Source organism: Camelina sativa, chromosome 17 (assembly GCF_030686135.1).
Source record: "Camelina sativa cultivar CO46 ecotype springtype chromosome 17, ASM3068613v1".
NCBI lineage: Eukaryota > Viridiplantae > Streptophyta > Magnoliopsida > Brassicales > Brassicaceae > Camelina > Camelina sativa.
Window position 1 is genome coordinate 28,783,622 of NC_141896.1, and position 131,647 is coordinate 28,915,268.

The 131,647-nt window shown below is 36.9% G+C and overlaps 13 protein-coding genes, 1 non-coding gene and 8 pseudogenes across 43 annotated transcripts; 14 read left to right on the forward strand and 8 right to left on the reverse strand.

Annotated features, from left to right (window-relative positions):
• Positions 1–3,943: 3,943 nt before the first annotated feature.
• Positions 3,944–4,984, reverse strand: LOC147924444 (uncharacterized). Its single transcript, XM_087496777.1, has one exon. The coding sequence runs from the start codon at positions 4,982–4,984 to the stop codon at positions 3,944–3,946; it is 1,041 nt and encodes a 346-aa protein (XP_087352903.1).
• A 2,348-nt stretch (positions 4,985–7,332) lies between these two features.
• On the forward strand, positions 7,333–7,737 carry LOC147924445 (uncharacterized). Its single transcript, XM_087496778.1, has one exon. The coding sequence runs from the start codon at positions 7,333–7,335 to the stop codon at positions 7,735–7,737; it is 405 nt and encodes a 134-aa protein (XP_087352904.1).
• Positions 7,738–11,745: 4,008 nt separating this feature from the next.
• LOC109129932 (uncharacterized) lies at positions 11,746–14,238 on the reverse strand. The gene is made up of 6 exons (XM_087496779.1): positions 13,698–14,238; positions 13,446–13,584; positions 13,161–13,404; positions 12,883–13,084; positions 12,667–12,794; positions 11,746–12,594 (listed from the first exon to the last, which is right to left on the reverse strand). Exons 1-6 carry the CDS (start codon positions 14,236–14,238, stop codon positions 11,746–11,748), a joined length of 2,103 nt encoding a protein of 700 aa, XP_087352905.1.
• Positions 14,239–18,456: 4,218 nt separating this feature from the next.
• Positions 18,457–18,795, forward strand: LOC147924446 (uncharacterized). The gene has a single exon (XM_087496780.1). The coding sequence runs from the start codon at positions 18,457–18,459 to the stop codon at positions 18,793–18,795; it is 339 nt and encodes a 112-aa protein (XP_087352906.1).
• A 677-nt stretch (positions 18,796–19,472) lies between these two features.
• Positions 19,473–23,198, forward strand: LOC104757839 (phosphate transporter PHO1 homolog 8). Of its 2 annotated transcripts, none has more exons than XM_010480629.3 (12): positions 19,473–20,347; positions 20,445–20,719; positions 20,808–20,856; positions 20,943–21,014; positions 21,094–21,223; positions 21,319–21,439; positions 21,528–21,786; positions 21,897–22,001; positions 22,088–22,132; positions 22,226–22,651; positions 22,730–22,866; positions 22,957–23,198. In XM_010480629.3, exons 1-12 carry the CDS (start codon positions 20,324–20,326, stop codon positions 23,054–23,056), a joined length of 1,743 nt encoding a protein of 580 aa, XP_010478931.1. In that variant the 5' UTR covers positions 19,473–20,323; the 3' UTR covers positions 23,057–23,198. The 2 variants fall into 2 exon arrangements, with proteins under 2 accessions (XP_010478931.1, XP_010478930.1); XM_010480628.3 differs by having other exon boundaries at positions 19,505–20,347; positions 20,440–20,719.
• A 1,729-nt stretch (positions 23,199–24,927) lies between these two features.
• On the forward strand, positions 24,928–26,272 carry LOC147924447 (uncharacterized; annotated as a pseudogene).
• Positions 26,273–31,184: 4,912 nt separating this feature from the next.
• Positions 31,185–32,454, forward strand: LOC104759711 (uncharacterized). Its single transcript, XM_010482608.3, has 2 exons — positions 31,185–31,753; positions 31,825–32,454. The coding sequence occupies exons 1-2, from the start codon at positions 31,629–31,631 to the stop codon at positions 32,327–32,329; spliced, it is 630 nt and encodes a 209-aa protein (XP_010480910.1). The 5' UTR covers positions 31,185–31,628; the 3' UTR covers positions 32,330–32,454.
• Positions 32,455–34,431: 1,977 nt separating this feature from the next.
• Positions 34,432–34,960, forward strand: LOC147924448 (uncharacterized). The gene is made up of 2 exons (XM_087496781.1): positions 34,432–34,608; positions 34,700–34,960. The coding sequence occupies exons 1-2, from the start codon at positions 34,432–34,434 to the stop codon at positions 34,958–34,960; spliced, it is 438 nt and encodes a 145-aa protein (XP_087352907.1).
• Positions 34,961–35,130: 170 nt separating this feature from the next.
• On the reverse strand, positions 35,131–50,365 carry LOC109129931 (putative transposase-like protein At4g04430). 24 transcript variants are annotated; one of them, XM_087496155.1, is made up of 17 exons: positions 50,072–50,312; positions 49,784–49,841; positions 49,631–49,695; positions 49,031–49,241; positions 43,269–43,316; positions 42,770–42,845; positions 42,562–42,641; positions 42,406–42,470; positions 42,272–42,323; positions 41,724–41,774; positions 38,871–39,228; positions 37,509–37,765; positions 36,639–36,987; positions 36,432–36,558; positions 36,030–36,335; positions 35,721–35,942; positions 35,131–35,629 (listed from the first exon to the last, which is right to left on the reverse strand). In XM_087496155.1, exons 15-17 carry the CDS (start codon positions 36,261–36,263, stop codon positions 35,297–35,299), a joined length of 789 nt encoding a protein of 262 aa, XP_087352281.1. In that variant the 5' UTR covers positions 36,264–36,335; positions 36,432–36,558; positions 36,639–36,987; positions 37,509–37,765; positions 38,871–39,228; positions 41,724–41,774; positions 42,272–42,323; positions 42,406–42,470; positions 42,562–42,641; positions 42,770–42,845; positions 43,269–43,316; positions 49,031–49,241; positions 49,631–49,695; positions 49,784–49,841; positions 50,072–50,312; the 3' UTR covers positions 35,131–35,296. The 24 variants fall into 24 exon arrangements, 23 of the variants coding, with proteins under 23 accessions (XP_087352281.1, XP_087352282.1, XP_087352291.1 ...); XM_087496156.1 differs by having other exon boundaries at positions 42,406–42,466; positions 49,631–49,841; positions 50,072–50,342; XM_087496165.1 differs by having other exon boundaries at positions 42,263–42,323; positions 42,406–42,466; positions 49,631–49,841; positions 50,072–50,342.
• Positions 43,996–48,714, forward strand: LOC104759710 (uncharacterized; annotated as a pseudogene).
• A 2,423-nt stretch (positions 50,366–52,788) lies between the features above and the next one.
• LOC104757836 (uncharacterized) lies at positions 52,789–54,428 on the forward strand. The gene is made up of 3 exons (XR_015587146.1): positions 52,789–53,787; positions 53,873–53,956; positions 54,072–54,428. It is a non-coding gene; the product is annotated as an uncharacterized LOC104757836 (transcript).
• Positions 54,429–55,125: 697 nt separating this feature from the next.
• LOC147924449 (uncharacterized) lies at positions 55,126–56,371 on the forward strand (annotated as a pseudogene). The gene is made up of 2 exons (XR_015587145.1): positions 55,126–55,387; positions 55,476–56,371. The product of XR_015587145.1 is annotated as an uncharacterized LOC147924449 (transcript).
• Positions 56,058–58,091, reverse strand: LOC104757837 (uncharacterized). Of its 2 annotated transcripts, none has more exons than XR_015587144.1 (7): positions 57,772–58,045; positions 57,627–57,695; positions 57,420–57,539; positions 57,276–57,350; positions 56,743–56,880; positions 56,492–56,665; positions 56,058–56,370 (listed from the first exon to the last, which is right to left on the reverse strand). XR_015587144.1 is itself a non-coding variant. In XM_010480627.3 (7 exons), exons 1-7 carry the CDS (start codon positions 57,946–57,948, stop codon positions 56,210–56,212), a joined length of 882 nt encoding a protein of 293 aa, XP_010478929.1. In that variant the 5' UTR covers positions 57,949–58,091; the 3' UTR covers positions 56,058–56,209. The 2 variants fall into 2 exon arrangements, 1 of the variants encoding a protein (XP_010478929.1); XM_010480627.3 differs by having other exon boundaries at positions 56,492–56,633; positions 57,772–58,091.
• Positions 58,092–58,338: 247 nt separating this feature from the next.
• Positions 58,339–59,762, reverse strand: LOC104757835 (RING-H2 finger protein ATL34 pseudogene; annotated as a pseudogene). Its single transcript, XR_015587147.1, has one exon. The product of XR_015587147.1 is annotated as an RING-H2 finger protein ATL34 pseudogene (transcript).
• Positions 59,763–61,876: 2,114 nt separating this feature from the next.
• Positions 61,877–68,858, forward strand: LOC109130121 (uncharacterized; annotated as a pseudogene). Its single transcript, XR_015586183.1, has 14 exons — positions 61,877–61,923; positions 62,021–63,673; positions 63,757–64,355; positions 64,435–64,729; positions 65,109–65,120; positions 65,830–66,336; positions 66,425–66,641; positions 66,706–66,794; positions 66,871–66,979; positions 67,077–67,326; positions 67,408–67,445; positions 67,544–67,825; positions 67,900–68,319; positions 68,442–68,858. The product of XR_015586183.1 is annotated as an uncharacterized LOC109130121 (transcript).
• Positions 68,859–69,690: 832 nt separating this feature from the next.
• LOC104759709 (uncharacterized) lies at positions 69,691–71,735 on the reverse strand (annotated as a pseudogene).
• A 7,504-nt stretch (positions 71,736–79,239) lies between these two features.
• LOC147924450 (uncharacterized) lies at positions 79,240–79,857 on the forward strand. Its single transcript, XM_087496782.1, has one exon. It carries the CDS (start codon positions 79,240–79,242, stop codon positions 79,855–79,857), a length of 618 nt encoding a protein of 205 aa, XP_087352908.1.
• Positions 79,858–80,623: 766 nt separating this feature from the next.
• LOC147924451 (uncharacterized) lies at positions 80,624–83,480 on the forward strand. Its single transcript, XM_087496783.1, has 6 exons — positions 80,624–81,100; positions 81,273–81,405; positions 81,672–82,041; positions 82,153–82,447; positions 82,541–82,683; positions 83,471–83,480. Exons 1-6 carry the CDS (start codon positions 80,624–80,626, stop codon positions 83,478–83,480), a joined length of 1,428 nt encoding a protein of 475 aa, XP_087352909.1.
• On the reverse strand, positions 83,447–97,887 carry LOC147924452 (acyl-acyl carrier protein thioesterase ATL1, chloroplastic-like; annotated as a pseudogene). The gene is made up of 13 exons (XR_015586029.1): positions 97,728–97,887; positions 97,421–97,494; positions 90,593–90,667; positions 89,991–90,035; positions 87,018–87,082; positions 86,839–86,923; positions 85,896–86,026; positions 85,657–85,751; positions 85,470–85,513; position 84,753; positions 84,335–84,399; positions 84,163–84,258; positions 83,447–83,761 (listed from the first exon to the last, which is right to left on the reverse strand). The product of XR_015586029.1 is annotated as an acyl-acyl carrier protein thioesterase ATL1, chloroplastic-like (transcript).
• Positions 90,409–96,238, forward strand: LOC104759708 (uncharacterized; annotated as a pseudogene).
• Positions 97,888–100,754: 2,867 nt separating the features above from the next.
• LOC104757834 (MLP-like protein 168) lies at positions 100,755–101,624 on the reverse strand. The gene is made up of 2 exons (XM_010480623.2): positions 101,350–101,624; positions 100,755–101,210 (listed from the first exon to the last, which is right to left on the reverse strand). The coding sequence occupies exons 1-2, from the start codon at positions 101,525–101,527 to the stop codon at positions 100,930–100,932; spliced, it is 459 nt and encodes a 152-aa protein (XP_010478925.2). The 5' UTR covers positions 101,528–101,624; the 3' UTR covers positions 100,755–100,929.
• Positions 101,625–112,884: 11,260 nt separating this feature from the next.
• Positions 112,885–115,476, forward strand: LOC109130114 (uncharacterized). Its single transcript, XM_019239329.2, has 4 exons — positions 112,885–113,111; positions 113,793–114,330; positions 114,431–114,530; positions 114,674–115,476. Exons 1-4 carry the CDS (start codon positions 113,105–113,107, stop codon positions 115,307–115,309), a joined length of 1,281 nt encoding a protein of 426 aa, XP_019094874.2. The 5' UTR covers positions 112,885–113,104; the 3' UTR covers positions 115,310–115,476.
• Positions 115,477–131,647: the final 16,171 nt, after the last annotated feature.

The window sequence follows — 131,647 nt, forward strand, 5'->3', positions numbered from 1 at the left end:
AGGACTTATAGCCAAATGATTTTAAATTCTAACACTTCAAATTTAAAGTGATAATTTTGCCCAACTTAGGAGGGTACGTTTTTCGGTGTTTGAAACTTTGAATCCGTGGTAAAATTATAGGTGACATATAAATCCTTAAAAGTTTAAAAAATTAATTAATACAATAAAAAGTGAATTTTTGTTTTTCTCCAGTATTGACACGTGAGCTATTTAGTTGAAAGAGGAGTTGACATACCAATTAAAACAGTTAGTCAATTAACTCATAAAAATTAATATAACTCAATATTTTTGTCCAATAATAATTTTTTTCCTTTCAACACAATTTCTTTTTCTTTTTGGGTCCAGCCCAGTTACAATAGTGTCCACAAAAAATAGTAAAATAACTCAATTTAACCTATGTATAATAATTGGCAACAGAGGAAGGTGACGAGCAACACACACTCAACACCAGAGAAAAAAAGAGGACATCAAAACCCTAATCAGATGTGTCATTCAAAGAGAAGAACAATAGTCTCACACCATGCTTGAAGCAAGTGAAAGCTACGTACGAGTCTCTCATACTTGATGCTATTTTTGGATTTGGCTACGAATTTGAACCTTAATATTCCTCTCTATTTCTGTTTAGAAATTCTAGTCTTTCCTTAGTTCAAAAACCCAAAGGAAGATGATAAAGAATTCCATCAGAGGAAGCTCCCAAAAAATCTTGCGACGATCCAATAGAGCATTGTAATCCACCAACGAAGTGTGTGTTCAGACTCATTAGACGAGATGTCATCCTTCTCGCCATGGTGAAATATCCTAACCGTTGTTGTTATGAAACCTGGTGTTGGTGGGATCGTGGCGGGATCAAATCAGGGATAAAGTGATGGTATCAAGTGAGTCAGCCATGGAAAATACTGTGTTTAAGATAAAATTAAAGTCTTTTGATGATTAAGCTAAAAGAGTTGAGAAGTTTTCATACATTAGGGTTAGTTAGATTATTTATACAATTAAGTATTTAAATGTATCTGATTTAAATGTAAATATTTATAAGTCATCTTAAATTTGAGATTTCTCTATATTTATTTTATTAATGCATTTTTCTTTTTTTTCGTCGAAAATAAATTATATTGATGATGAATTATGATAATCCAAATACAACTGTTTGTAGAGCCAATCCGGAGGATGGAAACAATCAAAGTAAAAATTACAATTTATACATCCATATTGTGCCAATAGATGAGCAACTCGATTACCCTCTCTCTTAGTAAAGCTGAACCCAAGACATGTGAAGTATGATGCCCATATTTTAATATCCTGTATTATCCCTTCAATTGAAATGTCTATATTATTTGAGGTGAGGATCTTGTATAATATTTGACAGTCTCTTTCAAAGCAGACTGAAGTAAAGCCCTTAATCCATGAATGTTGGAGAGCCATTAGTAGTGCCTTTGCTTCTGCTACCAATGCCGAGCTTGTTGTTCCGAGACGTACTGAACCCCACCCTTGTGATATCCCTTCTTTATTTCGTATTATCCAACCTCCATTTGATTGATTTGTGATATTATTGAAACTAGCATCATAGTTGCATTTCCATAAAGTCTCCATAGGTCTTTGCCATTTGATCACTTCATGCAAATTTCGTGTTCCTCTTGAAGGTTTTTGAGGGTTAAAGGATATCCAATCTTGAACATCATTTTGAGCTCTCTGTATTAAGGTATTTGGATGATCTGTTAGATTTTCAAATATAAATCTGTTTCTTGACTTCCATATATGCCAAAGTAACCAGAGCGGTAGTAGCTTTGTTGTATAATTGACAGTTTCAGTACAGTCGATATCTAAAAAAGCAGTTATAATAGTTTCACTATCATAGTTCCTGTCCAAAAGTATATCGATAGGTACTTGTGCTTGTCTCCATATTAGTCTCGCGTATCTGTATTGGAATAAAATGTGTTTAATTGTTTCATCAGCCTGGAAACATCTTGGACAAACAGGATCAATATTCTTTCCTCGTGTATTCAGTCTTGTTATTGATGGTAATGCTTTGGAAAGAACTCGCCAAAGGAAATGTTTCACTTTAGGGAGAATATTTAGTTTCCAGATCCTCTGTTTCAAGATTACAGAGCCGTGTGGTATGGGTGGATGATCCAAATGTAATTGGTTTTGCATACTTAACCAGTAGCCTGATCTTACAGAATATTCACCCGAATTATTATAGTGCCAAACAATTTTGTCAGGTTTTGGTACACTTGATAAATACAGAGATCTAAGCTGGTCACGGTCCTCCTGTTGGATATGTGCTAGAAGTTTATCATCATTCCAAAAACGGTAGGAACCTGTATTTTCGATCAGGTCACAAACTCTGAGATCATCATCTGTCGAGACACTATGAATTGGTTGTGGGGGTGCTGATGGTAGAACATTATCAAGATTTACTCGAATTGAAGTTCCATCACCAATTTGGTATTTATAGCCTGCTTTGATTATAGCTAGTCCCTCTAAAATTGATGCCCATCCGTATGATTGATACGGTCTTTTCTTAGCCTCTAAAATGTGTGTATCAGGGTAGTATCTTGCCTTCATTATTTTTGCGAATCTGGATTCAGGGTGCTGTATCAACCTCCATACTTGCTTAGCAAGGAGGGCATCATTAAATTTAGCTAAATTTTTGAATCCTAAACCCCCTTTTCCTTTAGAATACTGTAATCTTTGCCATGCTACCCATGAGATTCCCCTCTCATTATTACTCTTTTCCCACCAAAACTTTTGTAGAATTTGATCTATCTCTGTTATCACACTCGTTGGTAGCTTAAAACACGACATGGAATATATGGGCATTGATAGGGCAACAGACTTGAGCATTATTTCTTTACCAGCCTGTGATAATCTTTTTGTACTCCAAGATGAAGTTCTTTGTCGAACGTTATCCACTATATAATCAAACATCTCTGCTTTTTTCCGACCAAACTGTTCAGGTAAGCCCAGATATTTTCCACCACCCCCATGATTTGGTATGTCAAGAATTTTCTTTAAACGTTCTTGGGTCTGACCATGTACCTGTGCTCCAAATGTGATCATTGATTTATCTTTGTTTATCATCTGACCAGAATAGTATTCATAAACCTCAAAGGCTTCCTTAATTGCTCTGCAATTTCTAGTATTTGCTTGACAGAAGAACAAGGAATCATCTACAAATTGCAGATGATTGACCGCAGGGACTCCATTACCAATCTTAACGCCTTTGATATCTCCACTTTGTACTCTAGTTCTGATTAAATGGCTCATAATGTCAGCACATAAAATGAGTAGATAAGGGGAAAGGGGATCCCCCTGTCGAATTCCTCTTTCAGGGATAATCAAGCCATGTGGTGATCCATTTATTAATACAGAGTAGCTGACCGATCGAACAGAAGCCATTATCCATGATATCCATTGCTCATTGAATCCAAATAACCGCAATGTAACTTCGAGGAAAATCCATTCTACACGATTGTAGGCTTTAGTGACATCAGTTTTAATGGCCATATAGTTTTGTGCTACTCGTTTCCTTGATTTTAGTGAATGCATAATCTCATGAGTAATTAAAACATTGTCTGTTATTAATCGACCAGGAATAAAAGCAGCTTGTGAATCAGAAACTATGGAATCAAGGTATTGTTTTAATCTGTTCACTAAGCATTTTGAAATGATTTTGTATATCACATTACATAATGCGATTGGTCGAAAGTCAGCCAGGGTAATGGGGTCTGTTATTTTCGAAATCATACAGATGTTTGTGTGATTCAACCCTCTCTTCATGTATGATGTCCGGTCCAATAATGCCCCAATAGTGCCCCAATAGTGTTTGTAGAATCGAGCTGTAAGTCCATCTGGTCCTAAAGCTTTGTCATCTCCAATGAAGATAAGGCAGCAAAAATCTCTTCGCTTGAGAATGCTTTCGTTAGCTCAGCATTTATCTCGGGAGTTACCGTAGCAGGGAAGTCACCAAATCTATTGGAGAGACTGGAATACGACTAGATGTGTAAGCGTTGGTGAAATATTGTTGTGCATGAGCACCAATTTCATAGTCCCCTTGAATTATATTTTGCATTCCATCTCGAACTTTCTTGATATGATTTTTAGCATGTCTTATCTTAGTACTAGCATGAAAATATGCAGTATTACGATCTCCAAGAGTCAGCCATTGATTTCGGCTCTTGTTTTTCCAATAATACTCTTCATCCCTATATTCCGTATTCAGCTTCCTCTGTAGACTTGAAATTTTCCTTCTCTCTGATCTATTTAAGCTTGACATGGCTCTGTTTAAAGCCGTCTGCAAATGATCTATACGTTTGGCCCCATTTATATTTTCTGTGTGTTTTCTCTTTGCCATAGCTTGTCGACATCTTGTTATTTGGTCACAGATATTATGGTAGTCTTGGCTTTTACAGAAATTCCATCCTTGCTCAACAACTTTATCAAAGTCTGTTATGTTTGTGAGGCGCTTATCAAATCGAAAAGGTTTATGAGGACCATAGGATATAGGATCAAGATTTATCAGCAATGGTTTGTGATCAGAACCATTGAAATCGAGAAACTCTGTTTCTGCAGTTGGAAAAGCCGCAGTCATTTGAGAGTTCACCAATACTCTGTCAAGACAGCATTTGATTGTTTGATTTCGCCTTTCGCCTACCCATGAAAATCTGTCTCCTCTTGACCTCAAATCAGAAAGATCACAATTCGATAACATTGATTTGAACCTACGGAATGTCCATTCTTCCCTTGGAGGTCCACCTACTTTCTCCTCATTGTTTAAAATTTCATTAAAATCTCCTGCTAACATCCAGGCATCACATCTTGTTTCATTGATAGCTTCTAATTGATCCCAAAGAACATGTCTTTGGCTTGGAACAGGATGGCCATACACACCCGAAAAATAGAAGCTAATATTATTATGTTTAATGTGTACATCAATTATCCTTTCATCTTGATAAACAGATGATAAGGAAACATCGTTTGCCCACATAAGTGCTAAACCTCCACTCCTTCCTTGAGGGGGTTGTGTTATTACTGGTAGTACTGTTCCATGTCATCTCTTGTTCTCTTCTGTGTGTAACCCTTTGGTGGAAAGGATAGTGTTGTACCCACGATCTGTCATCTCGGGCAATAGGCAAAAAGCCTAGGCCGGGCACGTCTAATGGGCCAAGAGCGTATTACTGATCGGCCCATCAGGCCCGGAGAAAGGGAGAGAGCACGGAGATGCTTCGGGTTGGTCAGCTCGGGCTTGGTCAAAGATTCCCGCATTCAAGATGATTAATTAGGATACGCAAATCGTGCCCTATTAATTATACATTAATTAGGTAATAAATTGGTCGGTATAAATATGTAAGGGGGGAGTCTTTTGTAAGGATCAAACATTTTTTCTAAAACAAGCAATACAGTACAAATTCTCAAAACTCTCTCCCAATTCAGTTCGGAACTATTAAACGGTGATAAGCTCCTCCGCATTCAAATCACTTCGGAAGGAGAAACTTGATTTCAGTTCTCACATTTGGCGCTTGAAGGAGGGGAGTTATCACCTGACTCTCTTTAGTTCCGGTCTCATATACAAATCTACCTCACACAACCACCGCTATGGCAATCGACTCTCCCAATCAGGCATCCCTGGAGGTGATCCAGAAGCTCTTGCAGGACTTGTCTGAGAAGTCCGATCGTCAGCAAGCCGCCTCCGACGCTCTTACCGAACGTTTTGACAGCTTGGAGGGACACGTCTCCACCCGTTTGGAGGAAGTCATGACGTCCGTAGCCGAACTCTCAGCCTCCCACCGCGCGTACGCCGATCGGGTTGATCTCCTGTCTTCCGACCAAAACCCACGACGACGTGCTTTGGATTTTTCCGGTGTAACTCCACCTTCCACCTCGCAGGTGGCCGCAACGAATGTCACTCCGGGAGATTCTTTCCCACCTCAAATCAATACGCAAACAGCACCACCGCTGGTTGGCGACGGCTACACTCCGGTGCAGCCCGGTGCCCGGTGTCCCAGATCTTCCGAGGTCCCAGTCCGTCTTCCTCTCCCTGTGGATGGAAACACTTCGACTCCGGGGTATGTTACCAATCCCGAGATCTTCCGCATGCAGAGTGAAATCCGGGACATGCGGTCTGTGATGCACAGTGCAACCACTTTGGCTCCGGATATCTTTCGAGTGATCGAGGAGTCGAGGCGAACTCCTTTTTCCGATCAAATAGCCCGAGTCCGCACCAAAGATACTGGCAAAATTAAATTCTCGAGCTACGAAGGAAAAGGAGATCCGACCAATCATCTCAAGACTTTCTTGTTGACAGCTAGCCGGGTGGACCTCGAGCCCCACGAAGCAGACGCTGGGTACTGCAAGCTGTTCGCAGAGACGTTTTGTGGACCGGTACTGCTTTGGTTCGCGTCTTTAGCAGCCGGCTCCATAACAAATTTCACCGAGCTGTCAACCTCGTTCGTCAAGCAGTATTCTAGCTTAATCGAAACCGCGGTGACAGATGCTCAGCTTTGGAACTTAAGCCAAAAGGCTGGAGAGCCTCTCCGGTCTTACATAACAAAGTTCAAGGAGATCCAAGTCAATATTCCAGGACTCTCGGACTCCACAGCCCTGGCCGCGCTTAAGAATGGCCTCTGGCACGAATCTCGCTTCCGCGAAGAGTTTTCCGTGAATCGGTTCCCAACCATTCAGGACGCCTTACACCGGGCATCGAACTGGATAATCGCAGAGGAAGACAAAATCGCCGCGGCGCAAAAACAAAGCGCTCCGCCTACAGGAAAACCACGGTTCGAAGCGCCCGCCAAAAAGACTCCGCCTACGACTCCGAAGTCCGGGCTGAGCACGTTCGCAGTCACCCAGTCTCCTAAAAAGAATTCTCCAAAGAATTCACCGTCCAAACCTCCATTCTCACCTCGCTCCAAGAGTGGTGTACTCCCAAGTAACAAGTGGGTCCGAGATGAGGACACATACTGCGAGCTCCACAAAACCAACAGTCATTCCACTCGTGACTGCAAGAAGCTGATGCACCTCCTCGCAGAAAAGTACGTGGCAGGAGAAATGCCAAATGTAACAATCAAGGAGTTGGAGCAGAAAGCGACTCCCGAGGTGGACGAAGATGCTCCACCCTCAATGAACCAAAGCAGTCCGATGGCAATGAAACCCCTAAGAAAAGAATCGACGTGATAATGGGGGGATCGCGCCTCTTTCGGAACTCTATCACTGCGATCAAAGACCATCAGCGGAAGCTTACCAGCCCCCAGCCAAAGCGAGCTAAGGTTGCAGCAAGTGATCTACCTGAAGTTTCTGGACACTCCGCACGATGACACACTCGTCATTTCACTTGACATGGTGAACCACGAAGTCTGCCGAATCCTAATCGACACTGGGAGTTCGGTAGACTTGATTTTCCTCGAGACGCTTGCTAAAATGGGTATCGGGAAAGAACACATCGTAGGACCGCCCTCACCTTTGGTCTCGTTCACTAGCGAGACGTCAATGTCCTTGGGCACGATTACACTACCGGTGTCTACTCAAGGAGTGGCCAAAATGGTGGAGTTCACGGTCTTCGACCGACCTGCGGCCTATAATATTATCTTGGGGACTCCCTGGCTCTACCAGATGAAGGCAGTAGCCTTGACGTACCATCAGTGCGTCAAATTTCCGACCTCGCAAGGAGTCCGGGAGGTTCTAGGAAGCCAAAGGACTGCAAGGAGCTGTTACCTCGCAAGTCACAAGCTCCTGGTCCAATAGCAACCACAGCTCGAGGTCCCGAAGAATTCAGTTCGGAAGCAGTTAAAAGGTGACCTCACTGAGTCCATTTTCATCAATGATAAGTTTCCGGATCAAGAAATCAAGATCGGAGTGGGTTTGGATAGCGAGGTCCGCACCAGTCTGATAACCTTCCTAAAGGAAAGTATGGCCACCTTCGCGTGGTCCGTAGACGAGATGCCCGATATCAGTCCAGAAGTTATCTCCCATGAGCTGAATGTGGACCCGACGTTCCGACCTGTAAAGCAGAAGGGAAGGAAGCTGGGTCCTGAGCGAGCTGAAATCGTTAACAAAGAGGTTGAACGTTTACTGAAGGCGGGACAGATACGCAAAGTAAAGTACCCTGAGTGGCTCGCAAACACAGTGGTAGTCAAAACGAAAATGGAAAGTCACGAGTCTGCGTTGATTTCACCGACCTGAATAAGGCGTGCCCCAAGGATAGCTTTCCACTTCCGCACATCGACCGGCTAGTTGAATCCACCTTGGGTCACGAGCTGATGTCCTTCATGGATGCTTTCTCCGGCTACAACCAAATCCTTATGAACCCAGACGACCAGGAGAAGACTGCATTCATTACAGACCGCGGGATTTACTGTTACAAGGTGATGCCTTTTGGGTTAAAGAATGCGGGAGCAACTTACCAGAGACTGGTAAATCGAATGTTCGAGCACCAGCGCGGAAAGACCATGGAAGTCTACATCGATGACATGCTGGTAAAGTCAATGGAAGCCAGCTCGCATCTTGCGGATCAGAAAGTTTGCTTCGACATCCTGAATCAGTTCGGGATGAAGCTTAACCCCACGAAATGCACCTTTGCAGTCCCATCAGGGGAGTTTCTGGGGTATATCGTCATAGAAAGAGGAATCGAAGCGAATCCGAGGCAGATTAACGCTTTCTTGTCTATGAGTTCTCCTAGGACTTTACGCGAAGTGCAACGCCTTAACGGACGGATCGCAGCCCTCAACCGCTTCATCTCTCGATCTACGGACAAATGCCTCCCGTTCTACCAGCTGTTGCGAAAAGGGGGAAAAAATTTCTTATGGGATGCGAAGTGCGAAGAGGCGTTCGCTCAGCTCAAAGCCCATCTGTCTGAACCGCCGGTCTTGGCTAAGCCCGAGTTTGGTGAGCCGCTCTTTCTTTACGTAGCCGTCTCGGACAGTGCAGTCAGCGGAGTCTTGGTTCGTGAGGAAAGGGGGGAGCAGCGACCAATTTTCTATATCAGTAAGTCGTTTACTGGGGCAGAGTCCAGGTACCTTATGATGGAGAAATTGGCCATAGCAGTAGTCACTTCGGCAAGAAAGCTGCGACCTTACTTCTAGTCCCATACAATCATAATCCTGACGACGCAACCACTTCGGACGGTATTACATACTCCGAGCCAGTCCTGGAGACTTGCTAAATGGTCTGTCGAGTTGAGTGAATACGACATCGAGTTCCGGACACGAACCTGTGCTAAGGCGCAAGTGCTGGCTGATTTTTTGATCGAACTCCCACTAGCCTCTTCGGTTAGCAACAATGTTGAAGTCCCATGGACGTTGTATGTTGATGGCGCTTCTTCCAGATCGGGAGCAGGAATTGGGGTCCGCCTCACTTCTCCTACTGGCGAAGTGATCGAGCAGTAATTTCGTTTGGCTTTCAGCGCGTCAAACAACGAAGCCGAGTATGAAGCCTTCCTTGCTTGTTTACGCCTCGCAGTAGGGATTGGTGTCTGACGACTCCGAGCTTTTTGCGATTCGTAGCTGGTCACCAACCAGTTCTTGGGGGAGTACGAGACAAAGGATGGTCGTATGGAGGCTTATCTGTCCACAGCTCAGGAGTTAGTCGCTAAGTTCGAGGATTTTGAAAGCTCAAACGTCGTCACCCGGACGATGGAAAAACAGTTGGCTGTTGAGGAGGCAGCTCGCAAGGCGGCTGCAGACTCTTTACCATCGGAGGATCCGGCCCCCGTTATGGCTACTCCGATGGAAGTTCACCCGCCTCTGGCAGAGCTAGACGCGAGTCAAACTCCGGAATCGTCGAGCTCACCTGTTGACAATCAAGCTGTTATCCCACATACTACTTTGAGCAGTGCGAATTCTAACAGCTGGGGGGCAAGCGACTGGCGGAACCCGATCTGGGCTTACTTGTAAAAAGGGGAACTCCCAGCTGACAAATGGGCAGCCAGGAAACTCAAGGTTGTCAGTGCGCGATATTGCGTTCACAACGGAGTACTTCTACGCCGAATTGTAGCTGGTCCTTATTTAACATGCGTGGCTGGTAAAGAGCCCGCGATGCTAATGCGAGCTGTTCACGATGGTCCCAATGGAAATCACTCTGGAGGTCGGACTCTGGCTTTCAAAATTAAAAGGCAAGGTTACTTCTGGCCCACCATGGTCACGGACTGCGAAAAATATTCTCGAACTTGTGAGAAGTGTCAAAAGCACGCCCCGTCAATTCATCAACCTACTGAGCTCCTGTCTTCTTTGTCCGCATCTTACCCATTCATGAGGTGGTCTATGGATATCATTGGTCCATTACATCGAGGACCAGGAGGAGTTCAGTACGTGCTCGCTCTTACTGACTATTTCTCCAAGTGGGTAGAAGCGGCAGCCTATACGAAAGTAACAAGTGACGAAGTGGAACAGTTCGTGCTTAAGAACATAATCTATTGCTACGGCGTCCCTTGTGAAATCATCACGGACAATGGTCCACAGTTCATCTCCTCGAAGTTCGAAGAGTTCTGCGCGAAGTGGAAAATTCGACTCAATAAATCAACTCCCCGTTACCCGCAAGGTAATGGGCAAGCCGAGGCGATGAATAAGGTCATACTTGCCAACTTGAAGAAACGGCTCGATGCTCGTAAGGGGCGCTGGCCGGACGAACTGTAGGGCGTCCTCTGGGCGATCCGAACAACACCTCGTCGGGCCACTAATGAGACACCTTTCTCCCTGGTTTACGGAGTCGATGCCATAGTCCCAGCCGATATAGAAGTGCCCGGAGTCTGTACCTCGCTAAACCCACTCCAAGCTGAGGAGAATGAGGAATTCTTACAGGATACTCTCGATACAATCAAGGAGCGTCGGGATCAGGCCTTGGTTCGGATCTAGAATTACCAGAACACAGTAGCTCGGTACTATAACTCCAAAATCCGAAGTAGGCCCTTGGCAGTTGGTGACTTAGTCCTCCGAAAAGTCTACAAGAACACCGAGGAGCTCAATGCAGGAAAACTGGGAATTAACTGGGAAGGACCGTACAGAATTACTCGCGAAGTGCGAAATGGAGTATATCAGCTCGAGGATTCAGAAGGAACACCAGTCCCGAGGTCCTGGAATTCCTTACACCTTAAACTCTTTTACAGTTAATCTTTTTGTATCGAACTATGTTTAGCTTGATCCCGATAAGGGTACGTAGGCAGCCCACTTCGGGTCCAGCTATCCATATTAATAAAATTTAAAGTTTTCTTAAACTTTTTTTATTAATAACGGTTAAAAACAACAAGCCGAAGTCCAACTTCGCATATATCATTAAAAGCCGAAGTCCGACTTCGCATATATCATTTAAAGCCGAGGTTCAACTTCGCAAGTCTAAACCGAAGTCCTCACTTCGTATTCAGCTTTACTTTAAGCCAAAGCTTAGTTTTGCAAAACTCTAACCAAAACCGAAGTTCTCACTTCGTACTTAGCTTTACTTATTAAAGTCGAAGCTTAGTTTTGCAAAATTCTAATATAAACTGAGGTAATCACTTCGTACTCGGCTTTAATTACTAAAGTTGGGGTGTCATTTTTTCGAACTTTTAAACCGAAGTTCTCACTTCGTGTTCATTTCTGCTCATAACATCTTTTCAAACCAAAGATTGCGGAAATTAAGTTCGTATTTCAGATGGCAAAAAAAAAAAAGAAAGAATTTTTCATACGGAGTGGTCACCACGATCAAAATACTCCGAAGCAAGTCTAAAAATAAATACTACAAAACAGGGGGGCAACCCGTGCCAAAACAACCCCAAAATAGAAACTATAAATTCGGAAGGGCAGGTTCAGACGCCGCTTCGGAAAGGGCCAAGCCCATCTCTGCAAGCTCCCCTTCCGACCTGGTGTTCGCCAGATAATCGTCCATCCCCTGATTCGAGATTTGCCCGAGGTTAGTGCCAGACTCGTCGATTGTGACGCTAAGCGGGTGATCGCTGCACAAGAGATCGAGCGCATCCGCCAAAAGGTCTGAGAATGCAGCAAGGTAGAGATCACGGGGAGTTATCTTTGAAACCTTTTCGTCGGCTTCCTCCTCGTCAGTTTTCAGGAGTCCGAGCTTGGCCTCCATGTCTTGGATCTCGCCCCTAGAGATCTCCTCGACCAGCATCCGGTTAGCCCTGATCTCGGTGGCCCGGATCTGGAACGGAGCTAGCTTCTCCCTCTCCTCGAAAGTGACCCTCACCTCCTCAACCAAGGGGCGGAGAGTTTGCCTCATCGCCTGCCTCTCCTCCTTCCGCACCCTCTCAATCTCGCAGCTGTTGCCAGCTTCGAGTAGCTGATTGCGGAGTTCGATCTCGTGCAATCTGTTTTTTGCTGCCTTGGCGTCCTCCGCCGCCTCGAAGTAAAGGTCCCCCGCCTTCTTCAGCTTGTCTCGAAGGTCTTCATTAGCAACCCCGAGGTCGAGCACCTCTACCTCAGCCTTCTTCATCCGAGCTCGGATTCGCTCGGCTTTCGCCATGGTGTCAGCATTCTCGGCCTCCAGTCTGGCATACTCCTTTACCTGAGCTTCCAGGTCAGCAATCCTTTCTTGAAGGAGATTTACTTCGGAAGACAAGGGGGAGGCGAACAGTTGATCCTCGTAGGATGCCACCGAGGAGTTAAACTCGATCATTAGCTGGGAAAGATAGCGTGTTAAGCGACAAAAATGAGCAAAAAAAAAACAAATCAAAACAAGAAGGACGTATACCTCGCCGATTTTGTCCGCGAGGCGAAAGAAGTTCGCGCGGTTAACCTCGGACATATCAGCGAACGCCGGGATCCTAACTCCGGGCCGGACGTAGCTCCTCATTAGATCAGCTGGGGACACAGGGGGAGCTGAAGGATTCAAACGAAGCCGTTTTAGTTGTCAAATTATCAAAAACAATGATAGCATCAAATTCATAGCACCTCGGAAAAACGTTACCTCGAGTAGAAGGACGTTGATCCTTCAGGAGAAGTCTTCCGGAGGAGTCCCCGGACTCTTTGGAAGCTGGGGCCTCCTTGGATCTCCTCTCCGAGGAAAGACCCCTGTCTCTCGAGCTGGACTTACTCCGCTCATCTCCTAATGAGCCAGTCCGGGCTCGGCTTTTCTCACGAGAAGAGGAGGAAGTCTCGGGTTCCTTTCTCTTTTTCGATGAGTCAGCTTGCTGAGAACTGACCTCAGCAGGGGCCTTCTTCGTCAGCGGGGGGAGAGGCCGCGACCTCCCGCGGCTCGTCGCTAGAGTCAGCGATGATGATCACGGAAGGCACCAACGGGCCAGCCGGAGCCTCGGTAGATTCCGTATGGAGCTCGGAGGAGCCAGTTGGGGGCGCGCAAGTTCCGCTTACCTCGGGAACGGAGGAGCCGGAGGAATTCTTGTTAGAAATGCGAGCTTTGCCTTCGGCAAGGGCCACCGCCATCTGTTTCTTTGCCTCTTTTTCGGCAGCTCGGCATGCCCTTTCTTCCCTGTAATTCATTTCCGAAACGCTCAAGGGGACAGAACAGACGAGAGAACACTTTCCGAGCCTCCCGTGGACTCTCTAATCCTTTCGCAGGAGAAAGAATCCCAAGCGATCTGTCCCTGGCTGCAGAACCTCGAGAAGAACTCCGCGAATGTGGGGCAAAGCAATCCGCGTTCGAAGTGATCTGAAAAAGAAACAATTAAAAGGTGAGACGGAAAGTCAAAACAACACTTAACTTGGACCTAGCAAGAAACTCCATTCTACCGATTTTCGAAGTCCACTTCGATATGTGTGAACTTGCGAGGTGGCCAAAAGTGAGCTCGTTGACTGGGAAGAAAACGTAAGACTTCCACCACTTCTCATCCTTCTCAGGAAGGTCGTCGAAGACCTTCAGTCCGGAAAGCGGACTTACGTAGAGCATGCCCTTGGTGTGACCTGTCTTCACCGTGTACACTTGAAGAAAGTCGGCTAGGGATAGTTTGTAGTCAAACTCTTCCCCCAGAGTTTGAAGACACATGATGGTTCGGATGACGTTCGGGCACATCTGGGGGATAGCGAAGCCCAGTTTGAACATCATCTTTACGATGAGTTCGGGGAGGGGAAACGACAGACCGCACGCAGAGAAGAATATCTCAAACGCGCAGCAATACCCTGGGGGAGGACTCTCCGGGGACTCGTGAGCCTCCGGGAACTTAATCTCGATCTCCGATGGAATCCCAGTGGACCCTCTAATCTCGGCTATATTCTCCGCCGAGAGAATTGATGGCTGGTGAGGGCCATAAACGCCCGGAATCAAACGTTTCGTGGCTTTACCCGATGATAATTTCGGGGGAGACATATCTTTCGAGTAATATGTGTGAGAAGAGGAGGGAAGTTGAAGAACTTTCCGGCGAAAGAAAAGAAACTAACAGGAGAAGAGAGAAATCGCAGAGCAAAAAGAAGAGAAAAACTGAGAATTAAAAGTGGAAGGGAGAAGTCGGGTGAGGTTACCTCTATACACGGAGCCGGGAGCAATGATTGCCTGGGGAAGTGAAAGGTCTCGCACCGCTTTCTCTCTCTCTTATAGCTAACACGCCACCTAGTGGGCCTCAAGGCTTGTTCGGGAAGGTAAATCTCATCATCACCACGATCAAATCGTGGAGATATGGAGAATATTCAGTTTCCCGAAATTGATCGCTTGAAGGTCTAAAGTCCCCCGAACTGCTCAGCTCGGGAGACTTGGGGGGCAACTGTTGTACCCACGATCTGTCATCTCGGGCAATAGGCAAAGGGCCTAGACCGGGCACGTCTAATGGGCCAAGAGGGTATTACTGATCGGCCCATCAGGCCCGGAGAAAGGAAGAGAGCGCGGAGATGCTTTGCGTTGGTCAGCTCGCAGTTCGGGCTTGGTCAAAGATTCCCGCATTCAAGACGATTAATTAGGATACGCAAATATTGCCCTTTTAATTATGCATTAATTAGGTAATAAATTGGTCGGTATAAATATGTAAGGGGGGAGTCTTTTGTAAGGATCGAACATTTTTTCTAAAACAAGCAATACAGTACAAATTCTCAAAACTCTCTCTGAATTCAGTTTGGAACTATTAAACGGTGATAAGCTCCTCCGCATTCAAATCACTTCGGAAGGAGAAACTTGATTTCAGTTCTCACAGATAGGGTCACCACTTCTTTCCCTTTAGCATACTTCATGTAGATGTATTGTAGTCTTTAAGCCGTAAGTTCCGTATCCTCAAACAGGATTGGGGAGGAATCATCATCTGATTCAGAAATGATGAATTCTTTGTTTGTCTTCAAGGGACCAACACCAGGGATCTCACCATCCGGAGCGATGGTTTCAAGTGTGTTCGTGTCTGGAGCGATGGTTTCAAGTGTGTTCGTGTCTGTGTCTGCTTCATCGAGGTTATTCTGGTAATCACGCTCCTCATGATGATCATAATCATCTGGATCATACTCTTCATCACCATTGTGACCACCATCATCCCCGTGACCATCAATACCATCATTGTCAAAGGACAAAGGGCATTCTTTACCATCATGTGTTAAGGCACCACATTTTGAACAGAAGTTGCGGAGCCTTTCATACTTAAACTTCAGAATGGTGTTGTCATTGATACCACCAAATTGGAAATTTCTTTGAAACCTTAGAGGCGTATCAACATTCCAATTCACACATATTCTCACAAACTCGACAAGATTAGCATTCTCATCAAAATCCACATTTGCAACATTACCCAATTGATTCCCTATATAGTTAACCATGGCAGAATTGAGAAATTGGATTGGAATTCCTCGTACTTGGATCCAGAAATGAATCACCTTTGTTTCCGCTTCAGAGATATTGGGATACCATCTATGAACCGTCAGCATCCAGTCGTTGAAAGCCCATGGACCACGCCGGAGGACCTAGTTCAGGGCTTCCTCTGTTTTGAACATAAATAATGCTCTGCCCTCGCCGAGAATCCTCCCACGACACGCATTAGCGAACCCCCAGATCTTTGGCATCTGACCAACTATCGCCCTAAAGTTTTGCTTCTTTGATTCACAACGCAAACAATTAGCGAGAAGCGGTCTCATTAACGACCCTTCCACATAACTCATCCGGTAACACGATTGGGGAATCATTGATCCCCAAATCAAGGTTTTGTAAAGACTTCCGTACGTTATCACTCATTTTGAGACACCCAGATAGTGTTGAATTTTGACGGACACAAGCGGATGAAAGTATTGTAACAGAAAACAATCCCGACTCACTGAATTTATATAAGATTGACCATGGCGGTTTTCGTTGACAGTTATCCCTCGATATAATCAAGGATACATAACTGCTAACAGTTATCTGTCGCAGACAACAACCGTCAAAATCCAAACCAATAACAGTCTGTTTTGTCGGAAAGATACTCTCATCAATAGGAATTGAATCAATTGATCGTCGGCGTTTAAGGAAACGGGAATCGCCTTCCCGATTGCCACGAGAGAGAAAAGACATTTTTTATTTTAAGCCCCAATGCATGTTTCTATCTTATTATTGTATAAAGCATAGTTTTACAGTTAATCAAAAAATTTAAAAATTATATTTTCAATAATTCAACATATCTAAAAAATCTAAAAATAGTTATAAAATGTATCCGCAGCATAGCGCGGATCTAACCTAGTAAAACTTAAAAGTTAGAAAAAAATTAATAAACTTTAAAAGTTAGAAAAAAATTTGGTATTGTAGATGATGTATTGTCAAACAACGTACACGACCGTGAACAATGGAATGGACCACATCAATAATGTATCGTATCAATAAATACATGGCTATCCATATATTATCCAGTGAATTGATCACTATGATTAGTGAGTGTGTCATCCACATTAGCTCTGGACAAAATATCCAAACTGGAGAAAAGGACTCGAACCAAAGCAAAATTAACATAAATATTTGGATTTTAAACTCTAGATATAAGAAAAGAGAACTGAACTGGACTCGATATCCCAAATAATTTTAAAATTTGATTATTTATCTAAAAAGATTAGTTATTTTTAAATCGAATATATGAAAGTTATGAGAATAGTAGAAAACGGTCCTGTCCAGAGAAGAAACACAGCCACCACTCTGAACGATCCAGAAAAGGCCGTTTTTTTTTTTTTTTTTTTTTTTTTTTTTTCAGAAAACGCCTTTGCTTCTCCTTCGTTTCCCTTTTTCCCCTCATTCAGGTCTGTCGCAATGACTATTTCGATTTTATCTCTTTTCTTTAACTTTAGATATGTCTCAGTGATTCTCTACTCTCTTTTCTAACTTTCAACTCTTTTTTTTTTTCATTTAGCTTTGTGTCTCTAATGTGATCGCGACGATTAACAAAAAGAACATGGCTAATACTCTAACCAAATTAGAAACGAATGGACCGAAACCAAAATTACAAATAAATATATAAAATATTTGAAATACTTCAAAAACTATATTTTAATCCGCGGCACACCACATAAATATAATATTTATTATAATTTATATTTTGTATTGTATTTGTTTGTTAAATATTGGATGTTTTCTAAATAGAGAAATAATAAAATTTTCCGACCATTTGTGCGGCTAAATGTTTATATTAATTATTTAACCCGCAATATACTTCATAACCATTTGTTTTTATATTTAGTTTGTTTTGTTTAGTGTTTAAGATTCTATTTTAATTTTTAATTATTATAACAAAAATAAGGGATTTAAATACATAGTAAGTCATTTATACGCTATGATTAAGTCATATTTTTCCTAATGGTTTAATTATTTTACAAAATCTTAGTTAAATCACCTTAATTTTAATATGTCAAATATTCTACTATTAATAGTGTTGACAAATAATAAAATGAGAATTTAACCCGTGTTATCACAAATTTAATGATATTTTATTAATTCCAACATGTCTTATTTTTAACCTATCTACTATATAACCATATTATATAGTATTTTAAAATATTTTAATTTTATATATTCGTAATATTTTAAAATTTTATTTAAGTTTATATATATGAATTATAATATTTGAATAAATGTGAATCGAAATTCTTCTTACGTTAAGAATCAAAGCTCACATGTTTTGGAAAACAAAATAGATTCAAATTGTTGTTTTCTTTGTTTGGAAATGATTCAGAGATAGAATATGTTCAATACAAAATAGAATGTGTGGTTAAATATATTATAATTTATGTTTTTATATTGATTATGCTGTATTTTTTAGTTGGAATGGTATGTAAAATATTTAGAAAACAAAATCTGAACTAATGCTATTTTTGAAATTTTTTTAGGGATTAACTTTGTAAATAAGTACAAATAAAAGGGTAGAACCCAAAATGTACTTAAAAAATGTGTATATAGATATATATATATATATATATATATATATATATATATATATACCTTAAATTCTTTGGTTAGTTTAAAACCATAACTGAAAATCCAAATATTTTGTTTCCTAATCGGTTCTTGAATTAACTATCCAAACTGAAACCGAACCACAATTTCTTTTTGTGTCTGTTCGTAAAGATTAGAAACAAAAGAATCGGAATCACCAACCTACAAATGGGACTTGAGTTAGTAAATTCAGGAATCAACCTGCCACCAGTGGGTATTGGTTTGGAGCCTTTGGCCCCTTGGATACTCTGGAATATTTGGACTTCTCGAAATAAAAAGATATTTGAACAAAAGCAAACCTTACCCCAGGAGATCGTATCTCAGGCAATCACCAGTGCTCGCGAGTGGATCACTGCTCAATTACCGCAATCCCCGCCTAATGAACCCCAACGAGAACCCCAACTGCCAGATCTCGGACTGGACACTATTTCTTGTTTCACAGATGCGGCATGGAGAACAAAGTCTCAGGATGTGGGTTTTGGATGGGTTTTTACTGATTATTCCTGATCTTTGGATATTCCGAACCAGAACCGGCCCAAAGGCCAAGCTCATGAAGCATGAGCTTGTGGCCTTATTTTATGCTGTGTATTTTATATACAATTTTCGGCCTTGTTTTCCAAAAAATGTGTTTAGTCTAGTGGCATTTGTCTATGTTAGTTGGAATGAGTGCATGGGTTCGAGTCTTACTATTAGCAAAATAGCCCTTTTATTTTAATTTGATTGTGGCCTTTATTTACTTAGAGACGGCTCTGTTCCGAACCAAGCATCAGCGCCAAATGTAGCTCTACGGGATTCTCCACGATATCTTAGTTCTATCTTTTTCTTTTGATGAAATTTATTTCTTGTATGTTAATCGTACGTAAACTCAACCGTCGGGCTGATGAACTGGCTAAATTAGCTATTCAACCGGTTTGTAACTCAACAATTATGATTCCGGTTTAATCAAAATTCCCTCTTATGGGTTTTGACAAAAAAAAAAAAGAATCGGAAAAGAATAGACACCCAACAAGAACCGAACATAATGTCTGAACGCCCCACATAATAGTGTAACTACCGTCTACCTGTTTTGATAAATTGTGCTTACATGGTTTAATATTACAAGGCCCGGCCAACCACTCTATAGTTACTTTTGAAAACAACCACTCTCTAATTAATTTAGAGGGAATACTTTTCGTGCATGCGTTATCAAGCAATTATTCATTTTCGTCGTCACTCCGAACAAATATCTTCTTTAGTGAAAAACATTCTGTCCATTCAGTTTATTATAAAAAAAAAAAGGAAGAAGAATCAAAAAGAAAACAAGTTGTCCAGCCAAGAGCCAACCACACCAGATGTCTTTTTCAATTTCAATTCAACTCTTTTGATTTTTCTGATGTCAAACTAAAACTATATATATGCTGTATAGATAGGTAACGCGTTATATGTAGACTCCGAGTTTTTCATGATTGGCCAATTGAGAGAAATAAAAGTAGGCTTTAAAGTTAATCTGGATTCTTGAATTCTACAGAGAATCTAAAGAAGAAACCAAATATGAAGTTTGGAAAAGAGTATGTCGCACAGATGGTTCCAGAATGGCAACAAGCTTACATGGATTATGCTTGTCTCAAAACCATTCTTCGAGAAATCCAAACTTCGAAGAAAAGATCAGAGACACAAGGTGACTTGAAACACAAGCTATCTGGTCGCCGCAACTTCAGTGGCCTGACAAAGCGGTACAGCCGCGCCTCCTCGTCTCGGGATATCGAAAACCACGACATTTTGGTTCATGCAACGACTGGGGATGACGGGTTTGAGAAATACGAGACGACCATCTTGAAAGTTGCGGAAGAAGGGAGAGAGTCAGAGCTTGTGTTCTTCAAAACCCTAGATCTCGAGTTTGATAAAGTAAACCATTTTTACCGGTCTAAAGTGGAGGAGTTGGTGAAGGAAGCAGTGGTTTTGAACAGACAAATGGATGCACTGATTGCTTTCAGAATCAAACTCGATCAACCTTCTTCTCTTTTGAGCTGCTCTGAAACCGTATCAGTCGATATCAATGCCTTGGATTCGAAGAAACGCAGTGAGTTTTCAGAGATTGTTTTGTTACTGGTTTAGTCTGAAAGGACACACTGTTTGAATAATTTTTGTCTGTGTGTATGTTTGACTTTGAAGGGAAGACATTAGCTGAAGAGATGGGAATCAAAATAGAGGAAAATGGATCCAGCGGTGGAGATTCAACGAAAGAACGTGTACCAGAGGCGTTAAGTGTTCTTGACCATATCAGATTAAACAAAAATCAGGAAACTCCTCTGTCCACAATTAGAAACGTCCTCAAGCTCCCTAACCAGGAAGAGCTCAAATTCACAAGAGAGAATCTCAAGAAAATAGAGGAAAGGCTCAAGGATGTCTTTGTCGACTTTTATCGCAAGCTTCGACATCTCAAGAATTACAGGTACTGTATGCTGTTGTTTCTTAGGGTACAAAAACAAGTTTAAAAAGATTGTTTGATTTAACCTATGCTCTGTTCTTGATTAATTCAGCTTCTTGAACACTTTAGCGATTTCCAAGATCATGAAGAAGTATGATAAGGTAACATACTTGGATTAAGAAAAGAAAAAATATAGGTTTTTTGAGACTTATTAATATGTTATTAATAGCTATTTATTTTCAATCAGATTGGTTCAAGAAATGCAGCAAAACTATACATGGAGATGGTAGATAAGTCCTACCTCACGAGCTCTGATGAGGTTAACACAATATCTCTACAAAAAAACTTATTATTTAGTTTCAATATAACTGCAAACTTAAAATCGAACCCTTTAACAGATCAACAAGCTTATGTTGAGAGTTGAGTCTATTTTCGTCGAGCATTTCGCAAGTTCAAATCGAAGCAAAGGAATGAATCTCTTAAGACCAAAAGTGACGAAAGAAAGACATCGAATAACGTTTTCCACCGGTAACTAAAAATATACATCCCTATTGAAATCGAGTTTTTAAACAGTAGTTCATGATGAATTAGTCAAAATCCTTACACTATGTTATTCTTCTCAGGCTTTTTCGTCGGTTGCACAGTCTCTCTACTGACTGCTCTGGGCATGTTTGTTCATGCTCGTAATATAATGGGTGCAGAGGGACAAAAAATCTACATGGAAACAATGTTCCCTCTATACAGGTTCAAACCAAAACATATATAGATTGCTCTCAAATTGTTTCTTACTGACAAGAATGTTTCTTAAACTGTATTTTTTTTTTTTTTTCAGTTTATTTGCATTTGTGGTTCTGCACATGATCATGTATGCTTCAAACATATACTTTTGGAAGCGATATCGAGTGAATTACCCGTTTATATTTGAATTTAAAGAAGGAACAGAGCTTGGTTACAGGCATGTCCTGCTTCTAAGCTTTGGCCTCGGCACGCTTGCTCTCTGCGCTGTTCTAGTAAACCTTGACATGGAGATGGATCCTAATACTAATGACTACAAGACCTACACTGAACTTGTTCCTCTTTTTGTTGTCGCTGTAAGTTCTGTTTTTTTTTTTTTTTTTCGTTTAATCATAACAACCACAAGAATCTCAAATCATTCTGTTATTAATGTTGTAACACATTTCTTATGTACAATGTACTTCAGCTGGTGATAGCTATTTCTGTATGTCCCTTCAACATATTTTATCGGTCAAGCCGCTTCTTCTTCCTCATGGTTCTATTCCGATGCATTGTTGCGCCGCTCTACAAGGTATTTTACTCAAGCACGTCATCTGCTTTCGCTAAGTGAAAACATCCATACATTTCTCAATATATATGTTCACATCAAAATTGCAGGTTAATCTTCCGGACTTTTTCTTAGCAGACCAATTAACAAGCCAGGTTTGTGTGTTCTCATATCATTCTTCCTAACTTTCATGATTGCGTAATACGTTTTCAAAATGTTTCAACTTATTTTTGAACCGTCTTTTTCAGGTTCAAGCACTGAGGAGTCTGGAGTTTTACATATGTTACTATGGTTGGGGAGACTTCAAGCAGAGGCAAAACACTTGCAAATCAAGCGATGTATACAGCACATTCTACTTTATCGTCGCTGTGATTCCTTACTGGTCACGTTTCCTTCAATGTGTTCGAAGATTAATCGAAGAGAAAGATTCAAGCCAAGGCTTCAATGCTCTCAAGTATTTATTGACCATTGTCGCTGTGTGCTTAAAAACAGCTTATAGCCTTAACAGAGGAAATGCCTGGATAATAGCTACCTTTGTTTTCTCGGCGTTGGCAACATTTTACGGTACATATTGGGACATTGTTTATGACTGGGGGTTGCTTCATAGACCATCTAAATCTTTGTTGAGAGAGAAGCTTCTTGTTCCTTACAAATCCGTCTACTACATTGCAATGGTGAGAGCTAGAAATATTGATAGAACAGTATAAATCTTGATTTAGGATTTCTTTATAGTTTTGTTTCTCTCTTCGTAGGTCGTAAACGTTGTGTTGAGGTTGGCCTGGTTGCAGACTGTGCTGGATTTCAATATCTCCTTCTTACATAGAGAAACAATGATTGCTCTTATTGCCATTCTTGAGATCATACGACGCGGTATCTGGAATTTCTTCAGGTAACTTCTTAACCAAGAAACTATCACTATTTGCTCCTCAAAGATCATTTTTTCAATTTTCTTGCTTTGTTGGGTTATGAACATATATAGGTTAGAGAATGAGCATTTAAACAACGTTGGAAAGTTCAGAGCATTCAAATCAGTTCCATTACCATTCAACTACAACGAAGATGAAGATCGAGACAGTTAGATATTAGATTGGACTAAATCAAGGTTTTTCCAGTGAGTGGATTTTCAATTGTGTATTGGTATATATATTCTAGGCTTGCTTGTATATGTTTGTAAATTGTAAAAAAAAAAAAAAAAAGAAAGGCATGCGATTATTTGAGACAGCTAGCGAAAACCTATCTAAAATGAAGCAACAACCTCGTTTTCAACAATCAGAAAACCTCTCCGGAGGAGGCGATCCTGCTAGCTCTTCTGAGGGCAAAAGAATGGCAATCAGCCCAAAACCCTATTGAAAGAATCCCATAGCAACCCAAATCATAAACAGACCTCTATTACCAAGCGAAGCTCTAACCTGTTTCACTGATGCGGCTTGGAAGGGCGACATATGTGCTGGATTTGGGTGGATCTTTAGAAATTCACAGGAACAAGTAACCCGAGAAGGCTCGTCCTCTGCTCTATCTGTATCATTCACCTTGATGGCCGAAGCTATGGCAACACTAGCCGCGCTATGTCTTGCAGTCTAATTGGACCTCAAGAACATTCAATTAGCCTCAGACTCGCAGATGCTAGTCAAAGCGCTCAATGGGAAGCTCCACTCAAAGGAACTTCATGGGATTCTTCTTTGAATGTTATCAGCAAATCTATCTTTTGTATCGTCGTTTTCCTTTGTACCCAGGAACCTCAATCGTCATCCCGATGCATTGGCAAAAGAGGCCCTTATTGGGCTGAATATTGTAACTTAAACCTTTAAGGCCTAATGGGTATATTTCGTTGTTCAAAAAAAAAGAATAACATGAAGATGTATTGGATGGCTGAAGTAGTGTTTGTGTGATTCAAGACGTGATACAAGATTGTTGGTGTTTTATTTGTGTGAGAAGTTTCTAGAAAGTTTAAGAAGGAATTATTGAAGGACGGTTTGAGGGTGAATTGAAGAGGAAACTACTATTTCTTTGGTTGATTAAATTGGAGTTTTACAAGGAAAAGGAAAATAGCAAAAAAGAAAAGTTTTTTTTCTTATGAGATTTGGAAATCTTCTCCCATGATGATTAGGAAGTATTGATGGGTATATAAGGAGGTGTTAGACACGTCCTAGAGAAGCAAGAGAGCTAAGATAATAATCCTAGAGAGCTTTCTCATTGTGTGCGGCATAGTTTCGCGGTTTGTTGCTTGTGTTGTTCAAACTTCTTTGTTCGTCGGTGTGACGTGTGTGTGAAGGTTCCTCAAGAGAGTTGAAGATCTGAAGTCTAGGCTCAGGGGGAGTTTAGCCCAAGGTTAGGTTATCTTGGTTTAAATCTAAGCTTGGTGTTATTCTAGTTAAGGGTAGAGAATTATCCTTAAGATTTCATGTTATAAAACGGAGCGGTGAATTAAGAGGGTTGTGCTTGATTTACGCGTTTGCGAATAGGTTGTATTTGCTTTCTTGTTCTAGTGGAATCGAAATCTGGACGTGGTCCCGGGGAGTAGGAAAAACCAAACATCGTTAACAAAGTTCTTGTGTTCTTTACTTTCTGCACTTTATTACTGCCTCATCCGCATTTACAAGTGGTATCAGAGCGGGTTCTCGATAGAGATTCAGTCTTGTTTCGGGTAGATCAAGGGTGAGGGTAGTTCAGGAAGTAAGGTAGAGCTTTGAATCAGTTGAGATGAATTCATACAGAGAAGGCACGTCTATGTCAAGACCACTGTTGCTTGATTCAACGAATTACAGATATTGGAAGGTGCGTATTCAAGCGTTTATTAGTAACCTTGATGAAGATTGCTGGAATTCGATTGAGCTTGGTTGGGAGCCTCCTAAAGTTGTGGATGATAAACGGGTTGAGAGTCTTAGGCCCAGAGATAAGTGGACTGCTTAAGAGAAAAAGCTATCAAGTTGCAATTCGACAGCCAAGACAGCTATTTACAATGCTATTGATTCAAGCCACTTCAAGTTAATCTCTCAATGTGTATCAGCTCAGAAAGCGTGGAAGTCATTGGAGAATATGTTTGAAGGTACTTCAAGTGTTAAGAGAATGAAGTTGGATATGTTGGCATCACAATTTGAGAATCTAAGGATGGAAGAAAAAGAAACTGTGGCTGAGTTCAGTGCTAAGTTATGTGATATATCTAATGAGGCTTTTTCTCTTGGAAAGCAGTACAAAGACAAAAAGCTTGTGAAGAAGCTGGAGCGATCAGTGCCTGCAAAATTTGAGTCAAAAATTTCAGCAGTTGAAGAAGCTCATAATTTAGATGAGATGGCTTTTGATGAGTTTGTTGGGATTCTTAAAGCTTTTGAATTAAGCAAAGCATATGAAGCTGAAGGAGTTAAGAAGAAAGATGATGAAGTTAAGGAAGCAATAAAGAAGGAAGTTGACATTGGAGTAGCTCTTAAGGTATCATCTTGTGAAGATTCAATGGCTATGTTAACAAGACAATTTGCTAAATTTCTGAAGCGTAAGGGCGAAGAGAAGAAAAGTAGAATGGGTGAAGATATGAAGGCTTCATCAAAGAATGTTCAATGTTTTGAATGCAAAGGATATGGTCATGTACGCTCTGATTGTGCCAATATACAAAAGCATAAGAAGAAGACTATGAATGTTGTCACTAGTGATTCTGAAACTGATTCAGATGAAGAAGAAGAGCTGAAGAATTTTGTGGCGTTTACAACTTTGAAGATAGTTCTGCATCAGTGTTTGCAACCGCTTCTGAATCTGCAGCAAAACCTGCAACTGCAACAGATTATGAGTCTGAGAGTGATAGTGATTCAGAGGATATGAATTATGAAGAACTTGGTAAGAGTTATGAGAAGTTGTAAGCACATTGGCTTAAGGTAGTTGATGAAAATTCAGTTTTGATTAAGGAGAAGATCGAGTTAGAGGCTAAAGTCGTTGAAGCAGAGAAACATGCAATAGAAAAAGACGAAGAAGCATTACAAGCTAAAGTGCGACTTGAAGAAACTCAAAAGAATTTGAGGATGCTTAATAATGGTACAAAGAAGTTGGATCATATTCTGAATATTGGCAAGACAGATAAGTGTGGCCTTGGATATGAAGGAAAAATTTAAAAATCGGATCCGGTGTTTGTTTTAAGTGAAGAAATCACGTCTGCTTCAAAGGGTACTTCAGAGACTGCTTTAGAGACTGTATTTGTGAAAGGATGTGGTACAAAAATCTCTGAATTGCAGAGTGCACCTAGACAAGTATTTCGACCTGTTTGCCATCACTGTGGTGTTGTTGGGCATATTAGGCCAAAGATGTTTTAGATTGTTGAGAGGGAGGAGCCGAATGGAGAATGCTTATGATGTAAGGTTTCAAAGTCCAACATGTTATCATTGTGGAGTTCAAGGACATATTAAGAGGAATTGTTTCAGATTCATTCAAGGAGTCAATCACGGAGGTCTAAGGCGCAACAAGATTTGGGTTAGAAAAGATGAGTTATATGGAGGTGGTGTACTAGGCTATCAACCGCGTATTGCAAAGCAGAGAAAAATTTCCAGTTAGTTTTTACCATGTTGTGACTCATTCAGGAGGAGAATGAAGATGTGTCGGGTGATGTTGTTTAGGTGTTTGAACTGATGAGTTCACAAGTATAGTCAAAAAGGGGGAGAATGAAGATGTATTGGATGGCTGAAGTAGTGTCTGTGTGATTCAAGACGTGATACAAGATTGTTGGTGTTTTATGTGTGTGAGAAGTTTCTAGAAGGTTTGAGAAGGAATTATTGAAGGACGGTTTGAGGATGAATTGAAGAGGAAAACTACTATTTCTTTGGTTGATTAAATTGGAGTTTTACAAGGAAAAGGAAAATAGTAAAAAGAAAAAGTTTTTTTTTCTTATGAGATTTGGAAATCTTCTCCTATGGTGATTAGGAAGTATTGATGGGTATATAAGGAGGTGTTAGGCACGTCCTAGAGAAGCAAGAGAGCTGAGAGAGAAAGATAATAATCCTGGAGAGCTTTCTCATTTTGTGCGGCTTAGTTTCGGAGTTTGGTGCTTGTGTTGTTTAAGCTTCTTTGTTCGTCGGTGTGATGTGTGTGTGAAGGTTGCTCAAGAGAGTTGAAGATCTGAAGTCTAGACTCAGGGGGAGTTAACCCAAGGTTCGGTTATCTTGGTTTAAATCTAGGCTTGGTGTTAGTCTAGTTAAGGGTAGAGAATTATCCTTAAGATTTCAGGTTATAGAACGAAGCGGTGAATTAAGAGAGTTGTGCTTGATTTACGCATTTGCGAATAGGTTGTATTTTCTTTCTTGTTCTAGTAGAATCGAAATCTGGACGTGGTCCCGGGGAGTAGGAAAAATCGAACCTCGTTAACAAAGTTCTTATGTTCTTTACTTTATGCACTTTATTACTACCGCATCCGCATTTACATAACAAGTTTATTTATTACAGTACAGAAAAAATATATTGCATATTTGCAAAAAAAATACTATAAAATTAGAAAATTAATATAAAATCGCTTCCTTTTTTTTGGGTGAGTGAAACCTATCGCTTCCTGTGCTACATCTTTTAATCGTAAAAAAATGGGAAAAACAATCGATAAGCTTTATTGTATATTAACTTTAGAATTGGAAAGGATTTTAAAAATATTATTAGGTCCTACCTACACACTTGGACGATGAGGTAAGCGCATGGTTCCTTCTTTTTGCATAATATTATTTTTTGGAAATTTGGATTCGATTTAAGGCTAGAGTGATGATCCAGGGTTCTTCTCTTTGTCGCCCGATTCATTGAACTAACTGCGTTGAGAAATTTAGATAGTTTGCGTTTTGATTTTTTTTTTCCTCGAAATTGTTGGAAATAGATCTGGAAGCTGCCCCTTTTAACAGTTTTACTTCTTACTTCCTTAAAAGTGTTCTTACAGCCACACAAAACATATTTATACTACACTTACCTTAACCTACTTATCCTCCTCCATCAACCTAAAAACGAGACCCATAATACATTGGGGCCTTAATTAAGTTTATGGCCCAATGGCCTTCTTACTTGTCTACTTATTACAAAACACAGAGTTTAACTTATTTCTCTGTCTCGACTCTTCTTCTTCTTCTCTTCTTTTTCTACGACTCCATCGCCTTCTCTTCTTCACCAGCTTCTACATCTTCTGAATCTCTCTGTTCCTAATCACCTCAGCCTCTTCTTCCTTCACTGTCTCTTGTTCCTTATTGAGCAAAGGATCAACTTCCAACACTCCCTCTTGATCCTTTTGCTCAATCCCCAAAATCTGACCTAAGAAGTTGATTCCCTTTGTTTCTGAAACTTCTTTGATTTGGTTCTTAATACTTGGTCCTATGCCTCTCAGAATATCAGCATAGCTCACTGGTAGGTTCTCTTGCTCCCTCACTGTCTTTATCTTTCCAATCTCATCAGATTTGATATGGCTCTTCATTTTTCCGGATCTGGCCATTGCCTTGATTTCTTTCACGCTCTCTTCAACCTTGACTAAACCTTGATTCTTGTTCTTGTTTTGCATGTACTCTCGCAAGTATTGCAAGTCACCGATCCTTTCTGCAACATCTACAAGACTCACGGGTAATTTAAATTGCTCCCTCATTGTTTCATTTTTTACCTTTGTAATCTTGATTGAGTTTGACCCAGTTTCTGATCTGCTTCTCTTCATGACCGATCCCTTGTACTTGTCATGAGTTTCTGTGATTTGAGACTTCTTCTTCTCCATGTTGGTCTCATTGCAAGCCGAATCATCAATCTCCATCTCATGTGACCTCTTCTTTTTTCTCTCCCTCTTCTCCTTCTTTTTCATACCTCGAGTCTTCCTCTTGCTTTCCTTCTGATTTTCCCTTTGAATCCGATTCTTCTCCAGATTCTTTAGCTTTTTCTTCTCTCTTTTGAAGTGATTCAGTTCTCTCTCTTGCAGGTAGCTTTCAGCTGAGGCATATGTCGGACCTCTATCTCCCTCATCCGGTTCGATGCTATTCACTTTACTGCACACCAGCATTTTCTTTGTCTTCTTATGATCGTTACTCTCACAGTGTTTGACATCAACCGTCTTTTGAATTTCAGCTTCATGTTTTTCTTTGTGAGAAAAAAGAGTTTTGACATCGCTGCAGATAGTCTCCCTCACCTCAGGTTCTCTATCCTTTTTCAGTAAGGACTTTCCCAATTCTGCTTTTGTAACATCTCCAACCTCTCCCATAACCGCTTGTAAACTTTTGCTTGTAGTCTCCATACTTGGTGAGATGTTCTTCCTCTGGTTAGTATCTTCTTTAGACAATGGCTTGAGACTCTCAGCTAAGTTTTCGTCTGTTGATTTTTCTTCATCTTTCAGCATTGTGTTATGGTCCTCTGCTTTCAGGCTTATCCCCTTGGTTCTTTCAACTTTCTCACTTTGTTTAGTAGTTGCAGGCTCCAAGCATCCGACTTCACCTTCATTCTCTTTCATTGATTGTTCAATAGGTTGGTGGTATGTCATCCTTTGAAATCTTTGAAACCATTCACTGTGATTGTTGCATTGGTGCATATGACTTGATTCCCCTACTTGGATGTCCTGGTTCATTGTGGGGCTTGTTACTCTTTTAATCACACAAGGTGACACTCGTTCTTCATTTTTCTGCAGGTTCTCAGTTTCAGGATTTCCATAGACTTCACCATGACCTCCAGGTCCAGTTTCTACCTTCCTCTCTGATGTCTCTCCTTGCTGTTTTTCTTTTTTCAATTTTTGGAACTCAATTGAATAGCATCCATCTGTCATGGGTGCTTCAAAGACCTTCTTCCCTTCTTGATTAGTAATTATGCATCCTGATGAGTTGAACATCATCCCGTAGCCACTCTTCATCAGTTGAGGAACACTTAGGTAGTTGTGTTTCAAGCTAGGAACGTAAAGAACATCTCTTATTGTTCTTTTACCAGTCTCAGTCATTACAGTGATTGTACCTTTTCCTTTAGCTTGAATAACTTCATCATTGCACAACCTTACACCTCTCCTAATGTTTTTGTTCAACATAGAGAACCAGCTTTCTTCTTTGGCCATGTGACATGTAGCTCCACTGTCAATCAACCAGATATTACCATTGCTTGAGATATGGTCATGAGTTGCTGTAAACAATCCTTCTTCTTGGTTGTCTTCTTCTTGGTCTTGTCTATTTATTTGTGTTTGACTTTGTTGTTCTGCTTGAGCTTGCATTTGGGTTTTATTGTGCTTGAGTCTGCAGTCTCTAGCATAGTGTCCCAGCTTTCCACAAACAAAACAACTTCCTCTAGGTCTGACTTGCATGTTTTGTTGTGCGCTTGTTGTCTTGTTTTTGTTGTAGTAGCACTCTTCCTCACTGTGATTGTTTTTCCTGCATATGCTACACCACTTTGACTGAGATGATTCTGGTCTGAATGTGCCTTGTGGACGTTGAACATTATTAAACTTCTGAAACCTTGCTGCAAACGCTCCCTCAGCACTCCCACTGTTCCTATCATCTAATCTTTTCTCTTGTCCGTGTAAGGCATTGACTACCTCAGCCACTGTTGTAGTTGAAAGATCTTTTGTCTGCTCTATAACACCCACATATGAGTCAAACCTCTCTTGCAAGGAGCACAGTATCTTGGAGACAATCATGCTCTCAGGTAACACTTCTCCATGAGTTCTCATTTCATTTCCCAGCTCCACTACTTTCTTAGTGAACTCCACAATTGTCTCTCTCTCATCTTGTTTCAGGTTGTAAAAGTTGGCCCTTAGTCTCTGCAGCATTATCATGGAGCCTTTTGAGTCTCCTTGAAATCTCATCTTCAACACTTCCCATGCTTCTCTTGACGTTTCAGTCACCGACAGGTAAGTGCTGAAAATTTCTTCAGTAACAGCACTAAACAGCAGTTGCAAGGCTGTTTGGTCTTTCATTTCAAGTTCCTCCCACTCTCCTAATTTCTTTCTCTCATCTTGTACAGGTGTAGCTAACTTAGATGATTCTGGAATTCCCTCAGTTACTATCTTCCACAACCCCTTAGACTTAAGGATTGCCTTCATCTTAATGACCCATAAGTTATAGTTATTCCCATCACACACTGGAACCACTAGTGAGTTCTGCATTTCTACTTAACTACTGGTTTTTGATTTTACCTTTTCTTTTCTTTCTGCTGTGTTCTAATGAACCAGCTTATGCCTTTGATTTCTTTGTGCAGATCTTCAAGCTTCAAGGCCACCAAGACCGTGTAGCTCTGATACCATGTTGGAAATAGATCTGGAAGCTGCCCCTTTTAATAGTTTTACTTCTTACTTCCTTAAAAGTGTTCTTACAGCCACACAAAACATATTTATACTACACTTACCTTAACCTACTTATCCTCCTCCATCAACCTAAAAACGAGACCCATAATACATTGGGGCCTTAATTAAGTTTATGGCCCAATGGCCTTCTTACTTGTCTACTTATTACAAAACACAGAGTTTAACTTATTTCTCTGTCTCGACTTTTCTTCTTCTTCTCTTCTTTTTCTACGACTCCATCGCCTTCTCTTCTTCACCAGCTTCTACATCTTCTGAATCTCTCTGTTCCTAATCACCTCAACCTCTTCTTCCTTCACTGTCTCTTGTTCCTTATTGAGCAAAGGATCAACTTCCAACAGAAATTGTTTCCTTATTCACTGAATAGCCAACAAATTTTACATCTGGAGCCTTCCACGATGACTTCATCTGACATCTCGATCATCTCGAAACAAATGGATTCAATGTCGATGACTGACCATGTTCGTGTTGTTCGTCACAACAAGAGATTACCACAGTCTAGATATTCCCCATACACTTTAAGGTCAGACTCAATGATTTTTATTATTCCCTTTTGGTTTGATCTTACAAAAGTGAAAAGTTCAATTTGTGCAGAACTAAGTTGAAGGAGAAGGAGAAGCAGGAAGAGGAGGCTATACGAATCGGAGTTAAGCTCTCTCTCTTTGTGGCTGAAGCAATGTTCTTATTATCTGATGACATACGTTCTATGTTAGTCTTCTGTTTTTGGCTATTCAAGTATGCTGGAAAAAGAAAATTTGACGGTCCCGTCCTAGGAAGAGTGTTTCATGTTATACAATATGTGTTTGTGACATACATCAAACCAAAGAATGGAGTCTATCAAGATGGTGGCAAATCAATTCAATGGGAACAGTTCAAAACGTCTTCCTACTATTTTTCTTTAGGAATCAGAGTTTTGACTCGCATTGTTTCGGTTCTTGAAGCTGGTGCCTTCGTGAAACCGTCTGGTTTAAAACACTACAACCAAGAGCTTAAGAAGCTAGAGGAAAATCTGAGGTCTTTCAAGGATGTTTCAGAGGCGAATGGGTTTGCAAGAGAAGCTATACAGTCTAATCTTCTGTTATTCAACTTGGTATTTTAAAAGATTTTAAATTATTCTTAAAATCTTTTGTTATTCAACTCAGATTTCTGTAAAATTTTTTAAACTGTTATTCAACTTGGATTTCTGTAAAATCATTTAAAATAATTTACAATATCTTGTTATTCAATCAATGATTTATAAAACTGACTTAAAATCTATTGTTATTCAAAATTGACTTATCCATCGTGGAAGAGATTTGGCTGGAACGTTACATCTTGATTCTTTTTTTTTTTTTTTTTGTAGACTTTGTGTGTATGAGGAAAGAAACTGAAGGAAACCCTTTTGTAAATAAAAGACATGGATTGGTCTAAGCCCAAGTATTGGCACTGCATTCGTTTTTGTATTTTCTTGTCAATCGCTTTCTTCTCCCCATATGGGTGAAGCTGTGAGGTAAGTTAGAAGTGATATTTTCTTGTCAGTCGCTTCATTATGGATAAATATTACAAAGGTTCGAACATTGAGATACTCTTGTTGTGTGGATACAAGAAAGTGGGTCTGTCCAAGACATAGTACGATGGTTTCTTCTTTTAAAACAGATAATGTGGATTTTATTTGGTTGCTGCAACCTTTCTGCTGTTCTTGTTAGACTCTTATAAACTCTGTTTTGTCATCTTCTTCTCCTTGTGCTTCTTTTCTTTTCTTCATTATCTTCTCACTAACTCCTTTCTCTTTGTTGCAGGTTAATCTCAACACTAACCTTGGTTTGTTTTTGTATTGCAATTTGCCCATATGTTCAATACCAAAAAAAGAAACACTTCGTCCTTTTTGTGGATTATTTTAGAGAGTACTAGGATAAGAGAGCTTGTGTTTATTTTAGAGAGTAAAATGAGATGTCGAAATCACACTTTATATAACGGGATAAAAGAGCCTTTGATATGTGGATTATTGAAATATACTATTGTATAAAGTGTGATCTCGTTTGCTATTAAAAAATATACTATTGTGTAAAGTGTGATCTCGTTTGAAATGCATTATTGTATTAAGTGTTGTTCTATACTATTTCAATAGTTAAGTGTGATCTCGTTTGTAGTTGATCTCGTTAGCAAAGTAATCCCGTTGATCATTCTCATATGTCGTGCCTTTGATCTGTTATTAACATAAACTTTATAAAAAGTAGTCGTGTATTTATTAACAAAATGTTTTTTTTTTGTTCTAAAATACTCTAAAATCACCCAAACTTAATAACAAAATCTTACAGAATCACATTCATTTTCTTGTATTTTATAAATAAAACCTTAAAAACTAATCAAATCTCCTTAAAACTCCATCAAATCTTTCAGAATTATAAAATATTAAAATCCTACAAAATCTTACCAAGTACTAATTCAATACCCCCTCTAAAGAGTTTAGCCGATCACCACCAAGATAAGGGACTTCAAGTTCGGGCAGCTCTCAAAAAAAGTTGGTACTTGGTAACATTAAAAATCAAATTCCATAGCTTGACACACAGACGAGACATGCAACCAAGCTGAGGCAGCGGTTCTAATTCGAGTACTATTGACGGGTGATCTGGTCCCCGAAAGAAAAAAATCGTGGGTAAGAAACTTTCATATATCTTCTTATAATTAAAAGAGGAGTACATTTTTATAAATGTCCGAAATCCTCACTGTATTTACATCAATTGCCACTGAATACATTTAGATGGACAATCAATCGATTAATTGAGTAGGGTAAATGTGTCAGAAATTATTTAAAAAAAAAAATCCACCCACACAGCAAGGATCCGCGTGTTTTTAAGAAAACCCGGTTTCAATTCCCCTATGGGCCATATTAATACATATCGGCCATATTATCAATACCTAGAGGTTTTAAAAATTGTCCACAAGCCCAATACACACTTAAGAATATGCGAAGGTATTTTTTTGGTAACTATTCAAACAAAATCTTCTCAATCAATCCCGCCCTCAAATCTCTCTACATAATCTTGAAAATCAATCAACATTAAAAGCAAATTCAATCAGATACATAATATAATCCTAATCATAACCAAAAATCCCGCAATTATCAAAGCCTCTTTGTTACAAATCCTATACGATACCCTAGAACACTCGACCACTATAAATAATCCAACATCAAACACATTCAAAACTCATCAAGCAAAAATGATTTCTCAAGCAAAATTCAGCAAGAAACTATCAATGGCTGCAGCTTTCGCTTACCTTCGAGACGTTAAGCCTTACAAGACTTCTTGGAAGGTCCAAGTCAGGGTCCTTCATTCATGGAAGACATACTCAACAAGGTTTGGTGAAACTTTCGATATGGTGCTCTCAGATGTCCAAGTAAGTTTAAATACTGTTGTCTCCCATCATTCACCTGTAATTTTATTTTTCGTAATGCAACTACAATGTACCTTATAACTTCTTTTACCAGGGGACAAAGATTCACGCTTCTGTTAAGAAGGACTTGATCAGTCGTTTTGAAAACACACTACAAGAAAACACGCCTATTGCGATGGAAGAATTCATAGCAAATCCCTCGCAAATAGGCAAAAACGAGGGAATTGCGAGGAACACACTTCCCTCGCAAATCGCTTCTCGCAAATTGGTCAACGTCGCAAATCCCTCGCAAATTTTGCGAGGAAAAATTTGCCCTCGCAAAAACAACGCAAATTGCGAGGGACAATATCAATAGCAGATTCCTAGCAACTTTATTTAAGCAATTCCCTCGCAAACTTTGCGATGGCTTTGCGACTTATATGTCCGTCGCAACATGATGAATTATACATTTTGTAATTATGATTATTTTCAAATTATGCAAATTAATTATGATTATTTTCTAATTATGCAAACTAAAAGTCATAATTAGCCAAAAAACTTTTAATTAAAACTGAAAACAAACTTGTAAATTACAAAATATTGTTAAAATTACACAAACATAAGTTCAAAACATAAATTGAAACACAACTACAAGTTCAAGTTCAAGAACAAGAGACCATCACACAGAAGTAAAGTTCAAGAACAAGAGACCCTACGATGGTCTCGTGGTATCTCCTGCTCCGGTATCAATGGTGGCATCAGTCTCAGGTCGGGGAAATCTTGCAGCAAATTCAGGGTCCTTCTCAGATAGATAATCGAAGTAGGCATCGTAGCAATGCATCTTCTGAGTATTTTCTTGCAACTTCAATGCATAATCTTCTAACTGAGTAGACTGACTCGCAAGAACAGCTTCGGCCTGAGAAAGCTTCTCAGCTAGAATGACTGGATCTTCAGTCGGAGTAGGCGTGAGAACAACATGAGCTGAAGATGCTTCAGTTTGCATATTACCGACTCCATATATCCTGTTTTTCTTCTTCGGAGCAACCTGCAAACAACAAAAAACAGAGACACAATGTAAAGTTCAAAGATATGAAACAAGTGAAAACCAAAACACAATGTAAAGTTCAAGAATTTACCTCAGCAAAAATTTGGTTCTTCATACTAACTGACAATCCGCCAGAAGCACTACTCTCTATATTGTCCCCTGAGCATAGCCCAGTTTCAGCCTCAGTTATCCTCGATGACACTTCATTGTATACCTTCTCAGATAGTCCATCCACAAACGACCCATCAGGTTTCCTATGAGTATCTTCTAGGACTTTCAAGAAATCAGGAAGTGCCTCACCAGTCATCTCCGACTAAACAAAGATATGAAACAACAAAGTATTAGACTAAAGCAATAATTTATAAGTAATTGTACTAAATAACTAACTTAACATACTTACATGTTTTCGTGCACGGGCTTTAAAAGAGGTCTGACCAGACCGGTGTTTATGCATTCCATTGCCATCAGGATCACTGTATCGAGCATTTCGACTGTTGATACTCTTTTCCTCAGATTTTGGTTCAGACCAAAACTTGACCAAGCCTTCCCATACTTTAGGATCAAACCACCGCGGCATTGCATCATCACCTTTTACTCTCCACTTAGACTTCCACCGAGACACTTGATCAGTCATCTGGGTCTTCAACTTGCTTTCAAACTCGGCTCGAACTCTCCCATTGATAGAGTGGTCCCAGTTATATGTTTGCTTGTAAAAACATAACATGAATCAGAATCATAATCAGAATCAAGTAAGTAAAAACAAAATATGTAATTTAAACACATCAACAAGCATTTAACTTACCGCAAATGTTTCAAACCACCGGTTTACAACCGCACCTGGTGTTTGGGTCCAATTGGCATGAACTTCTTTGAAATCTCTTTCAAAGATGGCCCGAACAGTAGCAGCAACCTGAGGATCCTGGGCAAACCTACAAAACACAAGAAAAAAGGGAATGAGGATCAATGAAAATAGATCTGAAAAATTAGAAAACCCTAACTACATTCTTACCATAGAGTACCCGGAGGGCGTTTAGGGTCCAGTTTCTGTAAGCTAGCACGACCGGGACTTGCAAGTAGCTCTTCCAAAGTAAAAGAAGAGGTCTGAGGAGACACATCGTTGACACGCGAAGTCGAATGCTGTGGAGGAAGATGATCTTCCACCACCGGTGAGGTTCCTTGACGATTATCTTGGATCACCGGTGAGGTACCTTGCGAGGAGGCGGGAGAAGCTACCCTTGGAGCAGAGGTAGAAGAAGGTAACCTTTGAGAAGGGATGGGAGGAGATAGCCCTTGAGAAGATATAAATCTTCTGTAAACGTTTGGCCACCAGAATGATTTTGGTTCTCTTGAGAAGACATCTAAAAAACAATTCCAAAAAACTAAATTAAAACCCTCAAATTCGATATAATTAGAACCCTAAAAACAAATTAGATTAAATCCTAAATTCGAATTAGGTAAAAACCCTAAATTCGAATTACATAAAAACCCTAATATTGAAACCCTAAATTAAATAACCCTTAAAATCAAAATTAAACCTAACCACTAAAACCAAAATCGAATCAAAAAATCAAAACCCTAAAATTGAAACCCTAAAATTCGAAACCCTAAAATCTAATTAAAACCCAAATCGAATCCCCAAATTGAATCCCCAAATTCGAAACCCTAAAATCTAATTAAAACCCAAATTGAATCCCCAATTTTGAACCCTAAAATCGAATTAAAAACAGAAGAAAGAAGAGACAGAAGAGATCGGAGAAGAGAGAAGAAATCAGAGAAGAAATCAAAACCCTAAAACTGAAATCAAAACCCTAAAATCCTAAACCTTTGTCTCGCAAACAGATCTAGCCGACATAAGAAGAGAGAGGAGGAGTAGACTAACCGAGGACGAGGAGATTAGCCGGAGAAGAGAGAGGTGGAGGATTTGAGTAACCGGAGAAGAGAGGTGGTTAATCGGAGAAGAGAGGTGAAGATTGATCGGAGAATAGAGGAATTAGGGTTCGAGGGTTTTTGCGGCTGTGGATTAGTCGAGGTTTGAGCTTCGCTCAAACTAGGTTTTTCTATTTATATAGGAAAAACGATGCGTCGCAAGTCTCTCGCAAAAATTGCTACGGATTAGCTACGGTCCCTCGCAAATCCCTAGCAAACGTATTAAAATATCTAATTTATATTTCCAGAAATTGCGAGGGAATTGCTATGAACTGAGACATTTGCAATAGATTTGCGATAGATTTGCGATTTATTTAGGGTTTAGGTTTTAAAATTGTCATTTATGCCCTATTTTTTTATTATAAATCTTGGATTCATCTTTTGAAACATTAATAGTAATGTAATTAGTCTTAAGGGTTTAGGTTCAAGGGTTCATTTGCGAGGGAATTGCTATGACGTAAGAGATATGCGATGGATTTGCGAGTAATTTGCTATGCAAATAGCAAATCCATCGCAAATTTGTCGCAAACCTTCAATCTCTAATTTATAAAAACCATCAAAAATGATTTAAAACAATTAGTCAAACAAACTTCAAGTATATTATGTGGTCCAATAGGCTCATCATACTTTTTTCTATCATCAAACTTTTTAAAATTGTCCAATTTTGCATCTTCCTCTAATCATTAACTATCTTCTAACTATCTTCCTATCTATGTTCATTACATTAAGACAAATATTTGACAAATATTCCAAAATTGTCCAATTCTCCAAATATTTTGTGTTGCACTGCCCTATCTGTGATTATAAGTCTTGGATTCATATTTTTAATCATTAATAGTAATGTAATTAGTCTTTAGGGTTTAGGGTTTAGGATTTAGGGTATAGGGTTTGAAGTTGTAATTTGCGAGGGAATTGCTATGATTTTCTTAATTTGCGATGGATTTGCGACTAATATGCTATTTATCTAGCAAATCAGTCGCAAATTTGTCGCAACCTTGTATATTTAATTTATAAAAACCATCAAAATAATTTCAAAAGTTAACAAAATTAACTTTCAAGTATATTATAAGGTCTAATGTCTCATCATACTCTTTTCTATCATCTTTTTAATCATTAAAAGTAATGTCTAATTATATTAAGTTTTGTAATATTAAAAAAAAAAATTCCTCATATTGCAATGGATTTGCTATGGCAATCGCAGTTCACTCGCAGATCGGTAGCAAATTTGCTATGGATTTTATTTTCGCAAATGCATCGCAAAATTGCGAGTGATTTGCGAGGAAGGTGACCTTCCCCGCGAGTTTGTCGTAAATACCTCGCAAATGAGCAGTGGATTTGCGACGACTTGCTTCCTCGCAATTTTGCGAGAGATTTGCTATATATTTTTAATTTCTCATACTTTCGTCGCAAATCCACCGCAAATTTGCGAGGGCTCTCCTCCGTCGCAACACGTCCTCGGAAAAGGCGTGTTTTCTTGTAGTGACAACGTCGTGACCGGTCAATGGAGAACTGTCGAGAACTTTGGTTTGAGTATCGCCACTAATCAATTCAAGCCTACTGCCCATCGTTACAAGATGTCTTTCATCACTCAAACCATTGTCAGTAGGATGGACTCTGTGTCTGATGATCCGTATTTAATTCTGTCCCCATTTGTTTCTGTCCTGTCCGGCAACCTGAATGAAAACCATCTGATTGGTGAGTTATTTTAATTTTACCATATCGAATGTTTAAAGAAAACTAATAAATTTGCTAATTCAATGACATCATTCATCAGATATTGTTGGTCAAATTGAGAATGTTGGGGAGATGGAAACCATCGATGTCAACAACAGACCCACTAAGAAGATCAGTTTTGAGCTTCGGGATGAGAGGTAACATTTTATTCTAAATACGAAATGTTTGAAAACATATGTCATCCTAACATTCATAACATATTTTAATTGTGCGTTGCTTTTATTAGTGATGATAGACTACCATGTACTTTGTGGGGTACATTTGCTGAGCAAGTGCATAGTGCTTGTGATCCTTATGCTCAAGCACGTGTTATTTGTCTGGTGAGATTTGCGAAAATCAAGACTTACAATGGTAAGTTTTAAACATTTAACCTTATCATAGAGTAGTAATTGTTTGCTTAAGAAACCGCAATGTTGTAAGTTTTAACCAGTTGGGACCTATAAAATCTTCAATGTGTTTTACTCTTATAGAGAAGAGGAGTATCTCCAATGCTTTCAATGCATCTGTGGTGGTAATTAATCCCGACTATGCAGACATCCTAGAGTGGCAGAATAAGTAAGTTTAACTACATCTACTTAAAACCACGTTATGCTTAGCGTATATTGGGTTTTATCAGCCCTACTCAACCTTTATATATATATATATATATATAAATGTTAGGTTGCCAAATGATGGGCTTGCTATTACCTTAATTGAGAGGAGACCAAGGAATAATTTGCAGTAAGCAAATGTAGGCAAGTTCTACCAGAACTTCCCAAGGAGGAACATACAAGCTATCTTGGATATGACTGAGGTAATTAACGGAAATGTATCAGTGTGTTCTTTTCAAATTATATCAGTGTTTTCCTAATCCGAATATATACATATGTGTAGGAAGGAAAGGTCAATTTGATATGTACTATTTATGCCATAGATTGTGATTGGGCTTGGTACTATATCTCGTGCAAAAGGTGTAACAAGAAGGTTACACCTATCAACGCAATCACCAATGGTTCTGTCTCAACTGCAAAGAAACCCCAGTTCTGGTGTGATGGGTGTCGAGTACATGTTACTAATGTTCTCGCAAGGTATACACATTGAAATATTTTATCAACTTATACACAATTATAGGTGTATAATCTCCATACTCATCTTTGAACGTTATGGATAATTCTGGTGAGTTGAAGTTGATGCTCTTTGATAGCATGGCCACAGAGATTGTAGGCTGCTCAGCAAACTCACTCATTGATGGTCCATTTTATGAGGTATTTGATATGATTAATATACAGCAATAATTTAATAAGCGAGTTTTACAAAGTAAACTATCTAAAATACTACTTTTCAATAATTATAGATGGAGGTTGTTGTGATTCCAAAGTCGAATCCATGCTCAGTTCACCCTTTTCATCTCATTTTTATTCCTAAAACAACAATGGATCCTGTTGGTCCAAAATCGACAAGTCAGTTCTTTGAGTTTACTTCAGCAACACATTGCGAATGCAACAGAAGCTGATAAGAAACGGGTTGTTGGTATGTTTCTGATTATTAGGTTTAATCCCTTCGATATATTTACTTATTACTGAAAAGTTTTATTCATGTTTTTATGTAGATGCATGTGGAGTTCTCATGGATGTAACTCCGATTGCAAAGATACATTATATGGACAAGAATAGTGGATGTGAATCTGAAGCAAATATGGTCATTTTCAAACTAAAAGATGCCACGTAAGCTACTAAACCTTTTAAAGATTCTTCTATGTTTTGTATAATCCGTGATATCCTAACCAGACAAAGTATACATCTGTTCTTAAAACTCTGTTAGTGGGAGGATTATGAAATGTGTTGCAATAGGAAAAACGTGTGATGACTTTGTTAAGAACTGGTCTAGAAGGGTATCTGATATCAATTATGTTAATGGGTCAATCCTTTGCGTTCTACGTTTCTGGCGATACGCTTCATTCCAAGGTGAGTGTAACTTTTATGTATCTTACCAAAATTAAAGTGTATGTTACTTATAGATTTGTCCAAGTATTTACTATTAATCTTTTCTAAAATATTTCAATCCTAGCTCAAAATTGCTTAATGTCTGATTCTGCCTCTTCAAGATGCTTCTTTGATAAAGAATTCCCAGAAATCGATAGGAATAATTACAGGTTTGATTGTGTAGTCATTTAATCATCATATATCGACAACATATAAATTTGGACTGCTAACCATCCTTTTTTTCTGATGACAGTGGACTTGAACACTCAGAAGAAGATGAAGTCTTTATGGAGGTTGTTGAGCAAAACTTTTAAATTAATTTGAAGTTTCCCTTTTAGAATCTATATTTATGTAATTGATGTTTAACGTTTGAAATTAAAAATTAGTATATTTTCCATTTGGACCGACAGATTTCAACTATTATTATGGAAATTTAATAGTTAGTCCTTTAAATTAGGAGTTTGTTTACATACCTTTTATGTTGGCGAAGATTACGGTCAGAATCCATGTAGAATTTATAGTACCTGCACCCAAGGAGGACCAAAATTGTTATCTCACACATATAAATGTAAAGTCAACTTAAAAATCTAAAAGATTTCCCACATTTAAACATTAGCAAAATTACCGGATAAAATACCGGTACCACAACCTTACAAAATCTCAAATTCATTTACAAGTAACTTTTTACAAGCAATGATACCAACTCTTCATTTGAGTTTTTTTTTTAAAAACCGACAAATTATTATAAACACATTTTGCTATACAAACTTATTAATGAAGAGCAAGAGAGGGTTGTTTGAACAATTAGTTGATCAAGAAAAACAACCGACTAAAAGAATATGTTCGTCTTCAGCTCAAACCGAGAAATCAAATCAACAAAATCTGGTGAATGTAAAAGGCGTTTTTGGGCGGATTTTCAGTGACATAACAAACTTGACGCCTATTATTATAGATGAATCCATTGATCCAACCAGAAGTAGTATTATTCCCAGATATGCAGGTAGTATCTTACCAAACTTACCTGTAAAGCCATTATTCTTTCACACAATTTACTTTGTCGTGTAATATTATGCCTGCAGAAGCTTTTCCACAATTAGATGAAAACAATGGTTTTACACATGTTCCAATACTAGAAAGTTTGAGTCAAGGAGTTACCATTGTAGATGAAGACATTTGCTTCCAACATACTCCTGCCACTACACAGCTTGCAAGAGGACTACCTAAAATGTATTCGGCAGGTTAGTCGTATTCTATTTTGAAAAAAAAATACAAATGTTTACATTGTTACAAGAAATAAAATTTACAACATACATTTGCAGGGTCGGTACCAGCTGTAATCAAACATTGTGAAAATCTCACACCCGTGAAAGTAAACCAATCTTACTCATCTCCTGGAAGTCATGAATTCATATCATCCATACGAAAGCAATCTCAGAAATGTAAAATCCAAAAAAAATGAGTACCCTATTTGTAGAAAACTCCCATTACTCCCATATCTATCCATTTCAAATATCATTACCTGTCCATTACTGATTAAATCTATTGTTCCAATATGTGCAGTTAGAAGGATCGACGAACAAGAAAACTCCCCCTGCCTACGGTGAATATAAGACAATCATATTCTAGACTAGGAACTAGCAATTTTGTCGAGAACTTGAGGAATGAATCTTTAAAAGGTAATCAAGGAGGAGTATTGACGGCTTCTTAAAAAACCCCACTACAAATAACCTTTCCACCAACGTTTGGTATTTCTATTGTGCACAGCTCATATTAACCCAAGACCAACAAAAGCAACTATAACTCAACAAACTGTGTCTCCTGAAAGTGCTATTTCACAAGGTATGTGTTTGTACTTAATTACAGTTCCTATGTTTATTTATAAGATATATACTTAAAATTTTAAGAAGCTGCATTTATACTCACAGAAACTGTTCCTACCAAAAAAACTACAAGGAAGATTCTTGAGCAAAAGCTAAAGAAATGCTCACGTAAGATTTTACAAGATATTACAAACATACCAGATAGTAGAAGAAGACAGAAGCCACACCTTCCAGCGACAAGTCATTCTGCATTAAGAGACACAAATTTTACAGTTTTAGCTTATTATTTTGATTGAGAATAATTAACTGAATAATAAAATAGTACATTCTAAATATATTGAATTCCTTTTAGATTCACCATTACAACAATATGTCCACGCGGCCAGAAAGGAAAAAATAACATCGGTTCCTAATCTGGAAGTCTATTCTCATCAAAATGATGATCTTTCGTGTACAGGAGGTATCGTTGAATAAATTTTATGTTTTTTTCTAATGACAATTGTCCTTTTTTTGTGTGAAATCAATTACAATTATATTACAGGAGATGACCATGCAGATAATGAACAACACTTTGATGTGAGTAGTCTTGAAGATAATGATTCAGATCTTTCAGAAACTGATAGTGATCATTCAATTGGCACAAGGAATAAGATTACTGTTCAGAAGATTTGTGGTACATATAATAGGCGTTCATAAAGGTTTTAAAGTTCGATTTCCCGGAATGAGTAGAATCACAGAATTAAATGCAAGGGGTCAATGTTCAAGACCAAATGTTACCAAAGGTTAGTCATTTACACAAATCAAATATTTATAATTTTCTGTAGCAGTCTTCTAATAGTTGTATCTTCTTAATGGAAATACAGTGTCAGATGAAAAGTATGTAGACCATGGTGACCCAACATTCAAGTGTTCTTACTGTGGTGCAATGATGTGGTATGATGTGCGAATAAACAAACGCAGAAGGTCAAGAAAGCCAAAATTTTCATTATGTTGCTTACAAGGAACCATTAAACTACCACTTCTGAAAGAAGCACCTGAACTTATAAGGGAATTGCTTAGTAAGGATGATGCGCTTAGCAGGCATTTTTGTGAGAATATCAGGGTTTATAATATGCTTTTTGCATTTACTTCTCTTGGTGGTCAAGTAGATCGTTCAGTTGAAAAGGGTAAAGGTCCTAAGCAATTTCAATTACATGGCCAGAATTTTCACAAAATTGGTAGTTTGAAGCCCGAAGATGGCGACTATGCTAAATTTTCCCAGCTCTATATCGTTGACACAAATAATGAGATTGAAAACAGATCATCTATAATGAGGTATTGTTCTTATTGTTTATAAATATACTCTCTAACCCTTTATTGTATTCTACATGATCAACATTGATTTAAATTGTCTATTTTTTTAATTGTACTAATTGTGTGTTATTTTATTATTATGCACAGCAAGGGAAAGCAGTCCGGAAGTGTGAAAGGTAGACAGAGTATACGAAAAGAACTAATTGCAAAACTTATTCGACTGCTGGATGAAGTTAATCCCTATGTTGAGTCATTTAGGCAAGCTAAAGATAAGGTTGCTGCTGATGAGAATGCGAAGTTTCACATGCGGATTGTAAGTGATCGTGTAGGTAAAGATGGAAGAACCTATTCTATGCCAACATCATCAGAAGTAGCTGCATTGATCCCAGGTGATTTTCACCCTGAGATGCCCGGACGTGATATTATTGTACAAGAAAAAAGCTCTGGCAGATTACAAAGAATAAGTGAAGTTCATGTTGCTTACTTGGCACTACAGTATCCTCTTATTTTTCCATATGGTGAAGATGGTTTCATAGTTGGAATTGAGAAGTGTTTAAAAGGTAATCAGAAAGATGAAGAAAAAAGTTTATTTCAATGCGGCAGTGGTTTGCTTTCAGAATCCAAGAAAGAGAAGACGAGGCTCAGACTCTACTTCGGTCTAAGCGCCTTTTCCAACAATTTTTGGTTGATGCATACACAACTTTAGAATCAAACAGGTTGTCGTATATCAAATATAATCAGTCTACTATCCGTTGTGATAACTATGCATCAATTCAAGCTGCAGCAGAGGCTGGAACAAATAGCATGGAAGAGCAAGGAAAGAAAGTTCGAATACCAGCCTCTTTCACTGGTGGACCTCGGTATATGTTGCATAGTTATTATGATGCAATGGCTACATGTAAACAGTATGGCTTTCCTGACTTATTCATTACATTTACATGTAACCCTAAGTGCCCAGAAGTAACAAGGTATTTGAAAAAGCGGAAGCTTAATTCTGATGATAGACCAGACATTATGTGTCGTATCTTCCAAATTAAACTTGATTCTTTGATGAAAGATTTAACGGAAGACCATCTCCTAGGGAAGACAATAGCTGGTAAGAATATTGATTGAACCCGTTATTCACTGCAATCTTTCACATACATTTTCTAATTCATGATTTTTTTAATAAAATGCAGCTATGTACACGGTTGAATTCCAGAAGCGGGGTCTTCCTCACGCTCATATTTTCTTATTCATGGATCCAAGCTGTAAATTGCCAACAGCTGATGACATTAACAAAATAATCTCAGCTGAGATACCAGATAAGGATGAAGATCCTGAACTATACAGCGTTGTTAAGGATTGTATGATTCATGGACCTTGTGGTGCGGCGAATATAAATTCTCCGTGTATGGTGGATGGAAAGTGTTCTAAGTTTTACCCAAAAGAGAATGTTGAAGAAATTTCAGTTTGTAAAGACGGATATCCAATCTATAGAAGGCGAGCATCTTCTAATTTTGTTGAGAAAGGTTCACTGAAATGTGATAACAGATATGTTGTTCCTTACAATCGTATCCTATCATTGCGATATCGTGCTCACATCAATGTTGAGTGGTGCAACCAATCCGGTTCAATAAAGTACTTGTTTAAGTATATTAACAAAGGGCAAGACCGTGTTGCAATTGTTCTAGAACCTAAAAAGAAAAGTACGGATACGACTGAGACTGAAGCTGGGAGTAACAATGATGCAGATGGTGAGAAAACAAAAAAGGATGAAATAAAGGAATACTTTGATTGAAGGTTCGAATCACATACTCCTAATTGCCTTTCTTTAGTATTTTTTTTCTTTACTAAAATTTCTATTTTTTTATTTTGTAGATATGTTTCAGCTTCTGAAGCATCATGGAGGCTTTTCAAGTTTCAAATACAGTATAGAAGTATAGCAGTCATGAAACTTCTATTTCATCAACCAGGGAAGCAACCAGTTTTTTATAAAGAGAAGGAGAAGATTAAAAATGTACTTGACAGAAGAGCTAATGTCGATTCTATGTTCATGGCCTACCTAAATCTGAATAAGGTTAATGCATTTGCTAGAACGCTTACTTATGCAGAAATTCCTAAATACTTTACTTGGGATGGTAAAAATAAACAATGGAAAGTAAGGCAGAGGGGATTTGCTATTGGAAGGATCAATTATGTTCCACATAGAATGGAAGCGGAATATTATATGAGAATCCTTCTTGGAATCGTTAGAGGTCCTAAAACTGATGAAGATATCAGGACATACAGAGGTGTTGTAAAGCATGTTGGGCTCGAGATATTTTAGAAGACGACCAAGCTTATATCGACAGTATTATTGAAGCAAGCTTCTGGTTTTTTGGAGATGAACTTCGGAATCTTTTTGCTATGATGCTTCTAGATTGTTGTTTATCAAGGCCACTACATGTGTGGGAAGAAACATGGCATGTTTTATCAGAAGACATTGAAGCTAAGAAAAGAGAAAAATACAATAATCCAGGTTTCGAATTATTTGTATTGTATATTTGTTTGATAATCTCATCCGTATCTATGGTTCACGAAAACTAAGAAACTAATTATATTTCCATTTATTTATGATATTGCAAATTTAAATTTAACAGATGAGGAGAAGAAGAATTATACGCTTCAAGAAATTGAAGAGATATTGTTATGCAATGGTGGAACTCTGAAAGAAATTGAAGAAATGCCAAAGCCAAACAGCATAGGTTTAGATCAGTCCAACCGTTATATAACAGAGGAGAAGAACTACAATCGTGATGAATTGAAAGAAAAACATGATGATTGGATAGAGTTGATGACGTCTGAGCAAAGGGCAATATATGATGAGATAATGGTAGCTGTTTTAAATGACTGTGGAGGAGTCTTTTTTGTTTACTGTTTTGGTGGAACAGGAAAGACTTTTATGTGGAAAACTCTTTCTGCAGCTGTTAGATACAGGGGATTGATAGCTATAAATGTTGCCTCAAGTGGTATAGCTTCTTTGCTGTTAGAGGGTGGAAGGACTGCACACTCAAGGTTTTGTATCCCTATAAATCCTGATGATTTTACAACCTGTAATATCAATCCTACTTCAGATTTGGCTAAGATGTTGAAAGAAGCGTCTCTCATCATATGGGACGAAGCACCAATGATGAGCAGATATTGTTTTGAGAATCTGGATAGAAGTTTATCTGATATAATGAGAAATGCAGACAACAAGCCATTTGGTGGAAAGGTAGTTGTATTTGGAGGTGACTTCAGGCAGGTATTACCTTTAATAAATGGTGCTGGTAGGGCTCAGACTGTTCTAGCTTCATTGAACTCTTCGTATCTATGGGAACATTGTAAGGTTCTGTCTTTGACGAAGAATATGCGGCTTATGTCAAAGAATATGACAGAGATTGAAGCAAGGAATATAAAGGAGTTTTCTGATTGGATTCTAGCTGTTGGAGATGGGAAAATTCCCGAATCAAACGATGGGGAAGCTCTTATTGATATTCCAGAAGAATTGCTAATAACAGATGTAGTTGATCCTATTGATTCCATAATTAGGGCCGTATATGGTGATTTGGAAATGTTGCATACAAAAACAGATCCGAAGTTTTTCCAAACAAGAGCTATTTTATGTCCAACAAATAGTGATGTTAACACCATCAATGAAAGACTGCTTGAGAAGCTCCAAGGTTAGTTTCTACTTTTAAATCAGGAAAATTTTTAGTTTTTCCGATCTTAGTTAATTACAATAATAACGTGATCATATATCTATACAGGTGAAGAAATGGTGTACTTAAGTGCAGATAGTATCGATCCTCAGGACAGCGAATCATTAAACAACCCTGTTTTCAGTTCAGACTTCTTAAATAGTATAAAGCTCTCAGGGTTGCCAAATCACAGTCTTCATCTTAAGATTGGTGCTCCTGTAATGTTACTGAGAAATATAGATCATAAAGGTGGTTTATGCAGCGTTACACGATTGCAGATTACTCAGATGGGGATTAATGTCCTAGAAGCTTGTGTTATTACCGGTGAAAGAGTTGGAGAGAAAGTGTTAATTCCAAAGGTTTTAATTAAACCGACTGATACTAAACTTCCTTTCCGGATGAGAAGAAGACAATTTCCATTGTCTGTAGCTTTTGCGATGACTATAAACAAGAGTCAAGGACAATCACTCGAAGAAGTTGGTCTTTTTCTACCTCGACCAGTGTTTTCTCATGGCCAGTTATATGTGGCCCTTTCTAGGGTCACATCGAAGAAGGGTTTGAAAGTGCTTATCTTAGATAAAGATGGAGGGACAACAAAGCAAACGATGAATGTTGTGTTCAAGGAAATTTTTCAAAATCTATGGAAGTAAGGTCTGGTTTGGTGTTTGTTGTTTTAAATTTTTTAATTTCAAGGGTGAATTTTGTTTTTGCAGTCTTCTATTAGTTAAACATTTTGGGGATGTTTGGTTTGTTTCGTATTTGAAGAAATTTACTTAATATACTTAATATTTCGTATTATACCGTTATATGAACTAAGCATAGACCATATAAAACAAAAGAATGCTGTTTTAATTTCTAGGTTTAGATTTAGATTTTGTTTTGTGTTTGTTATTTGTAAACACATGACCATTCATTCATAGAATAATTTACCAAACAAAGCCAAAAACAGAGAGCCATGTAACTAACCGAGTAAGATGTCATCAGTGTTTCCTTTTATTTGACTGTAATTGTTGATTTATAAGTCCAGCTTTCTGCAGAAACGTTGTATACATGGATAGAACATATATTATTGAATGAGGAAGTTTACAGAATATTGTAATTTATGTAAACGAAATCAAACTCAAACTTATCTTGCTTTGGTGTTGAATCATTATACTTTACCAACCCCAGTTGTCACCTGTAAGAGATAAATTGGTTAAGATCTAAATTCATCTTATAATAAAAATTTTCAAAACACAGACCCTAAAAATCGAATTTAAGGACAGATTGTAATAGAGTGAATTGAATATATCGATATAACCCTCTTTACTAAAATTTAGATTCTAAATTCGAACTTAGATACACTTACGAATTGAACAACAGTTGAAAGGGACTAAAGAAACTTGCTTTATATTTAGTATTATACTGAGTTCTGAACATAGCATAGTCGGTTAAAAACATCTTAATGCTGTTTTGATTTATTTAAAACTGGTTTTGGTTTTGTTTTCGTTCTTTGTAAACACATGACAATTCCTCGAAAGTCTAATTTAGAAAAGAAAGGCAAAAAAAGAGAGTCATGTTACTAACCAGTTTAGGACGTTATCTGTGTTTGCTTTTAGTTGACTGTAATTGTTGATGTTATAAGTATCTGTCTACACAAGAGTTGTAAACATGGAAAGAACATATGTTAGTGTATGACGATGTCTACAGAAATTTGTAATTTCTGAAGCTGAAATCAACATCGAACTTATCTGGCTTTTCTTTTGAATGATTATACTTTTATAACATAAGGAAATACCTGGAATTGAATGATTAAGATGTTAGATAATCTTATAACAAAAAAGTCCAAATCACAGTCGCTAAATTCAGAATTTAACATCAGACAATAATATATGTATATTCGTTATTTGCTTCGAGAGAATAATACAGTGAGTTTAAAATCCAATTATAAAGAAGACCGAATGGAGAGAGTTTAAAATCTAATTATTAAGAAGACCGAATTGAGAGAGTTTAAAATCAAGAACTTACCAACCAACAAGATCAGAGATTGAAATCAACAAACTCATTTACTGGGTTTGCAAAACATTCGACTGAAATCTTCAAAGTAGATCAATAAGCAATTAAATATAGAAATCACGGAGGTGAGAATTATAGGGTTCCAATCGGGATCTAAGCCAAAGAAGAAAGAGTTCGGTTGATTAAAAAGAAAAAAGGAAGAAGGTTAAAAAAAACCAGATAGACTCCCGAAGAAGCACAACAAAAGTCAAGTGTCTTTTTATTATTTTAGTTGGGCCTTTTTATTTTTTTGTGTCCTTAATGTCTATATTATTTATAAAATTATTACAAATTATACTAAATAAAAGTAGGAGCTATAAGTTTCTTAAGGTGTCCACATAGAATTTTAAACAACCAATAGTGATTAGCCATTTCAGTAATTAACAATTTTTTAAATTTCCAGAATTTCCTATATTAAAAATTATTTGAAAGAACCTATCAGGATTTGATATGTCATTTATTCACATTTTCTAAGTTTCCAGAATTTTAAATTTTGGAAATAAAAGAAATATGTACAATATCTCACATCAGCTAGAAATTTTTTAGACTATGGCTGAGAACCATTTTAAATAAGACTAATATTCTTTCAACTATGAATGAGCATGAAGCTTGATTTACCATATGTCCAAGTTTTAAAATTTTAAAAATTGAAAATATTATAATTATCAGTACTAATAAAAGTTGGAGATATAAGCTCCTTACAGCGTCCACATAGGATTTTAAACAACCTATTGGGATTTGACATGTCACTGATTAACATTTTTAAAATTTACAGGATTTTCTATATTAAATTTTTTAAAATGACCAACCAATATCAGATATCTTAATATTTAACATTTTTAAAATTATGTAAATTTTTTATATTAAAAAATTTATAAATAAGTGTATGCACAACATCCTACGTTGGCTATAAAATTTTGGAACTGGCTGAGAACCACTATAAATAAGACTAATATGATGAACACACTTTTTATTAGCTATACATGTGTTCATATTACTTTCTTTGCAAGTAATTTGCAATTTTATAGTATTAAGATTTTGGTTCAAGAAGTTTCAATACATGTGGATCTTAAACCGAATAAGTATACAGGTGAAAATATCAATAATTGAGTGCATGTGGTGACTATGCTGATCCATGAAATTTTATGAGAAAATAAGCAATGATTTTGGTCTTGGAGTTTGATGGGTTAACAAGTTATTAAGTGGAAGAATGTGAGAAAGCAGATTACGAAGAGGAAGAAGAAGAGTATAATGAAGAATCAGACAGTAAAAGTAATAATGAAAATTTGACAATAAAAATGACGAGAAAGAATATGAAAAGTAAGAAAACAATGAAAAAACACAAAAACATAGATGGTGGCTGTCAATTAAATATGAGAAAACAAGATTAATTCATGATTCAAAAAGTGTTTTGTTTGTTTGGCCGTAAAAAAATGGTTTAGTATATGCAAGGTTACCAGTTCGAATCCGATCTGCCTCTTTTGGGCGTCCAGTTAAATCCATGATTCTTTTGATCAGATTAGATTTTTTAGCACAACTGATTTTTATATTTTTTAAAATTTTGGTGTATCGAAAATAAAAGTTTGACCTTAATAGTAATTTAAATTTTTTTATAAGATAATATTTCATAACTGTCATCAATCATATATAATTTTTACCAAAATATATCAAATAAACCCACGCATAGCGTGGGTTCAAAACCTAGTGTTTTACTAATGATTTCTACAATAACCCAAAATATACTTCCAAAATAAAATACAGAAACACAACTTTGCACTATATATTAATTACTAATTATAAACACCAAACAATTTAATGTATCACCACAAATAAAATAAAATAAAATAATAAACTTTTTAAGTTATACTCAAATTATAACTAAAATTTATTATAATTTTGTTAAATAGTTATTAAATAATTACAAAACAAATTCTCTTTGTAATAAATATAAAAGTCCAAAAGTTCAAAATTTTAAAACATTTGACCCGCGGTGCACCGCGGGTTCGAACCTAGTAATTTTTAAAAAATGGTACACAACCAATACTGATATTGACATATATATTGATAGTGACAAAGCTTTGTGATGATTTATCATTTACAATACAATTTACAATTTACATTTTTGTTTTTAATTATTAAAAAAACATTAAAAAGCTAAGAAACTCTACTTTGAAAAAAAAAGAAACAAGAAAGAATCTAGAAAATCATATTTTTAGAAAGCTGAGGGAGTAAGAATCTTCTCTGATATTTTAGGATGGAGTGAATGTGAATTTGACACTAGTTTCACTTTTCAAGTAATTTATAATTAACTTTATAGGGGGTTTTAAGAATTGAAATTGTTTTTGATGCCATAATTCTTTAATTGTGTTGTAACTGAAATCGGGATTGATTTTATTTTCGGACATTGTAATCTATAAATTCTAAAATCTAAACATTTTAAACTTGTTTTTAACAATCCAAATTACATTTTCTTATCCATATCACGGATTAAGTATATATTGTTATCTTGTTAATGATTAATCGAACATTACTCACCCTCGATATTTTCTTGTTAAGTCAATGATCAATAGAGTCAAGCATATGTCGGTTCCCCAAAGTATCCAGCACCGCACCGATTCAAGTTGCCCTTGTTGGATTTTTGATAGCCATCTATTTTAATATCGCTAGAAATAGCATATTATCTGCATTTTGTGTGTGCGTGTGTGTGTGTGTGTGGCTGTCATCGAAGGAGATCGTTTAACGATCTTTCAACTCTCAACTCTCAATATGTTTCCATTGTGTATCTTCAAATATACGCAGTTGACAATTAGAAACAAAAGATTTTTATCACTTATATTTTTCTTTTCGAATATATTTGATTACACGTTCAAACTAAAACGAGTGAAGTCTAACGACGCGCATATAAATATATAAATATTGCACATCGGTTTGCATTCAAAAATATACTCAATCTGCTTCTTCAGTTTTTTCAAAAGATTTTACAATCATCTTGTAGTACTAAAGCATTTCACAAAAGCAGAAAGATGTCAAATCGTTCATCAAGTAGAAGCCGTTCAATAAGTAGAGGTCGTGCATCGAGCAGAAGAATATCAAGTAGTACATCAAACCTAAGGATATCAATCCGTTCATCAAGCAGAAGAAGGTCAAGTGGTTCATCTAGCAGAAGTCGTTCATCATCAAGCATAAGAATCTCAAACCGTTCATTAAGCAGAAGTCATTCATCAAGCATAAGAATCTCACACCGTTCATCAAGTAGAAGAAGGTCAAGTCGTTCACCAAGTAGAAGCAGGTCAAACAGTGCATCAAGCATAAGAATCTCACACCGTTCATCAAGCAGAAGAAGGTCAAGCTGTTCACCAAGCAGGAGAAGGCCAAGCCGCTCACCAAGTAGAAGCAGGTCAAACAGTGCATCAAGCATAAGAATCTCACACCGTTCATCAAGCAGAAGAAGATCAAGCCGTTCACCAAGCAGGAGAAGGTCAAGCCGCTCACCAAGTAGAAGCAGGTCAAACAGTGCATCAAGCAGGAGAAGGTCAAGTTCACCAAGCAAAGAAAGGTCATACCATACATCAAGCAGAGGAATGTATCACGCACAAGAACTAGAACGTCAATCATTTTATCAAGAAAAACAATACGGTCAATACCAGCCCGTATATCAAGCAGAAGAAGGTCAAGCCTTGACGAAGAAGGTCAAATCAATGTCATTTTTAATTTATTTTGACATATATTTACTTCAAAAATAGTGCTAAGTTTTCTATCTTTCAAGTGATGCAGCCAACTTCAGCTACTATAGAAGGTTCGCTGAAGATATCGGAGGATGGGATAAATATAACCAACTATATTCTGATAATCTTAATTGTAAGGTTTTTTTCTTAATTACTTTTTACTTTGATATAGTATTTTTTTTTAACAAACTTTGATATAGTATTTATTTTTAAAATATTTTAACTAAATAGTTCATTTTCCCTTGCAGTTACTGTTGGCAGCCATCATGGCTTATATAATTTACTAGATGTTGTGCCCATGCGGGCCACGGCCCTCCGCGAGTTGTGAAAGTTTTTTGCAAGTATTCGGTTTTATGTTTTGTTAAACAATGTAATTGCATTATTTGAAATATTAGTGATATTTTTGAGTTTTTCAAATATACATATTTATTGTATATATTTTTATATCTACGTACGTAGGGCTTTTAATCAACTAATTCGGTTTGTTCATGAGATGATAATTATGTTTATTATTTCTTTCTCTGTTTTTATTTTTATTTATTTTGTTAACCATGTGTAAGATTTTTCAGATTATGGTAATAATAAATTTATTATTTATGATCTAATATGATATATTCCCACCGTTTCATAAGATGTGACGTTTTAATTTAGAGAAGTATTTTTGTTTTATAATATAGGATGTTTTCAAATTTTTAAACAATTTTTAATTATATTAATTTCATATTTTATATTATATAATATTTATGATTGGTTAAACTTTTGTAAAGTAGATATTTGTTAATCCGCGTGTTTTAGCTAAAACATCATATATTTTAAAACGGAAAGAGTACTAAAAATCACTTTGTATCCTAGTCTGTTTGACAAAGAGTGTCGTTCTAACATTTTCACAAATATTAAGAAAAATGTACAAATCTCTCTTATGTCTTTCTATTTCACTCATATTAAAAAAAAAAAAAAAATACTCCTGTTTTGCAAAAACTGCCGAGTGCGAAAACTTCTTGTTTTTTTCATTTCATAAAATGTTTTAAAATATTTTCAGAAATTTATCACTTTTATTAAATTTTCAAAAAATTAGTTTGATATTTAGATTTTTTATCAAAATTAAATCATATTAAATACTTCAAATAGGCCGTACTTGAAAACATCATCCGTTACAGTTTAGACCGGAATAAGGCTAAAAACAAAACGTATGCTTAGTTTTTTTTTGGGTCAAAACGTATGCTTAGTTTAGTTTCCTACTTAGATCAGTTGGCAAGAGTTTCAATTTTCAAAGGTGAGAGCGTTCGTTTATATTCTCTCTAGGTTAAAGTTACGATCTAGGGTTATTGTGTGTTAAAGGTCTCCCGACTCCTTTCAAGGTTTGCCCGATTGATAATCAAAACGCGTTGGAAACTTACATTATAAATTTGCTTTATAGATTGGATCTGGAGCTCTCCTCGATGAATCCTTCAAACATCTCGACCATTTCAATGAAGATGGAATCTATGTCAATGACGACTCACGACCGTGTTGTCCGTAACAACAAGAGATTACCACAGTCCAGATATTCTCCTTACACTCTAGGGTGAGTGCATGATCTTTCATTTATTCCCTTTTGTTTTCTTAGTCTTACTGATCAGGTTACGAAAATTGAAAATGTCAATTTTGTGCAGGACTACGGAGAAGAAGAAACAGAAGGAGGAGGTTTTTCGACTCGGAGTTGAGCTCTCACTCTATGTGGCTGAAGCAATGCTGCTAGTATCTGATGACATACGTTCTTTATTACTCTTCGGTACTCAATTAATAATGAAGTTTACAGGGGAAAAAGATAATAATATTCGCTCCCAAGTGGTTGAAAGACTGATCGTGGTTATGCTATATGTGTTTGAAACATATATCAAGCCTAAGAATGGAGTCTATCAGGCTGATGGCAAATCAACTCAACTAGAGCTGATCAACGCGTGTACCCAGCATTTTGCTTACGGAGTCAGGAACTTGGAGCGCATTGTTTTGGTTTTTAGAAATGGTGGCATCATGCCACCGTCTGATTTGGAAGACTACAACCAAGAGCTGAAGAAGCTAGAGGAGAAGTTGAGGTCTTGCAAAGATGTTTCAGAGGCGAATGGATTTGCGAGAGAAATTATAAAGTCTTAACATTCTTTATTTGTGGGACTGGAAGGGTACCATCACCTCCAAAAAGGAGCCCTTATGATTAGACTGGGTGAGATGTTTTTGGCCTATCATGAACAAAGGAAGGGTGAATGTTTACTCTAGTCTTATTGCTTCTTTACACCTATGAATCAAAGTTTCAAACAAGAAATACACTTTCTTGGCTGTAATAAAATATTCACTAAGTTTTACGAATAACACACATTTACAACGAGAGACTTATTGTATGGTCTAGCTATTATCGAATATCTAAGGATTGGATGGCGAGTTTGGCCGCAACTGAGGAAATGTTCTCCTTTATGAGTGCCATGGAGAGTTCTAACCTCTCTACTGTATCTTTCATATCCATTGCTTTTAATTTCTCTTGTTGTAACCTTGATAGTTCCGACTTTGACGATCCTGCATACACGACAAAACGGATGATTTGGCGTTATTGTGATGTAAGATTTGATACTTCAAACTGAAAAGCTTTTTGAAACAAGAAAACACGAGAAAGAAAAAAAAATATGTGAGGAATTACCAGAAATGGGTTGAAATGCAGAAAAAGATAGACGCTCTTGGAGAGAAGGTAAGAATGATTCGTCACATTCAACCGGCGGCTCATCTTCAGCCCAGGTTAGAGAGTTGATGAGACGAGTTTGTAGCGGCGAGTCTGCTGGAGCCTATTGCAACAGCAGATAAATGTAAAAGAACCCTAGATACAACAGGTACAGTTGTTGTATCCATGTATGACACAATGAAGAAGAGAGATTTTTGCGGGTAGGTTTGTACCTTAAGTTTGATCTCCAAGCTGTTAAGATTATTAATAGTTTCCTTCAGCTGGGACACTTTAAGGGTTAATTCATCTCTGCTCTCATAATTCACACGATCTTGTATTGGTCTGACCTCTCCGGACAAGTAAGGATCTGCCTGAGAAAACAATTCATATTGTCAGAAAATCAACTTCTGAGATTCTAAACAAAGAAATCAACTTGAATAATCTCGTCAAATGAAACATTAAAAAAATGTTTAAAGAGCATAAGGTAAGCTTGAATAACAACATTTTCTGGTTAATCAACTGTTTTGGCCAACGAGAAGGAACAGAGTGGCTTGCGGTCTAGTTCTACTCGACAAGCTATCGTTACCTCAAGTCAGAGTTTAAACCAAAGATTACAAATTCATACTATATATCCATAATCTTACCCCTGAATTAAGAGAAGAAGAAGCTCGCAGAAGTCAAGAAGCCAAGATACCGCATTTTAGTTGTTTGTTATCTAAAAAGTTTATGTTTTAACCAAACACATACTTTATATCCGAAATCTTACCCCTAAAAACCGCGAAATCTTCACACGACCAGCGCCTCTAATAGAAACAAGTGCACCAACGTCTAATCTCTCAACCTACAAATATATGTCATGAGCGAATAAAATAAAAAAAAAAAAAAAAAAAAAAAAGTGAAAAATGCTTACGTTTTCGATAAGTACCAAGCAGCCGTATCGAGCAGCAAAGGAAGCTTCTGTTGCAGTCTCACTAATTGAAATAGGATCGAGAATGAAATGAACAAACATATTCTTCTTCCTTTTCATTGACTAGAACCAAAACACCAACATGTTTCACTAACCAATACATGTAATGATGTAAAATCTAATAGTGCAATGTACCAGAGACTAGTGTACCTCTTCAAGTAGAGCTAAGTACCTTGCTTCATACAAATGCAAAGTTTTGCTCTCCGTTGGTACAAGAACCTGTGTATAAAAAGCATAAACGAACAACATTCACAACAAGTGTAAGCTCAAAATTGATATCTTTTATGGAGCTAACCTCGCTCATGCTGAAAGGGAGAAGTGGAAGATCGAGTGATTTGGAGACAATTTTTGAACGGCGTGTGCGGATACTGCAACCTCCGGGAATTGAAGTCGTCGGGATTTGAATGCGGCTGATATTTTGGGTTGGGAAGAAAGAGGAAGAGAGGGATGAGGAGATTAGAGTCGAAGCCATCGGGAGAAAGGTAAATCGCACTAATCAGATTCTGGTTCCTCCTCCGCCACAACTACAAGCTCAGCCGTTGAGATGACCATGGTGAAGAAAGAAGAAGATAGATCCGGTTAAATTGAAACTCCATCCGGTTTTATTGAAACCCCAAAATAAACCAAGAAGACCACATTACCGGTTTAGTTTATTTCCGAGTTTTTTTTTTTTTTTTTCTTTTTTAATATGTGAACTATATAGTATGATTGATGAAAGTTTTTAAAAATCTCAGAAATTACTCTTATGGGTTTTTTTGTTATGTTGTTATCAGTTGATCTGACTCAAGTATTAACATTCTAGTATCACATGAACATTACATGAGCATCCTATATAGGTTGATACTTACATAACTCGGAAGAATTGTTATAAAGAAGAGGATAATTTTTATATCAATCGTAATTATAATCCAAAGTTCACAATCATATACTATTAAATCCTTCGATTCACATAGAAACTGTACAATATAGCTCTCTTGTGCTCTTGTTTACCTCCACACAATTTGTATACAAACCTACATATATAATATTGTTTTTCATGGTTAAGACACACCTGATGACGTTCTCTATAATAATCTAACCTTGTCAATAAGAAAAGTTGATGTAGTCAACAAATTTATACTAGACCAGACCATGCATCTCTGGCCTAAGGCGTTCAAATGACCCTTCTCCTAGCTCCTTTTCCTTGATGCCTTTAGCTGACTGGAGAGAGGCAGTTTGAAAAGAGAAAGAGAAAGAAAGAGAAATGTTCCGTCTATTATATCGGCGTCCATGAGGAATACCTCTCCTCTCGCTCCCAACGCTACCGCTCCTATATCCTTGCCTTGAACTCCTAGCTTGTGGTAACGTCGTGAGGCTCAATTGCCTACGTACCTCTTCTGGTAACTGCAATGTGAATCTGTCAAGGTTCTCTCCACGTGGAACTAGAGAATGCCCGGTTGAATGAGATCTTGGGAACAAAATCTCCGTTATTCTCCAGTTTGATAACCCTGTTGACCTCGACCGAGGGGGTCTGTTTGCCCCAGTGTTATTGCTCAATCTATCTAACAAACGTACATCTGGAGATTCCAATACACTTCTTCGCGTGTTTCCATCTTCAAGATCCATATCCTGATTATCATGTGAATGTATACATGGATTTAAAGAGCTTTGATCGCTACCTGGTTTGGGAGGGAGATTAGCACGACAAACTGGACAGGTAGAGCGAGAAGAGAGCCAGACATCGATGCAAACAACATGAAATGCATGGCTACAAGGAGGCATCAACCGCAGCGTTTCTTCGTCCTCAAACTCGTTCAGGCAGATGGCACATTCCACGCCGCCTTTGCCTATCTTTAACCCTTTAACTTGTGAGTAAAGAAAGGAAGGAAACGACTTTATCACATCCGGTTCAAGTCCACGGCTTGTCCTCCTCGTCCACGCTACTTCTCCACCTCCTCCATCGGTGTCAGAGGTGGTTCCAGGAGGAGATGTGCTTGTGTATTTATAGCAAACGCAACAAGCCAACATACTGAATAAGAGTGTGAACATAAACATTCCAATGATTACCGCGGGTACTTGATTCGTTCTTGGGGCAATATATGGACTCGTGAGTCCTGGCTGCTGCTGGCCAGTGGCTTGGAATACAAGCAGAAATAAGAAGACAACATGATGAAGTGGAAGGACCGGAGTCTTTCCCATTGTCCTCATGTGAAGGGGCTTTTTTTTGTGGCTGTGTTACTACACACAATCATCTAAGGTAGGGAAGAAGTCCATTTTTCATGCCATAAAATTTTAAAATTTGGGTGAAGTGCTTAGCACGTTTGATCATGACTGAAAGTATTAATTGTATTATCATGTTGGAATATTTCAATATTTAGTTTAGTCGTAATGATTGGTTCGGCTTTGTTCATCTGACGTTTTGACTTTGAAGAAGTCGTAGCTTTTAATACAACTTCACCTTCCCTCACCCTCTTTAACTAATGAGTTGGTTAAGCAACTTGACTCTTTGGCACACAAGGTTTTTACCTAGTCTAATGGTTAATTAAGTTGAAATTGAAAGGTTCAAACATGAACTATAGTAATCATATTTCTCCGAATAAATTATTTTTTGTGCCAACAAATTATTTGTTTCCAAGTTTCTGTTTAAACATATCAGCTAGTAGGCCTTCATTTTAATAACACATCTTTTAATGTTCAGTTTAAGGGTCTACAAGAATACTTCTATAAATTAGTCATGTCGGTGCTAAGATATTTTTATAAATTTCATTTGACTCTCCAAAAATTCTTATTGATCCCGAGATTCAGAGTATTTGCTATTACTACACTCATAGTCAAGCACATGTAGTATGGTCTACTCTCGCATGGTTTTGATTTTGTATGCGGAAGGGAGGCCCAAAATAAGTCTATTACTAAGGATATGAGAATTCCAGGTTAGTAAAGCCCGCCAAGTGCTATGATCGTGGGTATGTACGGACTTTGATTTTTGCATCTTCAATGTGTATACCCTTAACTATAGATATACTCTATTAGGCAAGGTTCTCACCATTATACAGATTCTTTAACATCGACTTCGTCTCTGCTGCCAAGTTGCATCTATCGGTCTTCCTCAAGACCTTATTTTTTACGTTTAAGAAAATAATGTCCATCGCCTTCTCACACTGATATATCTTTGTCGCTTCATCTTCATTCCATTTCTTTTTCTTCGCGGGGTCTGCCTCTTCTTTTTCTGCTAACGGCAGGAGCGGAGCTTGCTCAACAAGCGTATCATTTAACCCTATATCCCTTATATGAGCAAACATCCTTGTCTTCTGAGCGATAAATCTCCAAATCCGTCGAATTGTTGACTATTGCCTATTTTGATGATCTCAAACCGAACCATACTGAAACTATGAACTGGATGAGGAAGAAACTAGTTTGGTAATGCTTATGGAGTTGGTGCACTGATAATTCTGTTCTTTTGTAAGGTCACAACAACAAAATTGCTCATCATTGATAGCACCATTTGATAACTAATTCTGTAACTGCTGTTAAAGAATAGTTTCGGATTTTAGCAATTATATTACAGCACTTTATTAGTGCTAAGCCCATTTATAGCATAAGCGGGAAGCGAAAATCACTTTGGCGGCCCATAATTTTATTCAACCGCTCTAACACTTAACCAAAAATTTCATTCGATCACAAAACATAAGTCTCAAAAAAAAAAAAGTCTAAGTCTCAAAACCTAGACACAATCTACCACCGTCGCCGTCACCGTCACGGACCAAATTTCGACGGCTTCGATTTCCTTCTATCTTTGTATCTTCTTCTTCGATTTCCTTCTGTCTTTGTGTCGCGCTATATCTTCTTCTTCGATTTCTCCGTCGAGCTATATCTTCTCCTCTTCGATTTCTCAGACGAGCTATATCTTCTCCTCTTCAATTTCTCAGACGAAGAACGACGAAGGTAACCTAAATTAGACAGCTAATTTTTTTTTTTTTTCAATTTCATTCTAATCTTCAATCAGTAACCTAAATTTCACTTTTAATCTTGTTTTGTGAGGTGTCAAACTCGTCCGACAACAAAGACAACCTTGAAAGAAGAGAAATCTAAAACCTAAACAACAAATCTGTAAGTTTGTTCACATTTTAGTTAAAACTTTTGTTCATATTCGAAAATTACATGTGCGAACTGATTGTTGCTTGATTTTGGTCGAATCTGAAAATTGCATGTTTGTGTTCTCTTCATGTGCTTGAACTGATTGTTGCTTGATTTTGGTCGAATCTGAAAATTGCATGTTTGTGTCCTTTTCATGTGCTTGATTTCTTAAATCTGTCGAAACTAAATTTCACTTTTAATCTCGTTTTGGTCAAATCTGCTTTATTTAAATTTCTGTATTGATTTTTGTTAACGGTTTAAAACTTATGCTTAGTTTTAGATTCAACTGTTTAAAAACTAAAATGCTGGACAAGGAATGGGTTCATCTTAGCAGGTATGTAATTGATTACATACTGTTAGGATTTCAATAAAGGAATATAGACATTAAGGTATCTTCGTTTGTGTCGTTCTTCCTTCCAAATACAATGAAGACTTGATCCAGCATACGAAATAGGTGCCTGGAAATTTGTCCGGACGGTGTCTGCTGAGTTAGGAGACAGTGGCATGGTAATATGCCCATGCGTTGACTGTAGATATGTAGATCGTCATTCGTGTAGTGTTGTGGTTGCTCATCTAGTAACTAGAGGCATGGATGAGACTTACAAGTTGGGGAAAGATTGGTATCATCACGGTGAAGTGGACTCAGGGGGTTAATTCATTGAGAAATTAAATCGGTGGAATGAATAGATTTGTGGTTTATATCAAGCTGTTGAGTTTATGGATGAAGAGCCGTTAAGAAATTGTGAGAATGCTGAGGGGAAAGAGAAGATAGATGATGAGTTCTACGCAAAGCTAGCTGATGCAGAAACCCCTTTATATCCAAGATGTTCTTCCCATAGCAAGCTATCAGCTATTGTAAGATTGTTTAGAATGAAGACACATAATGGCTGGTCCGACAAAATCTTGAATGATCTCCTTGAGACATTGTCAGAAATGTTACCGGATGGTAATGTACTTCACACATCACTAAATGATGTGAAGAAATTTCTGAAGTCTTTTGATATGGGTTATCAAAAGATTCATGCATGCATAAATGATTGTTGCCTGTTCAGAAAGAAGTACAAGAAGCTAGACAACTGTCCCAAATGTAAGGCTTCAAGATGGAAGAGCAATATGCACACTGATGAAGTCACGAAGGGTGTCCCACAAAAAGTATTACAGTACTTTCCGATAATTCCTCGTCTGAAGAGGATGTTTAGGTCTGAAGAAATGGCTAAGGACTTAAGGTGGCATTTCAGTAACAAGAGCAACGATGGGAAGATACGTAATCCAGTATATTCTGTGACGTGGGATCAAATGAATGATAAATACCCATCATTTGCTGCTGAACCAAGGAACATCCGTCTTGGACTGTCCACAGATGGATTTAATCTGTTTATCATGAAGAATACAAGGTATAGTTCTTGGACGGTCTTGCTGGTGAACTATAATTTGCCTCCTCACCTATGTATGGCGAAGGAGAACATCATGCTTACCTTGTTGATTCCAGGTCCACATCAACCAGGAAATAGCTTGATGTCTACTTAGAACCTCTTATTGAGGATCTAATGCATTTGTTGAGCAATGGAGAATTAACATATGATGTTTTTAGTAAAACGACGTTTACACTTAAGGCAATGCTTCTTTGGACTATAAGTGATTTTTCAGCTTACGGGAATCTGGCTGGCTGCAAAGTAAAGGGAAAAATGGGTTGTCCTATATTTGGGAAGAACACAGATAGTTTGTGGTTGAGTCACAGCAGAAAACATGTCTTTATGTGCCATAGAAAGTCTCTACCTCCAACACATATGTATCGAGTTAAAAAAACATGGTTTGATGGACATGCTGAACATGGGAGAAAGGACAGAATATTAAGTGGCCGTAATATTGCTCAACTCTTGAAAAATTACAGAAATAGTTTTGGAAATGGTAGAGAACCTGGAAAGAAAATAAAAAGGACTGAATGTGTTGGTTCAGTAGCTGACAATGAGGATGAAGATTTTGAATCCGAGGAAGAGGAAGAAGAAGAAGAAGAAGAAGTTGACTTGGATGAGTTATCAAGATGGAAAAAAAGATCAAGTTTTTTCAAGCTACCTTATTGGGAGGTATGTTGATTGCTTGAATATAAATTAGTTTCTCGATTCAGGTTTTTATTAATTTCCTTAACTGTGTATTTGTATTTGGTTAGGAGCTGCCACTAAGACACAATTTAGACGTAATGCATGTGGAGAGAAACGTGGCTGCAAGTATTGTATCGACACTGTTACATTATGGAAAATCAAAAGATGGTATTAATTGTCGGAAAATCTTCAAGTTCTAGGCATTAGAAAGGATTTACACCCTAAATCCCAAGGTAAAAGAACGTACCTTCCCCCAACACCTTGGTCTTTGTCAAAGGCAGAGAAGAAAATCTTTTGTCAAAGACTATTTGACTTCAAAGGACCGGATGGATATTGTTCTAATATATCGAGAGGTGTAACCTTAGATGATTGCAAGATCACAAGACTCAAATCTCACGATTATCACGTTTTAATGCAACAACTTCTCCTAGTTGCAATTAGAGGTTTATTACCTAAAGGTCCTAGGTTGGCTATCACACGATTGTGAACATTCTACCACAATTTGTGTCAGCGTGTGATTGATAGAGAGGAAATATCAGTAATGGAAGCTGAAGTTGTGGAAACACTCAACTTTTTTTGATATTATGGTGCACTTGACGGTACACCTAGGAAGATAAGCAAGACTAGGAGGGCCAGTACATTTTCGTTGGATGTACCCTTTTGAAAGGTACTGGTTCCAGATTTATACTTAAATTCATAAAATTGGATGATTATGTGTAGATATTCATAGTTTTCGTTCTGACTAGGTACATGAAAATTTTAAAAGACTATGTAAGAAATCGAGCAAGACCAGAAGGTTGTATAGCTGAGTCATACCTTGCAGATGAAAGCATGAGGTTTTGCGGTAAATTTCTGAAGAAGATAACAAAAGTAGAAGAGAAGCTTGATAGAAATACAGAATATTAAAGCAAGTCCATATTAGAGGGTCGTCCAATATCAGCAGCAACGTCTATGGAGCTTACTGAATCAGAGAGACAGATTATCCATCTTGCAGTGATACAAAACACGGCTGTGGTGGAGCCATATGTGGAGTAAGTTGTTGTTTCCCGTTTAATCTCACTTGTCAAGTGTCATTTATGAACAACAGTCTAATATTTCATGTATTTTCTATCTACAAGCATGCACCTGGAATATTTACAAAATACTAATGCAAGAGCTAGACGTGATGCAACATTGTTGTGGAAGTTGCATACTATGAATTTTGCGTCATGGTTAAAGGAACAGGCAAGTGTCTTTTATTAGTGAAATTTATATACATTTGGCGGCCCAAAAATTTAAGCTGACTTCTGTCAACTGTAGGTGCATATTGATTCAGAAACACATGGAGAAACTCTTAAATGGTTGGCATATGGTCCGCGTAGTACAGCCAGGTCATACACGGGTTATATAGTAAATGGGCAGAGGTTTCATATTTTCTCAGTTCAAAGGCAAAGTCGGAATAGTGGGGTCTTTTATGAGGCAACAGCAATGTGTAGATCAAGTGCAAGAGACACTTCACAAGTAGTTGATTTAGTGTCATACTATGGCAGAGTTCTTGACATAATATTGGTGGACTATCATGTCTTTTATGTCTCTCTGTTTCGGTGTCAATGGACAGTTAGAGGTAATGGTGTCAAAGTGGAAGATGGATTCACACTTGTTAACCTCAAACCAAGTTACATTCTCAAAGGATCCATATATATTAGCCTCTCAAGCAAAGCAAATATTTTACTCAAGGGAAGATGATATGTCTAATTGGTATGTTGCTCTGAAATGTCTTCCCAGGAGATACAGTGAGGAGGATTCAACAGATGCAAATCTAGATTGTGGTCCATTTTCATCAGTTGTGTCCATGACCGATGATGACTTAGATGATGAAGCACAAAATGCCAGAGCTGACTGTGAAGGCATTTATGTTTGAAAGAAATGTTTTAGTTAAAAAATTGTGGTTTTACAAACTTTAATGTATCTTTGGATCTTCTCGTTCTGTAATGGAAGCTTCATTTAGTTATGTTATATTGATTGATCACTTGTTGTTAATAATGTTGTGATTTGTGTTTAACTGTTGTCTACTAAGTATGATTTGTGTTTAACTGTTGTCTACCATTTTTATTAACTATTTATCTTGTGTTTTTAGGTGAACTAAAATGGGTCAGAATAAGAAAGCAACTAAAAGGAAGAAGAATGTGGAAGAAAGTGCGGTAGAGTTTGTGTGTACAATAGAACCTGAGCTGCAATCTGAACGACAACATTTAGAGGATACTGAGCATCAATCTGAAGAGCTTCAGAATCATGAGGAATCTGAACTGCCTGCGACTCAGAATGATATAGAAGACGAAAAGTCTGTTGCTGAAAATGCTGACGAAGGTATAAATGATAATCCAGTGGATGACACTGAGTCTGAATTGCCTGTTGCTGATAATGAGCAGGAAACACATCAGACTAATCGTAAGAAAAAGCGAGGACCTATCAGAATGAAATACATTGCAAAGGATCCAAATACACGGGAGAAAGTTGAGTACAATGAGATGGGAGAAGCTTATGGTCGTGGGTCAGTGAAGCTGGCATCCTATGTAGGATGTTTTGTCCGGGAACATGTTCCAGTATTAGTTGATGATTGGAGGATGGTTAGTGCAGACCTGAAGACAGTTCTCTGGAAATCCATTCAGGTTGCATTTTTTCTATTATAAATATGTTAAATTTAGCTTATTCTAATTACCACTCATTTTTCACAATGTTTTATCAATGTAAATGCAGGCTAGGTTTGAACTTGATGAAGAGTATCAAAAGACTTCTATGATGAGCCAGATGGGATGTTTGTGGAGGTGCTTTAAATCACGTCTTGTAACTAAGATCAGAAAACCTCCTAATAACCAAGCCAGGATGAATATGCGACCGAAGAATATCCCGATTAATGATTGGCGCAAATTTATCATATTGAAGACTAGCAACAACTTTAAGGTACTTGCTTTTTGTAAGTTTTGTGATTGTATTATAACATTTCTTGCTTGCTATATTTTAACAATATTTCTACGTAGGTTGTTAATGATAATTCAAGGAACGAAGGCGTAAACAGATTCCTCACACTTGCAGCCGTAAAGGAATGGTTAGAATAGCAGAAGAGATGGTGATTTTTTAATTGTATGATCTTAGCTATATTGCCAAATCACTACTTGTAATGTCATTTTTTATTTTAATTTCAGAAAAAGGAATGCCCTGAACCATCGAAGGTCACAAGGCTGAAAGTTTGGGTAAAGTCAAAGAACCAAAAAAGATGGAATGCCGGTTAATATTGTCGCCGCTGAAAAGATTGTCAGTCTAAACTATAATCTATATTTTTGGTTTGCATGTTTATGAGTTAGTAGTCAAATAATGTAACTTTTTATGCATTTGTTTATTTGTTATTCAGAGAAAGGCAGCTGAGTTGGAGAGTGTTCCTCATTCAACAACAACAAATCCAAAGTCAGATGGTCTTTCACAATTGTTAGGAGCTGATAATCCTGGTCGGTTAAGTGCAATGGGCAGAGGGATGAGTATGAAAAAACTGTCTTTTTTCCAAGTCAACAGTAAGTGTATGGCTGAAATGAAAGAAAAGCAAGTTAGTTTACAAAGAAAAGTAGATGACTTATAAGCTGTCATTGAACATTTGAAGGTTAGTAGTCTTTTAACATTAAAGCATTATTAGAGTGAAATAGTATTGATTCATCAGTTCTAAGTTACCTTTTGTTTTTATGTAACAGAGAGAGAACCTGAGGTCGGGGAAAATTCAGCTGCAAGGGTACGTAATCATGTTTTTTTTTTTTTTTTTTTTTGCAGTAGATCATGTATCATTGATTGTAACTTACATTTAACTTTTAACGATGAAAATATTTGTAGAGTGTCACTAATAGAGCACATCCTAAGTGTTTGCTTCAGGATTATAATGGTACTGGTGAGATTGTTGCTGAAGCTCGTGTGATGTCTTCTGATCCTCAAGACTTTGTGAATGGGATTCCATTAGGGCCTAACTCCTATAAAGTATTGGTGGAAACTGCAATCAAACCAGATGCATTCCTATGGAGACCTACAACTAACATCCTAAATATGGAACAAGCTGTTGGAGAAATGCTTGCCTGGCCAGATGACAATTGTATTCTCCAAGAAGACAATGCACCAAAGGTAAAAATAACATATATGTATATAATTAACTGGGTATTTTGATAATCAATAACATATATTTTCACATGTTTCAGAGTCCAAATACAGCTTTTGCAAACAAGTGTACACTACTAAATTGGAGGGGAAATGAAGAAGTGGTTGTTGATGAAGGGCGTTGGCAGTCAAAAGAATCAGATGCATTGGTTAATGGACTTCCAATCGGACCTAATGCAGTAAAGGTACTTGTGGATGTGGTCTTGAAACCTGAGACATTTCTATGGAGACCTACAACAGAAATTAGTATCATTGAGGACTGTTTGAAGACTTTCGTAGCATGGCCTGCAAGTAGAGTTGTGTTTGAAACAACCACAGATGAATCACCACTGTCTAAGTCTCAGATTCCAACTCCTAATATGCAAACAGTATCATCTCATAATCAGATATCTGAAGCAACTCCTTCAGCCCCTGTCAAGAAAGCTAAAAATGTTATAGACTCACCTGTTCGGAGATCGCCGGTAATGTACTTCACTCCTTTAAGTGTTATTTATGTTATCGCTAATAGTATGGCCTGCCAATATATAAATTGTTGATGTTTGGTATTGTTGTTGTTGCTTATAATATGTTTTTATATTGTCAGCGTAAAAAGAAAGAGTCAGTTAGCAAGGAAAATCAGAAGTGCAAATTGTTGGATATTACCGTGAAGAAGCGGGTCGTTGCTGAAGGACATTGGTCTTCAAACAATCCAGACCAAGTTGTCTATTGTGCTCCATTGGGACCTAATGCAGTACACGTTTGGATAGATGTGGTGAAGGTTAATGATGTTGCTGTTTAGAGGTGTACTTCTGCTATCGAGTGTATGGAAGATGCAATTGGTACAACAATCGCATGGCCAGAGGACAATGTGGTAATGGTTTGAACTGAAGTACCTTTGTCTAGATTATTGGAACTTATGCTATTTAGACTTGTGTTGTTTAGCTTATGGGAACTTATGGTATTGAGACTTATGAAGTTTAGCTTATGGGAACTTATGATATTGAAACTTATGTATGTTGAGACTTATGTAATTTTTGGATTGAAGTGTATCTGTTGGATGTTTTATATTATATATATTTTCATATAAAACAGGTTCAACTTTTAAAATGTAACCATATAATAGCTCTAATATGAACATGTAATATAGCACAATGGATTTTAATATTATCAAAAAAATATTAAATCATAGCACAAATATTAAGACGTTATAGGAAATATAACAGCAATAAAATATTACAACAATATAAATTATAGCAGCAGTGCAATAATGTTATTGAATAATTTTTAAGAGCATTTACAGATGCTATATTTAGGGGGGTGTATTGAACTTGATATTTTAGGAGATTTAGTGAGATTTTAATATTTTAGAATTGTGAGAGATTTGAGTGTAATTTTAGGAGATTTGGTTATTAAATTTGGGATTTTAGGATTTGATGAGATTTGAGTTTTGAGATTTTTGAGATTTGATTATTGAATTTTAGGTGATTTTGATATGTAAAAATAAAAAAAAAGAGCAACTTGGAATGTCATTGATTAATTTACGTAAGCTTCTTTCATACTTTGATTAATTTAAGAAGAAAAATAGACATTGGTCATGTTCTTTTTCCAATCGTTGGTGAAGCAACTGCGACACAAATAAAAGGCCCAAGATGATATGCATTTCGAAAAAATAAAGAGCTGTCACTGTTAACCAAAAAGTGAGGTTCGTAAAAAAATTAATCTCATATGAAGAAACTGCAGCTCTCATGAGATATAAACCGGTTACAATGATGACACTGAACACTATAAATATTCCTCATGAGCATGATGACTACACGATCAAAGAGAAACTCATTTTGCCAATGAGTGTTTAAAGTAGTTGGAAATTAATCAACGATGGTTTGTTTAGCACATCCACAAGAAAATGAAGTTGTTGATCTGTTTTATTCTCTCGTGAAATATTGAATTGTTGACGATATGTAATGCAGCAGCAGCAGAAGAATGAATGTCTCAAGTTGTTACCAACCGTCGCCGACTCGCCGTTGTCGGAAGCTCCGCTGCGGAGGTGGCTGAGACATCTGATTTTGATACATATTGGGTCGGTCTTTTAGTGAAACAGAGCACGCCTTTTCAGGCAGATCCTTCATTGGAGACAATGTTGGTGTTGAATCTTCTTCGGTTATATCGTCGTCGTCTTAATCATCTTCAAGCCGTGACGGTGAAGACTGAGGTGTTTCAAACGGTGTGGTTTGTTTACTTGTAGCTTCGTTTGAGTAAATTGGGTTTGATATGTAGATGAAGTTATCAACAGAAGAAGCTGTGGTTTCTTGAATCAGATCAAGAGAAGCTTGTAAAGATGGTTCATGGTGAAAATGGGTTTTGTTTGGAGTTTGAAGAACGCATGTGCAAAGAGGATTGGATAAAGAATCGATGTTAGATGATGGTGACGGAGAAGGTTCGTTACTTGTGGTAGAGATGGATTGGTTGAGAGTTGTGGTGGTCGTGGCGCCGCCGGCAGTTGAGACCGTAGTAGTGATGGGGAGGCCGAGAGAGTTGTGACGACGCCGGCAGAGTAAGAGAGAGCAGTAGAGAGTTGCACTTATAAAAAAAAAAATTGCAGTAGATGTTGAACTCCTATTAAAAAGAATATTTTCTTTCAAAATTTCACCATTTAGGATGGGATTTTGTAAGACATATTTTTTAACTAGAAATATTAGAAAAGTATCCTAAAATCCCATTCTGTAGCTTTTTATAAAAAATTGTGATTTTTTGAATAACAGTAGATTTGAGTTGAGATTTATAAATTATTGATTGAATAACAAGAGATTCTAAATGATTTTTATAAATTTCATATTCAATAACATAGGATTTCAGATGATTTTTAAAAATCATCAATTAAATAACAGGAGATTTTAGAATATTCCAAAATCTCTTAAAATATGAAGTTCAATACACCCCCCTTAAAACATTTATAACACAGACATTACGCTATTATATATAATAATATAATAGCATGAGTAAAAAACGCTATTGTATGGGAGGGTCTATTATAGCTTGGGCAGAGACAGCGTTTACAAAAATATAATATTGTATCACATATAATAGCATTTATTGTATGCTAAGAATGGACAAATTTGTTGTAGTGGGTGTTGCCGAGCTTGGTTCACTTATACTAGAAGAAAATAGCATGTTTTCCTACCTCAGATATCATAGGAAAATGGTAACAAACAAGTATTTCCTTCTGGTTTTCGACTAGTTAGTATTATTATGTCTAGTAGGAGTTATTGTAACAGTAAGTCAGTGAGTGTACTTGGTATAGTTCTCATATATATATATGCTTGTAACGTCTGAACTTTAATGGTATGGTATTGAATGATATCAAATTATAAAGAGAGCGTTTTTAATTCATTTACTTTCAAAACGTTGAATGATTGTTCACAAAACATCAACATGAATCGATTCGGTTCTAGAGCTACGTGTTTGAGATATTCAAATCAAGTCGATTCTTTTCCACAACTGTGAGCTCCAATACCAATTTATAGGACTACACCTCATATCTACATGAATACACCTTACAGCTCTCTTTCCATCACTTGTTTGTACGGATGCAAAGATTACGAAAGAACAAAATATAAAGAAAGAAAGAACATGCACACGAGACTTTAACCAGCTTAGCTCCAAACTGGAGCTGAGATTTTCTATGGAATTCATTAGATCACGCTGCAGGTTCTTGATCAAAGTAATTGAGATTCCCCATCAGTTACGATTACAATAGTGGAAGAGATAAAGTGTAGAAAGAGAGTAATCTAAACTTACATTATGGACACTAACCTATATAATTGTTAATGTCCTTGTATAGTCCAAATATGAATCGATTTCTATCAATTTTAATGCTTTCGTCTGATCGTCTCGTTATCATTAAATGATATAGCCTCTAAAGTTATTTATGTTATATTTGTCAAGACTAACAACCAAAACGATATAGTTTCGTTAAAAGGCCATACATGTACGAAGAATAAGAATGTGAAGGCTAGTGAACAAACGCTCAAGCCCAAGATCATCGAACTGTTACCTACAGAACAAGATAAGAATAGAGGCTTAGCACAACTTGCAGCTTGTATGGAAGTGACGACAAAGAATAGATTTGCAGCACTCGAATCATGCTACTATGATCAAGCCATGTGTCAGTCAACATGATAGCTCTTCACTACGTAGAAGACTCTAGAACTAGGTTAAACCTCTGTAATCTTTATATAAAGAGAAGAACGATTGTATTGATATCTTAAGGATTGAATAACAAAAGAAACGATCTTTCGATTTCTATCATTTTCTTCAATATTATGATTGATTTCTTTAGTTAAGTTCAAAGTATAAGAATGCTGATGTGTCATAATATTTATCTTTGTGGTCTATTATTATTTGAATATTGTTTTTAACGAAGTGTACCACTAGTAAAAATTGGGTATATAGTTACGGTATATAGCCACGGAAAATTTTTGTAGCAAAAATTACCTACAAAAAGTAACCAATAGAGACCAAATATTAGATTATTTTTTCGTATCAATTTAGTGAGTATTCGTCACAAGTTAAATACGAATAGCTACAGATCAACTGTATAGCTAATTTATGACAACTTTTGTGACGAATATGTTTGTAGGAACCTAGAAGGCGTAACAGTTTGTGGGAAATATATTATTAAAAGAAAGGAAATTGTTTGCTACTAATTAGCAGTAACAAAAATGAGAAATTGCTACTAATATGACGTAGCAGAAAATATCTAGAAGAACTAGTATACAAGTGGGGAATATTGTACTATATTATTAAAAATGTGTTTCATTATGTTTTTTTTTTGTAAAAGGACGATAAATTCATGTTTCTGTTTCGGTCCATATTTGTGCTCAATTGTGATGTACACTATTAAAATTGGATTATTTGTATCTACTTGATGCCATGTTTTGTTTTATAGTTGTAATAATTGATGTACAAAAAAATGATAAGTTAATAATTAGAACTTGTTTGTGCTCATACTGCAAAAAATTTGGATATTGGTAGCATATCACGGTAGCACGAATTCACTAGCTGCTACTAAAAGTACCAAAATCGGATATCAACTATATCGTAGCATTAATTTAATGTTAGGAAATTTTTTCGTTAAGCGGGAATCCAAAAATCATTATTATAGCTAAAATTTTAGTTTGGAGGGAAAACACTTATTCGAAATTTTGGATAAGTGTTGTTTTTTCCGTTTATCAACTATAAGGTGTTGTTTTTTCCGTTTATGGATCTGACTGGAGGATTTGAATCTAGATATGGCGGCAGTGGACCTTGCCGTGAACCAATAGGGCGTGAAAAACCACTGACATCACTTCCGCTTCCCTCCGATTCAGATTCTGGATCTGAGACTGATTCTCATGCCTTGTTACAGGGCTTCCAGGCCTTCTTCTTAATTCTTCTCTCACGGTTCTCTCTCTCTTCTCAACGAAAAATTTATTTATTTTTATCTCGGTAATGATTATGTGAAATGGAAGTTACAAGAAACTTGGTTTCTTCATCTCTTTCGTTTCAGACTTTCAGACATATATTGCTCGAAATTGTGGAGGGTTGGCGAAATGGGTTTCGCGAAGCCACAAATTCGAAACCTCTGTTCTTGACGATCTACACCCGGTGATGCCTTCTGGCTCTTCCTTCTATGTCTTCTCCGCCATCTACTCTCCCACCAATGGCGCATCCTCCTTTCTCTCTTGTCCTCCTCTATCCAGTAACAATTCTCTCTCTCTCTCTCTCTCTCTCTCTCTCTGATAAAGAAGACTTTCGTTCAGTACAATTCAAAGAGTCACGAATTCTAGCATTAGTTTGCCCCAATAAAAGAGAAGTTATTGGGCCTCCACAGAGTACACATTCCCTTGTCTGGTTCAACAACGAAGAAAACGAAGCTAAAGACAGGAGGTGCAGTTTTTGCTTTCATCAGATATATGACGACACTGCTGGCTATTACTTACATTTTGATCTGACAGATCCTGTTTATTTCCATCGAGAGTGTATCCAGCCGATAACAAATAATCCTTATCATCCTAAACATTTGCTCCACGTTCTCATATATAGGTATTTAAACCAAAATACAATATGTTATTGTTGTTGTCGTCGCTTGACAGTGAATTTATATTGCTTTATATGCAAATTCTGCATTTGTAATCTATATATAATAGCAAACCCACTTTTGGGGTCAACTTTAATCTAACGAATGAGATTGTTTCTATTATCTATGTAACAATTTAAAATAATTAATAATCCTAACAGTTGCAAGTTTTTTTTTTCTAATAATCATGTTTCTTCGTCATACCCCCATCTTTTAAAAATCACACCTATTAAACCTTTTGTTAATGATCTCAAAAGTTGCAATATTTCGGTCCAACAATTGTGTTTCTTCGTTGTACCCCCAGCTTTCCATGCTGGCACCCATTAGTTTTCACACCTTGTTTTACACCTCTTTGTTTATATAAATTTGCAATGTTTTGATCCAACAATTGTGTTTTTTTCGTCGTACCCCTAGCTTTCAATGGTTGCACTTGTTAGTCTTCGCACCTTTTTGTTTCACACCTCTTTGTTTTCACTCTTTATTTATATATATATATACAGATTTTTATGGACTGTAAAAAGAGTTTTTGTTCTTTGAGTATTATTAATGATCTCACCCTTTGTTAATGATCTCACTCTCTCTCACTCTCTGTGCATGTATTTGTGTTTTGGTTATCTATGTTTCACATTGCTTTAAGAGTTGAGATTTGCGGTTTGAATTATGATTGTTGGGTTTGGTTATGTAAGCTAATTGATATCTAATCATTATGCGAAGTTAGGTTCATATGTTGGTTCTGATTCTAATTGGAGCTCACCTCATGTAAGTGAAATAATTTAAGTGAATGTAAGTGAAATGATCAGTTTGCAGTAAGTGAATATGTTGTAAGCAGAACACACCAATAAGGCGTCGTTGTTTTCTGCAAGAAGTGACTGGTTTTGTTGTCTGCAGTAACAGACACCAAAGTCTTCTTAACACTGTTTAAGTTGTTTCTGTTAAATCATATTTTCGATTACATTGGTGTTTGTAAGAAGAGATATTGACTTGTATGTTTTTAATGTAGGTTGTACCTTCTCATAATGGGAGGATCTTCGGTCTCAGGGGTCAAAACTACATTCGTGAGCGTGGGGAAAACTCAGCTGATGCAGTGGAAATAATCCCCTTGAACGCTAATTGACATCTCTTCAAGATCAGCTGGCAACTGTGGTTGAATTTATGAGGCAATATATGCCTGAAGGTTCCGCAAACACTTTCCCCTCTGCTCAGCCAACCTCTGCAACGGGTGCATCGGTCTCTAGCCCAGCTCAAGGCAATAACAGTGAGAACAGATATGCCAATCCCGGAGCTGCGACTGAACCTCCAGAAATGGCTGATGTTGTCCATCCCACAACTGTGCCTAATGAGTCTGATGAGCAAGAAGACGATGGCGATGTGGATGCGGAGCTTGTGGGAGGTGCCCTCTTCTGATGCACTTGATACTCCCACCTTTCTTTACTCAATCTACCTATTTAGTACTCTTTATGTTCGATCCTGGTTAAAAATTCTGTTTTTTTTCTGAATGTTCAAAACTAAGGTTTAATCAGAGCTTTTGTAATTTGTAACCACAAACTAAGGTTTTCCAATGATATTTGCAGGTATTTATGTTTCGCGCTTTATTTGTAAACGTCACCCACAAGGAAAAGAATAGTCACTTATTGTAGACAATCTAAGACTAGCACCATTGTAGCAAATAGAAGCTATTCTGTTACCAATATTCGTAGCAACTAGAAGGTAATTGTTACGCTGCATTCAAACATAATTGTGACAACCCGTCCTGCGGAACCCACTAGCCCCCCGCTAGCTGCCCCAATGGACCGTCCGTGGACCCTGCTAGCCCCCCGCTAGCCATCCCAATGGACCCCAAGCTGGCCCTGCAGGGCATCAATCCTAATCCATCACTGTGGATATCCAAATCCACCAGTAGGTTATTGGGTACGCCAGGCGTTCCTCGAACCCTGATCCCCACCCTTTAACAACCTTCCCACAGGACAAGCTGTCACCAATTGACCATATCCACAGTGATGGGTTAGGATCGATGTCCTACAGGGCCAGCTTGGGATTCGTTGGGATGGCTAGCGGGGGCTAGCAGGGTCCACAGACGGTCCGTTGGTGCAGCTAGCGGGGGGCTAGTGGGGTCCACAGGACGGGTTGTTACAATAATTGTTACTAATCTCCCACGATTATAGCATAGTAGTTGGTAACAATTTTATGACAATTGACTCTGTAGCTAACTGTCGTAAATCGACGACGACCAAAGTGTGGGTTCTTGAAGCTAATAGTTACGTATATTTCAAACACCATCTGTAACAAATACCTCCAAGTAAATGTAACATTTTGTAGCAAATAGCTACGTTTACATTAGTATATAAATTATAGCAAGTTGCGATGATTTGCTATGAAGAAAAAAATTGCTACGACCAAATAATTACTAAATTTTTTTGTCACCATTCTGTAACAAACAAATTTTAGCTACGAAAAACACTTCATAACTACAATTATTTCCGTAACAATGCAGAACATTTTTACTAGTGTGTCATTTTTAAAAACATGACGATGGCGATGGCGATTAGATCTAAAGAAGATGACGATGACGATGGCAATTAGATCTAGGGTTTAAGATGTCTTGGTTCAGTGTTCTTGAGAGATGAAGGGATGGCTTTTCGTGTGCTCTGGTTGAGTTTCGGGAATGGGGATGGATCGGAAATCGGTTCCTGGTTCGGTCTGGGTTCGATCGGACTTTGTGAGATTTTATTTCCCGAATACGAGGTCTGTTTGAGTCGGATCTTCGATGGCTGATTTTGGGTTGATTCGATGGGAGATTTTAATTGGCTTGATAGGATTCGATCTCCGTTTACAGGGAGTTTGGTTTTCTTTTCATTACCAGGTCGAGATTTCCATATCCTTCAGAATGAGGATTCGATTGAGTGGATTAAGGTGAGGATCTCATGGTATGGTATTTATGGTATTCGCTTCCGCTTCTTTCCATGGTTCTTTAGATTGAGATCAGTTGAAGATACGGCATTGGTATTTCTGGGATTTAGTTTGGTTGGTTATGGGATGTTGGAATCTGGCAGATTTTGTGAAACTTTGTACGATAGGTGGTTTGTACAAGGGGTATTTATCCGATGGAATGGTTTGTCTCTGCGGTCACTCTTTCGAACTATCATTCATACTTTATTTGGAGAGTTGCTTGTTTCTAAGAGAGGGGTGCGTCTTGTTTCTTTGGAAAGTCGTTTGTTGGGTTTTCAGTTGCTCCATTGGTGGTTAATTATATCTCAGTTATCTCTTAACAAAGGCAAAGCACCATTGGTTCATACTGAAACAGTGAGGATTGTTAACTCGGTTCTGGCTCAGCGGATACAACAATTCTCGCTGACTCTTATTGGGCGGTTGATGAATCCAAGTGTTCAACAAATGAAGTCCTTAGTGGCTAATTTGCCAAAGATTTGGAAGATGGAGGATAAGGTGGTGGGAGCAGATTTGGGGCAAGGTCTCTTTCAGTTTTAACTTTGACGCAGAGAAGGATCTTCAGTCGGTTTTGATGAACGGTCCATATCATTTTGATGGGTGGATGGTGTCTTTGGTAAAATGGGAGCCTATTATTTCCTCAATTTATCCTTCTGCAATCAACTTTTGGGTGAAGGTAATTGGTATCCCCATGCATCTTTGGGAGGTTGCGACCTTAAGAGCAATAGGTAAGAAGGTGGGCATACTTAGAGAGATTGATGAGGAGTCTGGGAGTTTTTGCGTGACTGTTAATGGATTCAATCCTCTCCTCTTCAAGATGGTTGTTCCTTTTGATACTAGGGATGAGGTTATTGTTTCTCTTGAGTATGAGAAGCTTTCAAGTTTTTGTGAGCATTGCTGTCGACTTACACATGATGTGCGAGGATGTCCAGAGTTGCATAAAGAGGCTGGCAAGCAGGTTGTGGAGCATCAAGCGGAAAAGAGGTTTGCTCAGAGACAACATTTACAGGTTAAACAAGGGGGATATAGAAACGAAGGTAGTTGGGAGAAACCAAAGAAGTATGTTAAGAGGGATCTAGATTTTCAGGTTCAGGACTCTATTGTTGGTGATGTGGTTTCTTATGGTCATCGAAATCAAGAGAGATCCCATGGTTCAGCTTGGGGTCAGAAAAGGCAGCTCACAGCAGCCGAGTCTAGTGGTTCTGGTGGTCAGCCAGGTTCACATATGCTAGGTGGTGTATCTTTGGGGCAGGTTTCTTCTCTTAATCTTAACCGGAAGGGAATGGGTCCAGTGTGGCCTAAACCTTTGTACAAGGCAAAACAAGGAGGTGTTGAGAAGCAGATCCAAGAGGAAGAGGGTGATGTTCGTCTGGCTCCAGTCTCTCAGGTTGTATCGGTTGCTGAGGGTGACACTCATATCGGGACTGCTAAAGAATTTGTTGATACTGACTTTATGGAACAGAACAATGACTTGTTGGAGGAGGGAGAGTATACCGAGGGTGGCGGCTCGGCTTTGGTTGAAACTGGCTCAGGACAGGAGGGTGTGTCTATTTCTGAGCAGGGGACCGATCCCCAGATTGATACGGATGGTAGTCCGCAAGGTACCTCTCTTTTTTCAGTTCCAGTGGATATTGCTTTGGGTCTTGTTAACAATGCCTTGGCTGATTTTAAGTTAGAGGAACTGACTATTCTTAGAGGGAGGATTAATAGGCCTATTGTTAAAAAGGGGGCTAGTGGTTCTGGGTTAGTTGCTAGGAATTTAGTTGCTAGGAATTTGGCCTCTCCGGGGAAACGTTTATTTGCTAAGGCGTTATCTAAACCTGCAGGTGCCGGGAAAACACAAAAGAGCCTAGGGAGACAAGGCAATACTTTGCGTGGTAAACTAGCGGATGGTGGTCGTCAAGTCAAGAAAGGGAAGGTGGCTCTCCCGAAACCACCGGCGAAGACGTGAAGATCCTGAGTTGGAATTGTCAGGGCATAGGGGCTGACCTGACATAGAATTATTTGGGTGATTTATGGAAACAACATCGACCAGACATTTTGTTTTTATCAGAAACCAAGAAATATTTTTCTTATTTACAAAAATTTCAGAATAAGTTTGGTTATAATAATTTGTATATTGTTGAACCCCAAGGGTCTAGGGGTGGTTTAGCATTATTTTTCATGGATGAAATAAAACTCTCTGTTCTTTATGATAGTGATTTGCATTATTGATGTTCAAGCTTTCTTTGGTCAACAATTGGTTTATTTGTCTTTTATTTATGGTGACCCTGTTCCCTAAAATCGAGAGAAGGTATGGGATAAACTATCAGGTATTGGTTCTTTTCGTGTTGATCCTTGGTTTATGATTGGTGATTTTCACGAACTGATTGGGAATCATGAGAAAAGGGGAGGTGCTGTGCGTCCTGCCTCTTCTTTTGTGCCTTTTATTTCAATGCTCCGTCATTGCGGAATGCTTGAGTTCCCATGTTATGGTGAACAATTATCATGGAGAGGTAATCGGTGTAATAATCAGGTGGTCCGTTGTCGGTTAGACCGGGCTTTGGGTAATGAGGATTGGCATGGCTGTTATCCAAATTCTAAGGTAGACTATTTGGAAATGGTTAGTTCTGATCATTGCCCAATTTTAGTAACTTGCTTAAAGTCATACACGAAACGGAATAGGCAATTTTGTTTTAACAAACGCTGGTTAGGGAGAGATGGTTTATTAGGGGCGGTCAAGTCAGGGTGGAATCGTACAAAATTTTTCCGGATTCCGGGCTTTGTGGATAAGATAAGAAGTTGTAGGAATTCGATTTCTTGGTGGCGGAAGAATAATATATGTTCTGGCCCAAAGCTTATTTCTTCCTTGAAGGCGGCTTTGCAGGAGGCGAAAATGGATGATTTGATCTCTCAGGAGGAAATTCTTGGTATAGAGAGGAAATTAAAAGAGGCGTATCGTGATGAGGAAGTATACTGGTAACAAAAAAAGTAGGAAATTTTGGTTAAGGGTTGGGGACAAAAATACTAAATTCTTTCAAGCTTCTACTAAGCAGCGGCGGGTGCGGAATAGGATTATTGGTTTGTTTGATGCAGATAACATGTGAAATGAATCGATCTCGGGCATGGAGAATATTGCTACAAAATATTTTGAGGATCTTTTTAAGCAATCAGATGTTAGGGGTATTTCAGAGATGATTCAGGAGATCACCCCACTAATTTCGGATAATATGAACAGAGATCTAACTAGGGATATTTTGGAAGCGGAAGTTCAAAAAGCTTTGTTTGCTATGCATCCGGAGAAAACTCCAGGACCCGACGGAATGACAGCTTTGTTTTTTCAACGGTTTTGGTCCTCCTTAAAAGGAGATTTGGTGGCCTTAGTTAGAGAGTTTTTTCGATCAGGTAGTTTTGATCCACGTTTAAATGAGACGAATATTTGTCTCATTCCTAAAGTTGATCAGCCGCAGCGGATGGCGGAGTTTAGGCCGATAAGTCTTTGTAATGTGAGTTATAAAATTATTTCTAAAGTTTTGTGTTTTCGGCTTAAAAGGTTCTTGCCATCACTGGTTTTTGAAACTCAGTCGGCTTTTGTTTCGGGTCGCTTGATTACGGATAATATTCTTGTGGTGCAGAAAATGTTTCATGGGTTAAATACTAACCAAAGGTGTAAATCGGAGTTTCTGGCTTTCAAAACGGATATGAGTAAGGCATATGATCGTGTTGAATAAGATTTTTTGGAAGCGGTTATGGTTAAGTTAGGTTTTGCTAGGAAATGGATTACATGGATCACGTGGTGTGTATCTTCAGTGTCGTATCAAGTTCTTATCAATGGTCAGTCTCAGGGTTCTATTAAACCACAACGAGGTTTACGTCAGTGGGATCCTCTGTCACCATATTTGTTTATACTTTGTATAGAGGTTTTGATAGCAAATATTAAAAAGGCTGAACGGGAGAAGAAATTAACGGGTATCACAATTGCTCGTGATAGCCCCACCATTTTGCATTTGTTGTTCGCTGATGATAGTCTCTTTTTTGGCAAAGCCGAGGCCATTGAATGTAGGACAGTAATGGATATCATAGGTAATTATGGTCAAGCTTCGGGACAAGAGGTTAATCTGGAAAAGTCCTCTATTATGTTTGGTAAGAAGGTTCCGTCTGATATAAGAACTCAGTTAAAATCAGTTATTGGTATTTCTAAAGAAGGTGGTATGGTTCTTACCTGGGTATCCCTGAAAGTCTTCAGGGTTCGAAAACTAAGGTGTTTAGTTATGTTAAGGATCGTTTGGACGATCAAGTAAATGGTTGGTCTGCAAAGTGTTTATCGAAAGGTGGTAAGGAGGTTATGATCAAATGGTTGTGTTAGCTCTCCCGACCCATGTTATGTCGTGTTATAAGCTGCCGCAGGAGTTGACGTCTAAGCTCACGAGCGCTATTTCAAAATTTTGGTGGAAGTATAATGATAAGGCACGTGGTTTGCACTGGGTAGCGTGGGATAAAATGTGTAATGACAAAAGTGAAGGGGGTCTAGGTTTCCGAGTTCTAGAACAATTTAAAATGACGCTATGTTGGCTAAACAGTTTTGGAGGTTAATCCATCATCCGACATCCTTAATGGCTCGGGTGATGCGCGGTCGATATATTAGAAATAAACATCCTCTTATGGCAAAAAAACCAAATAATCCCTCCTTTGCATGGAGGAGAATTTATTCAACTAAGGACTTGGTGGTACAAAGTGCGAGGTGGGCGGTAGGTTCTGGATGTTCTATATCGGTTTAGCGTTATCCGTGGTTACCAGATCTTCGGCCAAGACCAATTAATGGTCGGGGAAGTTTGCTGCATCCGAATTTGATGGTTAATCATTTAATAAATCCAGTTACAAAGGATTGGCATTTGCCTATTCTCGAAGAGTTTATGAATCTGGCGGATGTACAACATGTTTGCAGTATAGCGGTTAGTAAAACTTATAAACTGGACCGTTTACTATGGCATTATACTAAGTCGGGGACGTACTCGATCAAATCGGGTTATCGGTTAGCTCGGGAATTAATCAAGGAAGTTGAGGATCGGCCGTCGTGTATGGCTCTTCGGGCCCATAGTTGGAAACTTGAAGTCCCGCCGAAAGTCCAACACTTTTTCTGGCAGATTGCCTCTGGTAATCTCCCTGTGTTGGAATGAATTGCTCATCGGGGAGTCCGATGTGATGCCCTGTGTAAACGGTGTGGTTCTGCGGTAGAGACTATAAATCACGCTCTTTTTGAGTGTCCTTGTTCGCGCAGTATCTGGGAAGCATCTCCGGTTTTGATAGATCCTGAAGGTTTTCCATATGGCTCGATATACTCAAATTTAGATTTCATTTATTGGCGCGCGTCTTCTCAATCGGGGGTTTCCGACATAGCTTTCCGGCTGCCATGGATTCTATGGTCAATTTGGAAAGATATGAATAAAAAGGTTTTCCAGGGAACAGAGGCAGAGCCAGTTTATATTCTAAATCAGGCGGCTAATGATAAGTTACTATGGGAGGAGGCTAAAGCTTTCTCTGAGAGAGTTTTGGATTCTTTGCCATCTTTGGAGGTCAGGGATTCCTCTTTTCGTTGTTAGGTCGATGGATCCTGGAAAGGTTCGGATCCTTTTGAGGGACTGGGATGGTGGTATTGTGATTGTGAGGATACTACCCTTCTTCTGGGAGCACGGAGCCATAGACGGGGTCCTACTCCCTTGCACTCGGAGTTCCAAGCCTTGATTTGGGCTATGGAGTCCCTTAAGACGGCTGGTGTTGATTGTCAAGCGTTCGAGACAGACTGCGGAGAGTTAGTTGCAATGTTACAGGCTCCTGATGATTGGCCCGCGTTCTCGCATCTGCTGGATGATTTTACCTTGCTTAGATCATCTTTTCCTCTTTTCACCCTGGCTAGGATTCCCTGTGTTTTCAATGTAAGGGCGGATTGTCTTATTCGTTTTTCAAGATCTTTAATTTCTGAAATTTCTTTTGTAAACTATTTTCTTCCAGTTTGGGCAACCAATCTAGGAGTTTTTTTTTTAATTTAATTTAATGTTTGGTTGAAAAAAAAAACATGAAAACGCTGATATGTAAATTAGAGAAAGAGAATTAGTTTGTTTTTTGTATTGATTAGTTGACAAAAAAAAATTTCACATTCTGTTTACAAATAAATGGTTTGAAATCCGTCGACAGCCATCCAAATATGAATTGATTTCGATAAACTTTAATGTAAATGGCCCTACTCGTTACTCGAACACTATTTATTGTTATGTCACGTAAACTCATGTGGCCATATCGTTTGGTTTGGTACATGAGTTCCATGACTTATTGGCCTCCTGCGCGCTGAACAAGTGGCAATTGGGAGACCAGTGGCTGCATATATATGGTCAATTAGTTGATGAATCACGTTTTGTTTTTTCTCTTTTCCACGAATATATTTTATTTATACAGTATTTTATTAATATGTAATACTGTATATTTAATAAATTATACATACACACTGATAAAAATGATATGAAAAGAAACATACGTTCTACCATATGTAAAATAGTATACAAGAATAAATTGTCAATAACTCAATTTATAAAAACTTTCAGATACATTTAGAAATCTTCAAATCGAATGGCATATGCCAGAATACCATATAAAATATTCTATTCTCTGGAATGAGAGAATGTAAGAATCTAGATTTAGAACATCTTTGTTATTTGAAAAAAACATAGGAATGCAGGCAAGACAGTACTTATTGGATGTGAACAAAATTAGGAGTGAACAGAGACTTCTTGGCGTTGGAAATGAACGAAATTAGAGCGTATAAAAGATGGGACTTGGGCAGGACGGTAGTTGGTGTCAAGCCACACTGCTGTTTCGTGCGCTTCCAAAATAAGCTGCTATACCAAAAGGATCTAGATTAGAACACAAAAGAGCCGGACCTGACACCATTGATTTGAAACATTGCAATGGGGCCCCCATATTTAGAAGTTTTTTGTTATTTTGAGGCCCCCAAATACAGAAAAATGTTATTATGAAGTCTCCAAATACACAAAAATGTTATTTTTTCTAAAAATTTTAGAATTTCTTATATTCTTTTAAGATATTTTGTATTCTGTTTTAAAAAAATAAGTGTTTTGTTTAACTGAATTTTCTTTTTAGTATATAGTTTTTATACTATGAAAATTATGATTATATTTTTTTCTTATTTTGTATGGGACCCCCAAATGCTTTGGTCCGGCTCTTACACAAGTAAAAAAAAACAACACAAAGGCTTAATAGGAGCAACAAAATTAACCTCTTGATCAGGCAGTTTTAAGATGAATTGCTCAAATTAGATACGCACCATAGATACTCCTGATATTCTAGTTTTCACCATAAATCTGAATCCATTCTGCTCAAATAAATCAAATAAAATATGTGACGATTATTTTATATATATATAGCTAGTAAAAGAGGGTCAAAAGTACTCGTAAAAGTGCACGGAATTTTATTAACAACTCAGAAATTGCCAAGGCTTTACCCGAACGGGATACTTTATGAGTTAATTAAAAGAAATGCCATGAACAGTAAAAAAAAATTAGTCAAAATGCCACTTTGTTCACTTCTTTTCCATAATGCCACAACCTTCACTTAAAAAGACATAAATGCCCCTCGATGATTATTAGGCTGTTGATAGACAAGATACAAATGACAGACAAGATGCGGATAATGGACAAGATGTGGATAATGGACAAGATGTGGATGATTGACAAGATGCCGATGATGGACAAGATGGAGATGATAGACAATATGTGGATGATAGACAAAATGCAAATGATGTACAAAATTAGGATGATGGACAAGATGATATGGAGAAAGATGCCAGCGAGAAACTCAATTCTCCACCCTCATCCACATCATCCGCTTTTGGTCCACCATCCTCGACATCCTCTTTTGGTCCACCATTCTCTATGCTATCACTTTTCCATCATCCACATGTTCTTTTGGTCCATCATCCTCTACATCTTCTTTTGGTCCACCATCCTACATGTTATTACCTTATCCATCATCCTCCACATCATTTTCTTCTTCATTGTCTTCTCATCCTTCTCCCTATCATCTTGTCCATCATTTTCTGTATCATCTTGTCCATCATCTGCTTCTTGTCCATCAACTGCATCTTGTCCATCATATTTATCTTGTCCATCATTTTCATCTTGTCAATCATATTTATCTTGTCCGCCATATTTATCTTGTCCATCAACCGCATCTTATCTCATCTTTCTCTCTATCATCTTGTCCATCATTTTCTGTATCATCTTATCTATCATCTACTTCTTGTCCATCATCTGCTTCTTGTCCATCAACCGCATCCTGTCCATCATATTTATCTTGTCAATCATCTTATCCACCATCTTGTCTATCATCCGTACATTTCCCTCCAAAATCATGAAAGAGACACAACTTTTCCGCATCTTTACTTCATTATTATCATGAGAGAAAAATCGTCTTTTGACATTATGCCATAAAGTTGTTTTGTGGCATTTTCTTTAAGGTTTTGAGAATGTGGCATTGGTGAAAACGTTTTTAGACAATGTGGCATTTTTGGCAAAAATCCCATACTTTATCGCAGTTGATACCGATACTCTCCATGAACTCGTGTCGACCTTTGTATGAAAACAAGTTTAACAAACAATAAATAGTGGACAAGAATGATATATAGGTTAATTGTAGCATACGTCTACACTCGAAAGGATGATTTATAACAATCTTAAGCAGCAGCATTTGCAACCGATCGACTTTAACTAACCGTGTTGGCAGTAGTTGGCATAAACGACATTGTTCACAACACCAAACTGATCCAATTCATAATCACGAACTTTATGTTCAGTTTCGTGGAACCCACTCATTTGCGATATGAATATTTCAATTAGATTGCGAACATGGTATAGCTAGCTATAGACATCTTAAGTGGCAATAGTACCATCCTACCAAAATATATTAGATCACTGAGCTCTTATAATTTGAGATAGAGAGACATATGTTTACCTTTTTTCTCCTTTTAATTTGAGGCATGCGAGAGGCTTGAAGGTCTTTACACTCCGGAGAGGGAGGATTACAGGTCGCCTCCATGAAGAGGGAAATATTACAGGCATTGTTGGAGCCGCCGTGCTGATAGCCTGATATATATATTTCACAAATAATTTTATTTTCTTAAATTTCTGATGAAATATTATATTTATTTAGATTTTTTTGAACTTATGTGCGATGTGCCATTAAATTTACATCAAGTTTTCCGGATTATTATTAATTAGAATATTATTTTCTTCTAACTATTTATTTTATAATCTCTGCAATCGTATCCGTACTTCATTTTCTCTCATCCTTAATGAGTAAAATAGTTAGATAGAATATATAACAAAAAAAATTCAATATCATTGATTTCTTTTAAGTTATTTAAAAAAAAAAAAAAATTCCAACCGCAATCGCCCGCAACCGCAAACGCTTGCGGGAAGTAGCCGGGAAGTAGCTTTTGGAATTCAGTGGTTTGGAGCGATTAGAAGTGATTAGGAGCGACTAGGAACGGTTTGTGTGATTGGTTCCACTCGCTAGCAACCGCTACCACCCGCAAACGCAGCATTTATGGAAGGTAGCGGGAGAACCAGTCAACACCTATATGTATTGCCTTTTACGTGTAACGAATGCCCAAATATTGTTGACAACTTTTGTACTCTTTGTGAAGTTTGGTTTCAATTACCAAATATATAGACAAATACAGATTGTAACAGTACTATCTGGCATATATGTGCCACATAAATACATAATACATAATATAATATTACATCACTTATTGTATCTCTATATTAGTAAAAGAGAAGTTCAACTTTCTCATTGCCCGAAAATGCCCCAGTCGAAATTTATCTTAACACATATCATTAAGGTTAAATATGACTTTTAAATCTATTGAATCGGGTTAAAAATTCTAAATTACCCGATAATTATCAATTGGATATCCGGATATATATTGATGTAAAAATGGGCTATTTCGGGCCTCCTGAAATAAGCCTGCAATAAGCCTGCAAAATAGATTTATAATTTATGTATCGTTTTCATTGAAAACGAAATTCAAATAAAAATAATTTTACAGATATCAATCTTCCAAAATCTTACCAAACCGCATTTTTAATTATGTCTTTCATTCCTAATTCATACTCCAATTTATTTCGAATCCTTAACTGCACCAAGAAAATTGATCATCATCTTTAAAAAATTGTTAAGAATATATTACGTAATTAACTACTAAGATTTTCTGCCGAAATGCTACGAATATACCATATACCATAAAATATACTATCAAATTATACCTAATGGAGACTTCCTATAAATACTATGATACTTATCGAATCGTAAACCACCATAGCTTCTTCTCTTTCTCCTTTCTTCTTTCAAACCTTCTCCAATGGCTGCCGAGAACGTCCCTACCACAGAACTGCAGTCCATTAGGCCATTCAAAACAGGATGGAGAATTCATGTCAAAATCATTCATGTTTGGAAGCAAAACACTGTCTATTCCGGAGAAACCATTGAAATGGTTCTAGCTGATATTTCAGTAAGCTTACCGAACTCTTTACTAGGTTTTATTGTTATGTATTGTTAAGTGTTTTGAAGTTTAATATATTTCCTTTTGTTAAATAGGGTACCCTCATACATGCAACTGTGAAGAAACAACAGTTTGGAAAGTTCCAGAGACTGATCAAATCGGGGCAATGGGTAATCATTGATACTTTCACAATGACTAGATCCGCTGGGAAATTCAGGGTTACGAACCATCCTTACCGTATGACGTTGATCAACATCACCTCCATGGTGCCATGTGCGTCCTTGACTAATGACATGTTCCTCCAACTGGTTGACTTTGAGAAGGTCATTGACGAAGCTGGATTGAATGAAAACATTTTGGTTGGTAAGTATCTTGGTTAAAACTTTTTGTTAGAATTAATTATAGTTATTTAATCATAACTATATATGATATGCGAAAAATATGATTATACAGATGTCGTAGGTCAAGTTGTCAATGTCGGCGAACTTAAGATTCATCAAGTCGAAAACAAGGACAAGAAGAAAGTTGAGTTTGAGCTGAGAGACATACGGTATTATCGTGATCAATAAGTTCAGTTATTCTAATAATTATTTACTAAATTATCTTTATTCATCAACCATATAGTGATGACCGACTATCATGTACATTGTGGGGTGGTTTTGCTGAGAGAATCCTAGCTGCTTGTGAAAACAATAGACAACAGGTGGTGATTTATCTGTTGCGCTTTGCTAAGATCAATTCTTTCAAAGGTAAAAATATCGATAGAAGTTCTACTTATTATACATTTTTAAGATATAAAAAGTTCTAATACATTTTCATGTATTAGGTCAACGATCAGTGTCAAATGCTTATGACATTTCGTTAATGGAGATTGATCCAAACTATCCAGAAATTGTGGAGTTTCATGAAATGTAAGCCATTATTAGCATTTAATTTGTTTTGTGATAATTTATTGACTATAATTATTTCGACAAAAATAGGCTGCCTAAGGATGGTCTTGCCTTGACAATCAAACAAGGTGTACCTAAGGAGTTAGCAGTTAATAAGAAAGCTCAAGCCTTTAAACACTGCGAAAAGAAATCGATTGAAGAAATCAGGGCATATAATGAGGTACATATAACTGATTATTGTATTTTACTAATGTGCATACTATATAAACATGAATTTTATAAACTAAAATTATATTTTTTTGCAGGAAGGGAAATTCAAGATTTTCTGCTCAATCTATGCGATTGATACAGAGTATGCTTGGTAGTACTTTGTCTGTTTAAAGTGTAATACCACAGTGTACAAGGTTTGCAAAGTTGAAAATGAGGTTGTGGAAAAAAACAAGAAGACATTGTTTTGGTGTTCCGGCTGTAATGAAAATGTTACTAAAGTCAAACCAAGGTAATTTAAATCGTACTAGGACCATATATTACTGCTGTTTGAAAGTGATCAACCTCTTAACCCTGGTGAGTACGGATTTTATAGGTATAGGTTGACTGTCTGTGTTATGGATTCAACTGCACAACTTAAGTGTATCCTGTTTGAGAAAGAAGCCAAGTTGATAGTACAACACAGCTCTCTTCAGCTTCTCGATGGCAATTTTAATGAGGTAACATATTAACATCTCATTATCTTCAGAAAATAATTTAGATATCCGCCTATGGATTTAATGATTTTGTTTAAACTTTAGATGCAAGATCCAACAAACATCCCTCAAGCATTGAAAGAGTTAGTTGGGAAGACTTTTCAGTTTGTCGTGACTATTGGAAAGGATAACATCAGAGAAGGCAAAGAAGTTTACAAGGTCTCTCATGCGAATGTTGGGCTTGAAAATGAGCCAGGTGACGAACTGGAGACATTTGAAGGTGATGATGATTTGACTACAATTGTCAGTTGTGATCAGGTACAATGTAGAGTTTCACGTGAATTGAAATTTTAGTACTGTATCTACCAACTTGATGTATCTAAGTCTACTCTTTTTAATATTGTTACCAGGAAAGCTTATTGTTAACTGGAAGTTCAGAACAAACTAATGCATTGTCAACACCTTCCACAACTCCCTCTTCCAAAAGGAAAGATGATGTTTCTGGTCAGAGTTCTGAGCATTCGTCTTCTTCAAAGAAGTTGTGTATTGGGTCAATAAGTGATGCTATTGAAGATGCTCATGTTGCAAGTGGCTAAGAAGACACATTTATTTACAATATCACGATTGCTTAATTTATGTTTCTGTCCTCTTCAAGCAAATTTATTTTGACAATTTCGATTTAGTTATTTTGAATTATGGCTTTGTTTTTGGTACTATGTTAAACTTCCATGCTATAATGAATAAAAAGCATCGTGATCTTTTCTACTTTTAAATGATTATTTTGGACCTGTTTATGTGAATTAATACAGGTTTTACTGATTTTATTACTCATGTATTAATTACATGTGATTTTAATATATTGATTTTATGATTCTAATTTGAGGTCATCTCTAAATTATTTAATAAATCTGCTAATATTCAATTATGTTAATATGTTATTGTATACTAAGGAAAAGCACATACTTCTTACCTTAAATTTGAATCCCATTCTGGCGAATCTTCGACACAACAACTCCTACAAATTAAATTCAATGCACATTTTTTTAATCAATACACGTACACTTTCTTAAAAAGACACAGTATTAAAAGTTTGAATCACAAAATACTGTGATACAAATAAATCAATACCATTTAAAATGGATATTTAAAATATTTCCTTACTAGAAATTACCTAACAAATACGCAAAACAAATTAATAACCAGGTCTACACTTTTTCGGGGATTCGTTGATCAGGGCATTACCATAAAATGAAAAAAGATTACAGAATTGTATCTCCTAATAAGTCAACACACCAAACACATTTATTAAATCTCACAAAACACCATCTCACTATCAACGAAGCTATCAAACCCTACTTTCAACGATAGTAGAGTAATAGTAGAGTAATATGAAAAAAAGATACGAGCAACCAAATTCTGATGAAGATTGTCAGCAAACCCCAAAAAGGAATAGATTAATACCATCACATACTCCTTTGAGTGTGCTTACCAGCTCAAGTCAAACTTATGGCAATTCTGCTATCCCAGTCAAATCAGTTTTTACTAGAGTTTTCAAAGATATTACAAACTTACCAAGAGCAAACAGTCCCACTATTGAAACACCTCCACCTCCACAGACATCTTCTTCCAACAAATCGCTTCTTCAATCTGGTAATATAAAATTTACATTAGATCGTTTATATAATAGTACTACAGGGTCTATTTAGATAACGTAATATGTTATACAATTATAGAGATTTTATCAGGTTCCGAGAATGTATACAATGGATCAAATTCACATGGTAATGTCAGGCCAATTCATTCTACCACATCTTCTGCTACGGTTTTCGAAAAAGCAAAACAGAGACTAAAAGCTTTTAGAAGAGATAATGTTGCAAATAAAACATCTACAGATAAAGTCAATTGTGAGTCTTCCAAATTAAAACATCTATATAAATTTAATGTATTCTCAAATGTTCTTTGTTTGACTATTCTTTGTTTGACTGGTTTCTACTTATATATAATCGTGATTCAACCATATCAGGTCATACATCATTAAATCATGTCAGTATTCAGCCTAGAAATTTGGAAGCAGAATTTGATGAATCTGCTTGGAAGAATTCATCAGACGGTATACTTTTAACTTGATTAAGAAGAATGTCTCTCATTATCTGTTGTCTAACTAATGATCATTTAACTTTCAAATCACAGAAGAGACTATTTATGAAGAGGAGCAGTCATATTATTGTACTAGCAGCGATGAAGATATCCCAGCGGAACTAAATTTATCTGATGATGAAGGATTTAACATAACCGAAGGACATGAAACAATAACAGAAACCACACTTGATACAAGGAAAGGCAGAACTACTACAAAAAAATCCAGCAAAATAGGTACTATTGAAATTTTGTGACTATATTACTATGATTAAATTTTTTTAAGATGTTGGTGTTAATATACTTTAAACTTTCAGAGTATTTAGATCATGGTGACCCAGATCATACATGTCAGTACTGTGGTGCATTGTTGTGGTATGATGAGAGGCTTAACAAGAGGAGAAACACAAATAATCCTAAATTCTCTCTATGTTGTCTACAAGGAACCGTAAAACTACCACTTTTCAAAGAACCTCCTCAGTTTATAAAAAAGTTGGTTACTGGTAAAGACAACATGAGCAGACATTTCCAAAACAATAGTAGAGGTTATGAAATGGTTTTCGCAATGACATCTCTAGGAGGAAAAGTAGATAGAGCTATACATCAAGGAAAGGGACCAAATATGTTCCAGCTACAAGGAGCTAATTACCATCTTATTGGAAGTATGAAGCCGAAACAGAATGATTATGCAAAGTTCTCACAGCTATACATCGTAGATACAGAAAACGAAGTATCAAATAGAGAAACAGTTCTCAGGTATTGACTAAATCAAACTAAAAGACAAAGTTATGTTCATCACTTTATAATAATGTGGTTACTTTCACCTTTCTGTTTTGCAGCAAAATCAAAGAACAGAGATACAACAGTTGGGAAGAAAAACTTGAGAAAGGATATAATAGAGCCACTAATTAAAACATTGGATGAAGTTAATCCTTATGTAGCACATTTCAGGGCAGCTAGAGATAGGTTTGCTAATAATACAGAGGACACATTTCATATGAGGATAGTTAGTGATCGTGTTGGTTTGGATGGTAGGAATTACACTAACCCAACAGTCTCAGAAATAGCTGCTCTCATACCAGGTGATTTTGTTAAAGAAATGCCAGAGCGTGATATTATTATAGAGGAAAAAAGCACAGGACTCCTACAGAGAATCAGTGAAATTCACCCTTCCTATTTGGCATTACAGTATCCATTGATTCACATTTATGGGGAAGATGGTTACAGACTGGGAATTCAAAAGGGATACACGGATAAAACCAAAACAACCAAAATAAAGTGTATTAGTATGCGTCAGTGGTTTGCATTTAGGATTCAAGAAAGAGTTGGCGAGTCTCATACACTATTATTATCTAGGAGGTTGTTCCAACAGTATGTAGTTGATGCGTACTCAGCAATAGAGTCAAACAGGTTGAAATATATCAAGCTAAATCAGGCTAAGCTTAGGTGTCAAAATTACAGCGCCGTCAAAGAAGCAGCGGATTCAGGCTTGAAAAATATGGGTGAACAAGGAAATCCTATCTCTATTCCCTCTTCTTTCACTGGTGGTCCAAGATATATGGTTCAAAGCTACTATGATGCCATGGCTATATGCAAAACTTTTGGGTTTCCTGACCTTTTTATAACTTTCACATGTAATCCTAAATGGCCAGAGATAACAAGGTATTGCAAAGCAAGAGGTCTCACACCAAATGATAGACCTAATATAATATGTCGTCTATTCAAGATCAAACTGGATTCTTTGATGTTTGATTTGACACAGAAAAGGCTACTTGGAAAAACTGTTGCAGGTAACCTATTTTTAAACCTCTACTTATAATTTTCCTCCTCTTCGTTGAATGTGTTATAACATACTAAAGTGTTTTTTGGCAGCTATGTATACAGTGGAATTTCAGAAAAGAGGGTTACCTCATGCCCATATACTATTATTCATGGATAAAAAAAGTAAACTACCAAGTAGCGATGATATCAACAAGATTAGCTGTGCAGAAATTCCTTATAAAGATACAAAGCCTGACCTGTATGAGATCATTAAAGATTCCATGATTCATGGACCTTGTGGAGCTGCAAATCTGAACTCACCATGTATGGTCGATGGGAAATGTTCAAAATTGTATCCTAAGGCACATGCAGAGATTACAAAAGTTGGGAAAGATGGTTATCCAGTTTATAGGAGGCGTCGATCAACGCATTTTATTGAGAAGGGTGGTTTCAAGTGTGATAACAGATATGTGGTGCCGTATAATGAGAAGTTGTGTTTAAGATATCGAGCTCACATCAATGTTGAATGGTGCAACCAAAGTGGCTCTATCAAATATTTGTTTAAGTACATTAACAAGGGACCTGATCGTGTTGCTATGGTTGTGGAACCAGTCAAGCCAAATCCACCATCCACAACAACGACTGTTAGAAAAACCACACAGAATGAGAATAAGAAAAATGAAATTAAAGAATACTTTGACTGCAGGTATTTTTATAAAATCCTTTACTATCGTTTCAATGTTTTCTTATCTCTAGAAAATGTGCACTTAAATACGTGAGACTTTTAATAGGTATGTTTCTGCGTCTGAAGCTATATGGAGAATCTTCAAGTTCCCAATACAGTTCAGGACAACTCCAATTCAAAGACTTTCGTTCCATGTTGAAGGGAAAAAACCATGCTATTTTAAGCTCAATGATGACATAGAAGAAGTATTGGAAAATTCTGAGAATGAAGATTCACAATTGACAGCTTGGTTCTACTTAAATACTGTCAACGTATCTGCTAATCAGTATCTTTATTCGGAGATCCCTGGTCACTTTACTTGGCAGGGTAAGAAGAAGCAATGGAGCGTTAGAAAGAGAGGTTTTTCTCTGGGTAGGATTGACTACGTTCCTAGACGGATGGAACCTGAATATTTCATGCGAATCCTCCTAAATATTGTTCGGGGTCCTAAATCGTTTGATGATTTGAAAACCTACAAAGGGGTAGTTTATAAAACCTATAAAGAAGCATGTTTTGCAAGAGGAATCCTAGATGATGATCAGATATTTATTGACAGCATTGTAGATGCAACTCAATGGTGTTTTGGTCCTCAGTTACGTAATCTTTTTGCAAATATGATTTTGTCAGAATCTCTATCACAACCACAACATGTTTGGGAAGAAACATGGATACATCTTTCTGAAGACATTGAGACAAAGAAAAGAGAAGAATATAACAATCCAGGGTTGTTTTCCTATTTTCACTTATTTTGTGATACTTTACTACTTTTTATTATTGACAACAGTCTGTGGTTAAATTGATATCTATTTTAATTGTTCTTTCTTGCAGATTTAAACTTAACAGATGCAGATAAAAGAAATTATACTCTCATTGAGATAGAGAAGCTAATGGTGATGAATGGTGGTTCACTATCTACCATTGAAAATATGCCGCAGCCATCAAGGGAAACTATTGATCATTCCAATCATTTTATTGTCGAAGAGATGAAATACAATAGGGAGGAGCAGAAAGAGAAACATGATGAATGGGTGAAAATGTTAACTTTGGAGCAAAAAGAAATTTATGATGAGATTTTGGATGCGGTATTGAATGATAAAGGAGGAGTGTTTTTCGTTTATGGATTTGGTGGTACAGGAAAAACATTCATGTGGAAGACTTTATCTGCTGCTCTTAGGTATAGGGGAATGATTGTAATTAATACAGCCTCAAGTGGAATTGCTTCGCTTTTACTTCCTGGTGGTAGGACTGCACATTCCAGGTTTAGGATCCCGATCACTCCTGATGATAGTACATCATGTACCATGACTCCTAATGATGATGTTTCAAATCTTATGGATGAGGCTTCTCTAATTATATGGGATGACGCTCCAATGATGAGCAAGTACTGTTTTGAAAATTTGGATAGAAGTCTGAAAGATTGTATCGGTAGAGGACGAAATAAGCCATTTGGTGGTAAGGTTGTTGTTTTTGGAGGAGATTTCCGGCAAATACTGCCTGTTATTAATGGTGCCGGACGAGCGGAGATTGTATTGTCTTCACTGAATGCATCTTATTTGTGGGAACATTGCAAGGTGTTGAAGCTAACCAAAAACATGCGTCTCCTAAGCAACAAATTAAATGAAGATGAGGCAAGAGATATTGAAGAGTTTTCAAAATGGATTTTGGATGTGGGTGACGGGAAAATTGCTGAACCTAATGATGGAGAGGCTCTAATAGATATCCCTGCAGAGTTTTTAATTACTGATGTTGATGATCCTATAGAAGCAATCAGCAGAGCTATATATGGGGATTTTGCGTCTTTGCAAACGAAGAAGGATGCAAAATTTTTTCAGGAGAGAGCTATTTTAGCACCAAGAAATGATGATGTCAATACCATAAATCAAATCATGCTTGATAAATTACCAGGTTTGTTTCTTTTTGATTAGAGGTTTTGAAAGTTTTTCAAATTTACTAGATCATTTTTTTTTAAATTTAAACTTCAGAAATATTAAAACTACTTATTATTTTTGAAAACTTTTCCAGGTGAAGAAAAAAGCTTCCTGAGTTGTGATAGCATTGATCCAACTGATTTAGACTCTGTAGACAATCCGGTATTCACTCCTGACTTCTTAAATAGTATCAAAATCTCAGGATTACCAAATCATAATTTGCGCCTAAAGGTCAGGGCTCCTATTATGTTGTTGAGAAATCTAGACCCTAAAGGTGGATTATGTAATGGAACAAGACTTCAGATAACACAAATGGCTGATCATGTTTTAGAGGCGATGGTTATTACAGGAGACAGAAGTGGTGATTTAGTTTTGATTCCTCAAACATTTATCAAGCCATCTGATACCAAGCTACCTTTCAAGATGCGTCGTAGGCAATTCCCTATAGCTCTTGCTTTTGCTATGACCATCAATAAGAGTCAGGGACAATCATTGAACGAAGTTGGTCTATTTTTGCCTTGACCGGTTTTCTCACATGGGCAATTATATGTTGCTCTTTCTAGGGTGACTTCTAAGAAAGGTTTGAAAGTTCTGATTGTTGACAAGGAAGGTGAGATTCAAAGGCAGACAATGAATGTAGTGTTCAAAGAAGTATTCCAGAATTTATAAGAGGTTCGATCATGTGTTCTTTTTTTTACGAAAGATTGTTTTCTAGACTTTTTTAATTAAGTAAACCAAATAGTTTTCCATTGTTTTGCTTAAGATATTAATTTTATAAAAGGTTCCATTTTTTATATTACGTACTATATAGTAATGTAATACTATGCACACATAATCAAAAGATTGTATCCTTATTATATTATGTTCTCTATAGGAATGTAAGTCTAAAATAATTTAATGAAAATGTAAATATATTAAATCTATTATATAGTTTAACAAAAAAAATTTACCATAAAGATTTAAAACATTGAAAACTATTTAAAGCATTTTACCATAATTAAAAATTGTACTTTAATTATAATATTTTTTAACATTCGAAACATATTTACTTTTTATTTAGAAGATTTTGAAGATCATAGTATTCCCATGAATAAGCTGTATTAGTTATTTTAGAATATTCTGAACGAATATATAGAATAGAGCACAAATGAGATCTAATAAGATATATTTACAACCTAAAAACCCTAAACTTCACCACCTATATAACTTCCTTACTTCATACTTTGCCACAAAGACCACAAACTGAGCTTAGCCCAAAAAAACCTTTTCCAGTAAAAACATGACAAAGATTGGAAAGCCAAAGAATGTTACAGATCCAGTACTTGAGGCTTGGTTCGACCTAAACCGTAATTCTGAAGTTGCAAGACAACTGACTTTTGAGGAGATTCCTGAGGTTTTTACTTGGATCCCTAAAGGAAAATGCTTCGAACGAAGAAAGAGATCATTGAACACTCGAAGAACTACTTCTATTTCAAGTAAGTTTACTGGTAATTTATCCCTAAAACTTCTCTTCCGTTTTCTTAAAGGACCATTAAGTGATGAAGATCTGAGGACTTATGATGGAGTTGTATATCCATCATACAAGGAAGCATGTTTGGCAAGAGGATTAATAGAAGAATGAAGTATTTGATTTTTTATGCTGTTTTTTATTTTTTGTTTTTTTCAATTACTTTCCCTATTCCTATGTTTTGTTATCCTTTTCAAGTTTCAAATAAATGACAAAGAATAAGTTGTTATAGATTTAATCTTTATTATAAAAAAACAGTCAAACTAATCTTCCATTTTCAAGCAACCAAAGGAACAAGAAGCATAGGAAAAGTATTCTTATTAAACAAACAAATTAGGACATACCTTCAATTTTTTCTCTGCTAAAACTTATCCTCTCTTATCAATAAGTCTTCCTCCAAAAAACGTTAATCAATCTCCTGACATTGAATCAAAAAAAATACTTACACCTGGTCAGTATATTACCAATTATTCCCAGATAACATTTTCTAATTCTTTCAATTCAATACAAAGCCACAAAAAATTATTTAGAATCGTTCTTTGAGAATAACTTAAACAGTAACTAAAAACGGATAGACTAACAAAAAGTTCACAAATTGGAAAGTTCTACAAATTTTAAACAAAGATTGAAAACTTCAGAAATTAAGCTTACTGTTTATGGCTTCATGTCATTATACTCTATTGTAATAAACTGGGTTACTGGAAGTACTTCTCATTTCATTTCCTGGATTAAATTGCAAAACAAATTAATCAGTAAAGATGTAATATTCCAATAAAAAACAATTAAAAACATTTTAAGAAACAACTACTTATCTTACGAATATCATGATGTCTTTATATATATCCTTCGGTTGATAGTATAGGCTTTCACATGTACTCAAAAAAATACAGGAAACATGTCAAACAATCACATACGGTAATGATATACTATTTTTAATATTAGCAATTTTCGTTTTCAAAACTGAATTGGAGATATAGAACAGTACAGAAAGAGTTAGAACATGTAAAATCGAGGAAATTTAAAGAAAATTTATTCATAACTTTTAGCAACTTACCAATCCAATTGGTTTACATAAATCGGATCGCTAAAGCCATGGGTGAAAACTGAATCAACCGATTGATAGCACCATCATCTTCATAGACAAACCCAATTGATTCGACTAATCGGAGCTTCTCTCATTTCACAATTTTTTGTTTTCTCTTCAAGATTCGGTTGATTGAAGAAGTATTGAACTTGATTTTACTCTCTTTTCTGAAAATTTGATCGTGAGAAGATGGAGATGAAAAGATTGAACGATTCCCAATTGGAGATGAAACGATGGAAACGATGTTGATGAAAAAATGTCTCGATTCCCAATTGTTTAACAAACATACACCTTTCTCTTTAAAATAAAAGCTTAATAGAAATCCCACCGAAACCCATATCATAAATATAAAAAAAAAAAGTGTTAAACAAAGACCCAAATTTGTTGGTGGACCTATTTATAATACAGCCCAATTCTTTCAATGCTTCAAAATAGAATACATTTTACAGAATTACATTTAAAATCATAAAGTAAAAGTAATTATATACACTATGGTGATTACATTGTCCAATAGATTTCGCATGTATACGATGTGTAAAATATATATATATATATATATATATATATATATATATATATATATTTATACTATTATGTACAACTTCGTATTAATAAAGACAAAACGTGTGAAATAATATTTCAGTAATCGTGTTTACACAACCACGTGTTAAGTAAAATATTCTTTCATTCTCTTAATCTCAAGAAAGTTTTGCTTAAATTAATTATTTATAAAAAAGATATGGCAAATTTGACAAACATAGACACTATAATAAACAGATACTATAACATCTTCTAAATTGTTATCCGTTTTAACAATAATAAAATATTTCCCCGCGCTGTAGCGCGGATCGGGTCCTAATATACAGTATAACAAAATCAATAATTCTTCTCCCATGCTACCATATGTGTCACATAAATTAGAAAAAAAAAAACAAAATTAATATATATATATATATATATTGTATACATGTATCATTTAATATAAAAGAAACCAATTGGTTTTTGACATTACTCTCTTAATTTTTTCTTCTCCATCTGAATAATGAATGTCCCCTTGTTTGTTCTTACGTCATTAGTGATCTCATTTTTGTCCTTTATATCAAATTTATGTGGAATTTGAGTACCTGTTTGGTCTTTTTTGTCAAGGATTTAAAAACTCGTATCCCTTCCGATGTACTAGCGATGGTTATGTCTAACTAACCCGGTCCACGACAAAAGCAAAGAGAAGCCATGGATTAGGACGTATAAATTTAGTGAAAAAAAATTGGGACAATTTGAATAATATACAAAATTTGAAAAGAAATTTGAAAACCACACTTAATATTATAGGTGATTTGGAAACTACACATTTTGAAATGAAAATGCACAAAAATACCCTTATTATTAAACAATTTTAACAATTAAATAAAAAACAATAAAAATTTAATTTATATTTAAAAATAAATCGACTTTAATAAATTACTTTTTAAAATTGTTAAATTCAGAATAAATTATTTAATAATTTAAAATTATAACAAAAAATATTTATTGTATTTTAAATGGCCTTAAAAAATCCATGTTTTAAAAGACATTAATTGAAAAGTTTATGGTTTAAACAATTTTTTCCAATCGACAAATCGACGTGAGATTATTAATAAAGAGAGTATAATATTTTGTTAAGACTTGTATTTAGTTAGCTTTATTTAGCACAATCCATGCTACCGTCATTACCAGCGGATATATTGTTTAGTCCCCTATTCTGTTAGTTGTATCGGGATTGGTTCATGTTATGGGTCGTACTCCCATATCACCTCAATGACTGCTAAGATCGTTATCATGTTTATTATGTATATTTTGCTGCTAGTATATGGATTGAATCAACTAATGTTTGGATATTGTACGTTTCATATATTGCTAATACGTAATTATTTATGTTATGCTAATATATTTCCACTCTGCTGATATTATGTGTTTTTATAAATTTCTATGTTAACTATGGTTTTGAATAATAACTTCGAGATACATGTTTGTTCGTATCCGTAAGTGAACTTTTTTAGTATGGTATGCGTAGTCTCACCAAACGATTGTCCGTTCACGTTGAAGAGGAGCAGAGTAGCTGAGATTTAGAGTTTGTTTCTCGGACGTATTGCGAGACTTCGTATATCCTCCTACATTTTTTTCCTTTAAAATTTAGAATTTAATGAGATTTTAACTTTTACGTATTGTGGAATTATAATATTTCATTATGTTATTCTTTAGTAATCTTCAGAATTCTTTTTTTGAATTTTCGGGGCGTTACATTTAACATGTGTAATATAATATTGGAGATTTGATACAATATAAACAACTAGGTTCATGCATATGTATGTAGCTATGAATATTATTCTATTATAGCTTAGAATTCGTAACTCTTTGTCCTAATCAATTATAAATAAAAAATTAAATATTTACCAACTAATTCTCTATGTAACAAGAGGATTCTAACAGAGGATGAAGGAAAGAGATGGTAAGAACATCTACATCAATAACTCTCTTAGATAGAGTCTCTCAATCAAATAATATACTGTATAATATTTTTAAAATGTTAGTAACATTAAATAATTGAACCAATCATAAGTCTGGAAGGTAGATTTATCTTATTTTTTATCTTCTCTTCTTATTATTTTTATTTTTGAACGGAGAGTGAACATTATCACATTATCGAGAAAGACATACAAAACGTACATAAGAATAGAAGATTCCTTACGCATATAATAACTCTACCACACATACGCCAAGCAGAAGAGTCCCCTAATCATCAGACAAGAGGTATCGGTCAATATCCTTAATCACTTTGACGAAGAACTGAAGGAGCCTCTCTGGGTGAGCCACGTTCTCATCAAGTTGTTCATACCTCATGTTCCACTTCACCACACTTCCAGGCTCCCCTTTCTTAGGGCTCACCTTCATCGTTTTCAAGAAGCTCTTGTACTCTTTCTTCAAAGGTCCTTCCAACACCCTCCACTGGATCACATTATTCTCAAGATCCATGGCCTCGATCCTATCCTTTGACACTCTTGGCTCTCCATGTACTTGTACACCAAAACGCGTTTACAAATCAAATATATCATTCTTTTTTTTTTCCGTAGATCCAATTGTCTAGTATACCTATACCATAGTTTAAGGTTTAACTTGCATAGAATGAGACGTACAAAATAATATTTCCATTACCAGGAGTTAATTTCCACAAGAGTATGCTTCCAGTTTTGCCCCACTCGCCTTCGAGCAGATCACATCCCTGAATGTAGCGAGTGGCTTTGGAAACATGTTGTGATCTCATGGCGAACATGTGGAACTTATCAGCCATAGATTTGATCTCCACATCTACCTCTACCTCTTCCTGTACCATATTTTCTCTAAGTCATCTACACATGGATTAATTGAATATTTATGAGAATGGGTGGTTCCCTTTGAGTTCGTAGGTCCTAATCATAAAGAAGGATTGAATGACGAACATAAATGAAGGAGTGGATACATTTTATTTTGAGAGTGACTGTTCACAACTTCTTGATTATTTGTTCATCGCATCATTAATGATTTAACTACTTTTAATTAGTTGTGTTTGTTACCTAATCAAGTACATGCCACACATTCTCCTTCCACTGGAATTTGGTAGTGTCATCATAATCTTTATTCCATATGCCACGATTTTGCGAGCTGAAGCTGAGAGATATGAAAATCACGATGACATATCTCATCTTAATATTATTTACTGTAATTGCATGAAATAAAAATTGAAAAAAAAAGAAGAGCGAACAAGGTATATAAGCTCTTTGGAATGAACTAGCCCAATTAATGAGAGACCAATGACGGAAAACAGATGTAAACCAGTTCAGAGAAGGACGAGAGTCCAACCAGTTTGCTATATAAACCTGTTTAGCAATGAGTGTATCAAATTATCTTTTTTTTTTTTTGAATTGAATGTAAAATTGTATTCAACCAAAAAAATCCTTTGTACAATGAATGCTTCAGTAAATTTGAAGGTGGTTTGAGATAAACATTAAGAGCTCAGAAAGAAGTTCAAAGTATAAATAAAGTTATCCCCTAAGAGGTACACTAGTATCAAATTATCTCTTTTCACTTGGCACCATAAAGGGTCATTTTTTACCCAAAAAAAAGTTACTATAGAGGATTAGATTGATCAATCTTATTCAAGCTAGGGTTAGTATTTAATATAGGTGCTATAGCTCATCCTTTTTTTTTGTCCGAGTCATCGGTAACGATCTTCAATTCCAACTACTCTATTGTTTTGTTTTTGACTTCTGTTGACTTAATTATCTTCATCATCGACTTACATTAAAACAGTTGACTTATGTTATGGCTAGTGGACTTATAACATAGTCGATTTGTTTAACAAGTGACTTATTTTTTTTGTTCATCGGTTCATATTTGTTTCTGTTGATTTGTTTATTTATTGTTGATTTATTATATTCTACATTGATTTATTAATAAGGTCAATATTTTAAATGGTTGACTTAAATTTAATTTTTGTCGAGTTATTTAATTTTCCGTCAATTTATTTTAAAATTGTCGACTTGTTTTTTTGTTTGATTGTTTTTTTACAAAGTCAACTTTTGATTATGTTGACTTATTTGTTTTGTTTGTTGACTTATATTTTTTTCCCGTCGATTTGTTTGGTCTTAGTAGACTTATTTCATTTTAACTTTACTTATTAATATGATTGACTTTTTGAACTCTCGACTCATATTTTATTCCTGCTCATTTATGTTTTTTCTTTGTTGACTTATATTAAAAAGTCTATTTATTCTTTTAATAATTGATTTATTACATAGTCGATTTGTTTGAACTGTTGATTTATTTTCTCAAATCTCACAATTTTTTTATTATTTTATTAAAGGTAACAATTTTCAAAATAAATTAAAATATATAATTATTTTTCAAAACTTTTTTATTAAATGAAAAAACTGAAGAATTATTAGTGAATTATACATTTATTTAAAACTAATATTATCTAAAAGATTTACTAAACATAAATGGAAAAAAATAAGGGGCATTCTCAAAAATGCCCCTTTTTCCATATCTCTTTTTAAAAATACCCCTTCATGTTGACCATTTTTAAAACTACCCCTCTTTATATACAAAATGACCAAATTACCCTTTTTGAGTGACTGCAAGAATGTACAGTCATCAAAATCGAAAATATTTTCCCGTCAAAAAAATTTCCCGCCAAAATTTTTTTTCCCGCCAAAATCGAAAATTTTTCCCGAAAAAATTATTTTTCCCGCCAAAAAAAAATTTTTCCCGCCAAAATCGAAAACTTTTCCCGCCAAAAATATTGAAATTTATACCTTTTAAAAACCTTGTAAATGCTTTTAAAAAACTTTTAAACACATTGTAAACGCTTTTAAAAACCTTGTAAATGCTTTTAAAAAGCTTGTAAATGCTTTAAAAAGTTTTTAAACACCTTGTAAACGCTTTTAAAAACTTTTTAAAAGCATTTAAAAGGTGTTTAAAAACCTTTTAAAAATTTTATAAAAACTTTTACAAGGTTTTTAAAAACATTGTAAAAGGGTTTAGAAGGTGTTTAAAAACCTTTTAAAAATCCTTTTAAAAACCATTTGAAAACCTTTTAAAAACCATTTAAAAACCTTTTAAAACCTTTTAAAAACCTTTTAAAAATCTTGTAAAAACGTTTACAAGTTGTTTAAAAAACCTTTTAAAACTCTTTAAAAAATCTTGTAAAAGCCTTTACAAGGTGTTTATAAGGCTTTTATAAGGTAGAAACCTTATAAAACCTTTTAAAAACCTTGTAAATTTTTTTTGGCGGGAAAAATTTTGGCGGGAAATTTTTTTTTTTTCGAATTTTTTTATCAAAAGTTTTTTGACAAAATAGTTTTTAGCGGGAAAATTTTTTTGAAAAGTTTTTGGCGGGAAAATATGTCGGAAATTTTTTGGCGGGAAAATTTTGTTTTTCTTTTTATTGAATAAAATAATTTTATCTAAGGGTAAAATGGTCATTAAAAATTAAAAGAGGGCATAAATAAAAATGGCCAGAAAAGAGGGTATTTTTGAAAAGGGGTATATCAAAAGGGGCATTTTTAACAAATTCTCAAAAAATAATTCTAATTAATTTTATTTAAATTTTTATATACTAAAATTTTAAAATTAAATTACTAAATAATACCGAATTATTAAATTTTAAGTAATTCTAACTAAAAAACTTTAGCAAAATTCTGAATATCTAGTTTACACAATGTTTTTAAAAATAATTTTTTCAAATGAATTAATTTAATTATATTGTATATATTTTAATTTAATTTGTAATTGAGGATAATATAGTCATTTAGTTGAATACATAAGGTACATTTCAAAGATTAAAAAAATTTAGTATAGATTTCAAATTCCCTATGAAGTTTGAGGTATGTATTCAAAATTTTTAGAGGATATATAAACTTTTTAAGCCGTTTACATAAAGAAAAATTTATCAAAGAAAACTTTATAATCATACTAGATTAGGATCCACACTAGTTTTAAATTGTCAAAGAAAAATAAATAAAATGATATATAAATATTTTTCCAATAAATAAAAACTATTTTTCGGAAGTAAATATATAAAAATATTTTTAGTTAGGAAACAATCATTTTCCCGTATATAAAATTTGTTTTTTCTTTATTTTTACATTAATACACTAATTTATACTTTTCTATTTTAAATTTATTATATAAATTATTAAAATAATTTAAAATTATATAATCAGCAACCAAAAGTTTTGCCAAACATTCATCATTATGAATATCATTATTGCCAAATTTCAAAAACATTCCACAACTTATTCATAGAATATTTTACATGCAAACAACTCGTCAAAGCTTCATCTTATTAACATCCATATACAATTTAAATCTAAGTTTTACCACAAACAATGTGTTCATACACCAAAAAAATATGTTATTGTTAAAGTATACCCTTTATCACCACCTATAAAATGTGTCCATGAACAAATTGAACCAATTTTATATCCCTTTGCTTTCACTTTGACGTAGTTCCTTTAACCAATAAAATTGCTTTGTGTCATAGTTTCTTTAACCATTAAAATTGTTTTACTCAAAAATAAAACTAAGAAAAAGTATCTCCACCATTGCAATGAGTTTATAACTAACCCAATAAAATTTGAGAAATTGAAAAAAAAAAAGTTTATTTGACATAATAAAAAGAAAAAAATGAAAATTATTAACATCCATATACAATTTAACTCTAAGTTTTACCACAAACAATGTGTTTATACACCAAAAAAATATGTTATTGTTAAAGTATACTCTTTATCACCACCTATAAAATGTGTCCATGAACAAATTGAACCAATTTTATATCCCTTTGCTTTCACTTTGACATAGTTCCTTTAACCAATAAAATTGCTTTGTGTCATAGTTTCTTTAACCATTAAAATTGTTTTACTCAAAAATAAAACTAAGAAAAAGTATCTCCACCATTGCAATGAGTTTATAACTAACCCAATAAAATTTGAGAAATTGAAAAAAAAAAGTTTATTTGACATAATAAAAATAAAAAAATGAAAATTATAAGCACAATGACATATGAGACTTAGATAAGTCATATATATAAATAGAAACTAAAAATACTACAACATAATAAATTTTTTTTCAAAATTGTTTTTTTCCAATATTACATATCCTTAACTTAAAAAAAAATATTACAAAACTTTATTTTGAATCATCACAGATTTCTAATTTGAAAATCAAATTGAAGTAAATAATGTAAAATCTAAAAAATACTACATTAAAAATTGAAATCATTCAAATCCTTAACTGAAAACAAAATTTGAATAAAGCATATAAAATTTTAATTTACATCATCACTGATTTATAATTGATAATGCAATTGAAATAAATAATATAATATTTTAAATTAATTCATGATACATGTCACAAACGCTTATACGTGTTGTGATCTCATATATAATATTTATAACAATATATAACAGAATAAATAAAATATAGTTCTGGTCATGTAAATGACTAACTTCAAAACAAAGTGTTGTATAATGACATGTGTTGTTTTTACGTTGACGAGATATTTCTACACTTGTCAACATCTTAAATTGATAACTTGATATATGTGATGATAACATTGATGACTAAATTTGAAAACAAAAATTTATAATTTACATGATAAAATTGTGAGTTTTCCTTTTCTAAACTTTTGACACATGTAAAATCTTATCGATAGACTTGACACTTGTCTCGATCATGTTAATAATTAAATTGGAACCAACATCTATATATGTCTTACTTATTATATAAATACAAAAAAAAATCTAGCATAATTAGAAATTAGTTCAATTTTTTATTAATAAATAGTTATTTATTGTACTTATGTATAGATTTCCTTTTTATGATATATTTGGAACTTTTTTAAAATTTATATTTAATATTTTAATATATTGAATTGATACTTGTCGACATCTTATCGATACAATTGACATGTGTCACGATCTTGTTAATGAGTAATTTTGAAACCAAACTTTATATAATAATGAAAGTCTTTTAAGTTGTGAAGTTGTAATTTGTGAACCCTATATTTTGGTAAACTATGTTAGACAATGAAAATCGAAAAAAATTAAGATAATACATTTATATTATTCATAAATGTGAAAATAGTTAGAGAAGTGGAAGTAGTCGAATTATATAAATATTGTACTTACACAGTGATTTATTTTGGCTATCCATATATGAAGCGTAGTTAAATCCAGCTTTATATGAGATTCATCTGCAAGTGTTTTTTCGATCATAGCAATCTGATCATCACTCATGATACCCCGTTTTATTTTGCTAGCAAGGTTTTCCGATCTTTCATGATATGGGATTTTCTCTATGGTGTTCATGATTTGCAAGCGTACTTACGTTTTTGATTTGATATGGGATACCACTTAATATACATCTTTATATAATAAGACATATGCTCAATTTCCTTACGGTGATAGGTAATTTACCTTTTTGCTTTTGGATTAATTTTTTTTGTTTGGTAAATATTTTTTAACTTTTTTTCTAGCGATTAACTTAGACATGAAACAAAATCTTAGATATACAATTGACACATGTCATGATCTCGGTAATGAATAATTTTGACATTAAGTTTTATATAATAAGATATTTTTATTTTAAAATTGCAATATTTATTTTGGGCAACTTTTTTCAACTATGGTCGTGAGCTTTTCAATTAGCAAAAGGTTTCTAATTTTTTGATGTGATTTTGTTGTACTAATAGAATATTACTTGTGATTTTATTTAGTTTCTAAAAGTCCTTTTTAGTTTTGTGTGTGTGTGTGTGTGTGTAGGGCGTCACTTAAATATGACAGACATCGTCCACCAAATTCAGCCTCTCTCCTCAATCACACTTTAACATATGCAGTTTCCAGCCCTTAATTCCGGAACAAGAAAAACCAATTTTGAAAGAGTGGAACAAGAATTATGAGAGGATTGGTGAGAAGGTAGTTCACGGGGAGATGCTGCTCCATCCAGTTCTTTGTCGAAGTAATTAAAGAGGATGACCGATATCTCTTGTCTGAGAAATAGGAAACTTTTTTGATTGACTTATGTTTGTGAGAGTGAGAGAGTCATTGCATATGTATGTGCATGAGGAGTCACACTACAATAAAAAGTGAATATTGTTACCAATTCAATGGTCATAATATATTAATTTTTGGTCACAAATACTTTATTGTGACGAAAATGAAACGGATTGAAGAAGGTCACAATAAAATGGTCACAAATGGGTATAAGTCACAAAAAAGTCATAAACAGTTGTGACGTTTTTGAAGTAACAATTCGTCACAAGTTGTGACGATAATTGAATAGTCACAAAAAAGTTGCAATTTATGACGGTTAATAGAGTCACAAATATGACACAAAATATGACCCAAAAAATGTCATATATTTGTTACAAATTAGTACTATTTTAAGTCACTACGTTGTGACTTTTTGCCACCAAAATACAATCACAAACTAGACACAATTAGTGACTCGATTAGAGACACTCAACCATCACTATTTTAATTTTTATTTATTTAATTTTTAATTTTAATTTTAATTTTTTGTTTTTTTTAATTACCATAATTTGTATTTATTTGTGACATTTCACGTTCATAGATTTTTTTTTTAAATATTAAATCCATTCACCATATTTCAACAACTATATAATTTTGAAAACTAAAAATAATATGCAAACGATAATATATAGATAACAAACTAACATCCAAATACAAAGTTATACATAAACACAACTGAAAGAAAATATAAACCAAGCATAAAGTTAATCCATAAACATAACTGAAAGGAAATACAAACAAACCATAGTAGTTAGATAAAGGTGGATGGTCTTGGTAGTGGTGTTGGATTTAGATATTTTGACTTGCAAAAGATTCAACAAGTTTCTCCATAGCTTCAAGTCTTTTCTGGATTTGCTGATTTTCTTCAAGGTTTTTTTTCAGATCAGTTTCCATCTCCTGCATCCGATGTGTTATTGTCTCTATTTCTTCACCAGATTGTGGTACACTTGAAGAGGCACCAACAGATGGTAACCTCACTAAGTGCTCCAAGTCCAAAGATATGACCATGTTTAGATGATCCAGCAGCCTAGAAATAAAAAACAAATACATAAATAAAAAACAAATACATAAGCTAGCATACACCAAACCAATACAACACACACAACTCACGACCAAACAATAACATATATGGTGACTAACAAATTTGCTCACGACCAAACACACAACTCACGACCAAACAACTCACGCCCAATACACCACCCGTACGTAATTCAAATCAAACAATAAAACACGACAGTTCCATGGTGACTAACAAATTTGCTCCACCCTAATAACATATATGGCTAAACCTCAATATACTAATCACAAATATATAATCTCAAAAAATCTTAAAGAATATAAGGTTTTGAAATGTTACCTTGATATAAATCTCATTTTTCTCAGCTTTGTCAAGATTTTCAGCTGTCACATTCTCTTCACCAGAAGATTCAAGTTGTTCCAAGCGTTCTTGTACATGCTTTTCATAAGTTTCTGCAACCAATCTTGCTCGTTGATCAACATAGGTTCCGTCAGGCTTTTGATGTGTTTTCTTCATCACAGCAATAAATGAGTAATCTTCATTGTTTGCTTCCTATAAACAAACAATAAAACTAAGTGAACTAATACAAAAATGATCAAGAATTTATATGGAAATTGATAGAAAATGTGAACATTACCAAAGCAGCTTGAACTTTGACATACGAACTTGAACCTGCTAGATGAGAATGTGGGCCTAAACCATTGCGATCAGACATTCGAGAAGCACGAGCCTTCTCACTGGTTGCTTTTGCTTTTGGTGTTGCCCAATGTGCCTACATAATCGTCCAATAATCAGACAAAATCCAATCTGGTTTTTCTCCTCCCTTCTTAGCATGGCTTATCATTCCTTTGAGGCGATATGCAGCAAGATTTTTGAACTCTCGTTCAACTTGATAGTTGATAGAAGCATCCCAGTTGAACTTTTTCTGAGAAAACAAAATAATCACACATGATGAGTAATATTGTGAATCATTAATGAAATCGATTAATGAAAGATAACACATAACATCACCATAAACAGTGTAAACCAGGTTCGTTTGTAGAAGGGAGGCACTTTTCTCCAGGAGTACCATGGTCCCTTAAAACAACTTTGAATGACCTTTCGGACACCAGTTGATACTTGGGTGTGGTATTTAAACCTGCTCCATTGAAATAAATTACTTTATGAATTATAACTATGTGAAAGTAATCAATAGTATGTTGAAAAAAATCCATACCATTTAGCTCCATTTAAGCGAGATGGATGCAGCACAGGTAAACTCGAACGATCCACAAATGGCTCTTCCATGCGTACACTATAAACACATAAACATTCAGAAGTTATCAATCCCCAATTTTATCAAGTGAAAAATTAAAGCGTTCATATCAAAATGACTCTCATCTAAATTAACAGAGATTAACAGAGAAAAACGACTCTTAAAAGAGATTAACAAGATTTGTAAAAACTGTAAGCAGAGAATATGTAAAACCAAAACAACAACGACTAGCAGCGATTTGTAAAACTTGGAAGACTGATGGCGAGTAGATATTAGTAATTTAACATCTAGATTAAATTCTACAAAAAAAATTTTTTTATAGAAATACCTTTCAATGAGATCTGTGATATGAAAAACAGTCCAATAGGTCTTATAAATGTGAAGTGGCGTAGAGACCTGAGAAGTAGAGGGAGGTGGTTAAATAGTTTTGACGCAGTTTTAGGGTTTTTAGGAGTTGGGGAAATTTCCCCAAAAATTAAAGCGGTAATGAAAATTTTAGGTTCTATAATTGGGAAAAATGAAGGCACTATTTTGGTATAAAAAACAAAATTTTAAGGATCTAGAAAATTCTAATATGGTTAATTTGTTTTCTCAATTAACTTGTTTGCATATATCTCTTTAGGTACAAATATCTAAAAAAATTGGAGACAATATTATTCCAACCGACTTGATTGCTTTAGTGTAAATAAAACATAGTCTAGGTTCTCATCAAAATTAACGACATATTTCTTAAATCCAAACCTAAACATAGTCTTTACTACTGCAAAGAATGCTGTTTAGCTAAATGAGAATGCATGCAGTGAAAGATCACATAGACAAAAATAAAGCCAACGCAAAATGTTTCTAAGGAGTTAGCGTTCATACCTAGGAGGTTCGTATTCAAGAGCAAGCAGAGGTATCTTCGTACAAGTTACACCAACATTTCCAACCTATGAATAAAGTTATGTTTACATCAGATGGTCAGAGTACTACATAAGCAAAGTTTTAGTGTTTGTGCAATTTGAGCCAAAAAAGCTAATCAGATATCAATAATTCCAAAGCATACCTGTTGCAGTTCCTATTCTCATCAATGAAGAACCCGCATTCGCCATTATAGCTCTCGCATCAGCAAAATTCACATTCACCAATCCAGAAATCTACAAAGCAAAGACAAAGAGAGCTGATAAATCATATACCAAACATAAAAATGATCACAGGAAGTACATTAAACATAAAAATGATCACAGGAAGTACATTAAAAAGCCATACCGTAATGATATCAGATATCCCACGAACCCCCTGACGGAGTATATCATCAGCTAGATTAAATGCTTCTGTTACCGGAGTAGACTGAGAGACAGCTGTAAGTAACTTGTCATTTGGAATGACGATGAGCGTGTCTTTAATACAACAAATTGACTAAATATCAATTTTAAAGATGGGTATTGCAAAGTTTTTGCAGCATTTACTCAAAAACAAGGTTAAGAGATTGAAGAAATCCCGAGTAAAAGCTTCAATTTTTGGAATTGGGACATGAATGAAAAACTTTAAAAAGTGAAGTATAGCTTAAGCGAAATCGGACCAAAACCAAGATTGAAGAAGATTCATACCAGAGATGACTGCTCTGTAAAAAGACTGCTGCTTTAGCTCATCTCCATCAGAAAATTGAAGCTGGCGGAGGATCTTGATAGTCTCTTCACTGAAATTCTTCTCCGGGAATGACTTCCACATCCTTAGCCAAAGTTGATTAAAAGAAACACTAATTCAAGCCATAAGCATAAAGAAAGAAGAATAAAAGAAGAACAAGAGAAGAAAAAAAAAGCAGAACTCTCTCAACAAGCGTGTGAAGAAGATGAGCATAATAATTCTCTATTTCCATATCTTTCTCACTTATGGAGGCGTGTGAAGAAGATAACACGGAGACACGTCTGACGTCTCTCCTTCTTTTGTAACCTAAGCTACTTCCAACTGGGCTTAAAACAATTCACCTACGGCCCGTTCTGCAACTCTACACAAAGAACATGTCCAAAACCATTGACGACTTATGTTGATTTATTCTGTTTTTGTTTCCCAAATCCAAACCGATTCTTCTCTCAATTAGTTTGAGAAAAAACACAGAGATATAACTAATTGACACAAAAACAGAATAAATAAACACAGAGATATAACTAATTGACACAAAAAAAAAAAAAGAATAAATAAACACAGAGATATAACAAATCAATTTGACAATTTGCCTAAGATACAAAATAACTAAATAAATTACTGACAGGTTCTTTGAATAGATCCGAGATATCTTTATAAGAGTTCACACGCTTGTTGAGAACAAGAGAAGAAACAAAGCAAGCAGAACACTCCGTTAAGCAAAGCAACACACATAACTCAAAAACTAGATATCTTTATTCTGCGGCTGCAACCATGAAAAATTTATTGAACTCGGATGTAATCAACAGACTTATTAATCAAACCAAAAAGACTGTCTATTCTTCATCCAAAACTGTTCGGCATCAAAAGTTTAAGCATATCTACGACGACTTGTTCCCTTTTTTTATAGGGATGAAGCTGTCCATGTCCATAACAAATCCTCGTGTCGTTTAAATCGAATTCATGTTTATGTGTCTAAGTGTTCTCTTGTTCTGTTTGTTCAACGTATAATAACAAGTATCATATTATATTATGTGTCTGTGTTCTCAACTTGATGTAGCACATCCTTTTCGTATCACATAAGCTTCTAGAGTTCTCTGTTTTCTTTATTGTTTTTGTTAGTTTTCTATTTGTTGTTGATATTTCTATTTCTTTTAGGTTTTTCTTTTTAGTTTGACGTAGCTGCTCTATAAATAAAACCTCTAATGCTTGTAAAGAGGATCATCCTTGAATTGAATTAATAAAGAGTTATCTGATAAATATGAGTTTTGCAAAGAAGCGTCACCTCTGTTTTTGTGTAGCAAAACAGAGTTTTTCCTCTGCTTTTCATGAAGAAAACAGAGAACCCTTGTTTCTTTAGCTTCCCGGGAACGTAGAAACAAGTCCTTTTTTTCTTTCTTGCTTCCGCTCCATCACAGCTTCTACGGTTACGTTAACGTAAAAATGACATGTAAAAAATATATAGCTATTGAACTAACATAGTATCTGTCATTTTTGTTGTTGTGTATGTTTTAGCACTTTTTTATGTGACGGTGTGTTAATCATCCGGTTGGTTGTGTTTGTAGGTGTTAGCTTTTTATTACAACTATAGTTCTTTGTTTGTTTTTTGTTTCTTCTCTTCGTTGACGAGTCAAGTGTTCTTTATTAGCTCTTTGTGGTCTACGTGTTAGTGTTCTTTATTAGTGTTCTTTATTAGTGCTCCATCACAACTTCTACGGTTACGTTAACGTAAAAATGACATGTAAAAAAAAATATAGCTATTGAACTAACATAGTTTCTGTCATTTTTGTTGTTGTGTATGTTTAAGCACTTTTTTATGTGACGGTGTGTTAATCATCCGGTTGGTTGTGTTTGTAGGTGTTAGTTTTTTTTTACAACTATAGTTCTTTGTTTGTTTGTTTTTTCTTCTCTTCGTTTACGGTTAACTACGGTTATGTTAACGACGAGTCAAGTGTTCTTTATTAGCTCTTTGTGGTCTACGTGTTAGTGTTCTTTATTAGTGTTCTTTATTAGCTTATTATAACACTATAGTTCTTTGTGTTTTTTAGCTTATTATAACACTACACTTCTCCACTAATCTGTTTAATTTTCTATGGTTAGAACTTTATTCATATATTGATTTTTTTTGTAGGTGCTAGCTTATTTTTTCGAGATATATGCGCAAGAACTATACACAAAGATGGTGTTGTGATGCTACAAAATAATATCTGTATGGTTCTTTGTAATTTGGAGAAGATATTTCCACCATCCTTTTTTTATGTTATGGAGCATTTGGTGATTCACTTGCCACATGAAGCTAGTCTTGGCGGACCTGTGCAGTTTAGATGGATGTATTGTTTTGAACGATACATGGACCATCTAAAGAAAAAAGTAAAAAATAAGGCAAAAGTAGAAGGATCGATTGTTGAACAATACATCAACGAAGAAATTTCTACTTTTTGTACTTATTACTTTGAACCACACATAAAGACAAAACATCGAACAGGAGATCGACACTATGATGGAGGTAATCAAGACGATACTCATGAGTTTGTTGGAATTCCAGATATATTTTCTCAGGCAGGGAGGGGCAGTGGTAAAGAAATACAGATATGGCTCCAAGATAGAGATTATCATATTGCACATACATATATTTTGCAGAACTGCGATCAATTAAGATCATTTGAAAGGTACGTAAAAATAATATACACATATGTACTTTAATTTATATATTAGTAGATTGAGTGTCATAAATCATAATTTTTTTTTCATGAATTTATATTTATATAGGTTATTTGATGAGAGCATGATTGCGACTAATCCTGGGATTACTGAAAACAATTTAACCGAGCTTAGAGAAAAAACATATTCAAGCTGGTTACAAAAACATGTAAGTGTTTTTTAAAATAAAATAAAATAAATATGTGCATGCATCTTTGATAAGCTTATATTATACATGATTTTTTTTTGTAAGCTTAAAATATGTGCATGTATCGTGGTTGTTGAATATACATCATTTTTTTTCTAAAACAGGTGGAAGATACCTTGAACAATAATTCATATCCAAATTGGTTGTTGAGTCTCGCTCATGGTCTAATGGTTCAAGTTACTAGTTGGCCAATGTATTTTTGTCGTGGATATATGTTTCACACATATGATCATGGGAAAGACAAAAAGAATGCCAATTATGGAGTTTGTGTGAAAGGTGTAACACCTTCCAGCTCAAGTGAAGAAGCTGCTGAGTTTTATGGAGTATTGAAAGAGATTTATGAGCTGCATTATCCAGGACCAGTTGATCTTAAAGTCGTGGTTTTCAAATGTGATTGGTATGATTCAACCATTGGGAAAGGTATACGAAAAAACAAGTCAGGGATCATTGATATTAATGCTAAAAGGCATTATCAAAAGTACGATCCTTTTGTTTTGGGTTCACAAGCAGATCAGGTATGTTATGTTCCATATCCAAGAATGACTCAGCCGAAAAAGATCAACAATGGGAAGCAGCAATTACGATACAGCCAAGAGGAAAAGTATTGGTCAACCAAAATCTGGATTTCACTGCACTGCAACATGATAACACTAATTCTGTTGTCCAATCTGATTCATTGCACATTGAGACACTATTATATCCAGATGGTCAACCAGAAGATCTTGATGATCCAATACTAGAAGAAGAAGTTGGATCAGACGCTGAAGATGGGAATTCTGATATCGAATTAACTACTGACGACGAATGTGAGTAACAATTTTCAGATTATTTTATGTCATTTTAACTCTTTTGGAAAAATTTGTATTTTCAGCTCTCTCTTTTTTCCATTATTGAAACTATTTTATTATTTAATTGGAGTAACAAAAGTGGTAATAACTATGTCCAATTTATGACTAAACACAAAGGTAACTAAAATAGTGACTAATTTTGACTACGTAGTTACAAAATATTTGTAACTAAAAGTGACGTAAATATAGTTACAAAAACCATATAATTTAGTTACCTTATTTAGTTACAAATCCGTATTTATATATGTGACTAAATATTTGTAACAAATTCGACACAAATAGAGACCAAAATCAGTTACCTTTAAGTCGGTCACAATATTATAACTAAACAGTGACATATATATGACCGTTTTAAATACGTCACATTTTCGTATCTAAATCGTCATAATATTATGACGGAACATACGGTCACAATTTTTCCATCACAATATTCACTTTTTCTTGTAGTGTCATCTTGTGTGTGTTTGTATGTTTTCTTCAATAATGTGATCTCTCTCAATTTAAAAGAGATTGTCTGAAAGTCATGTCATCATGTCTGGTTTTGTGGAGCTTGTATATTACGCTTGAAGTCGCAAGTTTTAACATTTTGAGTAGCTATGAGCTTCTCGTATTTATATATATGGGCACGGGTAAATTTATTGACTTTTGACTACCAACTTTCCTTTATTCATAAAGATTAAAGAAATTGTTGTTTATTCACATACGTATACGCTTTTCATTATTCGATTGAAGTTTGAGATGTGTTTCGGAAGTTTAGTAAATCCAAATAAAATGACATAGTGTTTAGTTTCTTATCGGCAATTTTAACGACGACGAAAAATTTAATAGAAGAAAACATAAATGAAATTTTTAAAAATGTACCTTTTCACAAGTTCTACATATATTAGTAGGCTCTTGTCTTTTTTTTTTTTTTTCTCAACAAACAACTCCATTAATCTAAGTTACAAGGTTTTTGGTACTTTCCTCTAGAAAAAGCATAACACAACTAACTAACTTACATAGGAAGAAAAAAACCACGGTATATTGCTTAAATAAGTACACAACACCCGGAAAGATAACCAACATGAAAATAAACTAACACTAGAGTACAAACAGCAAAAGCTAAGATAAAGTGGTACTGAAACCCTAACGATAGTAAGATCCACCAAGGAGATAAGCCACATGACGTGACGGGAGGTTGACCAAGACCGAATCACTAGCCGAAAAACGACATATTGCCACACTGGAATACAAATATTCCAACAGGTTTTTAAAAACCTAACTCGCACTAAAGATGACGAATCTTCTGCTCCCAAAAAAAGGGAGACAGCATGTAGGTTGGGAACTAGTTCCCAAAAGTCGAGTGCCGGAAAAAAGATCAATGATAAAGCCACCTTGCCACACCACATTGAAAAAATCTGAACCAAGTGGATTCCATACGACGAAGGGCGCTAGTAGGCTCTTGCCTTTTATTTCGCTGTTTGTAGAAAAGGTGAAGGCCTACTCAGATTTTCTCACTTTTTTCCTGTACGTATCTAATTATTACATGCTTCTTCCAAGATTTGATTAGTTTGATATTTCTGATGTTTTTCTTTCCTTCTTCCGATGCTTTTTCAAACACATCCAAACATGCGATGTTTTACCACCTGAAATGGTTTTGTTTGGAAGCTTGTCAAGATTCTAGAGAATTAGGCATGCATTTGTTAAAATTTGGGCCGGACCAAAGGCTTATGCAAACATTGTACATGGATTTCAGTTTATTTGATAGTATGGAATCATATATATACTTTGTTGCCAATAATTTTTTTTCCTATGAGTTCTTCGATTTTCCTATGGTAACGTATAGAGATGCACAACACTTTCGATATATACATGGAACACGCTAAACCAACACTTTAAACTTTGTTTTTATTGATAAAGCTATCTTTTACAAGGATACTTTTATTTTGGAATTTACACAACCTACCCCTCTCAATAAAATTGTATCCAACTAAAAATAAGTATAAGTCTACTCTCCAAATGATCCAAACACCCTCCTGTGTCGATATAAGAGAATTGAAACACCCACCTTCTTCCTTTCTGTAGCTTCGAAGTTTAACAAAAAATCAACAGTATTCTAGAGTGCTTATGGTGGCTCGTGGCCTCACCTTGAATACTCTTACACAGACTTTCAGAAATCCTAAAAGATGAATCTCCAAGTACCAGGGATTAGGAAACTGCTTGTTCCTCAAGCTTATTATTTTCCTTATATGTTATAGAGAATATTTCATAGATCTCTACAACTACAACATTATCTTTTTGCTTCCTCACTAAGTTGGCAACTCCTTAGCTCGTCATTTATCCACTCAAACTCTGTCACGTCAGCCCATGCATCCATGTCAGCAACTCCGACGTCTGATGTGAACTGATGCAGTTTCCTGATCCAACACAGCACGCTGTTAATCCACATCCGATTGTTCCTCCACAGCCTGCTGTTTCAGAATCTACATCTTCAATCTCTCCTTTTTTGATTGAGTTTGTTACTCAAGCATCTCTCTGGTTTGACCTGAAAAGACACTCGAACAAACAGAAACCAAAAACAGAACAACCAACAACTAGACAAATCAAAATCATTATCTAGCATAATCAGTCAACATTTTGTTCAAATAGAACTATGATTAAAAACCTACAAATCAGAAACCCCAGCGGACGCAATGGAGACCATGTTCTTAATAGTTCTCGAAACATACTTAATCAATTGGCATATTCATTAACAACCTCAGATCAATAAACACTATGCACCTAAGATCAACCAAATAATCCATTAATTCTCCCCCATAAATAATGATTCTCCCCCTAAATCAAATAGCCCCAAAAGAAAAGAAATTCTTAGCATTAGGCGTTTATTAAAACAAATCAAAACCAGAATCATTTTCCCCCTGCTTGAGCGACCAACTAAGTCAAAAACAGACATATGTATCACATTAGTAAGCAGAGCTATGGGAATCACTTACCTGAAGCACTTTGATGATCAATCTCATAATCTTTTGTAACAATTTCTTGTTGGAGGCATTGTGACTATTCTTTCAACCACAACTGGGTGTTAAGCAATAGAGTGCTAATAACCACAACAGTGTGTCAAGCAATAGGGTGCTAATTAGGCCTGCGACTTTGACCCGATCTAAAGCCACCGAATAGACCCAACCAGAATTTTTCTTGTTACGGTTTAACCTAATTTAAAGTTTGGTTTAATTCAGAAAGATTGAAAATTTGGTTTGGTACCCAACCCGAACCGACCCGACCCGATTACCCAATTTCTTTTTATTTTTTTAATAAAAACAAATTATACAAAAGTATACCGTAGCCAGTTTTAACCGGATTTGAACCGATTTTAATCGATTTTTGGATTTAAACAGGATAAACCCAAAACAAATTCCACTCGACCTGACCCAGACTGATTTTTTGTTCGGTTATGTTTAGTGGAGTTTTTGAAAACCTGAATACCCGAATAACCAAAAAAACTGACCCGAGCCGACCCTTATACCCGAACTCGCAGGCCTAGTGCTAATAGTCAAGACTTCGAGAAGCAGATAACACTTCGATCGATTCGGCACAGACCCTTGTTGCCCTTACATACAGATGAGTGAAGCATGTACCACTTCTCAAATTCGTCATCAATAGGGAACACAAACAGATCAATATTTTTTACCTCTAATCACATAGAGAGTTGATTGTACAACTGGGACTTCATACAGTCTATGTTCTTTGACAAGAGCATTCACTATCTTGATCAAACCCCTTGATAGTTGATAGATTAGCCCAAGACTGTCATACACCTTCTCTTAAGCCAGTATTCAACTCAGACATATTCCTGAAAAACTAAACAACTTTTCAAGCAGCATCATTTGAACAAAACTCAACATGTTGCACCTGCAGAGCCTCAAGGATGAGCTGATCTCCTGTCATCCTTATGTTGGCTACAATAAACTTAAGCATCCACACACTCTTGCATAATCTCCCTTATCCTCAAGAAGATACGACAGTCCCTCGCTTCGGATATAATGATCCAAGGTGAAACTTGTTGAGTATTTTACTAGTGATACAGATGACAATGTATATGTCATACATAGACACTTGCTTTGTAGCACAGTCCAGCTTCTGGTAACATTCCCTTGCATCAAATACTTGATCAAAGACGGGACCCTAATGAAAAACCACCTGTTGTACAAACATGATAGTCACATAATAGCTTGCGAGCTCAGTCTTTTGTTCAGGAACACTCATCAGCCTCCGACATAGGTAGCTATATTCCTTCATATCATGGTACCGCCATTATGCTCATTTATCGATCTAGACCCAGAATCAGTTGTTCGATTCGTCCTTAGGCGCATGACAACTCAGCAGGAATCCTCTAGAGCACTTTCACAGCTTGAAGCTGTAACATCCGCGAACCAAAAACTGGTTTTTGGGGATGGGTGTCGATGGACACCACTTGGGGTAGTGTCCGTCGACACCACTTATTTCTGGTTCGACCAGATTGGATTTTTGATCGATTTGGACCGGTTTGGTTTAGGAAGAACCATTAAACCGTTTTATTAAGTGGGGAAAACGACCTAGGTCGTGTTGTGTGTTGTCTAGCCGCTGAAAAACAAGAGAAAGAGGAGAAAAACATCGTTCTTGAGTTTTTGGGAGTTTTTGTGAGATTTCAAGGCTTTGTGGGTGAGATCTTGCTGTGGGAGTGAGGATTCAAGGCTTGGAACGTGTGGGAAGCTTGCTGGGAGTGTGGATTCATCCATTGTTGGTCAGAAACTTCCTGCAAGAGGTGAGTGCATGACCATGGCTAATCTAAGCCTTTGATTCCCTTGTTCTTGCTTGTTGTTGCTTGTTTGTGTGTTTTTCTTGCTGGGATTGGTTGATACAGGTTCCTACGGTGGTATAAGGCCTGGGTTTCGAGTATTGGACGAGTTGGAGGAGATTTGGGAGTCAGATTCGACTCTCAACTTCGCGCGGATCGCAGTTGCAGAAGGGGTGTCGATGGACACCACTTGGTGTCGATGGACACCACTTGGTGTCGATGGACACCAGCAAATTGGGCATCGATCGACACTGTGGGGTAGTGTCGGTCGACACCAAGGCCAGTGTTGGTCGACACTAGGCTGGTGTCGGTCGACACCTCCCTTCCAGCGAGACGATGTTTGATTTCCTGGTTTGTGTGTTTGTTTGTTGTTTGTTTTGGAACTTTGGAATCATTGTTGCTTGTGTGTATAGCCCAGTAGATGGGAGGATTGCCTCACTAAGTATTTGTGATAATAATTACGCATCTCAATTGTTGTTTGTGGTGTGCAGGTAAAGGCAAAGTGTGATCGTGGAATCAAGGCAATGAAGAGGAGGATGTTCTAGGGACTCGACTGGATGTTGTCTGGCATTGCTAGGTTGCTAGAGTTGAGTCATTAGAAACATTGCTAGGTTACTGGTTCCTTGTTTCTTGTTGTTTGGTATTTGGTTATTGTTTATGCTATGATATTGGATTGTTGTTGGAGTATTATTGGATATTGCTTGTTATTGTTCCGCTGTTGCTTGTGAATGTGGTTAGGAGGCTAGTTGGTATGGGACCACTAGTTGTAGTTTATTTATATATTTATATTAATTATTATTTATTAAAAAGAAAAAAAAAAGGTCGGTCGTTTCATTTTGGTATCAGAGCCCTTACGGTTCTAGGTTTGGGTTCACTAGGTTTCTGTTGTAGATGTTTGGGATTTGCATGCTTGATTGATTATGTGAGTTAGTCAATTGTGTGTGGCATGGAGTCCTAGAACATCCTCTTCGAGCCGAGTGTGTGATTCCACGGTGAGTTTATGTTTCTGTGTTATAATAGAAATTGTTTGCTTAGCCTTTTGTTCATGGTAGTGCAGATGGTTAAAGAGGATGCTGTGGCTGGTCGAGGTCATGGACGCGGACGTGGTCGTGGTAGGGGCAGAGCCCCAGTGGTTAGTGAGACCGAGGACCAGAGTGTGACAGCTGAGGGTGTTGGCAAGTCGCAGGATGTTCCGGGGGATTCCGTGAGTGTGGCAGGAGGGGGCGGTGTTGATGCTCCAGTGGCCGGTGATGCTAGGGTCCCGGGTGTGGGGGTCCCAGCGGGTGGAGTCCCTGGTGTTGACGTTGCGGCTTTGCTAGCACAGGTGTTAGAGCGGTTACCACCAGTGGTACCGGCTCAGGCTCAGGTAGTGCCACCAGTGGTGGCGGAGGAGCGGCAGCCAGTGGCTGCGGATGCGGGGGTCCATGCTCGTTATCTAAGCATGTTGACAGAGATGGGTCGGTTGCGTACTGAGCAGTTTTCAGGAGGTGTAGATCCTACTGCTGCGGATGCGTGGAGGACGAGAGTGGAACGTAACTTCCATACTCTGAGATGTCCTGAGGAGTTTTGGGTGGACATAGGGGTCTACTTTTTGAGTGGTGATGCGGAGTTGTGGTGGAGATCTGTGGCTGCAAGGAGGTTGCAGCGGGAGATGACTTGGGCTGACTTCGTTCTAGAGTTCAACCACAAGTATTTTCCTAGAGAGGCATTGGATCGTTTGGAGGTGCAGTTCCTTCAGTTGTCTCAGGGGACACGGTCAGTGCGGGAGCTGGACTTGGAGTTCAGTCGACTTCTTTGTTATGGAGGTCGAGCTATGGAGCCTGAGGAGGCTCAGATCAGGAGGTTCTTGAGGGCTCTACGTGATAACTTGAGAGTTCACTGTAGAGGGAGGAGTTATGCTATGCGTGCAGAGCTGGTTGAGACTGCAGCAGAGATTGAGGAGGATATCCGGGCACAGTCAGTGGCGGTAGCTCCAGCAGTTCAGCCTAGTAAGGCTCAGCAGCAGGGTGGTTCTAGCAGGGGCGGTAGGCATGCTCAGGGAACCAAGAGGAAGTGGGAGGCTACGCAGAAGCCGAGTGGTGCGGGTTGCTTCGGTTGTGGGAGCAGGGATCACAGGGTTGCTAGTTGTCCCAAGAGGAGTGTTCCGACGGCAGGACATCGGGTATGTTATCACTGTAGGGAGACAGGGCACATCAGGCCTTTTTGTCCCAAGTTGCAGCCGGCAGCAGTGGCAGCATTGCAGCAGGTGCAGCCTGGAGGTCAGCAGGTGGCACGGATTGAGCAGGCGCCACGAGTTTACACGACAGCTGAGACTGGTGGAACCAGTGCCGGGGCGATCACAGGTACAGTTTCTGGTACTTTAACTTTGTGAATTTTAGTAGGTTCAGATAGTATATGTTTCCTGTGATAAAGTGTTAGTTTCTCAACACATGAGGTTTGTGTAGGGACCTTGTTGGTGGGCGGGTTTAAGTCCCACGTTATGTTTGATTCTGGAGCTTCGCATAGCTTCATTACTCTAGAGTGTGCAGAGTGTGCGGGGATCAGCGGGGATCCTGGAGAGCATGCAGGAGTTGTCAGAGTTGCGGGAGGCGAGTTTCTGAGAGTGATTGGACGAGCCAGAGGAATTGATATTCAAATCGCAGGAGAGTCATGGCCAGCAGATTTGCTTATCAGTCCAGTGGAGCTGTATGACGTTATTCTCGGGATGAATTGGTTGCATCGACATGGGTTGCATTTGGATTACCATCGGGGTAGAGTGGAGTTTGAGTGTTCAGGAGGGAAGTTGGTATTCCAGGGTATTAGACCGACTTCGGGGAGTCTCGTGATCTCAGACATTCAGGCTGGGAAGATGATCGAGAAGGGCCGTGAGGCTTATTTGGTTACTATATCTATGCCAGAGTCAGTGGGGAAGTCTACGGTTAGCGGTATTCCGGTAGTGGAGGAGTTTGAGGATGTGTTTCAGTCTTTGCAGGGATTACCACCATCTCGGTCGGATCCTTTCACCATTGAACTGGAACCAGGGACGATACCGTAATCCAAGGCTCCTTACAGAATGGCTCCAGCAAAGATGGCAGAGCTGAAGAAGCAGCTAGAGGATTTGCTGAGTAAGGGATTCATCCGTCCTAGTGTATCACCGTGGGGAGCGCCGGTGTTGTTTGTGAAGAAGAAGGATGGGAGTTTCAGGTTGTATATTGATTATCGGGGTCTGAACCGGGTCACTGTGAAGAACAAGTACCCTCTTCCTAGGATCGATGAGTTGTTGGATCAGTTGAGGGGTGCTACTTGGTTCTCCAAGGTAGATCTGGCATCGGGTTATCATCAGATACCGATAGATGAGGCAGATGTGAGGAAGACTGCTTTCAGGTCGAGATATGGGCACTATGAGTTTGTGGTGATGCCTTTTGGATTGACTAACGCGCCAGCAGCGTTTATGAGATTGATGAACAGTGTGTTTCAGGAGTTTCTGGATGTATCTGTCATCATTTTCATCGACGATATCCTGGTTTATTCTAAGAGTCCTGAGGAGCATGCAGTGCATTTGAGGGCAGTTATGGAGAAGCTGCGGGAGCAGAAGTTGTTTGCCAAGTTGAGCAAGTGTAGTTTTTGGCAGCGTGAGATGGGGTTTCTGGGTCACATTGTTTCTGCTGAGGGGGTTTCTGTAGATCCAGAGAAGATTCAGTTTATTAGGGATTGGCCTAGACCGCAGAATGCCACAGAGATCAGGAGTTTTCTTGGATTGGCAGGTTACTACAGGAGATTTGTGCAGGGGTTTGCAAGCAGAGCACGTCCTATGAGTAAGTTGACAGGGAAGGATGTTTCTTTTGTCTGGTCAGAAGAGTGTGAGGAAGGCTTTGCAAGCCTGAAGGAGATGTTGACTACTGCGCCAGTGTTGGCTTTGCCTGAGCAGGGAGAACCCTATGTGGTTTATACAGATGCATCCAGAGTTGGTTTGGGTTGTGTTCTGATGCAACATGGGAAGGTGATTGCCTATGCTTCGCGGCAGTTGCGGGTGCATGAAGGCAACTATCCTACCCATGATTTGGAGATGGGTGCTGTAGTTTTTGCCCTGAAGATTTGGAGATCTTATCTTTATGGTGCAAAGGTACAGGTGTTCAAAGATCATAAGAGCCTGAAGTATATATTCACTCAGCCTGAGTTGAATTTGAAACAGAGGCGGTGGATGGAGCTTGTGGCGGATTATGATTTGGAGATAGCCTATCATCCTGGTAAGGCTAACACGGTTGCAGATGCTCTGAGTCAGAAGAGGGTAGCTTCGGCTCAGGAGCAGGAGATGGAGTCTCTGGTAGGGGAGATCAGTGCTTTGAGCTTGTGTGCTGTTTCACAGGAACCGTTGGGTTTGGTAGCAGTAAATAGAGCAGATCTTCTGAGTAGGGTGCGGTTGGCTCAGGAGAAGGATTTGGGGCTGGTGAATGCCTCTAAGGATGTGGATTCAGAGTATCAGGTCTCAGATAATGGTACTATCTTGGTGCACGGTCGTGTGTGTGTGCCCAAGGATGAGGAGTTGAGGCAGGAGATTCTGAGAGAGGCTCATGCGAGCAAGTTGTCCATTCATCTAGGAGCCACTAAGATGTACCGTGATCTCAAGAGGTACTATCATTGGGTCGGGATGAAGAAGGATGTAGCGAGTTGGGTTTCGAGGTGTGATGTGTGTCAGCTAGTGAAGGCTGAGCATCAGGTTCCTGGCGGGTTACTGAAGAGTTTACCCATTCCTGAGTGGAAGTGGGATATGATCACCATGGATTTTGTGGTAGGATTGCCAGTGTCACGGACCTTTGATGCTATTTGGGTCATTGTGGACCGGTTGACTAAGTCAGCACATTTTCTGGCAATTAAGAAAATTGATGGAGCAGCGGTCTTGGCTAAGAAGTATGTGAGAGAGATAGTCAGATTGCATGGGGTGCCAGCGAGCATTGTGTCTGATAGAGATTCTAAGTTCACTTCGGTGTTCTGGAAGGCATTTCAGGCGGAGATGGGCACTAAGGTGCATATGAGTACAGCTTATCATCCCCAGACAGATGGACAGTCTGAGAGGACGATCCAGACGCTGGAGGATTTCCTGAGGATGTGTGTGTTGGATTGGGGTGGCCATTGGGCAGATCACCTGAACCTGGTAGAGTTTGCTTACAACAACAATTATCAGGGAAGTATTAAGATGGCTCCTTATGAGGCTTTGTATGGGAGGCCATGTCGTACACCATTATGCTGGACTCAGGTGGGGGAGAGGAGCATGTTTGGTGCTAGTTTTGTTCAGGAGACCTCGGAGAAGATTCGGGTTCTCAAGCTGAACATGAAGGAGGCTCAGGATAGACAGAGGAGTTATGCAGATAGGAGGAGGAGAGATCTTGAGTTTCAGGTAGGAGACAGAGTGTACCTCAAGATGGCCATGTTGCGGGGTCCGAACAGGTCATTGTCAGAGACTAAGTTGAATCCAAGGTATATGGGCCCATTCAGAGTGATTGAGCGGGTTGGACCAGTGGCATATAGATTGGAGTTACCTGAGGTGATGCGTGCATTCCATAAGGTTTTCCATGTGTCTATGTTGCGGAAGTGTCTCCGTGAGGGAGAGGAGGTGTTCGCTAAGATTCCTGAGGATCTTCAGCCTAACATGACTTTGGAAGCGAGACCAGTGAGGGTTCTCGAGAGGAGGATCAAGGAACTTCGGAAGAAGAAGATTCCTTTGATGAGAGTCCTGCGGGACTGTGATGGTGTTGAGGAGCAGACTTGGGAGCCTGAGGCAAGGATGAAGGCAAGGTTCAAGAAGTGGTATGAGAAGCAAGCCGCGACTTGAGCTCGGTTAGCCTGGTCCCATCTGTAATCCGTGGCTGGAGCGGGAATGGAGTATTCCAGCCCATCTCTCTTGTTACACGGTCGCTTGGGGTGGTTGGTTGTGCGACTCAGTAACGAGATGAGGTGGTGTTGGGGTACAAAGTTTCCGTGAGGCGGGATTGTGAAGGAAAGTTTCCTGAAGGAGAAGTTTCCAAAAGTGGAAAGTTTCCAAAAATGGAAAGTGCTAAATATGGAAAGTTTTATGGGAGTTAGAATTTGTCCATTTTAGCGGTAGAGAGCCTTAAAGGGGGCTTGTGTGTGGCCTTAGTGGCGGACTTTTGAGTCAGTGTGCCGTGTGCGGCGGTCTTTTTAGACAATGTGTGGTCTTTGTGACGGGCTTTTTAGCCAGAGTGTCTTTGTGACGGTCCTCTTTAGGACATTTGTGTGGCCTTGGTGGCGGTCCTTTTTAGGACATTTGTTTGGCTTTTGTGGCGGGCTGTTTAGCCAGAGTGTCTTTGTGACGGTCGTTCGGGACAGATGGCCTTTGTGGCGGGCTGTTTAGCCAGAGTGTCTTTGTGACGGTCCTTCGGGACAGATGGTCTTTGTGACGGTCCTTCGGGACAGATGGCCTTTGTGGCGGGCTTTTTAGCCAGAGTGCTTTGGTGGCGGTCCTCTTTAGGACATTTGTTTGGCCTTTGTGGCGGTCCTCTTTAGGACATTTGTTTGGCCTTGGTGGCGGTCCTCTTTAGGACATTTTGTTTGGCCTTTGTGGCGGCCCTTGTGGCGTGTATATGATCCTTGTGTGGTCATGAGGTATTCCAGTGAGGGAATATGTGGTTGGTAGGACATTGAGATGTTTTTACGCGAGTCACGGGAAGGAAACCTGGATAGGGATAGGACTCAGACATGTTCAGAATCGTTTGCTCGCGACTCTTGGGGGACTTAGGTTCTCCTAGTACTGCCATATTCAGAGACTTTGTGGCTCGGGAGTGTGGTTGGTATATCGACTTCGGATGACGATCTGGGGGCGCGCTGTAGGGTGGCAACCCGAGAGACGAGTTTGGACTTTTCCTTATATATTATGGCATGCGGGTTTCGGCCTGATGAGGAGCCAACATTTGGCATGCAGACTTAGGTCTGATGAGGAGCCAATAAAAACTCAAGGTTTAGGCCTACGAGTAAAGGAAAGTCCAAAAAGTCAAGAGCAAATGACGCCTGGAGCGTGAGTCTATCGCCTAGAGGTGACCTTCTGTAAGATCGGTCGAAGGAGTGCGGGCCGTGGAGACGGCTGCACAGGAGTCCTTGACTGATGGTTATTTGAGATTCGAGGACGAATCTAGATTGGTGGGGGAGAATTGTAACATCCGCGAACCAAAAACTGGTTTTTGGGGATGGGTGTCGATGGACACCACTTGGGGTAGTGTCCGTCGACACCACTTATTTCTGGTTCGACCAGATTGGATTTTTGATCGATTTGGACCGGTTTGGTTTAGGAAGAACCATTAAACCGTGTTATTAAGTGGGGAAAACGACCTAGGTCGTGTTGTGTGTTGTCTTGCCGCTGAAAAACAAGAGAAAGAGGAGAAAAACATCGTTCTTGAGTTTTTGGGAGTTTTTGTGAGATTTCAAGGCTTTGTGGGTGAGATCTTGCTGTGGGAGTGAGGATTCAAGGCTTGGAACGTGTGGGAAGCTTGCTGGGAGTGTGGATTCATCCATTGTTGGTCAGAAACTTCCTGCAAGAGGTGAGTGCATGACCATGGCTAATCTAAGCCTTTGATTCTTGTTCTTGCTTGTTGTTGCTTGTTTGTGTGTTTTTCTTGCTGGGATTGGTTGATACAGGTTCCTACGGTGGTATAAGGCCTGGGTTTCGAGTATTGGACGAGTTGGAGGAGATTTGGGAGTCAGATTCGACTCTCAACTTTGCGCGGATCGCAGTTGCAGAAGGGGTGTAGATGGACACCACTTGGTGTCGATGGACACCACTTGGTGTCGATGGACACCAGCAAATTGGGCATCGATCGACACTGTGGGGTAGTGTCGGTCGACACCAAGGCCAGTGTTGGTCGACAGTAGGCTGGTGTCGGTCGACACCTCCCTTCCAGCGAGACGATGTTTGATTTCCTGGTTTGTGTGTTTGTTTGTTGTTTGTTTTGGAACTTTGGAATCATTGTTGCTTGTGTGTATAGCCCAGTAGATGGGAGGATTGCCTCACTAAGTATTTGTGATAATACTTACGCATCTCAATTGTTGTTTGTGGTGTGCAGGTAAAGGCAAAGTGTGATCGTGGAATCAAGGCAATGAAGAGGAGGATGTTCTAGGGACTCGACTGGATGTTGTCTGGCATTGCTAGGTTGCTAGAGTTGAGTCATTAGAAACATTGCTAGGTTGCTGGTTCCTTGTTTCTTGTTGTTTGGTATTTGGTTATTGTTTATGCTATGATATTGGATTGTTGTTGGAGTATTATTGGATATTGCTTGTTATTGTTCCGCTGTTGCTTGTGAATGTGGTTAGGAGGCTAGTGGGTATGGGACCACTAGTTGTAGTTTATTTATATATTTATATTAATTATTATTTATTAAAAAGAAAAAAAAAAGGTCGGTCGTTTCAGAAGCAGGTTGTGAGTTTCAGTAACAGCTACTTTCAACCCTTCAGTACTCATGGGTATCTTCTTTACACCCAAAGAATCAGATGAACATGCAGCTCTCTGATCCTACTTCAATGATCAATCCATCGTTAAAGATGTCAGACCTTGATCCATTGTTGCTCTACAGATTTTACCACATTGAGAATCAAGATCATTCCAGTGAGCTGGAAAAAATAAGCTAAACCTGAAATAATTAACAAAAACATCAGTGCACACTTGTTGAAAACATAAATGAATTTCCATCAACAGTATGTTCAACAATCAGATTTGTGTTTAAGTAATCAATCATCTGATTTTACAGCATGTTATTCTTTTTCAGCTTTTTACCTACAATATGAGATTTCCTAAACAAGTTAAACATAGGAAGCGGAGGGAACCCAAAAAGAAACAGACGATAGAGAGCACTCTTATATTAATTTTTACTTCTTAGAGCAAGATTTTGTATACCTTGAGATTTGTTATGTGATATTTTTCAACCACTTGTTGAGGACTTCACCATAAACTACCACAACCTTTTGTGAATCTTCAAAGAAATAGCTCTGTGATCAGTGGCTCATCTTTCGCTCTGTCATGACTTTGATTCTCATGGTCCAACATTGAGCAGGCAGCTGGAATTTCATTTGGAGAGTGGATGGATAGAAGTGTATCAAGTCATTTCTCTATTTTTTACTTTTCATGATACACTTCCTCAGAGCTTAGATCCAACAGATATGGATGATCTTCATAGTTTGATGATATGAACGATCTTCTATTGAATCTCCTAATTTCTATCAACGATATCACTTAACTTCTCAACCGCTGATATATGTGCATTCACTTGTTATTATTCTTCAGCGCTCTGTTGCAGACATACCAGCCACATTAATCTATATTTTACAAACAACTGATACTTCTTTCAGAATGGAATGCACAATAATTCCTCTCCTCAGCTCTTTGACCTCTTTCTTCATGATAACATTTTACGAGATCCCCATTATGAATTGACAAGACATGCAGCTATTTTCCACTAATTGTTTGTTCGGACAGAGTTATACATTCCAGGAATTCCATGGCCTGTTCTGATGCATGTCCTTATATCTGATCAGTGCAACTCACAAAACATATATAAGATCTCACAAACACCTATGGCTTTTCTTAGAATCATGAGTTGATCCAGGTCCAAAGGTTTTGTAAATAAATCATCAATCTGCAGTTCAGTGCTCAGATGCTCTAATATTATTAGTTTCTCCTCGGCTAATCTATGAATAAACTGATATCTATCATGAGTTCCAATTTTATTTTGTGATACATGATCTATATCAATATTATCAAAGACTTGCTTATCACACAAAATTGAAGCAGAGTCTAAGAAGGTACCGTACGCTGTTTTTAATTGTTTCATCCTCACCAAGTTATAAAACAGACTCCCAAGGCATTAACCTCAGATTCAGTAACTGAACAGGGTACCTTAACAGACTTCTGAGCGTAACACAATATTAGATTTGTTCCCCGAAGAAAACAACCACCAGTTAAACCTTGATGGTGATTCAAAGAGCAATAACCCTTTAGATTTATGTCAGCTCTAATTATATACATCAACCTCATGTCGCATGTGCCCTTGAAATACTTAACAATCATTTCAACAGCTCTCATGTGCGATACTTAAGGATTTCAACAGTACCGCTCACAAGTTGTGACATCATAACAAATGTCTGGTCAACTGGTGCAATACATTTTCAAGCAAGCAACCATCCTCTGTACTAGTCACTAAAAAAATATCTTTTTGGGACTTATGAATGAATGGCAGAAGTCAAACAAACATAAGTAAGATCTTATATGAGGATGGGAATGCAATGCAAGGTGTTTCAATAACCTTTATGATGTTGTAGCATAAAGGATGTCAATCCATAATGAGTGTGATATGTAAACAGTCAAAACATGATCAATGCATTCAAGTTAAGCTAATTATAAAGATGAGAGTTTGACTATCAACCTAATGAACAGAAATGTAATGCAATGAGCTAAACAACTTAAAGCAGTACTAATGCCAAATTAAACTATAAAAAAGTGTAATAAACTATGCTAAGCAGGATGGATTAATACGCATAAGTAAATAAAGACAGACTTGAACAGTACAACGCATAAAAAAGAAAGTAAACTTGTGCTTGATTGAGTGCTCGATCCAGCAAGGTATGAACCATGGTCAAGCACATGGTCGAGTGAAGTAGAACATATGAACAAAAGCAAAACAAAGACCAGAAATGCAAATCAAACGATTATGAAGCGATTAACTAGGAAAGTAGAAGCAAACAAATAGCAAACAGATCTTAGAGATGGGAATAATGGGTTGGCATCAAGCCTAATCTATCTAGGTTGTTTAACAAAACACATAGAAGCTAATCCCTAGTCAATGATATCATAAACTTACTAATTCACTCTCATAACAATAATAATCATGTTTAAACATTCTAGACTTAGTTCTCACTAGCTAAGACATGAATAAAAAGATATTAAAACTCAGATCATTATTTGTCAAAAACCACCCAAGACAATCAATCTCTTGAGCTAGACACAGTAATCTCTAGTATTAGTCTAATCAAACATCTTAAACATCTTTTGAATGTTAAAACACCTAAGATCTATCATTAACTTCTCAGAACAAAGATAGCATAGAGAACACCTAATCCATAAGGGATCTATAACAATCAAAGCTTAAACAACCTAAACAAACTGAACTCTTTACCAACCTAACCCATCTCCAAGAACCTAATCACTACTTAGATCTACAAATCATACTCAAGAACATTAACCCAGAAATCATTGAAATATACATAAATAGATAGATGAAGATGAGATGAACAACATTATATAAAGAAGCAAGTGCAAATACTCAATAGATCAAAAGATATCTGGATTACAAAATGTTTAAAACCCTAGAGCTAAGCAAGAGAAAAAAAGAAGGTAAAAAGCAAATAAAGATGACTCACTAGGACTGCCTGTTCGGCCA

What these genes read in the sequence shown, in the direction of transcription:
- LOC147924444 (XM_087496777.1), bottom strand. Translation starts at nt 4,984, where the DNA reads ATGTGGGCAAACGATGTTTCCTTATCATCTGTTTATCAAGATGAAAGG.
- LOC147924445 (XM_087496778.1), top strand. Translation starts at nt 7,333, where the DNA reads ATGGTGAACCACGAAGTCTGCCGAATCCTAATCGACACTGGGAGTTCG.
- LOC109129932 (XM_087496779.1), bottom strand. Translation starts at nt 14,238, where the DNA reads ATGTCTCCCCCGAAATTATCATCGGGTAAAGCCACGAAACGTTTGATT. An exon ending in CACTTTTGGCCACCTCGCAA is followed by an intron (nt 13,585 to 13,697) that starts GTTCACACATAT and finishes TTTCTTTTTCAG; the next exon opens with ATCACTTCGAACGCGGATTG. An exon ending in CTAGCGACGAGCCGCGGGAG is followed by an intron (nt 13,085 to 13,160) that starts GTCGCGGCCTCT and finishes TCATCGAAAAAG; the next exon opens with AGAAAGGAACCCGAGACTTC.
- LOC147924446 (XM_087496780.1), top strand. Translation starts at nt 18,457, where the DNA reads ATGGGACTTGAGTTAGTAAATTCAGGAATCAACCTGCCACCAGTGGGT.
- LOC104757839 (XM_010480628.3), top strand. Translation starts at nt 19,819, where the DNA reads ATGAAGTTTGGAAAAGAGTATGTCGCACAGATGGTTCCAGAATGGCAA. An exon ending in CTTGGATTCGAAGAAACGCA is followed by an intron (nt 20,348 to 20,439) that starts GTGAGTTTTCAG and finishes TTGACTTTGAAG; the next exon opens with GGAAGACATTAGCTGAAGAG. An exon ending in TTCCTCTTTTTGTTGTCGCT is followed by an intron (nt 21,787 to 21,896) that starts GTAAGTTCTGTT and finishes AATGTACTTCAG; the next exon opens with CTGGTGATAGCTATTTCTGT.
- LOC104759711 (XM_010482608.3), top strand. Translation starts at nt 31,629, where the DNA reads ATGACTTCATCTGACATCTCGATCATCTCGAAACAAATGGATTCAATG. An exon ending in TATTCCCCATACACTTTAAG is followed by an intron (nt 31,754 to 31,824) that starts GTCAGACTCAAT and finishes CAATTTGTGCAG; the next exon opens with AACTAAGTTGAAGGAGAAGG.
- LOC147924448 (XM_087496781.1), top strand. Translation starts at nt 34,432, where the DNA reads ATGATTTCTCAAGCAAAATTCAGCAAGAAACTATCAATGGCTGCAGCT. An exon ending in TGGTGCTCTCAGATGTCCAA is followed by an intron (nt 34,609 to 34,699) that starts GTAAGTTTAAAT and finishes TTCTTTTACCAG; the next exon opens with GGGACAAAGATTCACGCTTC.
- LOC109129931 (XM_087496143.1), bottom strand. Translation starts at nt 36,263, where the DNA reads ATGACTGATCAAGTGTCTCGGTGGAAGTCTAAGTGGAGAGTAAAAGGT. An exon ending in AAGCCCGTGCACGAAAACAT is followed by an intron (nt 35,943 to 36,029) that starts GTAAGTATGTTA and finishes ATCTTTGTTTAG; the next exon opens with TCGGAGATGACTGGTGAGGC. An exon ending in AGAACCAAATTTTTGCTGAG is followed by an intron (nt 35,630 to 35,720) that starts GTAAATTCTTGA and finishes TGTTGTTTGCAG; the next exon opens with GTTGCTCCGAAGAAGAAAAA.
- LOC104757837 (XM_010480627.3), bottom strand. Translation starts at nt 57,948, where the DNA reads ATGGCTTCGACTCTAATCTCCTCATCCCTCTCTTCCTCTTTCTTCCCA. An exon ending in ACTTAGCTCTACTTGAAGAG is followed by an intron (nt 57,540 to 57,626) that starts GTACACTAGTCT and finishes TTTTGGTTCTAG; the next exon opens with TCAATGAAAAGGAAGAAGAA. An exon ending in GCTTGGAGATCAAACTTAAG is followed by an intron (nt 56,634 to 56,742) that starts GTACAAACCTAC and finishes CTGTTGCAATAG; the next exon opens with GCTCCAGCAGACTCGCCGCT.
- LOC147924450 (XM_087496782.1), top strand. Translation starts at nt 79,240, where the DNA reads ATGATTGGTGATTTTCACGAACTGATTGGGAATCATGAGAAAAGGGGA.
- LOC147924451 (XM_087496783.1), top strand. Translation starts at nt 80,624, where the DNA reads ATGGTTAAGTTAGGTTTTGCTAGGAAATGGATTACATGGATCACGTGG. An exon ending in GCCTCTGGTAATCTCCCTGT is followed by an intron (nt 82,042 to 82,152) that starts GTTGGAATGAAT and finishes TTGTTCGCGCAG; the next exon opens with TATCTGGGAAGCATCTCCGG. An exon ending in ATTCTTTGCCATCTTTGGAG is followed by an intron (nt 82,448 to 82,540) that starts GTCAGGGATTCC and finishes TGTGATTGTGAG; the next exon opens with GATACTACCCTTCTTCTGGG.
- LOC104757834 (XM_010480623.2), bottom strand. Translation starts at nt 101,527, where the DNA reads ATGGTACAGGAAGAGGTAGAGGTAGATGTGGAGATCAAATCTATGGCT. An exon ending in CTTGTGGAAATTAACTCCTG is followed by an intron (nt 101,211 to 101,349) that starts GTAATGGAAATA and finishes TTGGTGTACAAG; the next exon opens with TACATGGAGAGCCAAGAGTG.
- LOC109130114 (XM_019239329.2), top strand. An exon ending in CAATTAAGATCATTTGAAAG is followed by an intron (nt 114,331 to 114,430) that starts GTACGTAAAAAT and finishes ATATTTATATAG; the next exon opens with GTTATTTGATGAGAGCATGA. An exon ending in CAAGCTGGTTACAAAAACAT is followed by an intron (nt 114,531 to 114,673) that starts GTAAGTGTTTTT and finishes TTTCTAAAACAG; the next exon opens with GTGGAAGATACCTTGAACAA.